Source organism: Hydra vulgaris, chromosome 14 (genome assembly GCF_038396675.1).
Source record: "Hydra vulgaris chromosome 14, alternate assembly HydraT2T_AEP".
Lineage (NCBI taxonomy): Eukaryota > Metazoa > Cnidaria > Hydrozoa > Anthoathecata > Hydridae > Hydra > Hydra vulgaris.
This window is the reverse complement of record NC_088933.1, coordinates 23,733,095-23,877,273: the sequence shown is the minus strand read 5'-3', so window position 1 is coordinate 23,877,273 and position 144,179 is coordinate 23,733,095. Positions and strand designations below refer to the sequence as shown.

The 144,179-nt window shown below is 27.1% G+C and overlaps 2 protein-coding genes and 1 long non-coding RNA gene across 3 annotated transcripts; all 3 read right to left on the bottom strand.

Moving 5' to 3' along the window:
• Window positions 1-976: 976 nt before the first annotated feature.
• LOC136090768 (uncharacterized) lies at window positions 977-5,608 on the bottom strand. Its single transcript, XR_010643704.1, has 4 exons — window positions 5,269-5,608; window positions 4,142-4,223; window positions 2,197-3,843; window positions 977-1,216 (listed from the first exon to the last, which is right to left on the bottom strand). It is a non-coding gene; the product is annotated as an uncharacterized LOC136090768 (long non-coding RNA).
• A 24,713-nt stretch (window positions 5,609-30,321) lies between these two features.
• On the bottom strand, window positions 30,322-67,448 carry LOC100207402 (leucine-rich repeats and immunoglobulin-like domains protein 3). The gene is made up of 15 exons (XM_065818218.1): window positions 66,623-67,448; window positions 64,412-64,483; window positions 59,230-59,313; window positions 59,011-59,079; window positions 58,645-58,716; window positions 58,321-58,392; window positions 56,683-56,754; window positions 56,457-56,528; window positions 55,705-55,857; window positions 52,047-52,118; window positions 51,724-51,795; window positions 46,391-46,554; window positions 44,428-44,751; window positions 44,062-44,340; window positions 30,322-31,831 (listed from the first exon to the last, which is right to left on the bottom strand). The coding sequence occupies exons 1-15, from the start codon at window positions 66,829-66,831 to the stop codon at window positions 30,813-30,815; spliced, it is 2,805 nt and encodes a 934-aa protein (XP_065674290.1). The 5' UTR covers window positions 66,832-67,448; the 3' UTR covers window positions 30,322-30,812.
• Window positions 67,449-79,665: 12,217 nt separating this feature from the next.
• On the bottom strand, window positions 79,666-142,460 carry LOC100210930 (protein kinase C delta type). Its single transcript, XM_065818282.1, has 15 exons — window positions 142,124-142,460; window positions 137,816-137,940; window positions 131,419-131,479; window positions 131,109-131,280; window positions 123,415-123,446; window positions 119,731-119,816; window positions 110,234-110,363; window positions 102,270-102,367; window positions 101,754-101,969; window positions 97,775-97,951; window positions 93,632-93,786; window positions 90,216-90,354; window positions 89,664-89,852; window positions 88,346-88,486; window positions 79,666-80,725 (listed from the first exon to the last, which is right to left on the bottom strand). Exons 1-15 carry the CDS (start codon window positions 142,332-142,334, stop codon window positions 80,570-80,572), a joined length of 2,088 nt encoding a protein of 695 aa, XP_065674354.1. The 5' UTR covers window positions 142,335-142,460; the 3' UTR covers window positions 79,666-80,569.
• Window positions 142,461-144,179: the final 1,719 nt, after the last annotated feature.

The following is a 144,179-nucleotide window of genomic DNA, read 5'->3' as shown; positions in this document are numbered from 1 at the left end:
CATGATTGGTTTCCTGATGCATACAAATGCACCTTTATGCATGATTCTGCCCAATGCCATAAAGCTAAATCAGTGACAAGATATCTAGAGTCAAAAAATGTTGCTGTTTTACCATGGCCTGGCTATTCTCCCTACTTAAACCTAATAGAGAACGCCTGGGAATATAATGATCAGAAATTAAAAGCAAATGTAAAGAATTGCATCTAAAGTATGCCAAGAAGGATACAAGCAGTAAATGATGCAAAAGGCGCCCCAACGATATACTAAAAAATATTTTGTATTATGAGTTTTTATAAATAAATGCTTAAAAATAGTTAGTGTTTAAATAAGTGTTTTACTTTTTAAAAAAATATATTGATTTAAGCTAGTAGCACTAATATTTATATAAAAATTTAACATAAGAATACGTAAAAAAGCTTATAATGATTAATATGATATTTTTGCAAGTGTAACTAATAATTTGGCCGTCCACTGTATGTAAGCTTTAGACTGTGAATTTATGGCGAATTCGATACATGATATTAATGGTTTTACTAATTTTTGATTGTATATATTTCATATGTGGGAGCCATGATAAATGATCATCCACTATAACTCCTGAAAACACTACCCAGGCGGGATTTTTACGTTCCAAAAACGTTTTAAAGACGTTCAATCAGAACGTTTAGATGTGGTTCTTTTTAGGTATACAGATGAAATTACCGAAAACGTTCCCAAGAGGCGTTCAAAAGACGTCCGTTTTGGACATTCAAAAGACGTCCGATTCAGATTTTAAAAGACGTCCGATTCGGACGTTCAAAAGACGTCTGATTTAAACATTTTTAAATGGTTCATATTTAGTACCCAGATGAAATTACCGAAGACATTTTTAAAGACGTACAAAAAACGTTCGGAAAGGACGTTTAAAAGACGTACGCACGGGACGTTCAAAAGTACATTTAGTACCACTGTAATATTATAGTATAATTAACAAAGATTTCCAGTCATAAAATAATTTATTTAAAATAAAAGAATAGCAAGGTGTCTAAACAAAACTAAAACTTGCTATTCTTTCTTTTCTTGTTTTTCCAATGCACCCTTGAATTTCAATGTTGCTTTTAGAGTTCAGTGAGTTCAAGAATAGCAAGAGGTGTCTAAACACCTATTGCTATTCTTTCTTTTCATGTTTTTCCAATGCACCCTTGAATTTCAATGTTGCTGGATTCAGTTATCGATTCTAAAATTAATACAAGTTATTAGTAAAAACTTTTACAAATTTTATAAACAATTTATTTAAAAGTAGGAGACACCTAAATTGGAACACTAAGGGAATAAACAGCATTTTACAGCAGATGACAAATCTATGGTAATTTATTTAATCACTATAGACATTCAACCTTACGAATTAGTAGGATTAGTTAGTCTACTGATTGTTATAATCATCCATAAATACTCTGCTAATCAGTAAATACCATGTGGAATCAATAGTCATTACACAAACTTAGATTACCTAAAAAAAACCTGACAAAGTTCAAAGAGATTTTTTCATTTTTTCTCAACTTAGAAAACATAAAAAGCAAAATGATTTACTAATTGAATGCAAAGTATAAGTAGATGACATTTTATTTTGGAAATAAAATCAAACTATGCAATTAAGGATCTGCTCCAACTAATACAAATCTACCCTATTTATAAAATTAAAGTGGTATTTGATAGATATGAACTTATTCTAATAAATTGATATATAGATTTATATATATAGTTAAATATATTTCATATTTATTATTCTTGCTTATTATAGTCTTGTTTATTAATCGAGTCTTGAACTTTTTTTAACAAAGTTATACAATAAAATGAAAGTGATTAACATATTTTATGAAACTTAAGTTTACCATGTGCATTCATACAAGCATAAACAATAATTGATAAAATTACTAAACTGTCAAAAGTACATAGAAGCATACTTTGCTTGTATACCTAACATATATATATTACAAAATTAAAAAAAATAAAAATCTTCATATACAACAAATATCATCAATCAAATTGTTAGTCATAAACTTAAAAAAAAGAAGAGATAGATAAAATTACTTTTATGTGTTAACCTATTTTCAAATTTTTATTGATTTGGGAACAATGTAGTTACTTTAGCATATCAAAAGCAAGTTATCTAGGGTAATGAAAAATGTATCAAGGACAAAAAATGTAAACACTTACCAAATTGTGACTTATGTATGAAGGACTTATGTATAAATCTTTAATGGTATCTCCATACTCAAGCAGAAAGCATTGTTTACTTACGATGTATTTATTATTGGTCATGTAGCATGAATCAAAGCACAAAAACATAGCAAGATGTGGTAGTTTTGTCATGGAAGATAGTTCGCTTCATAATTGAAAACCACCAGTAACGTTCTTGCATCTTTAGGCAAATTCAACCTGTATGGCTGTAAAATACACAATAGTTCATTGATGGAAGAACGCAACCACTTGTTATGGGCCGCACAAGCAGCTAATTGTGTTGACAATGATGAGAGATCTTTTGTAAAATACGCATCAACAGGATGAATTAAAGAACTATAAACAAACAATTCCTCATCCTCACTTAAACCACATAAATCTAAACAAAAAAATTCTTTAAATTTTTCTTGACTCTGAAGCTGGATTGTTTCAAGCCTAATACGATTGCTATCAACCAGCAATGGTCTACAGATTAGTGGTTTTTATCCTACTAACTATTATTTTCTCAATACTCATGACCTTTGATAGCCAACAGCTACTGGATCAGACTCTAAACTATCTAGAGACTAATTAAGTACCAGGTTAAGTTAACTCAAAGAATGTAAAAGACATTAAAATAAAAATTCTCAGAGTATGAAAAAATATATTTAAAAATACATTTTAATAAATTTATTATTAATTTATTATTTTTTTTACATTTAAAAACACTTTTTTAACACTAAAAAGTATGTTGTACACTTATTCTTAATTTTTTATTATTTCTTAGTAAAGACTTAGTTATGTTACTGTGTTAATTTTTTTGATACATGTTTTGTTGAAAATAAATAATGGATGGTTTAAATAAACAGGGTATATTTTACCAGCCAGATTTTGCTAAGAACAGATTAATCGGTATCGGTGCCAAAATGGCATGCCGATCTCATTGGTATCTTGGATGGATGGTCAATCCCATTGGACGACGTGATTTCCTAGTTAGAGATAATGGACCAATAAACAAAGACAAGACAACATCTACAATTAACATTTTATTAAAAAATTCATATGTAATTATGTACCCTAACTATCCAGATCATATCTGGAATCAGCAAATACCAAATCAAAAAATTTAAAATCCATAATCGACAGAAAAATGCCAATCGGTTATGCCCTAACTTAAACCATCCAACCATTAAAAAAATACAAGCAGGGTTCTAGCTCAGAACTTCAAATTTTGCAGGAGGTACAAAAAAATTGTTTTTATAAGTTTAATTTTATATTATTTTAATCTTTTTTATTATTTTACATTATTATTTCAAAATTCCTATAAATGCCTAAGTACTATACTTTAATGATATGAGTAAAGTTAATTAAAACAATCTAAAATCTCTAAAATATAGTAACGTTCCTTTTTCAGAATAACCTCTTCAAATTTTATATTTCAAATATGAAAACCTCTCTATATAATAAAAAATTAGAATAAATGTTATACAGCAGCCAATAGTTATTAATTTAAATCATTACTTTTTCTTATTATCACAGCATTTATTTAAAAACAATAAGTAAAAATAATACTTAATTCAATATCACAGATTGATAAAAGATCACTCAACTGAATTTGGTTTATTTCTCCATGATAACTTGAGCCTAAAGAAAACTAAATTTATTAAAGAAATTCCACAAAAACAAATTAAAAATTACCCATATTATTATCAAATAAGCCAATAATATACTTAGGATATATTTAACGTTAAGTATAATGAGTTAAGTATAAGTTGAGTAGTTTTGTAGAAAAATCTGATTATTAAAGATGACACAACTGTAAATAAAGTAAATTGTACTTGATATCACATTCCCATAAACAATAAAAAAAGTCTTTAAATAATTTTAGGTTCAAATGTGTGAAAAATGGCCAGAAAAAAGAATAATAGAAAGAAAAACTAACTTCTCAAATGTGATTCAAAACCTATTTTCTTCTGCTACATCACGAACTCTTTGGTTAACTAACCGCCATCTTTTTAAATCATCTATTTAAAAGGTATATACAAAAGTTTTTTTACTAATTTTTAATTGGCATTGCATAAATATAATAAGAATAAAATTAAAGACTAACAAATATAAAGTAACGTTAATATTTAAGAGATTTGAATATATATATATATATATATATATATATATATATATATATATATATATATATATATATATATATATACATACTTATATATATAAACTACGTGAGTGTAGTCTACAAATAGAGTGCTAAATGCTTTTAAAGCACAGCGCAATAATAAATTAGTAAGAACACTCATCTAATTTTTTGGACAGCTTGTTTCTCCATCAGTAGGTTCATCAGAAAGCTTCCTGATGAACCTACTGATGGAGAAACAACTTGTCAATGAAAATTAAATAAGAGTTTTTACTAACTTATATATATATATGTGTGTGTGTGGGTATATATATATATATATATATATATATATATATATATATATATATATATATAAATATATATATAAATATATAGTGGAATAAGGTATGCGAAGCAATAAATTATTTTCGAAAAAGATTTATTTCCTTTAAAAAAATATAACTTTATAATTAAAAATATGATAAATAGCATTAGAGGCTTTTTATTATTTTCATCACTAGTGTTGTGGTAAAATAGGAAAAGGCCTCTAATGCTAAAATTGATAAATATATCATTTATTTAATTAAATTTCATATTTTTAAAGAAACAAAACTTTTTCAACATTGTTTTTTTCGCTTAGCATGCCTTTTTCCTTTATATTGTTCAATATTAAATTACTTGTTTGCCGACCTTGTAATTAAAGAAAGTTAAACTTCGTAGAACAATTAAATCCATCTTGAACAGAATTGTTATTTTTATACATTATTAACCATGTTGTAGTATAGAATATATGTTATATGCTGTGTATCCAATATATCTTATATCACAATATGTATTATACATTGTATGTTACATGGTTACAATGTATTAAAAACAATTCTGTTAAAGATGGATGTAATTGTTCTACTAAGTTTATCTTTTTAAAAAATAATACAACTTACCTGGTGTTATTCTTCAGAAACTAGAGTATTTCAGTTTTTTTAAACCTTTAGACTACACATTTTCAAATTAACTATTTATAGACTAAGTCTATAAATTAGTTAAAAAATAAGTTTATTTAAAAATGGTCTAAGTCTAAGACTTTCTGATTTTCCTTCTATGCCCACGATATCCACAAATGCTTGATAATTAAAATAATAATAATCTTTTTAATGATGCTTTTTTCATTTTCATAAAAATAAAAGGACCATTTGAGATGCCATATGGTAATAATTAATTCCTTGTAGTATTTGTTCTTTGGCTAAAATTAAATACAAACTGCATCATGAACCATTTTTATTACATGTGGCTAAGTCTTATAAGACCTGTGACATGTGACTTGTGACATGTGACTTGTGAGTTGTGACATGTGACCTGTGACTTGTGACATGTGACTAAGTCTTATAAGACTTAGCAACACGCAGTGCAACTTGCTAAACTTTAGCCACATCATTATTTGGCTGTTGAAAATGATTCCTAACATAATTTCATAATCTAATAATTTCTTATATGTTAGCATATGACTAAGTTATAATACAACTTGATAAACAATTTCATGGTGGCAAAAACATTGATATTAAAAACGAAAGTTTTTACACTTTAAAAACGAAAGTTTTTACACTTTTTTTACAATTACACTGAAGTAAAAAAACAAATGAGATTTACTATCGTATTTTATTTTAGTCTAAACGGGTGGATAAACAAAATCTGTACATTCAAAATACGTCTTTATGGGACATTTAAAAAACGATTTCTTTGAGTTCTGTTTGTCCAAATTTATTTCAAAAAATTTGATGCTTGGTGCTAACAAGACAAAAAAAGACATCTTTTGGACGTATTTTTGGGACGAAGTACAAACGCTTCCACCTCGAGGTAAGATCGTTCATGAAGGACGCAAAAACGACGTCTTTTGAACGTTTTACCGGGACAGACTGAGTCTCGTACATAAAAGACCTAAAAAAGACGTCTTCGGAGCGTCTAAAGTCCGACAATGCCGGCTGGGTATAGTATCTTGTTTTTTAATTTGTTTATCATTTATAATAAGTTTTGGCAGTTTTAGAGGAAGATTTTAGAAATCATTAACATAAATTAAAGATAAGAGCGGTCCTAGGATCGATCCTTGAGGCACTTCACACAGAATTTTCAGTATTCCGGATTTCTTGTTTTGAACATATTGTTTTCTATTAGATTGATAACTTTTTATCCAATGTTATAATTTATTGCATACCCGTACTATTTTAGTTTTTCTAACAGAATAAAGTGATTAGCGGTCTTGAATGCCTTGGATAAATTGATCAGCGGTCTTGAATGGCTTGGATAAATTTATGAATACTCCGAGAGTAAACTTATCACTTTCAAAACCATCAGTTATTTGGTTGACTAATTCAATAATGGCATGTTTAGTTGACTGTTTTTTTTTGAAACCCGAATTGCTTTGGATTAAAAAATTTGTTTTTTTGTTAAATAATCAAAGATTCTATTAAATACTACACATTCGAAGATTTTTGAGGAAACAGAAAGTACCCATATGGGTCTATAGTTCGATACGTCGGCGCGATCATTATTTTTATAAATTGGGTATACTCTTGCAAGTTTAAGAATATCAGGAAATATTCCTTGATTTAAAAATAGGTTTACTATGTGGAATAAAGGTTTTTTAATGCTTTTTTGTTAGATTTTAGAGTTAGAGTTAAGGATATTACTGGGAATTTCATCAAACCCTGGAGATTTTTTTTTTTATAGAGAAAAATAAGCTGCGTCAAATTCAAGAAAAGTCACAATTATATATTGTTGCATCTGCTGATTTTTTAGATGTTTTAAATGACGTAGAAGTTGATATAATTTTGTTTGCAAGACTAATCCCAACATTTGTAAAGTATTTATTAAACTCGTTAGATCATATGGAAGCTTCGTCGAATATCGCTAAAATTTTAGTTAAAAAAATACAAAAAACTTTGTTTGTATTAATGACAACTATAGACATCGTTCCAATTTTCTATGTTTGATTTATTCGATAGTTTATTTGTATTAGTGATGGTTTAGTTACGTTTTTTTAAATTTGTAAACTTTGGCTGAGTATCCTTAAATTTTTTTTTAATAGTAATCTAGATCGGGAAATGATCGCTTATATCTTTTTTTTAAAATGCCTAACTGAAATGACGTTCCTAAGTAATTGTTTATGAGTATATTATCAATTGTTGTTTTTGAGGTTTTATTAACTCGAGTTGATTTTCTGATGATTGGCAAGACATTGTATCTAAACAAAATATCAAAAAACGATTTAGTTTTTGGAAAGTTGTGATAATTTAGCGCGTTTAAATTTATATCACCGGTTATACATAACTGTTTAATTCAAAATTTCATTGATAAGTGTGTTTTAAAACACACTTATTAATGAAATTTTGAAACAACCTGATTTCTCCACATGGTGGATGGTAAACACATCCAATTATAGTATTTTTATTTTTGTTACTATTTATTTCAATAAAAAGACATTCATAGTTTCCATTTACTAAGCATAATTGTTTTCTTATCTTAATTATATATTTTTCAAGTATGTAAAATCTTAGTCCTCCACCTTATTTATGATTTCCTCATGATTGGCTAACTACTTTGTAATTTGGCAAGCTATAATTAAAGTTTGATTCAATCGGACTTTTTGTTTCATGCCAAGTCTCTGACACAGCTATGACATCAAATGTGTAGCTTATAAAATCTAAAAATTCTTTAAATTTTTCAAAGTTTTGACACATGCTTCTGATGTTTAAATGTTATATAGAGAAAGAGTTTTAATCTTTTTTAATTTTTAAATTATAAGGATCAAAATATGATGTTGTCATTAAGTTTATTTGAGTTTCTTTAATAATATTTAAATTATCTTCAGAAAAGTTAAGAAAATCCTCAAAATGATCAAAATTTAAATTTTTAAAATCTTTGTTAGCAAAAAAATGTTCAGCCATTTTAAAAATAAAAAATTAAAGATAAAACAAGATCTTATTCAAGAACTCATATAATAATATTACTTATTTTTAAATAGTCGGCAAAATTTCAACTACATCTATATTTTTTTTGCCCAAATACGTGTACTATCAATTTATTATATAGAACTTTTGCATAATAGCCATTTTGCCTATGAGTTTTTGCTTGTGCAAATAGTTCTTTACGAATTCTCCTAGTTGTTTTACTAAATCAATATTCTTTATTAATACAGTATCGTCCACAATTATTTTCGTCGCGTCCATAATTGTTTTCGTTGCAGTCCATAATTATTTTCGTCGCGTCCATAATTATTTTCGTCGCTTCCACAATTATTTTCGTAATAAAAATACTTATTTTCAAATGTTTTACAGTAAATTAAGAAAAAATTTCAAGCATAATTTAATCACATAAACTTATTATGCTGAATTCCTTTTAACACCCACTCACGCTTGTGAGAATAATAATTTTCAAAAGAGTATTCAATAAAACCTGTTAAAACCTCAGTAATAATGTTAATCATTTCTTGTGGATTATTTGGTCGAGGTTGTATCCTTCTGAATAAATTTTTCATCGCACCAAAAAACTCCTCGATAGGATTAAGTTGAGGGCTGTAAAGTGGTAAAAACTGGATAGTACAATTGGTTTCTCAAAATGCCGATTCTACAGTTGATGAATGGTGGAATCGCGCAGTGTCCATTATTACAACATATCTTCGATCACTTAAAGCTGGTCTTGAATCTTGTTCGATCCACTCGTTCATGCTAGCAGTATTGAAGGCCCCAACCTTTATTTTAAAACCAATACATCCCGTAACTGAAATGGCGCATATTAAGCTAACATTCTTTCCTCTCTGTGTGAACCGTGCAAATTAAAACCGGTTTCATCAATATAAATCAGATCGGAATTTTGCAGAAAAGAAACATGATTGCAAAACGTGAACCTTGTTGCTATTACATGAGCTGAATTTCTCGCAACAATGACCGATTTAAGCCTTTTACGGGTATATCCCATTTGTTTTAATTCTCTTTTAATTGTAGTTGTCGAGCATTTACGTTCTTTGGGCATTAATTCTGCAATGTCGATCGTAGTTAATGCATTATTTGCATTAATTAATAATTCAATTTTTCTCTTTCTTTCAATATTATCTCGTGCCGCTCTGCCACGCTTTTTAGGCACCGTATTTTGATCTTATTCAAGTTTTCGTATCCAGTTTTGAATCGTCCTAATTGAAAGACCTGTTGCATTTGCAATAGATCAACTTGATTCGTTGCTATTCATCATTCTTTTTATTGTAGAATTATTTTCTTCGGTTGCAGTTTTGTTTTTTGTTCGTTCTTCTGTTTCGACATTCGAATGATTGATTTTTGTATTGTCTTCGTTTGCCATTATATATTTCGTGATGAAAATACTAAAGTATTTTTATTACGAAAAAAATTGTGGACGCGGCGAAAATAATTATAGACTGCAACGAAAATAATAATGGACGCGACGAAAATAATTATGGACTGCAACGAAAATAATAATATACGCGACGAAAATAATTGTGGACGATACTGTATATACAGAGCAAGAGCCCGTGGCCGCCAGACCTGGGTTATTTTATAAAAGCTAAAAATTTACCAGCGTGTGTTTCCAACACAAGTTGCAACGATGGCCATCGATGTATTTTAGATCATGGTGGCTTTGGCTGGTAACAGGTACCAAAGGTTTTTAAAATACCGGCTAAACTACGTCAAATTATAAAGAAAATTATAAAATTTTCTTACAATTTGTGTCGTAGTAGTATTAGAAATCATGCCATCCATTCCCAGGCACTTATCATAATTAATAATAGCAATATTATATCTAATAAGTTTTATATCTAGTAACGATTTTTCTACCGAAAACTTAACATAATATAATATACATAACTTAACTGAAAATTATTACAGTTTAATTGCGTCAAAAAAAAGTACTGGTTTCTATTAGCATTTAATAACAGTTGAAATCTGAGATGAAAATTGTAGTAAAATTTTGTTACTTAAAGTTAAAAAATGGTGTTAATACCAATTTTGTTCAAAATAAAAATAAAAAACAAAATAGCTACTAAAACCATTTTTTAACTTCATTTTTATTACAATTTTTATCTTAGATTCTGTTATTGAATGCTAATAGAAACCAGTACTTTTTTTTAGTTTTGGTACCTGTTACGACGAGTCAAAGCCACCATGAATCAAAGTACATAGTTGACCATCGTTTCTAGTTGTGTAGGAGTATGCGCTAAGAAATTTTCAGTCTTTATAAAATAACGTAGGTCTGGCGGCCACAGGCTAATATATTTGTACCTTTTAGTTTGTTCGCATTATCCATAATTAACGTTTTATTTTTAAAATTAAGCAACTTTAGCGTAATCGTTCGCTCTCGTTCAGAACCACCATTACCAACTGGATGAACAGGTTCAATCCTAATATCATTTGCAATATTAAGTTTTTCAGCAAAGAGTTTTTTGACTTTATTTTTTGTGTTTTCCCAATCTTTTTTATCTGTACCTTCAATGAGTCCATCAATCCGTATGTTATTTCGCCTGTTTCTATCCTCAATGTCTACACTTTTCGATTTGAGTTGAGTGTTATGAGAAATGATATTTCCTTGTATTTTTTTTACATTAGTTATTTCCTCGACTACCTTTGTGATTTTATTATCGACCCCCTTTACTTTATCTACCCATTCATCACCAATCAAATTCATTTTTTCTTTTTATTTCACAAATTCCTTTTTTACATCATAAACATCTTTTTGAAGCGTTTCAATCTTTATATTTAAACTGCTTGCAATTTCACAAAAAAAAGCCATAATTATTTCTTTTTGTACGTGGATTATTTCTCTCATCATTGTTATAGATACATATTCTTCGTGTTTAGCCATTTTTATTTCGATGGATTATTTAGAAATAGATAAAAAGTAAGTAATTGTTTTAAAAATTTATAAAATGTTTAAACCAAAGCGAAGCACCTGGAATAGATTGTCTCGTTGTCCTTTTTTGGTCGTTGTTCTTCTTTGGCCCTTCTCTCCTCCATTATTATTTAAATGATATGATAAAAAAATAGAAAGCGAATATTAGAGAGTATAAGCAATTTTTAAAGCAAATGTAAATGTTTTTTATTTTAAATGCATTGGATTTCTTAATATATTTCATTTCCAAAAAGGTTTCAACCTCTTCTGTAGCTTATTTAGTTCCAAAGGCATACGTGTTTTAATGTTTTCAAATTAAATCGTAAATCAAATCGTAATTAATCGTAAATAAAATTATTTGCACAATTTATAAATATAATTTTTTTTTAACAGTAGAATGTTTTAAACTTTTTTAACGTAACTTAAAAAGTTAGTCAACGATTTGTTAATAATTTCAGTATTATCATAGATTCAAAAAGAAATTTAACCGCTTAGCGTCTGTTGTTTAGATTTATTATTTTCCCTAACTATGATGGTATAAAAGTTTTTCTTTTTTTAAATGGGGTTAGGGTTTATTTTATATTTTTAATTTATAATTTTAGGATTTGAATTTTTTTTTAAACAATGAATGAAAAACTTGTTGAATTGTTTTATTTGATTGTGTACTCAAATTAACAGATATAGTCAACAGAATACTTATATAGATTATCTTCTATTTCAAGTCGCAAAAGATGTTTTAAAAAATGTCTTAAATTGTTTTGTCTTCGAAAAAAAATACCTTACTATAAACGCACCCAAATTTGTCTATATGATGCAAATTATTTGAACTCAGAAAGTTAAATTTTTAAAATTCATTCAAAACTTCGCGGACATCATATCAGTAAATTTATTGAGAAAAAAGTTTTTATTATCGAACTGCAATTCAAACTCTAGAGTAGGCTACCCTAAAATAAGAGTAACCTACTGTTAAAAAAAATGTGAGGATGGTGGGCAGCTTTGAATGTTTCTCTAAGTTTTTATTATAGTTTAAAAAAATTTGGCCGCCCCTTTCTAACAGTACACACACAGATATATATATATATATATATATATATATATATATATATATATATATATATATATATATATGTATATATATATATATATATATATATATATATATATATATATATATATATATATGTATATATATATAGTCAACAAAAAATTTTATGAAATTTTTGCCTTGGCTGTTCCGTTCATAAATTAGATAAAATTGTCTAACTTACTTAACGAAGTGCACCACCGAGAAGGTAAGCCATAGGACTTTGCACTCCATCAGTAATCTGTCATGTTGCCTAAGGTTAGCCCTCCATTTCTGGACTCTTTCCTTTTCTTGATAGGCAGTTTATGTAAAAGTAAATGTAATAGTGCCTAAGGTTAGCCCTCCATTTCTGAATTCTTTCCTTTACTTGATAGGCAGTTTATGTATAAGTAAATGTAAGTTTTTTTTTTGTTATTTTAATTTTTTATTTTACTATTTATAATTAACGGTTAAACATAACACATAAAAATATTGATATATAATTTAAAAAAATATCTTTAAACAAAACAAAATTAGAAATATAAACACATAAAATATAATTCATATCAGTTAAAAAGATAAATACCACTGTATTTAAATACATAAAACAGATTAATGAAACATACTCTTATTGATTTTACCAATAAACAAAAAAAAATCTAAATATATCTCAAAATTAGTAATAATTTATATTAAATAAAATTACCTCATAATCCTAGCTACAAAGAATAAGATCGCCTTTTTCAAAATCAATTAATAATGGAAATGACCATACTTCATCAGGCTTGTTATCCTATTAACGTGGTATGTGGTTTGTTTCCCATTTACTTGATCAATTTGCACTACTTGAGCACATTCACCCTAACATAATGTTGAATACTAACACCTACAAAATCGTATGGATTGTTAATAAATTTGGATAATGTAGTTTTTTGTTGCTCTATTAATTTTTTTAATCTTGCATCCTGAATTTTTCCACTAATTCTTCTTTTTTGTTTTCAACAACTGCATCATGCAAAATACGATTTAAACTATTACTCAAGTTACATAAAGATTGTTTGTTTGGTATTAAATTTGCTTGAATGACAATTATAAGATTTTCATATAATTCCTCGCAAGACAAATTTCTTCTTTTGGTTCCTTCTACCTTTGTTTTACAAAAAAAATTGTCACATTTCACGCCTAAGATGACACGATAAAAATTAAGTTGAGCAAGGAGTACTTTTGATTTTAATGATTCTTCCATATTATTAATTGATTCTTCTTGCAATGAAATCCATGCTTTTACATTTAAATTTATGAAGTTATTACAAGCTGCAACTTTTTTTTGTGTAGCTTAATTTCTTCTATATTTTTTTCTTCTCGCTTTGCTAGAAGATGGATAGCTTTACTTTTTTTTAAGAGCTTCTTTTCTTTCATCATACTTGTGTTTCATCATAGATACTTTGGTTCTTGAATAATCAAGTAACTCTCTTCTGTCTTAAACCATATCTTGATGAAGAAGATTAGTATTTTCCAAAATTTTTCCATTTGCAAACAATAAAGAAGCATCCTTACAAAGAGTTGAAAGTCTTATTTTCAAACAAAGTAGGTAGGGGTTCAATAGCAAAATGCTATCAAGTGATTCCATAATTCGCCACAAAGGACCTGTAAGTAGTTAGTCAATGATTCCTAATGCATGAACTTCAGCAATAAATACAAGATTTGTGATGTCTTCCTTTATAACCTTTAATAAATTATTTGGATTTGGCCACGCATTAAGAAATTCTATTATTACATCCTTGTGATAGTATAGGGCAGCAGCATTACAATACAAAATATTAAAATGATTTCCAATAAATGGAACAAAAAATAACTTTTCATTACAAGAGGAAAGAAAGGAATTAAAATATGAAGCAACGCCAGCTTCCTCACTACCTCTTGAATGAAATGCCCTACATGCTGTACAAACTAACCTAGCAACGCCACTTTCTTTACTAATAAAAGCAAAAACATTCTCATAATTATCTTGTAACAAAATTTTCTCAAAAGAATTCAAAACTTTATCAGTTTCAAATGCAGAATTAACAAGCAAATGGAGTTTGCAGAAAAAATTACTCATATCCTTCATATTATCTTTGACATCTGAAGAAAGAAAATCCCAATTACTGATAGCAATTGATAAAAGTTTTTCTCTTAATGCTTTTAATTGTGAGTTAAATAGAGGATTAACTGGACCAAGGTCAGACATTGTTGATTTAATTGATGTTATTAACTTAGCAAAATTGAGTTCTTTTTCCATAGCAGAGTTGCTTACAACATCACAAATATCGTCTATTATGTTAGTAAAGCTCTGCAAGATAGCAGCTGCATCACCACCAATCACTTCTGACAAATCAAAAGATAATGCTTTCCCACTTTTTGTTGTAATTTGAAAATTTTGATAATGTTTATGGTATTTCTGAGTACCGTCACCATGCAAACAATAACCAACATTAAAATTTTTATCTGTCAGATTATTTTCAAGCACTGCTTCAGCAACTTGAAACTGACCTAAAATTGCAGCTTGCGGAATTAACCTGCATTTTACAGCAGCTGATGCAATCTAGATACACTCTTTTTTGCTAGCTTGTTTAGTACTACTTTAATGACATCGTTGACACTATCCATACTTACATTCATTGAAAGCAATTTCATGATGGTTTCCCGAATGTCATCACAGTATCTACCATCTTCAAAAATTATTATTTCCTCATCATCTAACAAAGAAACCAACTTATGAAGTTCTTCGTTCTCTACTTTCAAAACATTTGCCTTTAGATATAATGCTGCAACTTCTTCTTCTAAACTTAGAAGACTTTTCATATTATTTTCATTAATGCAGTTGTTTTTATTTTGTAATGCAAGTTTTAAATTACTTTTTTTTGCAACTTTAGTTTTTCTTTTTTAAGTTCAGCAATGTTTATATCAGAACTTTAAAGAATTGAATTAATAACTACAATTTATTTTTTTAGTTGCAATATTTTACAACTCGTTTCTTTTTTTAAGGAAACAATTTCAGTCTTTTTTATTTCCAATTGAGCATCACAGTATTTTACTTTTTTATTCAAATTTCTAACATTCAATGATTTTTTTTCTTGGATTTAACTTTATTCTCAATAATGTTAAGCCTTTGTTCTTTTTCACAATAAAGTTTTTTAATATGGTTTAGCTCACTTTCGATTTGAGAGTTTTTGGAAATAAGTATTTGCAGATTGTTTGACTATCTTCAAAATCCTTTAGATGCTTAAAATAATTTAACTTTAAACTCATCATTGATTCAAGTTTCTTTTTTAATTTTTTTTTTTCTTTTTTGAGCATTTTGTTTTCACTGATAAGGATTGTTTCTTTAGGAACTTCAGAACTATTTGATGTATTATTAGGAATATTTGCCACAGGTGGAATAAAGGCTTCACCTAATAACAAATCCAACTTAAAATTTTTGCGCTATTTCTTTAAATTTCTGACACTATCAATTAATCTAGTTATCTTTGTGGCTAACTGTTTTTCAAAACAGAGAAGCTGGACATTAAAATCAACGCAAAATCTACAATAATATTGGCAAAGCCAGATTGAAGTAGAGGCCCAGGGAAGGAAAACTATTTATCACCGGATTTTGTTGTTACACATTAATCACCTCAAAGCAACTTAAAAAAAAAAATTAAAATTACAATTAAATCTTTTAAATAAAAGTATATCGTTAAAAAACTAATAAAAAATAAATGAAAAAATAAATACTGGAGAACTGAAGCCTCAATGACACAATTTATAATGGTTCTTCAGTTGCTATCATCAGTTGCAGTCACAAGTGCTGACAGAAAGTCTGCAGGGAATCTTAAACAATGTTATTTGGATGAATTAGCACCAAACCAGCCTATATAACGAATATGTTGAAATAAGATAACTTGACACAAAGTTTAAAAGTCTTTAACAAAAGCCATTAAACCGAAAAAATTAAAAGTAATTGCAGTTCAGTGCACTTAAAAATTTTAATTATAGTATTTTGGTGTTTGCAAAGAAACACTACACAAATCATTTTTTAATATAAACTAATTTTTTTCAACTTTGTAGTATAGGCTGGATTGGCGCTTAACCATCCATTTAATGGCTAATGTTTGATATTAAACTTGATATGAATAGCCTGTAAACAACCATGATATAGCAAGACAACAATGTTATAATTTCGCAATTAAAGTCGCAATAAAAATCCACCTGCAATTATAACCAAGGGTTATAGAATAAGAGAATACTTACAATTATAATCACGATTATTCAAACATAGAAAAAAAAAATTTCCAATTATCTTGGATCAAACTTCTTTTTTAATTTCATGTTGCATTTGAGGTACAATTTATGATTGAGATACAATTTATGATTGTTCATTAAATTTATTTCACAACAAATTCTGAAAAAAAAACCAATGCCCTATGATAAATTATCTGAAAAACTAATTATGCATAGATGAATTTTAAACGCTACTACAGTGTGGTTGATGACTCTACATAAACATGCATTTTATTAAAATGATTATTGAAATGATATTGCATCATAATATACATGGTTTACCATGTGTGGTCTTTTATTATAAAAAAAAAAATTAATCTATTAATCAACTGATAAATGAATATATATATATATATATATATATATATATATATATATATATATATATATATATATATATATATATATATATATATATATATATATATATATATATATATATATATAAATATAAATATTATAAAAAAATACCATGGAGGTAACAAATGAAGTTTATTTGAAAATTCCTGTAAGTGTATACTTACTACAAATAACTATTACTATATTTGTACTTTAAACAATTTAAAACAAACTGTTTTTGGTATAAAAAAATCTGCTAACATTATACCATTCACATCTCCTTGTATTTAATATATAATTTCTTAACTAGCTCAAATATCAGCTGTAATCGATTCACAATAGTCCAGGCCAAACACAACGAAAACCTGTATATTAAAAAAATTATATTTTTGATATACAGAAATTTTTTTTTAATTTTATCAAATTCTGTAAACTAATAGTTTGTGCTATTCAAATTCAAGAAAGGAAAACTTTTCTTTCACTTTATGAAACATGAAAACATAAATATTAAAAATAAACTAGACAGATTAAGTGTAAACTTACCAGATTTAGATGAACCATTTTATGGGAAACTTTACATAAATTTTATTTATCAAATTTATATTTATTGCCATAGTTTTCAACTAATATTTGTTAAAGTAATGTATTTTTTGTTTTTAATCATTATTCAAAACAAACCAACTCTAAAACAAAACATAGATACTGTTGAACCTCTTAAATAAAAAAATTTCTTTAAGTCTTGGACAAAAATAACATAAATAAACAATGTATTACGAAAAAAAAAATCATTGTTGGAGGGCTATTTTTTACTAACACTCATACTTTAAAATAATTTATGATTACAAATGCAATTTTACTGTTAATGTTTGATGTTAACAATCAGACTTAACTGAAATTGCAAATAAATAGTAATTACAGCAAAGTAATAGTAATTTATGAACAACTTTGATTTGACATGACTAATATTTTACCAATACATTTGAACTCATTGTCATGATTAAAGTTGGTGTCATTAACATAACATCAAAATCTTAGTAACCATATTTAATGTTTAATATCTTTTTTAATAACTTTGTAAATACACATTTAATATTATATTATTATATGACTACATCATATAGTATTATACTACATGATAGAGTATCAGTTATATATATATATATATATATATATATATATATATATATATATATATATATATATATATATATATATATATATATATATATATATTATTAGTAGTAGAAAATCACTTAACAAAAATTTTTTCCATTTAACACTGTGTTTCATCAACAAAGATTCATCAGAAATGGATGATCAAATTAATAAAACTTCAATTTATACCAAAATTAAATTACAGGAAGTTGCTTAATGTCTTAACTACTGTAAATTTTCACACATTGGTGGAATTTGCTGACACTAATATAAAAAGAATTCTTCAGAAATGATTACTTATGCTATTTTTTTAAAATGTTTTTTTAAAAAGGGTAGTTAATGTAAATATTATTTGAACTCATTTATTTTTATAGTTTTTTAGGAGAAACTTATTTTCGTGCCTACATTTAGAAATTAATTCCGATCTTTTGTTTAATAAGCATTCTTGATTTGCATGTGTAATTATTTCAAATTTTTCTTGTAGGCATAGTATGCATTTTTTGGAAATATTGTTATATGCAGGCGCTGTTTTAAGGATAGACCAATTCAGTATAAAATCATCAATATTTTTTTCTTTTAATTCCCATATATATTTTGGCAGCATGGTGTCTTTTGAATACTTTTTATTCTTGAAAGATTGCTTATGATTGGCAAAACGTTTTTTCCATTCACCCTCTGTTATGCCAATATATTGTTTATCAGGTACATTCTTAGAGGAAACAACACATTTATATACCACATTTTTTGATAAACAACTTCCACTCATTGGACAATTGATTTTTTGTTTACAATTACAATTTTCTGTAGTTTTTTCATTTAGGATTTCTTTTTTGTTTAACAAAGCCTTATTGTGACCTTTTATAATTCTTTCCATATTTTTTGTGCAACTGTAGCTAACTTTAATTGTATTTCGATTAAAAATTTTCATGTAGTTTATTAGATCGCGGGAAATGCTTATCAACCAATTTTAAAAACACTTTTCCTATGTTAGTAGAAACATTTTTGCTATATGGGGGGTTGAACCAAATTACATTTCTAGTTCTATTTCGTTTTTTTGTATTCTTTTTTTCAGGGTCAAATTTTAGTTCAAAATTTTCAAAACCACTTTTTTTTAGGGCATCTTCAAATATTCGTTTAGAGGAATTGAATACATTTTCATTTGAGGAGTTTTGGTTTAGTCTGTTATTAATTGAAATCGGGATTACAATATATATATATACATATATATATATATATATATATATATATATATATATATATATATATATATATATATATATATATATATATATATATATATATATATCTTCAATAGCTGATTTATATAAGCATTTGCTCGCTAGTTTTGCATATCTTTATAGCATACTGCATTTTTAGAAATAGAAGAAGAAAACAAAGAATAATGAAAGAAAAGATTGCTGCCCCATCCCAAACCCTCAGTTGATGTAGCAGCACTCCACTGCAAGTCAGACTATTTGTCAGTTGATGTATGTACTGAAGCCCCCAGCAGCAGGTTATTTCAGTGTGATGTTAGAATGCTCATCTTAACAAGCAATTTAAGTTATATATATATATATATATATATATATATATATATATATATATATATATATATATTAAATATATAATTATAAAGTGCTATACTTAATAGCACTTTATAACTATATATTTAGTTTATTTCAAAGCACGTTTGAATCACGAATGTTATGTAAGTATTTGTAACTTCCTATAAAGTCAGTTTTCATTGTCTTATTGATTATATGATTATATCATAATATAATAACATTTGATATCTTTTTTACAACTGTATGACTATATGATATATGATATAGCCACATAATAAGAGATATAAGAAGATATCAAATGTTATGATATAATCATTTACAATCAATAACACAATGAAAATTGACTTACGATAGTAAGTTACTCATACTTACAAAACTTTCATGATTATTCAAACATGTGAAAATAAATTGAATATGTATTTATAAAAAGCTTCCCAAGTCCAATTTAAATTAAAAATGTAGTTTTGTTGCTATATATTGCAAAAAACTTGCGACTTAGGTTCTTTGCAATATTTAGGATCAAAACTACATTTTCAATTTTATATTAAAGTTGAGAAGCATCTTATATTTGTATATTTAATTTATTTCACAACATACTCTAAAAAAATAATATAACAGTCTGTGATAATTAAAATTTTAATAAAATAACTTTTTAACTTCATAAAAATATTCCGAGTGTTATATTTTACCACTGAACTGCTAATTGTATAAATAAAATATTACTCTATTGCAAAAATAAACAAAAGGTTAGATTACATTTGTCAACCTCTTTTAGACTAGCAAAAATGTTTGGTAAGCGATCTAAATATTGCTATCAAAATATTTAAACATCTTTATTATAGACATAAAAAAGACAAATATGTAAAAAGGACGAGGCAGCAAGTCATTTTAAAACTTTCTTTATAATAATTCTAAAAATACGTAATAATGTATTTTAATAATATTTTGCGTAATGTTGTTACTTATGTTCTGTTATATATGAATGTTATGTTACTTAAGTTATGTTACATACATATTATATTAACTATTGTGCTATTGTTGTGTGTTGTTGTTGTGAATTTATTATTTTGTAAAAACTAACATGAAATAATATTTTACAACTACTACTCTGGTAAATCACAACAGCTTTTTTCTATAAGGTACAATGATTTTCATTTTTTGTATGTAATGTTTTTCTTATTTATTTACTTATTTGTTACATTTTTTATTTTAGATTTATCAGATAATATATTTATGTGGTATAGAAGAACAAAATATTGTAAAGTTTTCTAAATTTTTTAAAAACGTTTACTAATAATTTTTATTGAAGAAATAATATTTAAGTTAGCAAAAAAGTTTTTACAACATTTTTTTTTTAATTTTGTTAGCAGTATGTTTATTATTAGAGTTGCATGTTTTCAATAATTTTTTATTATTATTTGCAAAGTTAATTTTTTCAAACATCTTCTAGCTGATATATATATTTTTAAAGTCATAAGATTATTATATAATTTATTTTTAATGACAGTTCGTTATATATAAAAATTATTTGTGTGTGCTATTTATAGTAGAAAAAAAAATTATATAGGAAAGATCACAATCTTCAGGATTCGTTTAAGATTTTTTGTTACTACTTTTAATTAAAAGTGAAGTTTAAATGGATGATATTAAGCTAGAAGCAGATATTAGTTTAGAAAATGGAAATGGTAATAGGTAAGTTAATCGCAGAAATGAAAGAGATAGGCTTATGCGAAATGAAATTAATAATCGACAAAATGCTAGAAATGCTGCTCGGCAAGCAGCATATAATTCGAACCCAAATGATTAGAGCTTGGTTAGGCAAATTATGTTACATTATCTCATTATTACAATTATAAACTTTCTGTTTTTCTTCACTCTTTTATGGCAAAAAACTGTTTCAGCAACACGTTGTTGATGTGTATGTTAAAATTGAAGGCCAGCACCTTGCTTTCATCAGAAATAACCGAAGCAAATTGAGAAGCGAGCAATATGATGCTTTACACGAACATGTAAACAACCTTGGAAATGATCATCATTTTAGACCAGGGCGTGTTGTAGTTTTGCCATCAACTTATGTAGGAAGTCCTAGAGCTTTAAAAGAAAACTTTGAAGATGGTTATAATTGCCTATAATTAAAAAGTATGGTAAACCAGATCTTTTTATTACTTTCACTTGCAACCCAAAATGGTGCGAGATAACTGAAAATTTATATCCAGGTCGACAGCAAATGATAGAACTGACTTGGCTACTGGAGTACTTAAACTCAAATTAAATAACCTCAATAACATTTTTAAGCACGGTGTATTAGGGAAAGTTGTAACACATGTTCAGGTTATTAGATTTTAAAAGCGTGGTTTGCCACATGTTCATATTTTACTTCATTTTGCATATGATGATAAGTTTGAAACAGCACATGATATCAGTAATTTAATATCTGCAGAAATTCCAGATCCGATTGTTAATCGTGATCTTTGTGATGTTGTTAAAACTTGCATGATTCACGGTCCATTTGGCATACTTAATCCAAATTCTCCCTGCATGAAAGGTAGGTGTGCAGCAAAAACTATCCTAAAGAATTTAATGCTAACACAGTAGCCTTTCATAATGGTTACCCACGCTATAGACATGATAATGATTTGGTTATCAATATTAAAGGTAACAATGTAAATAACCGCTAGGTGGTACCTTATAATCCATGTTTATCAAAGAAATATCAAGCTCACATTAATGTTAAAGCTTGCATGTCTGTTAAGACTGTTAAATATTTGTACAAATACATATACAAGGGTCACGGCTGTGCCAATATTTTAATAAATAAACAAATTAATTATGATGAAGTAAACACTGTTGGAACAAAAACTAAATATAAATTATATGATTAGTATAGTTAAATAAATGAAGCATTTATATCTGTACCTCAGAAGTCAAAGGTCGGTTGTCACATTTTAGAAATTGTTCAGGAGAGAGGAAATATTAAAATAATTAGTCTTTATTGGTTTATTCTTGATGGTTATACTTATGTAATATTTTTTTGTAGAACATTGTTGTAGAACAACAGTCTTAATACCTCTGTGTAGATACTGAAAAAACTAAAAAGGTCTCATACATAACTCATTTTCACAAAAACTGGACAACTGACCTTTGTCTTCTGAGGTACAGATATTAAGATTTAAAGCTTATAGTTTTAGTTTAGTTTATAGTTATTTTTAGTTAGTTTTAGCTTCAGTTATCTTTTTTCTTCCTTAGACAACTTTATGGAGGAAATGAGGGGAACACGTAAAAAAAATTATAATTATATATTTATATGTAAATATTATTTTATCGATTATTTTGAGGTACATTTTTTGTCTTAAGTGTCTGGTAGAAGCATAACTGGTAGGGCTGTGTTTTAAACTTTATATATTTTTTATGGAGAAATTTGTGCAATATGTGAAAGAATTATTTAATAAATATGACATTTTTTAACTGTTCGCGTTTTACTTATATTTTTATTAAAATAAAGTTTTTCACATATTTAACCCTTTTTAATTTACTCCTTTTTTTAAAAAAAAATATTTTTAGCATCGTCTTCTCTTACCAGTGAAAATGGTGAGGTTATGCTTTATATTTTAATAAAATTGCAAATATTTTTAATAAATATGACATTTTTTAACTGGTCGCGTTACACTCATATTTTTATTAAAATAAATTTTTCTACATGTTTAACCCTATTAAATTTACTCATTTTTTTAAAAATATCTTTAGCATCGCCTTCTGTTACCTGTAAAAGTGGTGAGGTTGTGCTTTATATTTTGATTAAATAAAATTGCAAATATTTATAATTTTTATTATATTCTTCAATTTGTAATTTTAGAGTCATTAACATTTAAGAGCTTTTGTAATTTTAGATTCGTTAACATTTGAGAAATTATCGCTCTCAGCACCCAGGGCCTCTCTCGGAAAGGTCCTTCAAAAAGTGGGTGTGCCATGCCAGACAAGAATAAAATGAGGATAGAAAATTAGGAAAGAATAATTTCAGAATAGAATGTTTTATGATAGAAATAAAGAAACCTTACTAGAAAAGAATTTTTACAAAAGAATATTTTTTGGCAGAAATTTTGAAAAGAAACTTGAAATACTTTCTAAGAAAGAATATTTTTTAATAAACGTAAACAACTTGCTTGGAAAGAATTTTATTTAATAAATCTAAAAAACTTGCTACGACAGAATTTTATTTCATTAATCCAAAAAAATTCATAACTGTAATTACCAAATTGCGCGCAAATTCTTTCTTAAAATTTCTTTGCTAGCACATTTTTAAAATTTCTTTTCTAAAATTTCTTTGCTAGTACGTTATTCCAATTTTCTTTGCTAGAAAGAAAATGACTTTTACTTGTGCGATTTCTATCCTAAAAAAGTCTTTGCTAGCAAGTTTTTCATTTTTCTTTGCCAGAAAGGATATATGTATTTCTATCTTCTTTTCTATCCTTCAATTATTCTATCCTAAAAAGCAATCATGTTTTTTTCTATCATAGCAAGAATTTTCATGTTTCTTTCCTAGAAAGGCTTTCTTGAATTCTTGTCTAGAACCGGCCACCAAAAAGTGGTGTAGTAATGGTGGTATGGATGACCCCTCCTTCAAATGGAGGGCTTATCCATACTGGAGTGTTGGAAGACATCGAAGAAAAAAAAGCAACCAAAAGGTTGTAAATGTCTTCTATCAGTAAAGATATTTATAACTTTTTTGTTGCCGTTTTTTCTTCGGTGATTATATTTTTTTTTAATTTTGTAATTTTTTTTTTTAATAATATATTATGTTGTATATTTGATTTGGTTTGACTTAAGACACTTAAGTAAAATCAATTTAATTTAAGAACAAAACTAAGTATGAATTTACTATTTATAATAACAATTAATAAGTCTTAAATTTAAATGATTTTAATCTTTTTTATAAATTCAAACATATAATTATGTCCTTTTTTGAGTTGCATTTGTCATCACTTGATTAGCTTGCTTACTGTTGAAACATGGTTTTAATTTAGTAAATTTATATGATGTAAAGTTTACTCTATTAATCATTAGTCAACAGTTAAGGAGTAGCTGGTATTTTACATCATAAGGTAAAAATAATTTTGTTTACATAATAAAACCAGTTTTTATGGTTATTTGTGTTTTAGCTATTTAGTGCTACGATGTTGTTTTGTCCTTAACAGTAACAGTAACTTTTCTTATGCTCATAAATATTTATTGCGTGTCTTTTTTACTTTTTTTAACATGCTGCCTTGGAAACACTGTTTTAGGTATTGACAGACTTTTCTTGATTTTCCTCATCTGGTACCTGCTTGTTGTAACAGATTTTAAAAGAAACTTAACTGATGTTAAGTTTTTTTTTTGTCTTTGTCGTTAACTATAAGCAATCACATTGCTAATAAGGAGCCCAATTTAAAATATTGTTTATAGATAAATTTGCACTTAATTATATTTTTTAAGATGAAATATCAAGTCATATTGTTATTATTGATTTAATTACTAATAACCCGTATTGCGGGTTACTTTCTGCTAGTTTTTTATCAATTCTTCCAAAAATTGTCAGGTAATGTTGCAGAATAGCGGCGTAAAATAATTTTATTTTTTCGTTCGTTACGCTCTCGTCAGTAGAGGCTATTTAAACAGTAGGAATATTAATCGAAATAATAAATGAAAAAAGATTGTTGCCCCATGCCAAATCTTCAGTCGATGTAGCGGCACTTTCTTGTAGCAGCAGGCTATAAGATAGTCAATGTATGCACTTAAGCCAATAAATATTTCATTTGTTTCATTTCATTCAAAAAATCCACTTTGAGCAACTCTACAACACGAAAGCGCAGCAAGCGAAAAAATAAAATTATATTACGCCGCTATTCTGCAACATTACTAATTACCAATAAAACCTTTTTATGATGTATAAAAATTAAACACTAGATTGCGATGTATTATTTTTGAACTTGGTTTCTCATTATTCTCCATGTGACTTACCAGAAAATTTTTGAAAATATTTGGTCGGCTGGGAAAAGAGAAGGAAAAGAAGGCCGGCAATGAATGGTACAATGGCAAAAATTCAATTCAATTTATAACGCCAGAATTGCATTGAGACATGTGTACTTTTAAATTTACCGGTAAATCGGTAAAAAAAAAAAAAGCATATTTTACCGGTAAATATCGGTAAAATCGGTAAAAAATAAAAAAATCATAGAAAGTTGTATAAAATTTTTTTGTTTCAAAATAAAGTCTTTATAAGATTCAGATCTAATATCTTTGTTGACGATTGTTATATTGATAAAAAATGAGCTTTGAGGAAACAAAGTGAATCAAATCATTCATTCTGGATCAAATTTTTGTCACAAATAATCCAGCAGCAGAAAAGGTTCGCTCAGACTAAATACTTGTTAAGGGATAGTCTCCAGTGCATTGAACAAAAGTTCAAAATTGGCAGTTCTCTTTCTAGTAGCTTCATAGACCAACATTTATTTTGAAATGGCTTTGAATTCGTCGTTTAAATTGTGGCGCTGTTTTTTGGCTGAATGTTGAATTACTTCCTCGAGTTCATCTTTAAGTGAAAGTAGGCTTTCATCGAGATTTTCTGAGTCACACACTTCTTGAATGAATTCTAGGTTATCTGGATTCGTTGGGAATAGTCTCCGTACCAAATCTTTGGCAGTCTTTTGAAGTACAGACTTCGAAGGCATTTAGAATGCTCCATGTTCTTCAATGTGGGATTAACATTCTAGAAGGTATCTGTAAAAGCTTACAAGATTGCTCTGCCTTCTCTCTTCAAAACGTCTCAAAATTGCACTCTTCATTGCAATGCAAAGAGTTGAATCTCGTTGTTGCAGTTAGTTCACAAGAAACTTGAAAATTCCTTCAGCAGTAAGAAGAGTTGCATCCAGTCGGCAAATGGCTTCTGCTGCCAATTCAACTGGTTCAAGAGCAGCAACAATGTCGTATAAAATGTTTACTTCATCATCACTGCAAATCACATGTGGAGAAACGTCTTTCAATATTTTTTTGAGTGAATCTTTAACTTTGAGAAACTGTTGAATCATCGACAGTAGACTGTTCTGCAGTCAAGGATAAGTGAAATCTCTTTTCCGTGCTGTTTCTTGATTTCATCTTGGAGGACGTCATTTTTGACTGGAAATTTTTAAAACAACTTGACGGTTTTATGGACTTTAGTGATGACAGATTGCAAGTGCATTTTCACTTTTGGAATGAGAATGTTTTCATTCATGAAAACTGACTTCGGTGTCAGATTTGGATTTGTCACTACTGACTTCATCTTCGTTGCTTGTTACTTGCAATGTGTTGTTGTCAATTTTTTGGAAAGGCTTCTTGTACAGCACTTCTTGAACTGCCAAATGAATTCCATGGGTGTAACGCGTTTGATGCTCAGTTGAAACCAGTTTTCCAAGCTCAACCATCATGGAAGCTCCATCCTTAACTGAGCAGACAATGCTGTCGCTAATGTTCAATTATATAGCCTTATTTTTAAAAAATTTTTATTCAGATAAATAATTTTTAAAATGTAAAATGATTTAATGTAATTGAAATAGAGTAAAATGGAGTCAAATGGAATAGTTAAGGATTTTGATTTAGAGAAAAAAGATTTTTAATTTTTTTTTTTTTAAAGTTGTAGAGAATATTGAACTGTATTTAAGTATATAAAAATCAAATATTTTTTCTTTAATTTTTTATGAAACTTTATTTGGTTAAAAAAAAAATTATTCCATTCTACAATGACATTCGGGGAGAATGAAATACGCAAATATATGTGTAGTTAAAACAATACTTTAATAAAAAGTTACAAAAAGCAATCAATAATAACAATTAAAAAAACAATCGATAATAACTATTAAAAAATCAATCAAGCAAAATAAACTTTTTTGTCCTTATGATGATGTTGAGTCTTTTAAAGATACTAGAGGTAGAGTTGAGTTTTCAATTGTGCGGCACTTTTTGGTGCAATAAAACTCAGCGCCTTTTACGTATCGCTTTGGTATGCATGTTTTACATAGCCAAACCTTGCAATTTGAATTTTTACACTGGTAATATTCCATATTTTGACTTGCTGAAGCTTCTGTGTAAAAATTACTGAAAACTTTTCAGTACTTTTTACACATAAATTGGTTTGCAGCTAATATTTTTGTTGGACTTGTTGCTTGGTTTATTTGATGTTCGCCATTTGAGCTAAGCTTACGTTATTTTTTAGCTTGCTTTTTTTATTTTCAACCCGTCAACAGGGTGACTTTTGAGGCGATTTTGGATGCTATGTGACATATGCTGATGCTAGATGTTGGTGTAGATTCAGAGGGAAGTGGCTGAGGTAGTGTAGTTCCTGGTGCTAGTATTGGTGATGGTACTATCATAGATATTGGTTGTTGAGATGATGAAGGCTCAGATTCAGATGACGGTGTTTCAAACAGATTAGCAATTTGAAAATTTGACTGATCGATTTTATTGATGTTGAGTGGAAACAAGTAAGTATTCTGAAACTCAGTGACTATTTGGGTACGTGTAAAAACTTCACATTAGCTGAAAAGTTTTTTTTGCTGGTGACTAAATATTCTTTTGATAAGTTGCTGAACTTTGTCTCTACATAAAACTCTTAAAGCAATTTGCGCCAAATTCTTTTGACATGGCAATAAACACCGACATCTAGTGGCTGCAGAATATGTGACGAGTGAGCTGTTAATTAATAAAAACCACATTTAACAAGAGAGTAACTAGCATATTTCATTCATTCATTAGAATCATTTAATAAAACCAGTCAGTAAAAGTCATTCATTTAAATTCAGAAAAATTTATAGTTGGAGATTTATTGGTCATTCAAAAAAAGGCGCATTTAAGAAGTGAGCTGGTGCTTTATACATTATCGGCGTATTTCATTCAACCCCACAGTTCTCCTTTTCCGTTTTTTATTCATAACTTTTTTTCCTAAATAGCAAATTTAATTTAAAAAAAAGATGCTTGATTAGCGTAAAATGTTATAACAGAAAACTTTTAAAGTTTAATGATATCACGTTTAACTTAATGGTAGTGTTGTAGTGGTAAAGCACTCGTTTCACAATTGAGAGGTTCCGAGTTCGATCCCCACCACGTCCCTGATAGTACCGCGCTCGACTTGTTTCTCCGCGCAGCGGCCATGTTCGTCAAGGTTGAGAGGTTCGTATGCCTCTTCATATGTAGTGGCCTTCTCGGCCTTAAGGAGGTGAATAAAAAAAAAAAAAAAAAAAAAAAAAAAAACTTCCGAGAACAATGAACTTTTCAAAACAAGAAAAAAATTTTTTATTTCACATATGAAAACTTGAAAATTTATAACAAATTTTTTTTACATCAGAAATAAAATTTGATATCATCTTACTCAGAAAAATAATCTCTACAACGTGATTTAAAAATATTTGCAAAAAGATTTTCCAATAGTTATAATTAAGAGCAAAAGAATAAACATTGTCATTTCATTTTACCCTGTTTTACTCAATACTTTTTTTTGTTAAGTTTTCTTTGAGTTTGTGTGATTTGAAAATTTTGTTCGTTTACTGAAATCGCTTTTATATTAAAATATGTTGCTGTTTTTTTTTGAACCTATTCTTCTCGATTTTTATATGTAGTTTCTAAGTACCTGTGATTGAAAATTTTGTTCGTTTTCTGACATTGGTTTTATATTAATAATATGATTCTTTTTTAAAACCTATTCTTTTCGATTTTTATATGTATTTTCTAAATATCTTCCAAATTTCATTTTAAAAATATTATATCGCAGATATTCCATTTTTCAACGCAAAATTGGCGTATAACACACTTACTTTTTTCCCCATTATTTTTATTATGTTAAAATGTCAAGCCGCGTGTCCCTAACTTTTAAACGCGATTGGTATTATGTGAATACAATCAATTACTATCACCACCAAAATGCCATTAACCAAGCAGAGTATTTCACAGTTAGTCAGTTTTCTTAAGGACTCCTTGTTGTCAACTTTGTTACTTAAATGCGCAAAACATTTTGTAGAATGATCAATTTTCTATAAAATTTTCACTTTTGCAATATTAAGTTTATGCAGTTTTAATGGTGTGTAATAATGTAATGTTTAAACAAAACGTAAATTCTTTTATCACTGTTTTCATGAAACCTTTATTTTTTATACCTGATTTTTCATTTTAAGAAAACAACAAAAAACTAAACTACTTTTGCGCATCAACAGAAATTGATATTTTCTTTGTTCATTTTTAGGACCAAAAATTTTTTAATTGGTCCAATATTTAAATAGATGATAGATTTAAGTATATAAAACGTGGAAATAGAATTAACTCAAAATTTTTATTTTTGTGACTGCGCGTTTTGCAGATGGGCTCCTCAACTGATACTAAACTATTTTAAACAAAGATTAGATGTAGATACCAAAGTTTATTTTGTGAGCCAAGAAAAAATAAGGAATCTACTATAATTTTGATACAAAAATGAATTTTTGAAAAAACGAGTTTTTTAATTTTAATTACAGTACTACCACTTTAACTCTTGCACAAACATGATTGTATAAAAATAACATTACTATATATGGCTCTAGCATGCAAATTTAAATAATTTTAGCTAACTTTCCAAGTAGTTTTAGGGTGTTGATTTTTGAGCATCATTTAGCTGTGGAACTGCAAGCGAAAGAAAAAAGACAATATTCTGGTAAATTTTTATTTAAAATGACGCCTAGAAATATATTTTTTTAATGTATGATATATAAAAATTTTATTTAAAATAAATTAGAAATATAAACAAAGTATAATATACAACCTCCACAAGGAGGTACATTACTAGTGAAAAGTATCGTGTAACAACAGTACACCGCAACACACCGCAAAGGTGCACATATAAGCTACCTATTACGAACGCCACGCACTTTCACATTACACCTTTACAAAGACTTAAAAATAGCCCAAAACAAATATACAAATAAATAAATAAAAAATACTTATAAAATAAAATTTGTGCTCAAAATAAATTATACAAATTAATAATTTTAAATGTGTCAACTTTTCAAGCAAACTAGATTTTTATTGCTTATCTATAAAACAATTAGGAATAAGTTATTTATTATAATTTTGCTTCAATAGAGACTATTCTACAAAATAATTTAATGAATTGTAAATTTGAACCTAAAAAACGCGCGAATTATAAAACAATTTTATTAGATAAGAATTCAGACTCTGATCGCGATGAAGATACATAGTTTTCTTTAGGATTCGGACCTTTCGGAGCCATATCATTTATTTTCTTATTGTAGCTCAGCAAGGACAAATCCAGATTGCAAAAGTTTTTTTGAGTAACGTTTTTTTTATGTACAAGTGAAGTGTTATTATTTTTTAAAGATTTCTGAAATATGTATGAAGTTCTTTCGTTATGTGAAGAATCTAACGAATTAAATAAAAGATAACAATTTGATTGTTTTCTATGAGAACTTCTTAATGTATTATTACATGAAATGTTTTTATCGTGCTGCTCTTCATTCATCTTTTCTACAGAAAATGTCTGAACTCGAGGAACGATCGCGTTACCTGAATAATTGTCTTTCGGATATACTAAAGATATTCCACTATCATCTTCTGCTGGGTCCGTTGCACTGTCTAGGGTCCAATCATCACTATCATCTTTAGAACCACTTAGATACGGCACGGTTTCATTTAAAAAATCATTAGACACAGGAACTTGAGGTTTTTTTGTGTAACGAAGAGTGTATGTTTTCGGTAAACTATCAAGCAATTTTCTGTCCGTAAGCTCTTCCTTATTTTTGCGACATAACTTTTTAAAGAAATATAATAACACCAAAAAAATCACTAAAACAACAGCAGAAACAACTGTAATGATGATGACCGTTAAGTAAGAAGATCTTTTAGGAGATGATGCAAGTAAAGTTTTTTTTTGAACTGTTAAGCGAGCAGTCTTGCTAGCCGTTCCTAATTTATTTGAAGCTTTACACTCATAAAACCCTTCATCTTCATAATCAAAAGAGAAAATAATGAGCAATTGATTAGATACTTTGATCTTCGATGATAAACCCTGACTTAATAGACTATCATTCTTATACCACTTAAGTCTAGGTAGAGGATTGCCACTAACAATGCAATCAAGAACAACTGTTTCACCTGACCTCACTTCTTTGCTCTCCATAGGATGTGTAAATTTAGGCATCTCTAAAGAAATAAAACTGCTAAATTAACATAAAACTATACTGAAATACAATAAATAATAATAATGCTGCATAAACATTTCATCTTAAAGACGTTTTGTCATAATATGGAGATCTTAAAAATTGAATGTCATGTACAAACCATTTTGCATAAGTTTTATTAATTAGTACCATTAATTTTATTAGTTTATTAAAAGAAAAAAAAACGTGAAATGCGACGGATATTATTGACATTATATTGATCCTATCTATTGATGAGATTGCCACGGACACAAAAGGATTGAAATGTGAGGAAAAAACTAGAGGAATTAAAGTTTGTAGAGCATTCAGGGATGGATACAGTAAAAGAATGCAATTTTGCTAAATGACAAGACAAGCAAGAATGAGTTTTGGCTGATGGAACTAGTGATTATGGCCAAAAGAATTATCATCATGAGTAAGATAATGGCGAGCATGATAAAGTTTTTTTTTTTTCAATTCACCTCCCCAAGGCCCAGAAGGCCACTACAAACGAGGAGGCTACTTAATTGTGGTTATAACCCTCCCTCAACTCTATAACTCTGAAACTTGAAGGCCGCTGCACGGAGAAACAAGTTGAGCCTGGTACTTCCAGGGATAGCGCAAATGCTAATTTTGCGATTGATTGTATATATGGTTTCTACGAGAGGTCAGTAGTGAATGATAATCCAGGAAGACATAAAGAAGAGGACTCAGTAAGAGGGTTGCCATTCATTAATATAAGAACGTTGACAGTATTTGGGATACTTGTTTGCAAATTACAATAAAATCAACTGCTGACAAGGATTTTTTAACAACTCAAATATAATGTTTTTTTAACAATTCCTTACAACATTTTACATTTGTTTCTAGATGATAATGTTATAAATGTTTCCATCAAGTCAAATGAAAAAAAAGATATATATAAAAAAAAGCCTTTGGGTCTTTTTGTTCAGATGGTGCTTATTAAAAAACCATGCTAATTCTTTGCAAACAAACGTTTAAAAAGACAATCATCATGCTTTTTTAAATGGCAAAATAATCAAAAATAAAAATTGTTGTAAAAACCTTCTTACTTACACCAAAGTTGATACAGGTGATATAGAGATTACTCTTATACAATGCCAAGAGAGACATGTTAAGAGAGACAAGTTAAGAGAGACAAGTTATACATTTATTTAGAATATTTTACATTTTTAAGTGTGATTTAAACAAAGGTAACAAAGATTAATTATATATATATATATATATATATATATATATATATATATATATATATATATATATATATATATATATATATATATATGTATATATATATATATATATATATATATATATATATATATATATATATATATATATATATATATATATATATATATATATATATATATATGTATGTATATATGATGCATAGCAAGTAATAACAAATGTAAAAAACTTTTAAAAAAAGTTAAGTTGTCAAGGCTGTGTATTCTTTTGTAGGTCATTAAAGGATCAAGCTTAAAGCATTCAAGAGATCCAAATTTGAAGCTAACTTACACCAATATTATGGACAGATTTAATAGGGGTATAAACATTCAATGAAAAAGAATATACAGGTAAGCAATATTTTTCATAGCGTAGATAATAGTTGACAATAGTTATTTGGTTATTCTAAAAATTTTTCAAAAGTATTGATAAGGTGAATACTACAGCCGTCATTTTTTGCGTGATACATCTTGCTTCCTCTACAAACAATTTGATGCCATAATAAATGTTCAAGGGACTTGGGGCAACTATAAAATATTATTTTTCAAAATTTTTTGTTAATCCAGCGATATTTTATTATATCGCATATATTTAGAGTTATTACAAGACAATTTTAAAAAAATTCTGTTTTTCGATGCACCCTAATAATCAACCTCAATGCAGGAAATTACATCATTTAAATTAACCAAATATAATATAGAGAACAATTTATGAAGAAGTTTGTAATTCAGTTTACAACTCATACGTAATACAATAACAGCAAATATTAACTTAGAGCTAATGTTCACAGTATCAAAACCTTTCTCAAAATCTATATAAATGATATAGAAACAACTCTTTTATCAAAATAATTGATTTATTTAACTCAAAAATTAGTTAAACTTTTCAAAACGTCAGCTGTTCTTTCACTTTTTTTCTTCCAAAATTTAACAGTTATTCCAAAATTATCAAGTTTTCAAGTCTTATCTTAATATTATCTTAATATTAATACTACAGAAACGTTTAATGTCGTTTTATTAGTTATGCTTTGAAAGAACGCGTTTTTAAAATGCACGCGGTCATCAGAGAAAGATCTCTTAAGCGAGTTGAAACTTTTTTCCTTATGAAATTTAATTATTAGTTTAGATATATTACATAAAAAATCATACTAACATAAATAATCATCGTTAAGATCATATTATAATTGAAGTAAGTATATAAAATAGTTGTAAATACATTTTTATTTGATAAAGTAGAAAGGATTTAAATTTTTATTAGATGAAGTAGCAAGGATTTTAAGTAGAAAGGATTTTAATTTTTTAAATCGTTTACATTTTGTTTGTTTTAGCTTTTCTTTTAGCAGTTTTAATATTTTATTTTTTAGAAGGAAAATAGGGGTATGGATGTTATTTAAAGTTTTACTAATGCTATTTCCATAAAATGGTTAATTGTTAATGGTTAATAAAATGGTTAATGGTAAATGGTTAATGGTTAGTGAATTTAAAACTGTTTTTAAGTCTACTTGAACTGTTTTTGCATTAGCCTAAAATAATTTTTTTGAAAAAAGAATTACAAATTCAGAAAAGCAAAAACGTTTTTAATAAATGTTTAACATTTAATACTTTTATCCTTACATTAAAAAACTATTTGAGATTTTTTTGTTGGCTAACACGCCAAACAACTTTGTTAAATGTTCGACTATAAAGATAGTATTTTTTTTTTTTTAACTGGGTCACTGGTGAGTGCAACCGTTGCTCCTCATCTTTTTAAACGTCAACTTTTACAATAATAAATATAATCGAAATGTGCTGACGATTGAAAATATATATTAAAATCAGCATGGTGTCACTGAGTATACCACATAAGTTGCTTTACTTTTAAAAAAACGGGTTATCAAAAGGTTTAATTTATTATTTTGTTTTATTTTTAAGGTTTTATTTTAAAGGTTTAATTTATTATTTTAATTTATTATTTTATATTTAACCCTGTTTTAAAGATTTTTAGTTTTTTTCAGCATTTTAGAGAGAATTTTCAGCAATTTCGAATAAATAATTTAAAAGAATTAAATTTGGCCTAATTTTAAGTTATTCCTGATCTCTGTGGACTGCCTTAATTACTTACATCAAAAAGTTTATATAATCATGTTTACATTGTGAGTGCATAGATGACATTTAGATTTTGGAGCTTTACAATGCCAATGGCCCCGAGCCAGCTTGGAACGGCCCTGTATAAGTATTTATGTAAATTACAAGCATCGAGTAAACAAAAGAAAAAAAAAAGTAATGAAATACGCAAGGGAAAGTTTAATTAGGTTTAATACTATTTAATGCTAATTTAGTTTATTTAACATGCTATGAATTAGATAAATTAGATAATATTATCCAAACAAAATATTACATAATAATATCCAAACAAAAGTTAAATCGAATGAAAAAATAATAAGATTTTAAGATTTTTACTCGACTAAATTGACATTTAATCGATTAGTAGAAATCGCATAGTCGAATAAATCGACTATCTAATTTTTCAAAGTTGACTAATTTCGACTTACGACTAGTCGACTTTTAACCGATATACTCGAAGTGGTTAACAACACTAATCTATAATATAATTGCTACAAAAACGTTTAACGTTTAACATTGTATTATCAGTTACTAGGCTTTGAAAGGGCGCGCTACCAAAATGCACGCGGTCGTTTGAGAAAAATCTTTTAAGCGAGTTAAAACTTTTTTCCTGTTGAAATTTAATTATTATTTATTTGTTCAGAAATATTAAATACAGAATCATATTAAGATAAATAATAATCGTTAAGATCATATTATAATTGAAGTAAGTATAGAAAATAGTTATATATACATTTTTATTAGATATAAAGTAGAAAGGATCACTCCTCATAATTTTTCAAATCGTTTATATTGTTTATTTTAGTTTTTATTTTAGCTTTATTTTTTTTAAACAGTTTTATTTTTATTATTTTATTTTTTATGCAACAAAAAACTTATACTAATGCTATTTCCATAAAATTGGTTATTACTACTTTGAAATTTCTGTGATGCTATTAACTATTTTTGTTCTTTTTTAGAAAATTTAGAAAAATTAAATTAAAATTTTGTGCCAACACTGACATGGCATGTCACATGTTATTGTATGTAAAAGTTAAATTTTGTTATGAGGATTACAGTTTTATAAAAAAAAGAAGGTAAGGAGTAGTGTTTGTAAATATACATTTTGTTTATTTTGAATCTTATAAATTTTCTTGCGTCATTTTAAAAATTTTTGTTTGTACACATTTATTGTTTGCATTTATGCTTATTTGATATGTATGTGTATGTGGTAATAAGTGCTTTATAGTTGTTTCATCAATGTGTTTTTATAATAATGTAATTGTTTTTTTATTGTTTGTGTATGTGTCAATACGTGTTATAATTGTTTTTCAAAATGTGTTTAAATATGTATATAAGGTATATATTTAATCTTATATACATATTTAAACACATTTATTGTGTTTAAAGTTGGTACATATGTTTATATTATGTTGTTTCAAAGTGCTGTGACTTTGTAAACGTGTAGAGTAAGATTTGTCAACTTTGCCAGCCAATTGATGTACTTATAACAGAGGGGTACACGATAGTGTTTAGTGTCAAAAAATACATAATAATGTATTTTAATAACATTTTGCTTAATGTTGTTACTTATGTTCTGTTAAATATGAATGTTATCTTACTTAAGTTATGTTATAAACATATTATATTAACTTATGGTGTGTGCTATTGTTGTGTGTTGTTGCTCTGATGTTTTTTTGTTATCTTTTGAGTTGATAGACATTTGGCTTATCTTCATGTTGGTGTCTATTGTTAAAAATGGTAAATAGGTAATTTTATTAAAAACCACTGCTTTTAATCATTCACTAAAAGCCAATACAAATTATTTTGCCATATATACAATTTGTTTTATCTCAATTTGATTTTTTGTCTTTAGCGCTGTTTACTACATGATTTTGCTACAAATATTTTGGAATCATGATGTTCCAGCATAAATTATTTTGTAAAAGCTAACATGAAATAATAATATCCTACAACTACTACTCTGGTAAATCACAACAGCTTTACTCTATAAGGTGCATTAACTTTTTTTTGTGTGTAATGTTTTTCTTATTTATTTACTTATTCATTACATTTTTTATTTTAGATTTACCAGATAATGTATTAATGTGGTATAGAAGAACGAAATATTGTAAAGTTTTGTGAATTTTTGAAAAAAATGTTTACTAATAATTTTTATTGAAGAAATAATTTTTAAGTTTGCAACTAAGGGTTTACAACGTTTTTTTTTTAAATTTTTCTTTGTTAGCAGTATGTTTATTATTAGAATTGCATGTTTTTAATAATTTTTTTTATTATTATTTGCTAAGCTAATTTTTTTTCAAACATCTCCTAGCGGATATATATATATATATATATATATATATATATATATATATATATATATATATATATATATTTAAAGTCGTAAGATTATTGTATAATTTATTTTAAATGACAGTCTGTTATATATAAAAATTATTTGTGTGTGCTATTTAGAGTAGAAAAAAAATTATATAGGAAAGATCGCAATGTTCACGATTCGTTTAAGATTTTTTGTTACTACTTTCAATTAGCTAGAAGCAGATATTAGTTTAGAAAATGGAAATGTTAATAGGCAAGTTGTTTGTGGCACAAATGAAAGAGATAGACTTAGGCGAAATGAAATTAATAATGGACAAAATGCTGCTCGGCAAGCAGCAAATAATTTGAACCCAAATGAAGAGAGCTTGGTTAGGTGAGTTGAAAATAATCGTCGCAGAAATGAAAGAGATAGGCTTAGGCGAGATGAAATTAATAATCAACAAAATGTGAGAATTGCTGCTAGATATGAAAGAATGCATTGTATAGCAAGAAGTAATACTATTCAGATTATAATTATTTAGGAGAAATGAATTATATTTGTCAGCATTGTGGTGCTAAGAAATTTCCTGATGAAATACATTTTTTATGTTGCCATAATGGAAAGGTAGTTTTGTCGCAACCTTCATCATTTCCACAAGATTTAGAAGATTTATTTAAAGGAAGCTATGCAGATAAAAATGACAATCTGAATTTTTTTAAATATATTAGAAATTATAATGCCTGTCTTTCTTTTGCTTCATTTCAGCATCCACTTGCAGCAGTAAATTTTAGAATGCAACAACGTGGTAATGATCTTCGCTTAAGTGATTTAATGTTTCGATTGCAAACTATTATTAGTGAAGAAAACCCATTTGCTCTTGCATTTAAAAACATGGCTGAAGTGGAAGATGAAGAAATTCCTCAAGCAGCTCTAGAAGGTCGCTCAGTGTCAGTTGTAAAAATGTCTTTACTTGAAGGACATGATAGACGTCGCTATAATCTCCCTTCACATAATGAAGTTGCAGTTGTATTTGTTGGTGAAGATGGTGCACCACCTGCTTCAAGGGAAGTTGTTATTTACCTAAGAAGTCATCCTCTTAAAACTATATCAAGTATGTCTGCCAACTTAGATCCTATGGTTTATCCTCTATTTTTTCTGAGGGGTGATGCTGGTTGGCATAATCAATTGGTTCACAACCTTAAATATGTTACATTGGATAGAAATCATATTACATTATCTCAGTATTACAATTATAAACTTTCAGTAAGACAATTTTTTTCTTCACTCTTTTGTGACAAAAAACTGTTTCAGCAATATGCTGTCGATGCGTATGTTAAAATTGAAGGCCAGCGTTTCATCAGAAATAACCAAAACAAACTGAGAAGCGAGCAGTATGATGTTTTACACGAACATGTAAACAACCTTGGAAATGATCATAATGTTAGACCAGGGCGTGTTGTAGTTTTGCCATCAACTTATGTAGGAAGTCCTAGAGCTTTAAAGGAAAACTTTGAAGATGCTATAGCTATAATTAAAAAGTATGGTAAACCAGATCTTTTTATTACTTTCACTTGCAACCCAAAATGGCGCAAGATAACTGAAAATTTATATCCAGCAAATGATAGACCTGACTTGGTTATTCAAGTATTCAAACTCAAATTAAATAACCTTCTCAATGACATTTTTAAGCACGGTGTATTAGAGAAAGTAGTAACATGTTCAGGTTATTGAGTTTCAAAAGCGTGGTTTGCCACATGTTCATATTTTACTTCACTTTGCAAATGATGATAAGCTTGAAACAGCTCATGATATCAATAATTTAATATCTGCAGAAATTCCAGATCCGATTGTTAATCGAGACCTTTAAGATGTTGTTAAAACTTGCATGATTCACGGTCCATGTGGCATACTGAATCCAAATTCTCGCTGCATGAAAGATAGGGTGTGCAGCAAAAACTATATTAAAGAATTTAATGCTAACACAGTAGCAGTTCATAATGGTTATCCACCCTATAGACATCATGATAATGATTTGGTTATCAATATTAACGGTAACAATGTAGATAACCGCTGGGTGGTACCTTACAATCCATGTTTATCAAAGAAATATCAAGCTCACATAATGTTGAAGCTTGCATGTCTGTTAAGGCTGTTAAATATTTGTACAAATATATATACAAGGGTCACAACTGTGCCAATATTTTAATAAATGAAAAAATTAATCATGAGGAAGTTGACACTTTTTTAGATTGCCATTATGTAAGTGCACCTGAAGCATTGTGGCGAATTTTCGAGTATCCAATAAGTCATGTCACACACTATTATACGCCTTAAAGTTCATCTACCTGAAAATCAATTAGTGTATTTTAGAGAAGGAGCAGAACAAATGGCTTTAGATTGTGCAGCTCAACGTGATACGCACCTAACGGCATGGTTTAAGTTAAATACTGAAAATGAAAGAGCATATTGCTATTCGTATGTAGACATTCCTTATCATTTTATATTTGATGATAAACATTGTAAATGGAAGGTTAGACAAAGGGGTGGTAATAAGGTGATAGTAAGAATGTATAAAGTTAATCCAACTGGAGAATTGTTTTTTCTTAGACTGTTACTTTTGCAAGCAAATCGTGGGTAGGACAATACCATTAAAAGTACGCACATCTTGGGAGGATGTGCGTACTGTTAATGGTATTATCCTTGAAACATTTCGTGAAGCATGTGTTTTGAAAGGTTTGTTGCAAGATGGCACTGAATGGCAGAATACTCTTTCTGAGCCGGTTTTAACACGTATGCCAAAGCAAATTAGACAGTTGTTTTCAATTATTTTGACCTTTTGTGAACCTTTCCAATCCTTTGCTTCTCTGGAATACATACAAAGTTTTTATGATGGAAGATTTCATTCACCGCTCAGTCCCACTTCTAATAGCTGAACAAGCTACTCTTCATCACATTGAAAAGATTATAAATCAAAGTGGTAAAACACTGGCTGATTACAATCTGCCTGTTATTGATGAGTTTATGCGCCTAAATCTAGAAAATTTTGATGAAAATGTTCAACAATCTATTGACAAAGCCAACCGAATGAGAATGTAGCTTAATGTCAATCAATTAAATGAATGTAATGCTATCCTTGCTGCACTGAATGAGCAACCAAGTGTAGAAAATCAACATTTTAGATTGTTTTAGGTATAAAAATAGGTAAAAAAAAATTATAATTATATATTTATTTATATGTAAATATTATTCTATCAATTATTCTGAGGTACATTTTTTGTCTTTAGTGTCTGGTAGACGCATAACTGGTAGGGCTGTGTTTTAAATTTTATATATTTTTTATGGAGAAATATGTGCAATAGGTGAAAGAATTATTTAATATAAATATGACATTTTTAAACTGTTTGCATTTTACTCATATTTTTATTTAAAATTAAATTTTTCACAAGTTTAACCCTTTTTAATTTACTTTTTTTTTATTATTATTTTTAGCATCCTCTTCATCCTGTGAAAATAGTGAGGTTATGCTTTATATTTTGATTTAAAAAAATTGTAAATATTTTTAATTCTTATTATATCCTATTTGTAATTTTAGAGTCGTTAACATTTGAGCAATTCCAAAGATATCGCTCCCAACACCCAGGGTCTCTCTCGGAGAGGTCCTTTAATAAGTTCAAATTTAGTAATTTTTTTTTTAATTTGTAATTTTTTTTTATAATATATTGTTGTATATTTGGTTTGCTTTTGTCTTTTTTAATTAAAATTTTATTTGTTTTTCACGAATTAAACTTAAATATAGTTAAATTGATTCATTACCCAATCATCATAACAAGATGCTACATTCTATTGTTAAAAATAACTAATTGGTAGTTTAATTTATTGAAAACACTGCTTTTAAAATTTACTATAAGCCAAGACTATTTAGCTATATAAATGCAATTTATTTATATCTCTATTTGATTTTTTTATCTTTAATGTTTTTAGTTTGGCTCCTTGAAGCATTTGTTTTTTGCTTTTAATTAAAATATTTTAAATCTATTGTAACGTCTTTTAAATTTAACTAAAGTTTACTAAAAGCCAACGTGAAATAACGTCATAAAACAACACCGACAAGCTGCATCATGACAGCAGTTTAAGTATGACAACAAGCTACCAAAAAGCAGGTAAATTGTTTTCCAGTTTTTTTTTTTTTTTTTTCTTTTATGTCTACTTGTCTGTTACAATTTTTATTTTAGGTTTGTCATACGACACATTAATGCATTATAAAAAATCAAAGTTTACATATTTTTTATAACTTGTTATACACATGTTTGATTGTAAATTAACTTTTTTTTGTTTGAAACGTATTTGTACTCAATTGCTTAGTTATTTATAATAAATTTATTTAGTTGTGCGCATTTAACGTTTTAAAGACAAAATCCTTTTTTAAAGAAACATGTATCAAGGGGATACCAAAAAATTAATAACTCATGAATAATTTACGTTCACTTAATATTAATCTTATTAATTAAAGTTCATGTTATAAAAAATATAACAAGAATTTAGCTTTAATTTTTCGTCAATTTAAAGCATGATGAAGTGTTATTATTTTATGTCAGTAACTAAAAATGTATTGTGTTGAACTTAGTAATGTCTAGGAAAATGGTTCTCCCATACACTGATATGATCTATGTCAGTTGTAAATTACTCAAATAACGTTAAATAATTGGTAAATTAATTTATTTTAATTTTACAGATGGTTTAATTTTTCTTACAGGGTATTAGTTAAGGTTTCGCAACTTTAAATTGTGGAAAACAGCCACTATAAATTAAGTAACAGACCAACCGTAGCCCGTATTACAGTTTGCTTTCTGCTAGTTTTTATTAATTCCATTAAAAGTGTTTATATTTTTGCTGCTATTTTACTATTGTTTAAAAAAAGTTTAAAGAAAGTTCTTTCAAACAAATAACTTTGAACTTTCTTATCTTTGAAATTTTTCCATTTTATAACATTTCTTTATAAATGATGTAAGAATGATTTTTAAACTTTATTTTAAAAGCCATTCTTTTATCATTTATAAAAAATGCAAAAATATTCATTTGTAAAATAAAAGCAAATTAAAAAGTTTAAAGCATCATACTCAACTGTTTTTTTTTGTCATTTTCTTTCAAGAGTAAACAATTTGATTTTTGTTTGAAGTGTGATCTTGTCACAAATTTGTTTTACTTTTGAAGTGTGATCTTGTCATAAATTTGTTTTACTTTTGAAGTGTGATCTTGTCACAAATTTGTTTTACTTAGCGATAAAAAGGTTATGCTATAGTCCTTTTTTTTATTTTTCTATCTCATGATTATAAAATATAAAAATGTATTCATATTTTTTTTATTTTTTTATCTCATGATTATAAAATATAAAAATGTATTCATATTTTATTTTATACTTTATTGGTAAAAGAACAAGCCTTCTCAGGAGATGTGTGCGTTTGCACGCCTTATATGACCACGCATGCAACTTTTTTTTGACTTGGCCACAGTTTATTGCATATATTGATAATTTGGGTGTTATAAAAATTGCCCTGAGAAAACCAAACTAATTTAAAGAGAAAATTAAAAATAAACATACCATAAACTGAAAAGAGAAAAGAACTCAACAAATGATAAAATAGATAAAAGATAAACCAGAGATAATAAAGCATAAAGCTAATATATTTTTAATTTAGAAGCTCAATAATAGTTCAAACTTAATTAATTTAAAAGCATTTCAATAAATACTTTAAACCTAATAATTTTTCTATGTCACCATGTTGATGTAGCGCATAGCGTGACTATTGGTATCATTTATGAGGTGTGACTGTTGTATCGGCATATCCTACTAATGGATAATCATTTTCTTTTTGTTTTCTTTATGTTTTAATTGTAGATATTAAAAAATATCAAAGTTTCATACTTTTAAATAATTAAGTTTCGAAGTAATTAAACTTGGATTAAATAACTTTGAAACTTTGATTTTTTCTAAATTCTTTGTAATAAAAAACTTTTAAATTAAAATAAAATTTTAAATCAATTGTATGCTTTTATTTTCTCTGGTTTATTTTCTATTCATTTTATCATTTGTTAATATTTTTATTTTTTTCATTTAGTTTCGTATTTTTTTTTTTTTAGTTTTTATTACTCTTTCCAGTTTATAGTTTGTTTATTTTCAATTTTAGTTTAAGTTTACTTGTACTTTTTATTTTTTTTACGAAACGAGATTTTTTTAATGGATTTTTTAAACAGGATGTGGGCTGTGGCCAAGTTACCAAAACAAAATATTATATACATCGTCATATAATATTTTGTTTTGGTACGCGTCTCCTTAGTAGGGTTGTTATATAAGAATTTTAATTATTTTTAATTACTTCAAATTAGAGTTTATGGGAAATTATTTGGCCCCCAAAACAGTATAGCATTGTCAAAATCAGTCTGGATATACTACTGTATTATGATAAAATATATTAAAAATTATTTAAAATTACACAAATATTATACTAAATATTCTGTGCAAATACTAAATTATATATGATGAGCTCTTTATTTAACTTGTAATAATAATAACATAGCTACCTAGAACAGTTAGTTCAATTGTTTTATTGGCAACTCCAACTAGATTTTTAGCAGAACATGAATATGTGCCGCTATCTTCAATTTTTAAATTTGTAATTCCAAACTTCTGGTCTTCATATAACACGCGCTTATCTAATACAGCATGCATAACTTGATAATTTAATTTAGTAAGCGAGACAACAGGCATTGGTTGGCCTTCAGCTATGCATGGAATATAAACTGTTTCACCACTAAGTGCTGTAATTTGAGGTTTTAAATCCTTTGATAGACGAGGAGGTTCTAAAATTTAATGATTTAATTAAAATCCCATCAATATTAAAACAAACTACAAACATTACATAAATAATATGTATAAATTTCACTTACCAAAAACAGAAATATTAAATTTAATAGACATATCACTTCCATAAATATTTTTTGGCTGACATGAATAGGTACCTGAATCTGTATCAGCAAGGTTTTTAAGAAGAAGTACAGAAGTAGTTACAAACTGAACTCTATCTACTATCTGTATTGCATTTGAATTTACTGTGTTATCAATAACTTGATTATTTTTTAACCAAACTATGTTTATGTTATCGAATAAAGACACAGCAGCACACTTTAAACTAATATTACCAGACCTAACTGCATAAGTAGAAGTTGGCTGAATTGTTAGTTTAGGTCTAATACTGGATAACTCATTAGAATCTAAAATAATACACACAAATCAAAAGCAGAAAGTTTGAAAAAAAAAAAAAATTGAATATAATATAATAAACAAAAATAAATATATCAAAAGAATATGACAAAAACTGACTTAAAAAGTATATGGACAAGATTTAAAAAAAATAATAACTAAAGAACTTTTATTTAAAAATGAAACTAATGACAGGGACACTATGTCATAGTCGAAAGTCTCTATTTAAAGGATTTCCATTTTGAAACTTTTATTTATTATAATCAGGTATTTATAGCAGGTATTTTGATTTTAATCATTTGTTTATTAGTTAACAAACTAATCATTAAAATCAAAATACCTGCTAATGATCTTTAAGCCACAGTTTAATTCATTTTTAATTATAGAAATATAGGCTTGTCAGCACAGTAGACGACTGTATAATCTGCAAACATAATGGTTTGGTGTTTCTCTAAATGACCCATTAGACACAGAAGGTTGTTATAACATTAACGTTAAAGGGATCCCTAAGTAACCTAGTTTCTTGAAATGACCTGGTTTTCATGATAAAAAAATGCTGTGTTCATATTTTAAAAAATTTAAAAAAAAAACGCTTGGGATAAATTTTTTTGATTAAAACTAAATAATAAATGCATAATAATAAAACTGCCGTTTTAGTCAAAGCCCATTTTTCCTTGGTTTTTGTAGTCTTTATAATATACGCTGCAATCTGCAGACTTGATAATTTATTTCATGAGTGTTTAATTCCTAACAGTTTCAGTATATGATGTCATCATCATCATTATCATCATCATCATCGTCATCATCATCGTCATCATCATCGTCATCATCATCATCATCATCATCATCATCATCATCATCATCATCATCATTATCATATATATGTATATATATGTATGTATATATATATATCTATATATATATATATATATATATATATATATATATATATACTCAGCTAACGCAAAACATTTAAGTACATTCGACAAACGCTCGAGCACATTCTATGAACGTTCATAGAACATTCTTGAACATTCCTATCATTCGTTTAACGTTTTGTGTTAGCTGGGTGTATATATATATATATATATATATACAGGGCTTGTGATGAAGCGAGCGCCATCGCGCTCCGCTCGTAAAACGCGTCTGTAAACGGTATTTTCAAACATTCTAGACGCGATAAACAACGCTCCTTCAGCTTATAACGAGGGTATAAAATAATGCTCGTCCAATAGTTGGGGATTACTTTTTTATTTTCATAAAATATTTAACAAAGATTTTTTATTAAAGATATTCTATTATCAAAGCATTGATATAAAATATAAAAAACACTACGTCATTCTCTTTTGCACTAACGTAATGAATGTGCAGTTTGAAGTCGTTAATAGTCACTTATTTCAATAATGGAATGTGCACGTGGAAACACAATGTGAATACAAAAATGCGCAAATAAAATAAGAATAGAAAATTAGAAAACCGTTATAAGAAATGTGTCAGGTATAGAACATTTAAAGAAATGTGTCAGGTATAGAACAAATTATTATTATATTAGTACTGAAAGCTTAATATGCTTATACATTTACAAACCTTTGAAAGATTAGATTTAAATATCTACACATAAATAAATACACATAGATTTAAATATCTTACCACAGCTGATTTCAGAATCAAGTACATCTATGATATTCTTATTTCTTAACCAAAGTGGCGAAGAGCATACAACATTAATCTTATTGTTTAATGGATGTAAATGTATCCAATCACGTAACCATTTAACTGAACAGCCACACGATAATGATTGTGTAGAAAGTTCACTAATCATACAAATATACCACGTTACAAATAATACAAAATACAAAGCTATTGTAAAATAATAAAATTAAATTTGAATTTTATTTTTTAATTTGATAGTCTGTAAATTATTGAGCAAGTAGTTTTAAACTGCTATAAAGCAGTGATTTATTAACTGCTATAAAGCATTAAAGTGATTGAAATTAAATTGATACTTAAACATTAATATAAATGAGTCATTCCATGCCAAAATGGACCAAAATTTTAGGATTTCAGCATGGATCCCCTCAGATTTTGTTGAAACTTAGTGGGTTTGTTAATATTAATGAGAAAAGCAATTCCGCAAAATTTCAGCATAAAATCTTTTGTGGTTCATGAGATATGGTCATTTAAAATTTCTAATTTTTCCAAAAATAAAAACTTCAGTAGCAAAAACATGATTTGTTCATACTTTGAAGCTCTATATTTTAAAAACAAAATTTCAGAAAACCTTCTAGTTTTTTATATTGTATACAACTCTAGACTTACTTTAATAAAACTTTGACATCGAATCATTGGATGTCACATTTTTTCCATAATGGCTACCTAAAAAAGCAAAAAAATTGTTTGCAAATATAAAAAGTTGGTTTTTGATGAGTCAAGATACAAAACCTGCAGTTTAAGAAGTGAAAAGAAATATTTTTTTAGTTTCTATATATGGTAGGCTTCTAAATTTTTAGAAATTTACTGATAAGATACAATTCAGTAAAAAATTACAGACCTCTAAAAATGGTTGCGGCTAAAACTTATGAAATGTGCCTCCATTTTAAACCACTGGTACCTAGGATAAAACCTAGGATAAACACTGGTTTTAATAAGATTTGTTTTCCTTCTAATTTAATAGACTTTATTACAGTGATTTCAGAAAAAAAATAGTGGGTACTCATAGGGAAGTTACAAAATCAGAACAATGAAAATTGTCCAAAATGCATTAAAAACAATAAAAATAAAGTTATTGTTGTACTTTAGTTTGTATTATATATTGTAATACAAAGTATGTATGAATTTAAAAGTATTTCATAATCAGTACTAGAAATAAATCTTTAGTTAAGCCTGAATTAAACTCAATTTTTAAATAGCCCTAGCTCTTTCCTGCCCCCTCCCCTTCCCTCATCCATTTACTTTTTAACATTCATATTTTTCCCCAGAACTTAGAAAAAAATTGTAATTGAACACTACTCCTTACATGGTGCGTTTGGTTTTATGTCTGATGTATGAAGTGCCTTTATGCCCAAACACACCACTAAACATACACATATAAAAACTGAAATTTATCTTTTAATGTTTTTATATAAAACTTATTAGTAGCCTATTAAGTAAAACTGAAATGAAAAACTTTTAGTCTAATTTACCTGATATTTATTATCATGACTATAAATGTTATAATATTTTTTCAATACCACCCTTCCCCATTAATTCCAATTCCACCCTTCCCCATTAATTCCAATTCCACCCTTCCCCATTAATTTGACTTATTTGATTATCATTTTCAAATTTAGATTACAACTTATACCAAGTTATAAGAGTTATTTGACTTGTTACTTAAATTATGTTACTTATGCTATTGTACAATGAAATAATACAATTGCGTCATTTGAAATATACTGAAACATATTTTGCCTACGCCAATCATACATTTTCTCAGGTGAATTGATAGGATCTGTAAGTGATTGTAAACTGGACTTAGCTACAAGTCTTTTGATAGAGCCCCCAACACCATGGCAAGCACTCTTTCCATGTGATGTAGCAAAAAAATGCCAATCTTGCAGATACTTTATGATCTAGTTCATGGTGACATAAGTTAGATATGTTTTTATAATTTTTTGTATTGTGAACATGCACCATCACTAAAATAAATGCAATGGTTAAAGCCAACAACTCTTTTGTTTTATTACTTCATAAATGAAACAATGAACTGAGTTTGTATTGTGTTGCATGATATGAAATGTTACAAACACTTTTAAATTTTATGTAAAATACGATTACTTGGTAATGATTAAATATGATTACTTGGTAATTGATTTTTGGCTATATAAAGGTGGTCTCTTAATTGGTTTATTTGTTGACAAGCTTTTTCAATAAAATCATACATAGGAAGAGTGACTGGAACTATATCATGTTTTTTGTTAGCTTTTTGTCACTGATTAAAGGTGATATCTTCCATGCCAAATCTATCAAACAAAGCAGTAAGATACTCTTTTAGTGTGTTGGTGTCTGGGCAAATGTGCAGCATACAGTCTTGATTTGTTTAGTCACATACAACTAATGTCAAGATGTCTTTATAGTCTGAAATATCTGGTATTTGTAATGCTAAAAGTTTTGCATTTTGGTGGTACTCACAAACACATATTTAATGGAGACCTAATTTTTTTAGCGAAAATCATTAAAAAGATTCATTGTTTATATTGATTGTTTATTACATAATAATATTATTTATTTCATAATTAACTTGTGCACTATGTTGGCAAGTCAAATAACTCTTATAACTTGGTATAAGTTGTAATCTAAATTTGAAAATGATAATCAAATAAGTCAAATTAATGGGGAAGGGTGGAATTGGAATTAATGGGGAAGGGTGGAATTGGAATTAATGGGGAAGGGTGGTATTGAAAAAATATTATAACATTTATAGTCATGATAATAAATATCAGGTAAATTAGACTAAAAGTTTTTCATTTCAGTTTTACTTAATAGGCTACTAATAAGTTTTATATAAAAACATTAAAAGATAAATTTCAGTTTTTATATAGCTTTACAATCAGACATTGATCAAGCCATAAAATGGTCTCACAAATGGTTGATGTTCTTTAATGTGGAAAAATGCAAAACAATGCATGTCGGTCGAGGTAACAGAAAATCTAATCAAGTCTATTCAATGACGAACACAGAAGGCACTCGTCGAAACCTGGAGGAAACTGAAACTGAACGAGATCTAGGTATTCTAATATCAAATGACCTCAAAGTCCGTGCCCAGGTAGAGTCTGCAGTCTCAGTAGCCTATTACAAATTGGGCCTACTAAAAGAAGTGTTCCGAAGCAGAAGCATTTATCTCTGGCGAACGCTTTACATCACATATGTGCGCCCACACCTGGAATTCGCTATTCAAGCATGGTCTCCTCACCTAAAAAAGGATATCAATATGCTTGAAAGAGTTCAGCGCAGAGCGACAAAAGTTTCCTCAATCAAACATCTCCCATATGAGCAACGCTTAAATATATTTAGAGTGACAACACTAGAAGAGAGAAGAGCTAGAGGAGATCTTATTGAACAGTTTAAAATTATAAATAAAATTGATGATGTTAACTTTTTTGTTCCTCAAAGGATCTCTAACAACGTATATTGCAGGAGGAGTCACAATAAACAGCTACACAGACAAATTGTCAGCGATTGCGAAGAGCGACATCACTTTTTTACTAATCGTGTCACACCGTCCTGGAATATGCTACCACAGGAAGCAATTGACACTCACTCCGTCAACTTATTCAAAAGTTTCCTATCATGATGGGCATCTTGTCTCGTTGACAATTAGCCCTACACATTAGTTAGTATAGAGATGCCTGGTGTTGCATCTCTTCGTCAATATACTTTATAATCAATGATTGACTAATTTATAGTATTATTGAATTTGTAAAACATAAAAAAAAAAAAAAATTATTATTGATTGTAAATTTATTGATTCTAAATAAAATCAAATTCAAAATTCATGTGTATGTTTAGTGGTGTGTTTGGGCATAAAGGCACTTCATACATCAGACATAAAACCAAACGCACCATGTAAGGAGTAGTGTTCAATTACAATTTTTTTCTAAGTTCTGGGGAAAAATATGAATGTTAAAAAGTAAATGGATGAGGGAAGGGGAGGGGGCAGGAAAGAGCTAGGGCTATTTAAAAATTGAGTTTAATTCAGGCTTAACTAAAGATTTATTTCTAGTACTGATTATGAAATACTTTTAAATTCATACATACTTTGTATTACAATATATAATACAAACTAAAGTACAACAATAACTTTATTTTTATTGTTTTTAATGCATTTTGGACAATTTTCATTGTTCTGATTTTGTAACTTCCCTATGAGTACCCACTATTTTTTTTCTGAAATCACTGTAATAAAGTCTATTAAATTAGAAGGAAAACAAATCTTATTAAAACCAGTGTTTATCCTAGGTTTTATCCTAGGTACCAGTGGTTTAAAATGGAGGCACATTTCATAAGTTTTAGCCGCAACCATTTTTAGAGGTCTGTAATTTTTTACTGAATTGTATCTTATCAGTAAATTTCTAAAAATTTAGAAGCCTACCATATATAGAAACTAAAAAAATATTTCTTTTCACTTCTTAAACTGCAGGTTTTGTATCTTGACTCATCAAAAACCAACTTTTTATATTTGCAAACAATTTTTTTGCTTTTTTAGGTAGCCATTATGGAAAAAATGTGACATCCAATGATTCGATGTCAAAGTTTTATTAAAGTAAGTCTAGAGTTGTATACAATATAAAAAACTAGAAGGTTTTCTGAAATTTTGTTTTTAAAATATAGAGCTTCAAAGTATGAACAAATCATGTTTTTGCTACTGAAGTTTTTATTTTTGGAAAAATTAGAAATTTTAAATGACCATATCTCATGAACCACAAAAGATTTTATGCTGAAATTTTGCGGAATTGCTTTTCTCATTAATATTAACAAACCCACTAAGTTTCAACAAAATATGAGGGGGTCCATGTTGGACCTTGGTTCAGTTGGCATGGAATGACCCAAATACATAAACTACACATACAAAGGTTCAGAGTTCAAATATTGCTCTAGTTGCAAAAGATAAATGATAACTATTATTCTAATGATCATGCTTTGTGATAAGTCCATAATTTGTGATTAGTCTGTTATTAAAAAAAATATAGATGTTACTAAAATATTCTTTTTTGTTTACTGCTACTTTTCTTGAAAGAAAAAAAAAGTTTTCAATTTGAGAAATGATCTTTGCAATGTGTTTAAAAAATGACTTCATCCCAATGATTCATGTATACCAGTTACTTATGTCTTTGATTTAAATATGATCTGGACTTCACACCAATAGTTCATGTATACCAAATATTTATTTCTTTTATTTTAAATATGTTACAATAAAAAAAAGATATAAAAAAAAAACATCTTACAGCAGTTCAATACTTTTTAGGTTTGCAAAAGCTTCTTCTTCTATGAACATAATGTTGTTGTACTTCAGATACCTATTTGATTCAAAAATATACTTAAGCAATAAGAATTTATCAGAAAAAAAAATACTCAATAAATATTTATCAAAAAATTTCAATTTTTCAGAATATATAATTCTAAGTCAATGTTTTTACACTCCATTGCGCCTATCCCTGGATAGGTGATGTATGTACACTCCAATAGGACTAATAATCTGGTATTTCAAAGAGCTGTTTATGCAACTAAAACTTATGAATAAAAAAAAAATAATAAAAAAAAAACTTACAGTGTTTTTAAATTGTATAATCCTTGAAATGCTGTACTTGGTATTAACAAACCACTGTTTTTGCTTAAATCCCTAGAAACATAAATAAATAAAGTTTAAAACATCTTTTATATTTACAATAATTGTTTTCAAAATATTCTTTTTTTTGAAGATTATTTTTATTATTCTTGTTTTTTTCCTTCTTTGTTTTAGTAAGAAAAAAAAAATCCAAACTTTTAAAAGTATAAACTACTGATTTTATTATACTTTATTTAAATATATTAACAATAACAACAATATTAAATCACTGCAGAAAATAGATAAGAACACTTCTGACAACAAAAAGAAAGCCTTTATAAGCCAGATTAAAAAAAAAAAGGCAAGAAGAACATTTATTTGGCAATTACTGCTTAAATTAGTTAAAAAAATATATAAACTAAATTGAACTAAAAAACTTTTAAAAAGCTCTAAAAAAACAAAACAAATGAGTTGGTTGCTACTGTACAAATAAAAATAAATAAATTTTTTATTATTATCGATCTTTTATATTATTATTACATCAAATATTGTTAAAGTGCAAGAATATTGTTAAAGTTTTTTTTTTTAAACATCTTTGCTTCCAACAAGGCTGCAAGCAACCACTACTTAGAGTTGGAAGTAACTGGAAGAGAAAAGATAAAGATTGTAGATCAAGATAACGATTTACAGATGACTTGAAGAATTGCAAATTCTATGAATCAGGAAAGCAAGATGAAGGAAGCGAATTCTAAAGATGTTCGAGGAAAAAAACAAGACGAATAAGAGTTTTTGGAGCACTTAGGAACAATCACAGAAAAAGGATGAGACTTAATTGAATGACGAGTAACAAGAGAATGAATTTTAGTAGATGGCACAAGAGACGCTAGCTCTTTAGAGCAGTGCCCATCATAGTATTTGTAAAAAAGAGGAAGAGAAGCAACATTACGACGATGTGACAATAGTAGGAGGATGGCTGCAAGAGCAGGTCCAACTATATTTACAATGCATTTTTACACCTTGTCTAAAAGAGAAAGGGCATCATTAGAAGATGCACCCCAGATATGGCAACAGTATTCCATACAAGGCCAGATTTGAGATTTATAGAGATAGAGAATAGAATCTGAAGTAAGAGAGTGCTGAGCTCGATAAAGAGATACAACCTTAACAGATGCTAATTTTGCAACAGATTTGATATATGGTTTCCAAGAAAGATCACAAGTAAGAATTAATCCTAGAAGATGAAGAGTGGATGATTCATCAAGTACATTACCATTCATAAATATAGGAAGATCTAAATTATCGCGATAACGATTGGCTGAAAAAAATTGAGTTTTATCTGAATTGAAGTTCACCAGCCACTGTGAGCCCCATGCTGTAGCAGAAGTGAGATCCTTTTCAAGCTCAAATGCCCCCTCCAAGCAATCAGAGAGTGTTGGCTTCTTATCACAACAAGAATAAATGGTAGTATCATCAGCGAACAATATCACCTTAGATGTGAGAATATCTGGAAGATTGTTAATGTAAATTTAAAAGAGTATAGGGCCAAGGATAGAACCTTGAGGAACCCCTGAAGTTAAAGAATAAGAAAAAGAGTGCTGTCCATTGAGGACAATAATCTTAAAGATGTTACCTGATACACCGTAAGAAGAAAGCTTATAGAGAAGACCAGCATGTCAAACTTTATTAAAAGCTTTAGAAATGTCAAGAGCAATGGCCTTAACCTCTCCACCTTTATCTAATGCATGATAAAACCTATCGGTTATTACTTTTAGCACATCAGCTGTAGAACAAGAAAATCGAAATCCATATTGATGATCAGAAAGTAAGTTATTAGAATCAAGATGAGAAAAACCTTGCTTATGATAGGAAGAAGACTAATGGGACAGTAGTTAGACGAATCAGATCGCTCTCCAGAATTTTTGAAAATAGGGATAACAGATGCTGCTTTCCAGCAGGCTGGAAAACAAGACTCTGATAAGTACTTGTTCAATAGTTTAGAAAAAATAGACGACAACTCCGGAAAACACTTCTGCAAGACTATAACAGGTATGTTGTCCAGGCCACAAGCTGTAATAGAGTCTAAGCAGGAAATCACTTTAGATACAGAAGCTGGAGTGATATGAATATCAAGCAATGGATCAACTTGTTTGACGGCTATATCAGGTAGAACACAACTAGTGTAATCAAGAGATGATATTGATGAAAAGTTCTTAGCAAACAATTCAGCTGCAATCAATTTGCACAATTTAGGTGCAAGTGCAAGAATTTCAAAGCATTGATGTGTGAGAAAAAAAATAGATAAATAAAAGTTTTCAGAGCTGGAAAAGACAAATACAGTAAAAAGACTTCAAATGAGATTTTGATTGATGGAACAAGAGTTGATAGCTTGCTTGAATAGCGATCATGATATAGTACTTTCAGAATAGAAAAAGAGATGCAACCTTACAGCAAAGAGGCTCAATTGGCGAAGATTGCGACAAAAGATAACAACAGGATTTCATGCAGGGACGAATAAAAGATTTATAGAGGTATATAATGGGATCCGGAGTAATAAAATAGCGAGCACGATAAAAAAAAGGCAACTTTAGTAGGTGCTAACTTTGCAACCAATTGCATATATTATATACCATATATTCCATGAGAAGTCATTTGTGAATGATAATTCAAGAAAACATAAAGTAGAGGACTCAGTAAGAGTGTTGCCATTCATCAATATAGGAATACCAACAATATTGCAATAATTGTTGTCAATATATAACTGAGTTTTGTTTGGGTTAAAATTAACAAGCCACTGCAAGCCCCGGGCTTTCACAGAAGAAAGATCACACTCAAGATAAGCTGCCTGTTGTAAGTGATCTAAATCTGTTGATAGACTGAAGTATATAGCTGTCATCAACAAATAGAGCCACTTTAGATGTAAGATTGTCAGGGAGATCATTAATGTAGAAAAGAAACAACATAGGACCAAGGATGGTGCCCTGTGTTACCCCAAAAGTTACTGGAAATGAAGTGTTGGCCATTAAGGACAACTTTAAAACTGCAATTAGAAAAGATTGATTTAATATTTTTTAAAAACTTTTTCAACACTTTATAAGGCCAGCTTATGGAGAAAATTATCTATTGTTGATCATTTTTAAATAAGGCTCCCTTTAAAATTAAAACAATTACAATTTGTAGCATGAACTTATGGACAGTATAAAAACACACAAGTTAAACTTGATACATGTTAGAAAACACACAAAACTTGAATGCACACAAGACTTGAATGCAAATTTATAACAATGGCTTTCATGATTTGATGATTAAATGGAAATTAAAAGTTAAAAAACAATTAAGCTTTTTTTGTTAAAAAATATATATATTTAGTTTATTCTTTTTTTAGACAATAGTGTAAAATAATCTTATAAATATTTTTCTTCAATTTCTTGATATTTCTAAACTCATTTATAATTTAAGTTCAAGATGAAAAAAACATTTAACTATATATAACTTTTTAATATTTATATTTTTATATTTGATTTTTTTTTTTTTTACTCTAAAATAATTATTGCATTTGTGCAAAGTAGAACTTTTGTATAATGATTTAATTTGATCAATTAAATGTATAAGTAATTTTTAACAGTGTGTGCGTTACAACAGAGGAAATGTAGCCAATACTTACAATATTTCTAAATGTTTAAGATGTAGGAATGCAGTATCCATTTCTTTATCTCCAATAGAAATACAGTTAGTGCTTAAGTTAAGAACTTTCAGTTGATCAAGTCTACTGAATGCAAATTCTGATATGTAGCTAATAGTATTGTGATCTAAATAACTAAAAATAAAAAGATAATGGGAGTGATAAAACATAAAATATTTATAAAATGATTATAATAACAAACCTATGCATAAAATAGTTGACTGTCAACTGACTTATATTATAACTAAATGTTATATTTGGTGAAAGCATTGCATTTTAAATAGGACCCATTGCGGAGGCTTTAAATTTTATTTTATTTGATAAAATTTCTTTATCAAGTGTTTACCAAAATATGACAAAATAGATAGATACATTTCCATGCTAAACAATAATATTTTGAAACTGTATTTATCTAATCTTAATGACATTTTAGTCTAGCAAAATGCACCAGAAAAATGCTAAATTTCTCATTTCATTTCATGATAAAACATTTGTTGGTTATTTTCCTTGAAATCCATGTTGAATAGCATGAAGAAAGAAACTTATTATGAATAATAAATATGAGTAATATGAGAAATTAGTAATTTAATAAATTTAACTTCTCAAATATCAAATAAAAATTTAACGATAAATTTATAAGATTTTACTATGCACACAATTTTTACAGTAAACAAAAAAACTGCAGTTACTACATGCAATATTTAATATTGCACCAAACAAAAAAAGATACTCACAGGTAACATAATTTCTGTAATTCTTGAAACAATCCAGAGTCAAGAAACTTTAATGAATTTTCTGATAAATCACTACAAATTTTAAAAAGAAAAATTTTTAAATTTAAGAATTTATTTTAAATTATTAACTTTTTATTATCAAAAAATCAACTTTGTAAGGAACACAAAGGTTTAAAAATATTTATTTTTTTTCAAAAAAACTTTTATTAAAAATTGTTTTACTCACATTAACATGACTTCAGGCGTAAATAAAAATGAGCCAGTCTCTATGTAGTTTATAGTATTGTTCTTTAAATATCTAAAAAAAATATTTTTTTTGTTAAAATAAAAATAAGAATTGATATTAAATCATATCCAGACTTTATATTAGCAATAAAAAAACTATTAGGTAAGATTTTTAAAAATTTTTAAAAATTTTTTTTGCAACTCACAACTCTGAAAGACAAACCTTGTTAAACAAGGCTGTTGTAAAAAGAAACAGGTTTAGGGTGGATTTGAACTTCAAAACTTTTGATTGTAAGTGATCTACCATTAATCTACTACAGCATTGTTCTGTAAACAACTCAATTAACAACATAAAACCTTAATTTACTATGAAAAAGACGCAAGATAATCAAATTGCAATTTTTGGATGTTCTTTTCAAAAAGTGTACTTAGTTTTTTACATTATGCACAAATCTTTTAAATAAATTTTTTAGTTTTTTTCTCTCTTTTTATAAAACTGATCAAAATAGATTGTTTAATTAAATAAACATAAAAATTATCAATACATGGCTTGGACTTGATAAGAACATAAATTTTTTTCTATATATTTTCATTAAACTTTTTTTCTATTTTAAAAAAAAATTATATACGCTAAAATCAAACTATATTGACTAAAAAAAAATCAATTCATCTTTTATAAATATTAATGATAGTCCGAATGCAAATATTTTAAATTTCCATTTATTGGATTTTATTTGAATTTCACTGAAACTTAAAGTGATAAAAATATTGCAAAAATATAATAATTAAATTTATATTCACAACTAATATATAAGAGTATAGGTTTTTAGTGCTGGTTGTCATTTATATTAAAAATCTGACCATGATTGATTTTTGATGCTGATCCTACCAAAATAAATGAAAACAAAAAAAGAAAAATCCCTCTTTAAATAAACAATTATTTTATAATTGAATTAATCATAATATAAATTTATCAAACTATTTTACTTTATTCTTATCATTTTGCTTTTTATAATGTGTCATAATTCGTAATATAATTTTTATTCATTTGTAACACATTTATTTTATCAATGTGATGATGTTTTGGTTTTAACTAGTATATACCAGAGTTTTAATAGTAAATTAAATTTTAAGCAAATGCATAATGTAATTGTTAAACAAGAGTTAAAAATATTGAACTTTTTTAAAAATATATTCACACATTATAACACTCAATAACACTCTTATCATATATAAACGAAATAACACTCCTATCCTATAGAAACAAAATAACACTCAATAACACTCCTATCCTATAGAAACAAAATAACACCCTTATCCTATAAAATCAGAATGCAAAACAAAACGCTCATAATTTTTAAACTTAAAACAGATCAGAGAGTTTTTTTGATTTAGAATATATTGCAGATAAAGCAGAACTTCTGATTTCAGTAAAGTTTATTCTTTTTTAAGTAGGTTTATTTAGTTGAAAAACTACTGCTCTAGAAATATGTTACAATAATAATAAATAAAGAATATAGAAATTTATTGTAAATACTTATAAATATTAATATTTAATTAATCAATAACTTCTTTAAGATTTTATAAACATTCTAAAAAATGTCAAAAAATGTCAAAAAAAAAAAAAAAAAGAACTTACAGATTTCTTAGATTAGATTCATCTATAAACCATGATCTAGTTAAAGATTTTAATTGATTGTGATCTAAAAACCTAAACAAACATCAAAACAATTGAAAAATTGTTTCAGTTTTTATTTGATAATAATAGATTTTGAGTTTTTTTAAATTTCAAATATCAATTGTTTTTTTCAAAATGATAAAAATTATACAAAAATTATAATAATATATATAACAACATATAATAAAATATAGTAATAACACTAAATAATAATTTACTAAATATTATAATTTATTTATAAAAAATTTATATTCAAATAAAATAATACAATAATAAAAATCTTACAGCTGTTCTAAATCTTTAAGATTTAAAAAAGTAACTGCTGTGATCTCCTTAAAAAGGTTATATGATAGAATTCTAAAATTAAATAAATCAGCTATATTAATACAGATATATCAATTTAAGCACCATCAATTTAATAAATGAATAAAACCACAATTTAGTTAATAAATAAATAAAACCACAATCAATTTAAGCACCATCAATTTAAGTCATTTGAATGAGCTCTTACTTAATGATACCTCGTAACATTTGTACTTAATGATAATGATATTAAGTAATATCAATGTAAAATATAAAAAATACTTTATAAAAAAGTTAAATGTTGTTAATCAAAATATATTTGAAAAATTGTTTCTATCAACTACTCACAGTGTTTTTAGTGCCCTGAACCTCTGCCAATACATTCTTATGTGATGAATCTTATTATGGCTCAAATCTCTAAAAAAGATAAAAAATAATTTTATAACTTATAAATAAGTACAAACATACAGTTATTTAATTTAAAAATAAGATTTTATTAAAATGTAAAAGCACAAAAAAACATAAAAATTTCAAAAATAATCAAAACAATAGGAGATAAAAAAGCACATTGTATGAAGCTTTAATTGTTTCATCTGTTCATTTTTATTTGTAGCTGCACTCAGCTCCTCAAGTTCATTATAACTAACGTTTCTAAAAAAATAAACTTTATAATCAACAAAACATAAAAAAAAAAAAAAAAAAAAAAAAACAGCAACAACTATAAAATATTTTTATTTTTTTCACTTTATTGAAATGTGTGTCAACAAGTGGCCTCATTAATATACACAATTTAAACCCTATAATTAGGAATTTTAGACAATGTGTCCTCATGTTTTCTTTAAACTTTTTTTGGGTATTGCATATTACATAAAAACAAGTTTTAAACAGAAAACATTAGTCCAAAATGTTGAATGGACTCCAAAGATATTGCAATTATATTGACATAGTTTCCTAAAACAAACCAATTTTATAGCATTTACAAAAAGCGTTTTCCTGAATAAAATGAGAAATAACATGGGTAGAAATATGAAATATAGATATATATATATATATATATATATATATATATATATATATATATATATATATATATATATATATATATATATATATATATATTGATCCAGAGTTAAAAAAAATGCACTTAAAATGTTGAAATATAAAGAGATTTAAAAATTAACTAAAAAAATTAATTTATATAACTCAACTTTGGGGTTTTCTCAAAACAAACCCCTTCGAAGTTTTTAAAATTTTTAGCTACTTATAATTTTATAATTATCACAAAAATTCTAACTGGAGAAACATAAAGAACCATTATTCAAAGATATACCATACTTTTCATTAAACTATAAAAAAAAATCCTGCAAATAGAATTCCAATCAACTACTTCATTTGGTTAAGATTCTTTAAATAAAATAAAAAAAACTATATTATATTTAAAGAAGTCTTGTATATTTAAATTTGACAATATCTTAACAACTGAAAAACAAATCTTGCTTTGTTATTATATAAAAATGATGTGTATTTGTTATACAGTTTTGTTAAAGAAAAACATTTATTTGTAAAACTGTATTAGAATAAGATTAACAATATTTACAATTGCAAAACATTGTACTAAAAAAAGAACCCAAAAAGCTTTAAGCTATTTCAACCTTAAAAACTTATATTTTTTTACTGAAATTAAGTAGGAAAATAGAATTCTTATTTATTTGTTTAAAGAAATCTTTTCTTTTTACTGTTCATTTCAAGTGATTTACCTTAGAATGTGTTCTATTAGCTAAATAACATCAGAGGCATGATAAAGTCATATCAAGTGATTTACCTTAGAATGTGTTCTATTAGCTAAATAACATCAGAGGCACGATAAAGTCAACAAGATGTTATTGAAACCAAAAACTTATTGAAGAAAAAAATATTATATCTTTACACCTTAACATTGAATTATCAAAATTTACAATTTTATGAGTAAGACATTCTACAAATTATTTGAAAATGTATCCATTATAGCAGAAAACTTGTTGGGATCCATTCAATGTATACACAAAAAAATCATTAGCAAGTACCTATAAAATTTAAATATTTTATTATTATAATTTTTTAACTAACAGTTTGAAAAACATAACAAAATAAAGTTTTATACAAATGTAAAGACAAGCTCTTTATACTTCAACTACTACCAATAATTTTCAGTCATTTTATTTCAATATTTTTAGAAAACCTTGATGTAGTTACAGTAAAAGAGTAACAAGTCACAATTAGAGAAGTTTGAATATTGCTCATGGGAAGAAACTCTGGAAACAAATGATTATCAAATCTTACAGAAAAGGAACAAAGTCAAGATTAACAAAATGATAATTTTGCAATATCACCATTCAAAGTAACAAGTCAGGGAATCAAAAAAGAAAACTTTGAAAATATTATGGGCTTGATAAAAGTGTTCTGAAAATATTATTAAAACTATTTTTAATTTCTTACACTCACACCCCAAGTTGACCAATATTAGAACAGACCTCAAGATGGCTCATATTAAAACACACCCCAAGTTAGCCAATACTAGAACTAAAAAAAAACTTTGCAGTTACAGAATACAGGCAAAGATGGCTAGAGAGATTAAAAAAAAAACAAAAAAAAAACTACAAATTATACAAAGAAAACAATCCAAAAAAGCTGCAGGCTAATCATTTAATTTCCCACTCTCAATCACAGTCTCAACCAAAACAACAACAAAAAAAAAATCAATCAACCATTTATAAATATTGTGGACTTTGCAGAAATTTATCCTTTTGTAATTCAAGATGAAATACAGAGCTATCGCTGAAACACAAAAATATTTTTTTACATTAGTGAAATATTATAAAGATGATAAAAGTATACTAAAACATATTTCTTACTGCCTTATATCAGATGACATTATCCACAATGTAACCTATGTGAACAAAATATTTCAGCTACTCATTTCAGCTAATGTAACAGTAGTCTATGATGCAGGGGTGTAATGCCATAGCAGTCTGGCAGTGTGGACTAGCTTTGGACTAGCAACTAGCTTTTGCAAAGTGCAACTAAAATTTAGATACTAATCTGACACCAAACAGGGCAACCAGACTGATATTTTTATTTCATTACTCTTTTGGAAGTTATTACTTACAAAAATTTAATAATAAAACTATTTTAGTGATTGTGATTAAAAAAAACACTATAAAAAGCATTAAAAGTAGTTAAACTTTGCAATATATAATCTTTGAACGTCATAAAAAAAACCATTTTAATACTATATATATTAAACTATATATTTCAAATGTGCAACTATGTTTTTTAAAAAAGCTGTAGTCACATTTTAAATCATGTTTTTTTTTTCAATTTAAAATGCATATGCATCATTTTTAAAAACGCCATGGTCATATTTTGAATCAGGTGAATGTGCACAGGAAGAAATAATGTTTAACCTTTTTTTGTCATAGTAAAATAAATTTTTATTTAAACTTTATCAAACAAAGTTTAACATTAATTATGCATGCGGAAACTTTTTTTGATTAAAAAAGTTTTTTTTTTTAAAACAAAAAAGAATTTTAAATTAAAAACATGTTTACACTAATTATAGATCAAGCGATAGTAATCTATATATATATTTTTTTATAAAAAATTCCCTGATGACTTTTAAGTTTAAATGCTCGAATTAAAAGGCAATGAAACTTCTGTTATGATTGACAAAAAGGAATAAAACAAAACATATATAGATTACAACAAAAATAAACAAACTCATTTTTTTAATAGTTTATTTTTATTTAAACAGTTGCTTATTAATCGTAATTTAGTAGTGTGGTATTTTAACTAATTTGTTTCAGACAAAATTGAGACCAGACAAACCACTAATGATAAGTGGTGGGTTGGCATCAAAACGAAGACCAATCTGAAAGAAGATGATACTGAAGTTAAGTTCCTTCACCCAAAAAGTTAACCAGCATATTTTAACTGATTTTAAAGTCATGACTACAGTTTTATTTCAACATAAATCTTTCGTAAAATATATCTGTTTCACAAGCTTGCTCTAATTCCAGTAGAAACTATATATTTGAAAAAACAAAAAAGGGAGAAGTACAAGCAAAATGACAACAATATTGTAAATTACATATTACAACTGCCAAAAAACCTTGAATCTTCAATACTTTAAAAATATTGTAATTTTTAAGTAACTTTTTATTATTTATTATTGTATTTGGAATTATTTATTATTGTATTTGGAAATATTTTTTATTTATTTCTTGAAAATATGATATATCTTTGAAATTGTATTTCTATATGTTAATGATGTTTTTCCAGTTAGATTTTAAAAAAATATTAAAAACCAAAAAAATACAAATTTATATAGGAGTGTTTTTTATATTAACTTAAAATTGGGATATATAAACCAGTTGTTTTCCTATTTTTAAAGTATGTTCCCTTTATATTTGAGCATTTTAAGTGCATTTTGAATGCATAAAAAAACATTATAAAGGCATATTTACATATTGTTTTTCTTCTTATTTCTCATTTTGTTAAAGGGATCGTCAAGTGCAGAGACAAGTTGTGTTTATATTACAGAAAATGTTTGAAATTTTTTTTGATTAAAACTCAAAATAAATGCATATCAATAAAACTAAAATTGTAATTTTAGTAAAAGCTTGTCTTCTCCATTTTTTCTTGGTTCTCTGAGTCTTCCTAATAATGTGGCAATATGCAGACTGCATAATTCATTTCATGCACCTTTAATTATATTATGTTATATTAGTATAGTGCAGTGGATGTTATATTGCTCTAACTTTGAGGCGCAGCTGTCTAGGTTGTGGGTTCAAATCTTCCATTATTTGGAAACTACTTTATTTAATTTTAAATGTTTTATTTAAAATAGTTTTATGTTTTTTTAAACTAATATTGTTGTTTATTTATAAATGTAACATTACATTATATTGTTGTAAATAATAATTAAAAAGTAAGTATGACAAAATTTTGTCACTTTGAAAATTTAAAGTAGATAAAATAAATAATACCAGTTTACAAATTAAATTTGATATAATATATTATTACACAGGCAAATAATATATATTTTCTTAAGATGTAAAAGTATGCTAACTTTTAATATAAAAATCTAGATAAAGATTTATACTTACAACTGTTAAAAACAAGTTGCGCTACTGAAATCTTAAAACCAAATATATTATTTTATTTTTAATTGCATCACAAATTTTTTTTTTGGAATTTAGTAAAAAATTATACAAATAAATTTGATTTGCTGATTGAGGAAAAAAAAAATTAGATATCTTTAAAAAAAAGTAATTCACAATGACATCATATACTGACGCTGCTATAAATTATTTTAGTCTGCATATTGTAGCATATATTATAAAGACTCTGAAAACCATGAAAAAATGGAGAAGGTGAGCTTCAACTAAACAAAAATTTTTGTTTTATTGATATGCATTTATTTTCTAGTTTTAATCAAAAAAAAATTCAGCCCGAATATTTTTTGTTAAAATTTTCTTTAGTATGAACATAACTTGTCTCTGCACTAGGGGATCCCTTTAAAGAAAACAATATTTTTTTATTATGAAAACTGGGTCATTTCAAGAAAATAAAATTGCAATATCTTTTGAACCATTGAACATTTTGGGCTAAAACATTGCATGCAATATTTTTATAAGTAAAAATCATAAGTGTAATATCTATATACAAAATTTTTGAAATAAAATACTTGAAACAAAGTTAAAGTACTTACAAAACTTCTAAATTCAATAGATCATCAAAAAAGCTCAAGGGAAGACTTTTTATATGATTGCGACTTATATCACTAAAAAAAATTAAAAATAAAAGTATTGAATTTTAATTAACAACCACAAAACTCATCAAAATCTGTGAGCTATGTGCTTTAAAGATCACTATTAATACTAGATCATGGAAACATGAGACTATATGTGATATTGTAGGCCATTTTAGTTTTACTAGTAATTATTTTTTAAACTGTCAGGAAACATTGACATTATATCTATATTACTTATAAATTTTTTTCTACAAAAGTGCCGGTTTTGATATTTTTGTTTTGCTGGTTTTGTTTGTTTTGTTATAATTGATTTTATCAACAAAAAAAAAGAAAAGAAAAAATATTGTTACAAACTTTAAACGACATCTTATAAAGAGTTTATATTTTATAACTAAAAACAAAACTTCTTTTATGTATATAAATGTATTATTAATTTTTTGCTTGAATTTAAGCTTATTTATTGCTTAAAACAATATAACTCTTGCAATGCCTTTGTTTATATTTATAAGTTTTATTTTGCAAAAAATAATGTTTTTGCAAAATAAAACTAATAAATACAAAATAGTTACATCAGCTATATATAATTAATAGATTGTGTGATATCAAAAAAGTGTAAACAGAAATTTTCTTTATAATTTAGAAAGAATTTTGATTAAAAAATTTATTTAAATTAAAAAAATTAGATTTTTTCTTTCTCGGTTTTTCTTCCTTCTTTACTATTTTTTACAAGAAATAAAATTCCTTGTAAATATGTTATAACTTATAACACTGCATCAAAAATATTTATAAAGCGTGTGCTTAACTTTTATTGCCTTGAGGCAAGTGAAAGCACAACGGTATATATTTTTTAATAAATCAAGCCTTCTCAGGAAATAAGTGCAGTTTTTTGTCTTGTGTGTGCACGCACAAGTATTTTATTTTAGACAACTTGGTCATGGCTGTTTGCAAGTTTCATTATATTAGGTGTAGCGGAAAAAACTAAATGATTAGTGGTGGGATTTAAACCACGGACATTCCGTGTAGGAAGTAAAACCCTTATCTAAATAAGCTAAATGTGCATATACTTATGAACAAATAATTATAATTATATAATAAAAAAAGTTATACATAAAAATATACAAATGCATTACTTAGACAAAGATAATATATACTTGTTACATTAACAATATATTTATATATTATATAACATTATATTTATACAAATATATAAAAAAAACTGTTTTTTTTTTGCTTTGCCTTATCCAGTTTCGTTGCTGAAAATAACAACCACACAAAAAAAAAAAAAAAAAAAAAACAGTACACAAATTATTTAAACTATTATTTTTTTCTATTTAAATAAAATTTCCTATTTTGCTAGTTTTGCTTTCTTTAAAACTTAGTTTTTTCTGCAATGCCTAATATAATAAAACCTGCAAACGACCATAATCAAGTTGTCTAAAATTTGTCTAAAACTTAAATCTTTGTTTATCACAAAAAAAAAGTGCTGGTAAGGTAATTAAATTGAGTTTCTTTTTTGCAACAAGTAATATTTTTGTTCGTTAATAACTTTTTAAAAGTAAAAAATCATTATTTGCAAAATTGCAATTTTAAGAAATAAAGAAAAAAAATATTAGGATATTGTAATTCATTTATACAAATGTCTAGAAAAGAAAGAAATTAATTTATGTTAAATGATGTAATATTAATAAAAAATTAATAAAAAAAGTAATATTAAATTTAATTATTTAATATTTAAAAAAAAAAAAATAATTGAAATGAAATAGATATTCCATAATGTGTACATTTAGAAATTAACACTTCTAGATTTGTATGTATATGTATATACAATTGGTATTGTGCATTTAGCAATATTATTATATTAATATTTTAAAAATAAAAACATAGTGTTTATCTATATATCTATATATAATATAATATATATATATACACTTTTTATAATATATATTTATATATATTTATATTTATATATATTTATACTTTATTATATATATGTATGTATGTATATATATATATATATATATATATATATATATATATATATATATATATATATATATATATATATATATATAATCTTATATTAGTAATATATCTAATATAACTGTTGAAAATACCTTATTGTAAGAGATGCATTGTTACTTTAATAAAAGTATAGTATAGTTTACTTACATTATTGTAGTATTTGAACTGATAAATTTTGGCAATATTGATATATTTCTATTTGAACAGTCAATGGTAGTATTATAACATGAACATAATTCATAACACATTACGAAAGAATTTGTACTTTCAAAATCAGGTGTAGCAGTAACCAGTGCATAATTAACAAAAAACACCATAATTTTTGTAATAATAAAACTACATATAACACTGTTCATATTGCAATGATAATACCAAGCTAACAGCAATTAGATCGACCATGAAATTAAAATAAAAAACAGCAAGGTTTTAATTAATAACTCATGACACTTTTGTACCACAATTTTAACGCTCAATATAAAACTATGTCCTTTTTATTATGTAACGTTTTGTAAACTCGAGTACACAATTTATTCAAATATTGTTGACGAATGATCTAAACAATTCCTAATAGCAATATCTACTCATATAGAATCATTAAAGTTAGCAATATCTACTCATATAGAATCATTAAAGTTAGCTTAGTACATGGTGCTTTCGGCGAACTGCATTTAGATATATAAAAATCTTCGTTAATTTTTTTAAAAATATTTTTCTAGCAATAATAAAAACAGTCGCGCTATAAATGCTTTGGTTTCACAAAACTACCCTAAGAATGTTTTTATAGAAACATTTCGACAATACGCTGCGAGAGTTCCTGTTTCCTTCACAACCATTTTCACATCGACAAAAGTTGTTTAAAAATAGCTCCCCTCGAGCTTTAAAACCGTAATTTAAGAGTTATTTTTATTCGGGAAAAAAACATCTTTCGTCATAAATTGCCAACTCTGTTCTTTTCCGTATCTAAAAGATTCATGCCGCGGTTTATAACTTATTGATGATAAGAGTAAAACCGCTAATTAATTGCATTTCTATCTATTAGTAATCATTATTCAACTGCCATTGTTATTCATCATTGATAAAAAAAATTAAGTTTTGTTGAAAATAGTGGATATGTTCACTTTATTTCTTTGCTAAAATTATAGTAATTTATGATGTTTTTTATGAGGTGACATATCGGGATTATATGCGGGGCATTTTTAGCATTCTAGAGTGTTAATGCATTATTTAAAATCATTTTTATTATTTGAGGTCCCAAAAGGCATCTAAATAATTTTAAGCAACATAATTCTAAAGGTTCAGTTATTAATTTAGGTTTTTCGAGATTTTTTGGGGTATGTCTAGTCCTGATGCCCTTTTTTATGTGGTTATTAAGGTGTTCTAAGAAGTCCTTACAGTTTTATCACAGACCACCACGAAAGAGTACTTAGCTAGAAAGTTTACGCCTTCTTCCTTAGCGATGTCACTTTCTGGTCGAAGCCGGCATCGAACCTTGGACCTCTTGATTCTGAGCCAGAACCTTAATCACCGCTGCACATAATCACCTTGCACGCGTACATGCATATATACATACATAAATACATAAATACACACATACATACCTACATACATACATACATACATACATACATACATACATACATACATACATACATACATACATACATACATACATACATACATACATACATACATACATACATACATACATACATACATACATACATACATACATACATACATACATACATACATACATACATACATACATACATACATACATACATACATACATACATACATACATACATACATACATACATACATACATACATATACGTTTGCAAGGAGATGCTATTTGACAACTGCTGTCATTTTTTAATCTAATTGGAGTTTTTTTTTATCTCTTATGTTACTTTAAAAAAAATACTAATGGACGTGTAACAGTTACATTTATATTTAGTTACATTTAATTACAAATTAGTCTTACTTTAATGCAATGCATTATTGGGTAATTTAAAAGAATTGATAGGATTTTATTTTTTTAGCTATTAATAGTTTTTTAAACTTTTTATCAAACCTCATCTCAAAAGCTTCTTGATAATGGAACATGCATTTTTGGCTATTAGGTATTGGAAAAAAAATTATTTGCTTAAATTAAATTATAACCAAACCTATACTTAAAATCTGTTGTCATAAATTCAATAAGATTATTGAATTTCAAACGATTGCATTATAAAGGAAATAATCCTATATCATGTAATAAAAGTATAACCGAGACTTAACGGAAGCAATTAAAATAGTTCGTCCCTTTTAAGAAACTTTTCATCCTGTAATAGTTGTTTGATTTATTGATGGTTACATATTTTTAAACAATATTTTTGAAATAAAGTGGGTAGCAAGAAAAGTGTTTAAAAAGTGTTGTTATTGTTTTGTTTTTTTAATTTAAATTAAAAGTTTCATAAGTCTGTTTATTTTACATTTTTGCAACGTTAATGGTTTTAAAAACATTTTAAAAAATTTATATTAAAGGTTTTTGTTTAAAAAATGTATTGTTTTTTAAAGTTTTATCATTAATATCATTATCATCATCATTATTGTTATTATTACTATTTATTATTACTACTTTTGTTTATGTTTTTTGCATTTAAGTAATGAATTTATCGAATTAATTATTTAATACGACGTATTAAATAATTCAGTAGATAAACGTATAAATAATTATAAATACCATGAATGTTTTGAATGAGTTCTTTGCACGATAAAAATAAAAAAAAATAAGGAAATAAAGAAAAAAAAATTTCTCTACTATAAGATATAAGTAAAAATAAAAACTATTTAAAATATAAAAGATCATTTGGTATTAAACACTAATTTTTTTTTTTAAAAAAAAAAAGCGATGTACTTTAATTGCTGATCTTCAGCGTTTTCACTAATTTATATTACGTTATCTGAAAAAAGGTTTTACGGTGTATTATTTAACTATTTGTTACTGTTATTGTCATTGTATATATATATATATATATATATATATATATATATATATATATATATATATATATATATGCATATGTATGTATGTATGTATGTATGTATGTATGTATGTATGTATGTATGTATGTATGTATGTATGTATGTATGTATGTATGTATGTATGTATGTATGTATGTATGTATGTATGTATGTATGTATGTATGTATGTTTACAGGCACGTAAGAAAAAATTTTAAAATTTACCAGCAAACGCAAGCCTCAGCCAATCACAGAAAAGAGGTCATATTCTAAATCGATTGCTTATTATAAACAATCAAAACTTTTTATTAAAACTGGAGTATTAGCTGCATTAGCAAATAAAAAATTGCGATTGTCAGAAAATTTTAAATGTAAATAACGATGTGGATTGAATTTTTGTGTTACATTTTATTTACTTCCTACTTACTTTTTAGACAATATTAGTTATTTTAACTTCTTACTTTGTGTCTTGTTTCTTACCCAAGATTGTGCTCAATTTTAGCCCCTCAACCTTTAGGTAGCTCAGAATATGCTTCAATCTTAATAAAACTTCTTCTCCCAGAGATGGATTCAGGATTTTTTTTTTTTTTTGAAGGGGGGAAGGAAGGATGTTGATATATTTTATTTTTTTGAACCGCATTTGCGTCTTCTAAAAAATGTCCTCAATTTTTATGATATTTTAGGACTTTCAGATTATGGTAATGGGGGAAGGGGAGCATACCCCGTGCCCCCTGGATCCATCACTGTCCTACATTTTCCTCATTCCCTCATACTGCTGTACTCCATACAACTATCTAAAAGCTAACTTTTATCTATAATTTTTTTCGTGATGGTACTTAGATAAATGTCTTCCATTTCTCTGCTTACAAATGTGTTACGCTGCTTACAAATGTACCTCTTTGATTTAAACAACTCTAAAAGGTTTGTTGTATGATTTGTTATAACTTAAGTGTAAACCCTCTCTTCATTATTTTTGTTTTTATATGCGGCTGTAATTTTCAACTTTAACAATTTTCCATCTTTTTCATCAGGTGAATTCTCCTGAGAAAAGTACTGTTATGTATGTTTGTTCTCAGGAGAATTCGCATGCGAGTCAAATGTGTCTTCTTCCTGTTATTAGCTCCTGTTATTATATTAGCTTAATAAAAGGTGAATGGAAAAAAAAAATTTCTTTTTGTTTATCTAAGTTAGTGAATCCTTAAAACAGTACCTGCATATAACAGTATTTCCAAAAAATGTATATTATGTTAACAAGAATGTTTATTAAATAAAAAAATTAGAATTAATTTCTAAATGCAGACTTGAAAGTAAGTATTTTTTTATAAAATTATACAAACCATCTGAATTTCCGCGTTGTCAATATCGTGTTTTGAGAGTGAATAATTTCCTCTTTGATTAGTTGGTGTTGGTGCATCAATCTTACAAAAATCATCAAGAGACGAATATTGGAGAGTATTTTCTGAATTTCCGCGTTGTCAATATCGTGTTTTGAGAGTGAATAATTTCCTCTTTGATTAGTTGGTGTTGGTGCATCAATCTTACAAAAAACATCAAGAGACGAATATTGGAGAATATTTTCTTTGGTTGGCCTCTTGAAGCATTTCTCTCCGGGTGCAGCAGACTATTCCATACAAGAAACATAAATATCATCATCATTGACCTAATAGTTGAGGTAAAGATAAAGTAACGTCTAATCATTGCTGCTTCCTTTCCTTGAAATTAGTTAATATGGTTAATAAACCAACAATATTTTAATAGATCTCAATACACAAAAATATATTTAATTCTTTAATTAACAAACTTCTTATACTTTACCTTGAGTTCAACATTTTTCTTGTTCTCGCCTCGTCTGTTCTGATCTAGCGTCCCGTTACTGATTTGTGCTCAACTAACGAGCGATTAACTTAATTTTCCTGCCTGGTGAAAAATGACATCTTTCTCTAATATTTTTAAAACTTAACTAAACTCTTTAAACAAAGCCATTTAAATAAGTTTTCTAGCTTTTTATTTGTTTTGTCTTAAGTGCCCCAAGAAGATCTAATGGTCTTGTCACTGAACTCTCCGGAAGAGCATTTAACTCGGAAGTTCACGATTTCTTCCTTACTGATGACGCAAAATGTGCCTAGAGCTGGCATTGAACCATTTATCTCTTGATTCTTAAGCAAGCACTATAACCACTGTGTCACGGCTAACAATTTTATACAAAAGTAATTTCTAGATATGAGAATTAATGGGTAAGTATATGACCTGGCCGAGCCAAGTAACTATAGGATTCACATAGAGCATAAAGATCTGTTAAATGTTTTAGGTAAAACTTTATATAAACAGAGACGTATTTATATTTTCGGCGCCCTGGGGCACTAATCCTTCTACATTAGTTTTGTTTTGCAAATGTATTTATAATGTCATTAAAGTTCATATCAATGGTAATTCAATCGATAGAATTGCTAACCTATTAAGACAATCACTAGTTATTTCCAACCTCAAATAAGACTTAACCCTCTTTAATGCTAAAAATGATCTCTTAGCTAAACATTTGGACGTGGGCAGCATGATATACTCTTCATGCTATATTTACTTATAGTAGATATATAATTAAGGATAGTTATATAGTTCTTGAAGTTTATTAGTTCTGATCATTTTACAAACATCTATTATAGTTTTAGGTTTTATGTTTTCAGTTAAACTCATTAAATAATCGTCAAAAGATTATTATTTTTTATATTTTTTGAAGTATTTCTGCTTTTTTGTAAACCTCTGGTGGTGATAGTTTTATTATTTAAAATAAAAAGTTAAATTTTTTTTTGCTTTATCGTATCACAATTTTTTTCTTTCTAGTTTAGAACGTAGTTTATCAATAATAGCATAATATGTATTAATCCTTAAAGAGTTTCGAATTTCAAAATTTATTTCTCCTTCTCTTTTTTTATCTGCAGATAATTTTCTTTTTTTCTTTTGCGTATTTTTCAATAAATTTTGTGTCCCGATTTATTGATTGCTCCCTCTTATTATAGATATCAAACATACTACTCAGATCTAATATATATCGAATTGACGATTTGTATAAACTTACAACTGTTTCTAAATCAACCTTAACTGACTGCAATTGTTAACTAGTTTTGCTGAATCTTTCTAGTATATCACCCCATAATGAGGCCATTATAACCGTTTCAAGATAGTCCATTAGCTTTTGATCTTATGATTGACTTTTGTGATTTTTCATCTTTAACAAAAGACAGTGCATTAATTATTTCATTCCAATTTTTGTTAAAGCTAATACTTGCGTCAGATCTTGCTGACAACATGGTACCTGATTGTTTTTTAAGCTATACGTTTTCATACATTCAAAAACAAGATTTAAAGAGTGTGCCTAGCATGGTACAAATGTAGCCAAAAGATTAACTTCTTTAATGCGAGCTTGAGACCTGTATACTTACCAGACATGTTAGACGGATTGTTTACGACTATTGTTTATATCTAATCCATGCCATTCTAAAACTAAAAAGGTAGCATCTGCAAACTCTTCAGATTTATGACCAGAGTTGGGTAAAAACCCTAAAAATCTTTCTACCTGACAGCCATTTTTTTGAACATACCAAATCTACATGGCTAATATCAGAAGTAGAATTAATACTGATGGAAAAATATTCGTTTTTTTGTATTGTAATGACAGAAAATTTTATAAAACCAGTTGTTATACAAAATTATCTGCCGTTATACCTATGAACTGCTCATATATATTAAAAAATTGGTACGATCTTTTAAAAAAGATAGTATCCTCTAAAAAAGGATCAAACTGAGCAACGTGACTTTTTTTACCAAATCAACGTTTTCGCATAAATAATTCGAGCATAACTATGTATAATTTGCAAGTGGACTTTGATCGCCTTTTAAATGATACTTCTTCTGCCAACCATACACATTTATTAGTTTTATAAAGATGAATTTCCAATCGAGATATTCTAGTTTTAAAAAAAAATGCGCCCGTATACTTGTAGGCAGAAAGCAAATAATTGCTAATTATTTGCAAAATTTCCAATTTGATTGGAAATTTTGCTGCAAAAAACTTGGAAATATTTAGTAGGTCTATGATATATGATTTGGGCATAATAATAATATAAAAATTTTCGTGATAATGATATAAAATAGCTATTAAATAACTTTCTAAAATTCTACAATTCTGACGGCTGGCACCCTATCAAAACTTGGCGCCTGGGGTCGAAGCCCCTGCCCCCCCCCCTTACCCCGTAAATACGTCTCTGTTGTAGCTACATTCTTATTGGAAGATTACAAAAGCTTTGCATAACCACTCGCAAAGTAACACAAGTTAAACCCATAAACTGAGTCAAGAAATTTTACGTAGGTGTATTAAATAAAGAACTGAAGACAGAATAAAACCATTTCTAACTGAAAATAACTTAAATAAATTTCATTTGTAATTTGTTGCGGAAATTATTCTAGTCAAGTTATTAACGCACTATGCATCTCGTTATTAAATAACATTTTCTTGACTTTGCGAAAGCATTTGATACTGTACCACATTGTGAATTATGGTATCTTATAATAGAATATAGTTTGCAACAATTAGTATTTGGACAAAATATATCTGACCGAATAGATTTTTTTAAGTGTAAGGCTCAATGATTAGTTCTAATTCCATTATTATTACATATGCACATAAATAATTCAATATAAAATACTGTTAATTAATGCAAGTTATATGCAATTAATAAAAAAGTAATATCCGAACGTGACAAAAACCAAGAAAATCAAAAGAAGATCAAAAATGAGTGGTGCTAAAACAAATTATTATTAAAATTTAAAAAAAAAAATGTTATGACTAAAGTAATAATAAATCTAAAAGTAATTACTTGATTCTACCTAGGATAAAACATCACTATATTAACCAAAAATAAAACATCAGACATCTCTAAATTAATTAAAGATCAAACTTCATTAAATTACTAAAAAAACGATTTTTAATTTTGGTGGATACTTATTTTGCGTTAATTGTTTTGTTAAAAAATAGTAATAGAAAGCAAAGATAAAATCAAAAATGCGTGAAAAAAAGAAAAAATTAAAACAATGTTATAGTTACAATTTCTATATAGAAAGCAAATAAATAAAAAAAATGAAAATTTGTAATAGAAAAAAAAAAAAAAAATTGTTGTAGAAAGTAAACGAAAAATTCAAAAGTTGCGATAAAAAGCAAAGCAAAAGTTCTTTTTTAGAGGTTTTGGTTAAGGTTAACTTTACTTCAAGTATTTTAAACGACTTTTTCCAGTACATTGACACGAGATAGAAGCAATTTGTTAAACCAGTTAAAAACCGCGTCTTTTTTTATTTGAATCTTTTTTTAAAACTGAAATACTTCAAAAAATAAAGCCGTTTTAATATTAATATGATCACATTTTCGTCAATTTATTTTGATAAAGTTAGATGTTAAACTTGGCGGGTGATATTTAAGCTCCAACTTAAGCTTTATAGCTTAAATTGATCAGCTACAGGCACGAGTTTAAAACTGATTGAGTTCAATTTAATGAACTCAATTTAAAAGTCGGATCAATAACATATAGAAAATATGTATTAATTTTTATTTTTTTTATTTTAGGTGCCCCAAGAAGTCCTAACGGTCTTATAGCAGAGCACCGCGGAAGAGCATTTGAAAGGAAGTTTAGGCCTCCTTCCTTACCGATGTTTTAAAACATGCCTAGAAATGGCGTTGAACCACGGATCTTTAGCCTCTGAGGAAAACGCACTAACTACTGCGCTTCGGCTGACGGATCTTTAGCCTCTGATATATAAAAAATCGAAAGAATAGGCAGTACAAGAGGTACTAAAAATAATCAAATACTAAAAGTCAATAGTCATTAAGTATCAGAAGAGCATCCTGGCGTTATTATTAGATGAGATCTAGCAAAGTATAGAAAGAATGATAGATGCAAATGATGACGATAATAACGCTGATATTATTCGTCCTATAATTGTTTAGATTATAATGCTTAGCAGCTTATTGATGCAGACATATCACATTATTTAGCAAAAAGGATTTAAAATAAAATTATTGGAGGTAAAGTAGAACCTAATTGGTAACAAATTTCGTCTCATCCATTACAATGGCGAATCTAAAAAGCTACTTTCTTTCCCATACTAGCTCATATGGCAAAAAATATATTATGTATTGCGAGCTCGAGTTGAACGCTTACTCTCCGCATAGGTATTACGATTACAAATGATCAAACAGAGTTGTTACCTAAAAATGTTGAAGATTTAATTTTCTTACATGATGCATGGCCTAGATGTGAAAAATATTTAATGAATTATTAAAATTATTATGTAATTATTGTATTTTATTCATTATATATTTATATTCATTAATAATACATATAGAATATGGCGCTGCATGCATGATTGCGTATGACGAATAATACTTAATTTGAATTAATTGAACATATATATTGAACAAAAAATAACTTTTTAATTACACTGTCACAAGTCTCTGTAATTAGACTAATTAAACTGATTAGCTTCGGCTTCAAGCTGAAACTGGTCGTTAAAAATCAATCAGCCGCAATCCTTTAATCCTTTAAAATAATTTTCAAACTTAAATTTCTTTAACTAGGGTTTACTGGTGGAATTTTTTGAGGTTGTTTTTCTTCCGGTGTTCTAATTGCAGATTTTTCAAAGTACAATCATTTTATAAGTTTTGAGCAAAAAAGTTGTAGTTTTCCGATGCCTAAATCTATTTAGAATACGAACAAAATGCCCCCATCTTAAATGAACACATACAAAACACACGTAAATCTCAAATTAAAATACAAAATGAATACAAAAATCAAATCTCACAAAATGTACTTTAAATATCATAATATTTTACAAAAATAATATTTTATTTTTTAATTAAAAGTATATCCTTGAAAGTTTTCGAAGAATCTTATTAAACCTTATTCAACAACCTTTTAATTTTTATTAAAACAGACATTTTTTAAAGATACAACAAAATTTTTTAGTGTCTTGTTTACGCACTGCTTATGATGTTTTGATAAAAATCCAAGATCTTCTGCTTATTGAAATACTCCTTAAGATGGAACCTGATTAAGTAATCTGATGGCTATGTGAAATTTATATTTAAGTGAAATTTACTTTACAAGTTCATCATTGGCATATAGTTTCAAGTGAATCATGAACTTTGCAACCTTATCTAGCTTTATTTTTTCGGATATATTATGTTATGACTAAAAACACATGATTAACCCTTTAAGTTGACTTTTTAAAAAAACTTTCAACATACTTGTTGAAATATATAGCTTAACTTTGACCTACTTGAGCCCCACTATCATAAAAAACTCCCTAGCAACCTCATAACAACAAGTTTTTAACTTGTTTTAGAAGTGTTTTTTTTAATAGCAATTTTGAGATGAAAGCATAAAATCATCAAAAAAGAGTTGTTCTTGTTTTCTCCAGTCTAAACTGCATTGATAGAAGTCACAAACCTAATTAAACAGAGCACAAACATTCTTGTTGCTTGTTTGATTTTTTTTTTAAGATGTCAAGTAAAAAAAATTTACCTAGAAAAGTTAAAAGAAAATGGAATAAATGTCATTCTAATAAAATTTTTTCTACTGTTCAGCTTCATGAAAATGAAGTTCATGAAAAAAGCAGTTTATGCTATACTCTTTCATTTTACTAGCTTTCCTGATAATGATAATTGACACCTATTTTGCCCTAGAAATACAACTAAACATGGTGTAAGTACTGAAATAGTAGCAAGAAATATATAAATTCATCTATGTCAATTCGATCATGGATAAAGACTTTAATTCTTCCTATTATTCAAGACCTACAAGCTGATGAGTTACTCAAAAAAGGCTTGCATGATGAAACTCAGAATGATAATGAAGCATTAAACTCTTTGATATGGTCTCGTGTACCCAAAAACAACGTTGTAGGGAAAAAAATTCTTGAAATGTGTGTCCATTCATTAGTGATCCATTACAATGATGGTGCAAATGGTGTATTAAATGTACTAAAGTATTATGGCTTAATCGGTTCAGTAACTTGTAAAAAATCAGTTTTAGCAAATATTGTTTGTGTTAAACGAATGAATTTAAAATCAAATAATGAAGTAAAAAGTAGGAGAAAATCTTTAAGATCAAATAAAATGGTTTCCCGTGACGCTGAACAGGAAAAAAAAATAGAATTTTATGTAGCTGGTGGTTTTTAGCAGTTTTAACACTTCAAAGTGATCTATTCTTTTTTATTTCTTGTTTTTTTTTGCATAAATATTTTTTTAGGGTTTTTTAAAATTCAAAACACGATAACTTAAGTAAAGTTTATGTTAATGAGCTGAAATTTTCAGGAAATGTTTATTTAGTATTGATACTCGAGTTAACCCATGGGTTTTTCTTGGATTTTGTTAGATAAAAAGTTATTTCTAAAAATCTATAGAGGAAGTAAAAAATTTTCAACTTTTTCAGTAAATTCGTGATAATAAGAGTAATTTTCAAAACATTTAAAAATGCATGGGTTAAACGGTGTTTAATAAGTTGTTTTATAACTGTACCGATTTTCAAACCATAACCTTTTCACTAGATCAAGATATTATGTTTTGAAATTCAGCCTTTGTTTTTTTTTTCCGCCATTATGGATTTTTAATAAGTTTTAAAATTTATCTTTTTAAATAAAAATAATTATAACACTTTGTTAAAACAAGTTTTCATCAAAAAGATACATTTTATATAATATTTCACAATTTCATATTTTCCCTGGTATCTTAATGAAAGAAACTTAACCATAGTTTATTACAGGTTATAATAAAATAATTTCTAACCAACAAAACAAATTACAACTAACTTGTTTTGGTACAGGTATGGAACCATTAACCACAAGCAATAGCGAATGTAATTTAAAACTCGTGAAAAAGTAACGGATTTAGTTAAAAAACTGTAAAAAACTTTAAATCTATTGTTGATACTCACAAACAGAGTTTCAAAGCTATGTTGATTATTATTATTGAAACAAAAAAGTTAAAAAATAAACATTAAATACGGAGGCATATAACGACCTGTCAATAACTTTAAGTTTTTTAAAAAAGATCAGTTAAAAAAGGGAAAGAGATATACTAAGAACTTTGGTCCATCAATAGGGTCACATGGTCAATATCACATTGTAGATAACTTTTATTACTGAGATGTTTAAATTTAAAGCATCACCATCGGACACTAAAGATTTTTTTTGTTAAAAAACAAAAAACTTTTTTAAATTTTAAGTGTAATAATATATAATTAGAAGTGTATTATCACATTTTAGAATTTGGATATGATAAATCTAGAAATAAATTCAATTATATAATTAAAAATTAATCTTTGAGATTTAAAATTAAGGTACAAACAAATATATAAATAAAGTATGTTTGTGTGTGTGTATATATATATATATATATATATATATATATATATATATATATAGGGGTGGGGGGTACGTGCTACTTTTCACTTTTTTTTAAAGAAAATTCTAGATATAGAGGACTTTTTTAAAAATTGACGATCGCACCCCCCCCCCCCTACTTTGAAACCCGTGTATAATATAATAAAATATATAAAGTTTTTCATGCAACGCAGTAAAATACTGTACATATGTAAATTTTCGTATATACACTTATCCAAATCAAAGTATCTTTCTAATTTTTCAAGCTATATCAAGAAATATGAAAACACCGTGCTGCAGACAACTTTTTTGACAACGATTTGTTATGCTTATTTTCTTTCCATCCAGATATTTTTTCCAAATTATAAAATCGGATAAATATCATTTGATACTGATTAAAGATGTGGTAAACTCACACAAAATTACTTTTATACTGATTGTGAATTCACATAAGATAACTTAGTTAAAGAAATGATAATTTAATCAATAAAAAACAAACAAAACTAAATAGACCTTTATTTTGAATAAATATTTAATTATTTACGTTTTTGAATGCTTTTAGTACTGCTGAACAATTCAATAAATTTTAGAAAAAAAAAAGAAAAAATTTATATTTACCACTATGATGAAATCAGATTTACTTAGTAATGATGGTAACAACTTAAAACATGTTATTATGGTTAACAACTTTGACATATTCGGGTAAACAGGTGGTAGCGCTGCGAGAGAGAAAACTATAAAACAATTATTTGAAAAAAAAAAAAAAAGACAGTTCACTTGCTTAAAATTTTACAAATAAATACATTTCAAACAAAATTATCCTGTAATTTTATTCTCTAAATTCCATTATAACACACTTAATAAGTTAAAATAAACCTTTTCCAAATACCTGAAAACAACGGGTTTAGATAAAAAATATTTGATATTACGCAACTAGAATTGCTTATGAAAAATTAGCAACTGATATAAAAATACACTTTCAAAATTATAAATAACATTGACACAAAAACATAAAAACAATAACAATGTTAGTATAATAATAGCAGAGGAATTAAGTTGTGTAAGAAAAACAAAAACAAAAAAGAAGCGGTTAAAACAAACAAAAAAGTTAAAAAAAAAGTTTATCGCGTTCTTGGTTTTTTTGTTTTGTTTTTAGCACCTTTATAGTTGAGATTGATTGACGATAAAAGTTATAATAACAACAACATTAAATAATTGTTAATTTAGAAAAAAAAATTGTTATTCAAAAAATTAGAAAATCTAAAAAAGTTCATTTATAAGCGCATTATAATCGAAAATTTCAACAACATTTAAGCTACAATGAGAACAACATTTACGTTAATAAAAGAAGAAAGATACTCTAAGAACAACATTTATAAAACAACCAAAAATGTTATGGGTGTAAAAATTTTAATCTTGCAATTAAAAAATATTCTATTTCTATATTAAAAAATGTCTTTTTCGAGATTAGAAAAAATATCATAAAAAATGAAAACAAAAATAAACTAGAAATTTAAAATCGACAATAAATAAATTTGAAAAGTTAACTAAATATAACAGACAAACATCACAATTTTTGATATCATAAACGTAAATCAGAATAAACGAAATAAACCTCGATTGAGCATAATAATTGTAGCTATTATTAAGCGTATTACTTTTAGCTTTGTTTAATATGAAAAGCTGGATTTATGAAAGAAAAACCTTTGAATTGAAATTGATCGATTGATTCCATTAGTTTTGCATCCATTGGGGTTAGTTTGGGTTCCTCCATTGTAAAATCTGGATCAAAATTGTTAACAGCGTTGTTGCTTTTCTAAAATTGTTATTATAACAATATTAATAACTTCTACGCATTTCATCTATATACCACATACAAACTTTTGGATCATTTTGCATTTTGTTCTTTTATATTATGTCTTTGTTTGAACTTATCCTTATTTAAATTTTTTTTTCTGTTTATAAACTATATAATTTATAGATCAGAATATATGCATAAATGTACATACGTACGTACGTATGTATGCATGTATATATGTAGGTATGTATGTATGTTTGCATGCAGGTATATATGAATATACATACTTTTTTTTCTCTTATGCCCACTAAAAAGTTATTTATTTTAAGGGATAATTTTTATTATATAAGTAATACATTTCAGAGACTTTTCAAAAAATATCAAGACTTTGCAACTTTGATTGCAGAAGAATTTTAATAAACATAGCATCAGATGCAATTGTTGTCTGGTTTATTTTTAAGCATATGTGTAAAACCAGTTACAATAACAATAAATTGAAATGTGTACACGAAATAAATGTGAAAGAATAAGCACGTCTTTTTTTTCAGTGGTTGTATTAAAATCTTTTTAACTGTTTTGTATTTTAAGAATAACCTAAGCCTTTCACTAAGGGAACGCGCAAAAATATATGGATTTTCTCATAGTTTTGTTGCAAAAGTTAGAAAAAAATATGGTTTTCATTCTTTCAAAGCACAAAAAGTGCCCAACCATTCTGAAACTCAACAAAAAAGTGCAAGAACCCACGGCAGAAAGTTGTATGACAATTTTATTTCTAAAAATTTCTGTATTATTGAAGACGATGAAACTTATATCAAGTACGATCATCAACAAATTCCTGGTGCTGTTTATTATATTGCCAAATATAGAGAAAAAGTAGATAAGAAATTTAAATACACAAAACATGACAAGTTCGCTAAAAAAGCTTTGATTTGGCAAGCTATTTGCAGTTGTGGCAAAAAATCAGCACCTTATATTTCTCAGTCCACATTTTCTGGTCAAATATATGTTAAAGAATGTTTACAAAAACGCCTTTTACCTCTCATTAAACTACACAATAACAGACCTGTGTTCTGGCCTGATTTAGCTTAATTCATTATTGTAAACTAACTAGGAATGATATAAAAAGAATAATGTGAAATTTGTGCCTAAAACAGAAAATACTAGAAACTGCTCAGAATTGAGAGATATTGAAAAGTACTAAACTATTATTAAAAGAAAAATGAAAAAAACAAAAAGCTTTGCAGAAACATTAAAGATATTAAAATATCATTTAAAAAAGCTTATGGGTACCACTAAAGCAAAAGCTCGAAATTTTATTAGATTCCCACAGGAATAATTTTTTTTTTTAAATGTTTGATCTTCTAATATTATTGTATTAAAATTATTACTTGGTCAGAAATAAAAATTGAGGAGTACTTTTTTTTAGTTGCTTTTCTACTTTCACATTTATTTCGTATACACGCTTTATATTTCTGCATTAACTATTGTTATTTGAATAAACACTGCTATGTTAAACATAATAATATAAAATCTAATTATCGCCATCATGCATAAAATTACATATAATTTTTTTAAAATTAAAATTTTAAAAAATCCAAAATTAGACCAAATTACTCATTTGTAGATAAAGTAATAAGCAGTGTAAACCTCATTGTTAACATTAGCACATATTAGTTAACATTAGCACATATTAGTTAACATTAGCACATATTAGTTAACATTAGCACATATTAGTTAACATTAGCACATATTAGTTAACATTAGCACATATTAGTTAACATTAGCACATATTAGTTAACATTAGCACATATTAGTTAACATTAGCACATATTAGTTAACATTAGCACATATTAGTTAACATTAGCACATATTAGTTAACATTAGCACATATTAGTTAACATTAGCACATATTAGTTAACATTAGCACATATTAGTTAACATTAGCACATATTAGTTAACATTAGCACATATTAGTTAACATTAGCACATATTAGTTAACATTAGCACATATTAGTTAACATTAGCACATATTAGTTAACATTAGCACATATTAGTTAACATTAGCACATATTAGTTAACATTAGCACATATTAGTTAACATTAGCACATATTAGTTAACATTAGCACATATTAGTTAACATTAGCACATATTAGTTAACATTAGCACATATTAGTTAACATTAGCACATATTAGTTAACATTAGCACATATTAGTTAACATTAGCACATATTAGTTAACATTAGCACATATTAGTTAACATTAGCACATATTAGTTAACATTAGCACATATTAGTTAACATTAGCACATATTAGTTAACATTAGCACATATTAGTTAACATTAGCACATATTAGTTAACATTAGCACATATTAGTTAACATTAGCACATATTAGTTAACATTAGCACATATTAGTTAACATTAGCACATATTAGTTAACATTAGCACATATTAGTTAACATTAGCACATATTAGTTAACATTAGCACATATTAGTTAACATTAGCACATATTAGTTAACATTAGCACATATTAGTTAACATTAGCACATATTAGTTAACATTAGCACATATTAGTTAACATTAGCACATATTAGTTAACATTAGCACATATTAGTTAACATTAGCACATATTAGTTAACATTAGCACATATTAGTTAACATTAGCACATATTAGTTAACATTAGCACATATTAGTTAACATTAGCACATATTAGTTAACATTAGCACATATTAGTTAACATTAGCACATATTAGTTAACATTAGCACATATTAGTTAACATTAGCACATATTAGTTAACATTAGCACATATTAGTTAACATTAGCACATATTAGTTAACATTAGCACATATTAGTTAACATTAGCACATATTAGTTAACATTAGCACATATTAGTTAACATTAGCACATATTAGTTAACATTAGCACATATTAGTTAACATTAGCACATATTAGTTAACATTAGCACATATTAGTTAACATTAGCACATATTAGTTAACATTAGCACATATTAGTTAACATTAGCACATATTAGTTAACATTAGCACATATTAGTTAACATTAGCACATATTAGTTAACATTAGCACATATTAGTTAACATTAGCACATATTAGTTAACATTAGCACATATTAGTTAACATTAGCACATATTAGTTAACATTAGCACATATTAGTTAACATTAGCACATATTAGTTAACATTAGCACATATTAGTTAACATTAGCACATATTAGTTAACATTAGCACATATTAGTTAACATTAGCACATATTAGTTAACATTAGCACATATTAGTTAACATTAGCACATATTAGTTAACATTAGCACATATTAGTTAACATTAGCACATATTAGTTAACATTAGCACATATTAGTTAACATTAGCACATATTAGTTAACATTAGCACATATTAGTTAACATTAGCACATATTAGTTAACATTAGCACATATTAGTTAACATTAGCACATATTAGTTAACATTAGCACATATTAGTTAACATTAGCACATATTAGTTAACATTAGCACATATTAGTTAACATTAGCACATATTAGTTAACATTAGCACATATTAGTTAACATTAGCACATATTAGTTAACATTAGCACATATTAGTTAACATTAGCACATATTAGTTAACATTAGCACATATTAGTTAACATTAGCACATATTAGTTAACATTAGCACATATTAGTTAACATTAGCACATATTAGTTAACATTAGCACATATTAGTTAACATTAGCACATATTAGTTAACATTAGCACATATTAGTTAACATTAGCACATATTAGTTAACATTAGCACATATTAGTTAACATTAGCACATATTAGTTAACATTAGCACATATTAGTTAACATTAGCACATATTAGTTAACATTAGCACATATTAGTTAACATTAGCACATATTAGTTAACATTAGCACATATTAGTTAACATTAGCACATATTAGTTAACATTAGCACATATTAGTTAACATTAGCACATATTAGTTAACATTAGCACATATTAGTTAACATTAGCACATATTAGTTAACATTAGCACATATTAGTTAACATTAGCACATATTAGTTAACATTAGCACATATTAGTTAACATTAGCACATATTAGTTAACATTAGCACATATTAGTTAACATTAGCACATATTAGTTAACATTAGCACATATTAGTTAACATTAGCACATATTAGTTAACATTAGCACATATTAGTTAACATTAGCACATATTAGTTAACATTAGCACATATTAGTTAACATTAGCACATATTAGTTAACATTAGCACATATTAGTTAACATTAGCACATATTAGTTAACATTAGCACATATTAGTTAACATTAGCACATATTAGTTAACATTAGCACATATTAGTTAACATTAGCACATATTAGTTAACATTAGCACATATTAGTTAACATTAGCACATATTAGTTAACATTAGCACATATTAGTTAACATTAGCACATATTAGTTAACATTAGCACATATTAGTTAACATTAGCACATATTAGTTAACATTAGCACATATTAGTTAACATTAGCACATATTAGTTAACATTAGCACATATTAGTTAACATTAGCACATATTAGTTAACATTAGCACATATTAGTTAACATTAGCACATATTAGTTAACATTAGCACATATTAGTTAACATTAGCACATATTAGTTAACATTAGCACATATTAGTTAACATTAGCACATATTAGTTAACATTAGCACATATTAGTTAACATTAGCACATATTAGTTAACATTAGCACATATTAGTTAACATTAGCACATATTAGTTAACATTAGCACATATTAGTTAACATTAGCACATATTAGTTAACATTAGCACATATTAGTTAACATTAGCACATATTAGTTAACATTAGCACATATTAGTTAACATTAGCACATATTAGTTAACATTAGCACATATTAGTTAACATTAGCACATATTAGTTAACATTAGCACATATTAGTTAACATTAGCACATATTAGTTAACATTAGCACATATTAGTTAACATTAGCACATATTAGTTAACATTAGCACATATTAGTTAACATTAGCACATATTAGTTAACATTAGCACATATTAGTTAACATTAGCACATATTAGTTAACATTAGCACATATTAGTTAACATTAGCACATATTAGTTAACATTAGCACATATTAGTTAACATTAGCACATATTAGTTAACATTAGCACATATTAGTTAACATTAGCACATATTAGTTAACATTAGCACATATTAGTTAACATTAGCACATATTAGTTAACATTAGCACATATTAGTTAACATTAGCACATATTAGTTAACATTAGCACATATTAGTTAACATTAGCACATATTAGTTAACATTAGCACATATTAGTTAACATTAGCACATATTAGTTAACATTAGCACATATTAGTTAACATTAGCACATATTAGTTAACATTAGCACATATTAGTTAACATTAGCACATATTAGTTAACATTAGCACATATTAGTTAACATTAGCACATATTAGTTAACATTAGCACATATTAGTTAACATTAGCACATATTAGTTAACATTAGCACATATTAGTTAACATTAGCACATATTAGTTAACATTAGCACATATTAGTTAACATTAGCACATATTAGTTAACATTAGCACATATTAGTTAACATTAGCACATATTAGTTAACATTAGCACATATTAGTTAACATTAGCACATATTAGTTAACATTAGCACATATTAGTTAACATTAGCACATATTAGTTAACATTAGCACATATTAGTTAACATTAGCACATATTAGTTAACATTAGCACATATTAGTTAACATTAGCACATATTAGTTAACATTAGCACATATTAGTTAACATTAGCACATATTAGTTAACATTAGCACATATTAGTTAACATTAGCACATATTAGTTAACATTAGCACATATTAGTTAACATTAGCACATATTAGTTAACATTAGCACATATTAGTTAACATTAGCACATATTAGTTAACATTAGCACATATTAGTTAACATTAGCACATATTAGTTAACATTAGCACATATTAGTTAACATTAGCACATATTAGTTAACATTAGCACATATTAGTTAACATTAGCACATATTAGTTAACATTAGCACATATTAGTTAACATTAGCACATATTAGTTAACATTAGCACATATTAGTTAACATTAGCACATATTAGTTAACATTAGCACATATTAGTTAACATTAGCACATATTAGTTAACATTAGCACATATTAGTTAACATTAGCACATATTAGTTAACATTAGCACATATTAGTTAACATTAGCACATATTAGTTAACATTAGCACATATTAGTTAACATTAGCACATATTAGTTAACATTAGCACATATTAGTTAACATTAGCACATATTAGTTAACATTAGCACATATTAGTTAACATTAGCACATATTAGTTAACATTAGCACATATTAGTTAACATTAGCACATATTAGTTAACATTAGCACATATTAGTTAACATTAGCACATATTAGTTAACATTAGCACATATTAGTTAACATTAGCACATATTAGTTAACATTAGCACATATTAGTTAACATTAGCACATATTAGTTAACATTAGCACATATTAGTTAACATTAGCACATATTAGTTAACATTAGCACATATTAGTTAACATTAGCACATATTAGTTAACATTAGCACATATTAGTTAACATTAGCACATATTAGTTAACATTAGCACATATTAGTTAACATTAGCACATATTAGTTAACATTAGCACATATTAGTTAACATTAGCACATATTAGTTAACATTAGCACATATTAGTTAACATTAGCACATATTAGTTAACATTAGCACATATTAGTTAACATTAGCACATATTAGTTAACATTAGCACATATTAGTTAACATTAGCACATATTAGTTAACATTAGCACATATTAGTTAACATTAGCACATATTAGTTAACATTAGCACATATTAGTTAACATTAGCACATATTAGTTAACATTAGCACATATTAGTTAACATTAGCACATATTAGTTAACATTAGCACATATTAGTTAACATTAGCACATATTAGTTAACATTAGCACATATTAGTTAACATTAGCACATATTAGTTAACATTAGCACATATTAGTTAACATTAGCACATATTAGTTAACATTAGCACATATTAGTTAACATTAGCACATATTAGTTAACATTAGCACATATTAGTTAACATTAGCACATATTAGTTAACATTAGCACATATTAGTTAACATTAGCACATATTAGTTAACATTAGCACATATTAGTTAACATTAGCACATATTAGTTAACATTAGCACATATTAGTTAACATTAGCACATATTAGTTAACATTAGCACATATTAGTTAACATTAGCACATATTAGTTAACATTAGCACATATTAGTTAACATTAGCACATATTAGTTAACATTAGCACATATTAGTTAACATTAGCACATATTAGTAAATATAGATATTATAACAATATTAGGCCATTCTCCTTTATTTTAGAATTAATTGCAGATATTTTATTTTAAATAAAAAAAGAAAAAATAGATGTCTGATTAAAAGATAAATTAGATAGCAAACAAAATTGTTTTAAATAACAATAATAAAATAAAGACTTACAACATTTGGTACAAATGGCGGTTTAATTTCTTTTTTTTCAAGCTTGTTCCAATCTATTGGACTGAAAAATGGATGTTTCCGAATGTGTGGTTTAGTACCCCCAGTGTAGCCCAGTCGCAAAGATATGTTTCTTTCCATTAACTATAAAATAAATAAACAACTCCTGAAAAAATTTCCTTTAAAACAAATTTACTAGTAGAAAGATTAAGTTAGAGGTTTTTAATAAAAACAGCAGAGTAAAATTAAAGTAAATACAACATTCAAAGATATATGGCAAGGTAAATTAAAATTAAAGTAAATGCACAAATATTTAAAGATATATTGCAAGAAATATTGCAAGCAATATTGCAGGAATTATAATTAAAGCTGCTCACATTATTATTTCTTTGTTGTTGTCAGAAAATATGTTTACAAAAATAATATAAGTGGTAAAAATCATTTGGCAGATGAAATAAGAAAGTCTTATACTCTAATGAAGCATAAAGTATGGCAGTGATTAGAAAAAGATAGCTAAAGGGTTAGATTTTCTTGCAACATATGATAATACAAAACTCTATTGGCTTGTATTAGCTATCAGAGGTGATGCACAGTTCTAGACTCTGCATGTTACATGTATTTTCTAAACATTTTTGTACAAAGTCAAGGACCAAGAAATAATTTTTTTATTAAATTAAGTCAAATTAATTAAGTTAAATTAATTAAGTCAAACTTTTTGTCACATGTTGCAACAAATGCTTATACATTGGTACAATCTTTTAAAATCTATTATTGATATTGTTTGAAAATCTACAAAACTGCCTTTCCTATTTTTTAGATTAAATGTCGCTAGACCTGCAGTTGGACCATCTACTATTTTTAAATACATCTCTAAATACGATTTCATAGCATGCATAACAAAATTGTTATGTATGCAATGAAAATACTTTATCAAAAGAATTTAATTGTAACTAAAAGTTGCGATTCCTAAAACTATTGGAGCCTTAATGCTAAAATAGGTTGATAAAAAACATAAATGATGAGGTTATACTGAAATAAAAACAGAAAAGAGTAAGAGTATACAACTGATGGATTAGGGTTTAGACTGGTAGTATCTAAGTATAAAAGAATTAAAAAAAGTAAAAATTAAAAAAAGTTAAACAAGTTTTTTCATTACATTTCTAAAGAAAAAATTTACAAAATCTTCATAAACTTTATTTTGTCTTTCATAAAAGATTTACTAAAAACATGTAATATATTGATTATAACTTTATTCCTATGATATTTTTTTTATTTTTCAAGTTCAATAAAATGATATGTAGAATAAAGTAAAATAGCTTACCTGACTTAGAATAGATACAGAAGGTTCAGAGACCCACTTAGGAAAGTACAATTTATCACGACAAATGTTTGCAAAAAGAACATCTTCATCGTCACCAGAAAAGGGTGATTGACCTATCAGCATCTCATATAGAAGAACACCAAAACTCCACCAGTCAACTGAAGAATCATATCGCTGAGATTTAAGTATCTATTAATAAACTAATGATATAATAAACGTAATAGAATATTTTTATGTTATTATAAAATGACTTATAATTAAATGACTTATATTAATTACAATAACTAACTATAGTTACAAGAATAATGATTAAAAAAAAACATTCATTATATAAATTTTTTTAAACTTTTAAACTTCCTAATCAACTCGCTTAGCAAACTTTTAAATTTGCTTATCAACTTGCTTATCAAACTTTTAAACTTGCTTATCAACTCGCTTATCAAACCTTTAAAATTGCTTATCAACTCACTTAACAAACTTTTAAACTTGGTTATCAACTCGCTTAACAAACTTTTAAAAATACAGAAAAAAAGTTAAAAAAAAAAAAAAAACCTCTGGAGCAATATAATCAGGTGTTCCACAAAATGTAGCTGTTTTGACTCCATCGTTCATGTCTTCTTTACACATACCAAAATCTGCAATTTTTATGTGGCCTTCACGATCAAGCAAAATGTTGTCTAATTTTAAATCCCTTAATAAAATTAAAGCCTAACTAAATTATTTGTTTATAATTTATTTTAACTTATTTATAACTTGTAGTCTTGTAGAATTTGACCAAAAAAAGGGTCAACCTAGAAAAAATTATTATAAAGACATGTTATATATCGTTGAAAAGCTTATTCTTTCCTTATTAAAATGAGTAAAAGGTTGTTTCTTTTATTATGGAGAAAAAAAATTTTGGAATGAAAACTGCTTTTGAAACTGTTTATGCTTCTGTAACAGTCAACTATATGTTTTCCGAAAGGCAATTGTTCGAAGTCTTAGAGGCCATATGTTTGCTGCATCAGCTATCTTATCTATATTGCTGGAGGAAATTTGGATTAAACCATGGAAGTATAAAACAGATGGAAGTTTAACCACATTAAAATGTTTTGGGACTATGCTTGTAACCTTTTGTTTCGTGAACAAAAAGAAAACGACATCAAGACTGTACTTAAATGCCTAATTTTTATACGTTGACGCAAATATATAAGTTTATAAAAATTTAAAAATAGTAATTTGACGGTTCGTCAATAATATTCAAGTATAAACATTAAAAATGGCGATAATGAAATATCATATAACAACTTTTTCTTAAACTTTACATTAAATGAATGGAGTATTACAAGTATGAATGGAATTATGACAACTAATGAAACTTTAGGCTTTAGTAATTTAGAAAACATTTATTTTTATTTTTTAAAAATTGTTTTAGCTGTGTTTTTAATCAAATGTTGTGTTTTGATTTGAAGCAGGAAAAGAAGCTTCAACTCACATATACTTTTAAAATAAAGTGATTTTATTTAATTACCGAGTCTTAATAAACATTTTGTTGAATAATTACAATAACTAATGGTTAAAACTTAGTAGCGTACCTTTAAATAATTAATTTTAATGTTTTAATAAAAATCATTTCAGTGAATTTTTGTTGTGTTTTGTACAGTGAGACTTGATTTTTATTAGTGTCGGTTACAAGCATACTCCCGAGATGACTTGACATTGCTTTGATGTGCGGCTTGATGAACTTCCATCTGTTTTATACTTCCATGATTAAACTAAGTGATGAAGAAAAAGCTGAAATTAAATTAATGTACAACTCAAATATGCATAATAAAAATGATGATACTGAACTTGAAAAGAAATTAATTCTATTATTTGAAGAAAAGCAGAATACATGGCAAAATCAAAGAACAGATATTAATGAAATTGTTGAAGGGCAAAGAGGTTTTGTTGGCAAAGGAATTACTGAAAATGTGTGACAAGTACAATGCATAGGTATAAATAAGATTAAATATTCTTGTTTTATTGACTTGGAATTTGCCAATAGAACAACTGATGCCATGGTAACAAAGGGATAAAAGGGTAAAAAAAATGCTACTAACAAAACAGACATTTATAGCAAAAACTAAATACTGCAAATATACACATTTCTTCCATTAAAATTATATTTTTTATTAAGGTGCGCTGAAATGACGAAAGCTGTAAATTCATTAACCTCACCAAGAAACACAAGTAAGGAACACAAAGAACTTCAAACGTGAAATTTTCAGAAAATTAAATCATGGTTTCTCATAGCCCTTTTGATGTAAGAGAACAACTTGAGGCTCTGGACTCAGAGAGAACAACTTGAGGCTCTGGACTCAGAGAGAACAACTTGAGGCTCTGGACTCAGAACTTGTAGATGAATTTAATCAGGCGACTTGTGATTGTTCGGAAAGCATTGGTGCACCAATTGGTGCACAAATGAATGATATGGCATGCACAGAAGTATCCTTTAAGAGAAGTAATCAAATCAAAAATCTTCAAGGACTCTATTCAAATATTAAAGTCAACAATGAAAATATATCAGTTGATCCCTTGACATTATTTTTGCGTTTGTCAGTTATCATTGAGAAAAAACCAGAAAAGAAAATTGAAGACTACTTTTACTATGAACTGACTTCATACCCTATGTCACTTTTTAAAGATAGTCTTATGCACAGTGCTCAAAAACACAAGCTGAAAAATTACCTAACAAAGCCAGTTATATCTATGCCCTATGCTCCTAATTCTTTAAGAGTTGCAGATGGTGGCGCTCTTTTATACTGCTGCGATTGGAACAAGGGTGAAATATTTGATAACATTTTTGAAAAGTACATTCAATTTCTAAATTACCATAAAGTTAGTGTTGTAGCATTTGATGGATATGAAAATTCTACAAAAGACACTACACGTATAAAGCGTGGATCAAAACACAATTTGCAGTTGAAATACATAAAAGCAATCCTTCTATCAAAAATTTATTTTCTATTCTAAAAAAATTTACTTCTATCAGTCCGTCTGGTAGAAGTAAATTTTTCTCCGACAATGCCAACAAAAAATCATTTATCTGAATTCTAGAAGTTAAATTAAGAGAAAGAAGTTTAACAGTGTATGTTTGTCATTCTGACGCAGATACTACAATCATTAAAATCGCACTTAACTTTTCTAAAACAGAACCCGTCACAATCTATGCAGATGACAGCGATATTCTTTGTCTCTTATTAAACCACTGTAAATCAGTTAAATCTATACATAAAATATATTTAACAAGTATGACAAAGTGGCATGATTGCCAGCATGAATGTTATGAAATTGATTAGATTATTGGCAGTACAGCAAAACTCGTCATTAACAATATTCTTTTTGCACACATGTTTAAAGGTTGTGATATAATATCAGCAATTCACAATTTTGAAAAGAACTCTATTTTCAGAAAGCCTGAAGCCAAAGATCTGTGCAATGCAGCAAATTTTTTTTTTTAATAAAAATAAGAACCCTACGAATCCAATGTGCTGAGATAAGCAAACTTCAATTAATGATAAAATAATAAGAATAATGTAAAAACAATAATAAAAAATTTTATAATTTCTTTTGAAAGAAATTTGAATTCTAAATTAAATTGAAAATTTAAAGTTATGTATTAAGGTATAATGTTCGTGTAGAATTACTTTATTAAAGTAAGTTTTTAATCTAATGAATAAAAAAACTTAATATAATTTTTCTTAAACTGACATAAAAAAAAAAAAAAAAAAAAGGAATCAAAAGTCAAACTTTTTTTTGCTAAGATTTATAGAGATATTACTCTTCATTAATGTTGCTAAACAACATATAAAATAGTGAAAGCTACTTATGTGTAACCTTACATTTCTATTTAAAAAAAAAGCAAATCGGGAAAACTCATTTGAATATGTTACTATGTATGTTACTAACCTAAAAACACATTCACACAGATCTAACAAAAAAAATACCTATATATAATTAAGTTTTTATGAAGAAACTGAAGCCCACAAACAACTTCTGCTCCATAAAAACGAGCTCTGTTTTCATCAAACTTGCCAAAGGACTGTATGTGGAACATTAAATCTCCACCGTTCAAGTATTCCATAACAAAAAATAAATGGCTCTGAAATAATAAAAGTACATAACTTCTATAGTTTTCTTGAACTTTTTTAGTTTAAAAAAAAAAAAAAAAAAAAAAAAGGAGATTTAGAGATGTTAATAAAATTCTCCATTTTAAATTTTTTTATTTTAAGTTATAAATCTTTTTTTAAGATTTTATGCATTTATTCCTAAATGTTAAAAAGTAGTACAAATATTATTTTAAAACTGAAAATTTCTCAGTAAATGGTTTGTTTATACGAGAAATGACATTATACTTTGCAAATGACATTATACTTTGAAAAAGGGTTGATTTCTAGAGTTTTCAATCTCAAATAGATAGCTGTTTTGTGTGTTTGGTTTAAGAAAAAGAAATGATCTTTTTAAACTTTCCAAAATGTTCAAGGTCAAAGTTACACATTAAAGAAATAACCATTTTTTTTGCTTTCTGTAAGTAAGTAAGTATGTTTTGTCAAAACTGTTTTTCCAATCAAAAATTTGAATGTTAACAAAAATATTTGAGAACTGAAAAAAAAAAAAAAAATTGCCTTTGTTATAGATATTTGCTCTGTCCACCTAAATATGCAAAAGCATGATTAGTTGAATCTTATCTTTCTTCAACCAAATTCAACCTTGCACAATTGGCTGTATTTTGGTAGATCAAACTAGTGGATCAACAAATTATTAATCTCTGAAAGCTAAAACTTTTCATTTGCAAAAAAAAAAAAAAAAGCAGAAAAGAGAATAAGATAAGTTTTCAAACTTAACAGTTTATGTTAAGAAAAAAATATGAAACTTCACTACAGATTAAGCCTTTATAAGATGTTTCCAGAAATCAGGAATACAAGGAGAGGCAGTGGAAAAAGCAGTAAATGATTATAATAATCCTTTCCATGGCTTAAATGTTGAAAAAGATAAAAGAAAAATTAAAAGAATCTTGAACTGTTAATGACGAATTTCAACGTACATTTTGACACATGGTTAAAAAATTTAGTAGACTTTGATATCTGTATTACCAACAAATTATCTGACGAGGATGTCCTCACAGAAGCTTTTGGATATAAATTTGTTAACACTAAAGATATCATCACAGAAGTTTTTGGATATAATCCTGTTAACACTAAGGAGAAATCCTATAAATAACTAATGTTAAGATGTTTCTGATAATGTCACAAAACTGAAATTGAAAGAAGCAATCAATGCTATCACTGTGTTCAAGAACTACACTCTATTACACCCCTTTTTTTAAAATTGAGAACTAATTTGATGAAGGCTCTTAAAGACATAAGTCATGTTGTTGACATGGATTCACTAGCTCATTAAGAACTATTACTTTTAGTTATTGTGTGTAAACAATTTTAACCAGAGTGATTAATAACTGAATTTTGTCAAAAAAAAATGTAAGCTTTTCTCAATTTTAGTATCATTGGCGTCTTCATCATTTATAATTAAAATATTGTTTAATTTAAATTCAAGTTTTCAAAATATGAGATTGATATTTTCGCATTGTCTTTAATATATACAAGGTCTTCTCATATACTATTCTATATTCCTTTTTTTTTTGCTTAAATTTACACTCATTTAAAACAATATTCAATTAACAGATTTTCATGTGTTGACTTCAACTTTATACTTATTACAAATAAAAACTTCAGCAAAAATGTCAAATAAACTTCATGTTCACCAGTTATCAAAAAAATTAAAATATTTGACAAAGAATATAATTATAAAGCTTATAAATATATATTCTTTAATTATATAAAAAAGCTATATTGCCATGTCATTATTAGAAATTATTTATTCAATATTATAATAAAAATCATTATTAGCTTTTTTATAAAAGAACTTAGAATAAAAAATGTGCTTGCTTACTAATTTTAGGTTTGAACTATAACCAATCAATTTTAACTCAATAACATTTTTTTAAACACCACTTCTGTGATAAATTGACATAATATTAACTGTTCCCCACCAGCTGTTTCCCAACAACTCTAGCATTTAGATTAGCCTTTTATAATTCAATTTTACCAATTTAGAAAAAGTTAGTTGAGCTAAGAACATTCTGTGCTTATGACAAAGCAATACCAGACTTCATTTGATCATCCACAAAGGAAACATATTTAAGCGTTTCTGTTGTGGATGAGCTAGTTTTCTAATTAATCCACCAAAAAACTTCTTTAAATCAACAAATTTTATTGGATTGAAAATACATCTAAACACATTTCCTATTCTTTAGCTTTTCTCTTCTTTTTTTTACTGTTTATTGTTTAATGTTTTATAATAAATATAATGTTAATAAAAATTTTTTTTTTTTTTACATAATCTTACTGAAATTTATTACCATCTCTGAATGCCTTGCCTTTTTATACTTGTGTTTCTCTGCAGTGTTATGTTTAAGTACAGCTTACAGCAAGCAAATGCATTTACAACTAATCCTTTATTTAAAAGCCGTCTCTTACCAATAAACTGTTAAAAACAAGATAGAATTGGTCATAACATGTAAAGGCCAATGATCTGTCAGAGAACTGTTTAGATGAAATTTTTATTTTACTACCTTGCAGACAGTGACTGATGGGTGGAGGTAAACAAATTGCTTCAATATCATTGAGGATATAAAGTTCTACGGCTTTCAAAAACTTTTCTGCCCATCTAAATAAAGTATTTTTTCCTACCAGACTTTTATTGGTAGTTATTAAAATCTTTAAACAAATACCAATAAACCTATCTTGGTCAAAAAACTTGATATACAAAACAGATTGTCCTCAGAGACTTTAATAGTAGCCATTAAAGGTTAGCTACAGTTAAATTTTGACCTTGTTTTGTCTTTTTCACCCTTGTTTTCAACATTTTTTGATAAAAAGTTTGTCGAAGTAGATGGTACCATCAACAAACCAGATTTATCACTACCAGTTTTCATCTAAATATGTACAAGTTGATATTTCACATCAATATTCAGAGCAACTTTTTTGTTATTCATAAAAAATTTCTTACAAAACAAAAAGAAAACTTACTACTATCTCCTTTAGCCCATAATTTTATAATAAAAGATTGTTTAAAAAGCAAAAATATTCATCATAATACTTTTTGCCGATTGCGGATTTATCTCATCAAAATCACTCTAGAATAATCTAATTGGGCACTGTTTAAATGCCACATATGTCAGTAAAAAGATATTAACAGATTATTTAAAATCTCACCCTAACACCCCTGAAATGTAGTTTCAATTAAATTCTACAAAATAAATAAAAATAGAGACAAGAGTGACATGATAATTTTATCATGTCACTCTTGCCTCTATAATAAACAACATATCAATATCATATTTGAAACAGGGGGTAGGTATTCTATGGTATTCTTAGTCTCTTATTTTATACAGGGGGTATGTATTCTAGGTATTCTTAGTCTCTTATGCTGATAATGATTAAAAAAACAAATGTGAGAACGAGTCATAAAAACTTCCTTATAGGATTTTAAAGATGTATTTCATGTATGTTCTGCCAGGTAAAGATAACTTGATAGAAAATTTTTCTGATTTGGTCGAAGCTTACAAATACATTAAACCTTTTATTTTTTAATTTATTACAATTTATTTTTAATTTATTACAAATAAATTCAAAAATATAAGGTGAAAAATAGAAGGAAAAAACTTGAAAATCTCGATTTCTTAGAAAGTTAGTTTTTTGCAACTATGTATTTGATATTTTTTCCCTACTTATTTAACTAACTTGATCAAAGTACTTGATATATCAAAATACCTGATAGATTAGTTTATTTGATATATAACAACACCTGACCAAAACTGCCATAAATACTTAATTTATTGAAACAGCTAGTTGTGAATCTGGTTAATTTTTTTCCAAAATGCAAATAATTAAAAATAAAACTTTGAGTATTTGAAAAAAACATAATGATAATAGTTATGTTAGATATTAAATCATTTTAAATTGAAGATTTTTTGTAAATGTTTAAAACATTTTAACCTTATAACATTTTTAAAACACTAACATTCTTACTTCATTTTGAAAAGTGGCCATTAGATGAGTAAGGTAAGGATGCCGAGTCGACAATGCCAATACTCTTCGTTCAACTAAAGTGCATTCAACATCATCATCTTCAAGAACAACATCTTTCTTTAAAGCTTTTACAGCATACACAGCATTGTTTTCTGCAGGTACCTCTGCCAACAATACCTTAACATATAAAACAATACATGCAAAAACTAGGGCAAATTCTAAAGCAAGCTATTTCCTAACAATTAAACAATATTGAAGGAAAAATATATTAGTTTAGTAAAATTAAATTTTTTTTTTTGTCATATTAATTAACAGAAAATTGACCTTGTTCTGAATAAATCTTTTTTAAAAATAAAAATTGAAATAGTAATTGCAAATATTTCGCTTTACACATTATCGTTTTAGTATGGCTGGTTTATTTTTTTCAAAACTTTAGTCAAATTAAATCAGTATTATAAACCCTTATTAAACTTTTTTAGAGTTTTCAATTATTATTATTTCAATTCCTGGTCTTCTATAATAACAGGCTTTGACACAATAATGTTGTTTGACTGAAGGTTGATTTATAATACTGTGTTTCATCTTTTAATTTTAGACGAAAGTTTGCATTTGTGCTTTTTTAGTAAATCTTTTAAATTCGATTGGTTTATAAAATAGATAGTGCAACTTCAAGATGTAAAAGTTAACAGCTAGAATGTTGTTGAATTAACAATTTTAATAGTTAAAGATGTCTTTAAAATGATGTGTACCTCTTTGCAAGTTAAAATATCACTCAACTGCAACAAAAATATCAATTTATAAATGACCGAAGAATCCAGAGGAGAAAAAAAAAGGAGTGATGCTATCCCTAGAACAGATTTTATTGCTTTAGACTATACAGCAGTATGTTGACTGCATTGGCCAGATAATGCACCTTTTAAAGCCAAATACAGGAAGCAATGGCCATTAAACCTACAATCTGTTTTTAAAAATACTTTGCCTAGTTGTTTACCTACACCAGCAAGTAAAGTTAGAAAAACTAACTTCAAGCGGTTTTTGAAAATCTTGAAATATTTTACCAGTACTAAAGTTAATTTATATTTGTAACAACAAAGATGTTAATGTTTTCCAGCAAAAAAAATTTACACATGCAATCAAAAATGTACAAACTTGGTGTTCCATTATATCTTTTTTAACTGCTAACAAATTAAAATTAATAAAACAAAATTAGCTTTATTTGAAGCAGTTAGACTTTTAAAGAAAAAAGAAAGTTTACATCAGTAAAATATTCTATTTGAGCACCTTAATGCTATGAGAAAAGTTAATGTAGACCAAGTTTTATTTTCAAACCAGTTATTATAAGAGTATTTTGCTATGCGATGAAGTTTATATGATTGTTTGTGTATCAACTACAAGTTGCCAAGTATACGAACTTTAACACAATTGACCTCAAAAAAAAAAATTTAATGGAGGACCTAAAATTCATACATTTTATTGATGTGGTTTATGTCAAAGCTTCAGAGGTGCTTTGTTTGGTCATGCATTGAAATTACCCTGAAAGGTTAGCTATAACAATGTTATCATTTATGATTAAATGTCTTTTTGGAGATCCAGAATTTATATGTAAGCCTGTTGCAAATCTTTCCTCTGAGTTTCAGTTTGGTCAATGTTAAACATATGTTGATAAAATAAATAATAATGGTACTAGCAAGACACTGGCAACTACTATTAATAAAAACTGAGTAAATCAAAGATTTTTTGAAATGTTTAAAACAGTTGATAATAAACCATGGTTAACAACATCAGGTATACATTTATTATATGATTATGTGCATCTTATCTTTTGTATATCTTAAAATCTATATGAAACAATTGATTGACAGAAAAAATTGGCGACCTTCAATTTTTGCACAATGGAGAACTGGCTTTGGCCACTTTGGAACTACTTTTAAAACCATAAAAATTGTGTGCTAAGGGGACTTAAAATCACAAAAATTACAACTTGCACAACTTTATTTTGTGGTAAATTAAAATAAAAGCATAGCAATATATAGTACATATCAATAGAAAGTCTCAGAGCGACATAACAATAGGAGCTCTAAAATGTGTCCAAGTGCTCATGCATCTCAGATGACTGGAACAGAAAACAATAAGAAATTTTGTCATTATTAAATCAACTAATTAAATAAAAGCTTGTTTGTCAACTAATCTACATGCATGGTCTCAGAACATCAAATGCATCATTAAAAAAAATTTAGTTTTAAATCTTATCTATAAACTTTAACCTCATCTTATTAAAGTTCAATAATTTTTCACCTCAAAAATATGAAGAAGCTTTTCTTTTTCGGTGATGTGATATCTTTTAACTTACAGCTAAATTAGTTTATCAAAAACCAATACAGCGACAAAGTTTTATCTATGTGTTTTGTCTATGCGAAGAAACAGTAGTTGCCATTAGAATGCATCCAGATATTAAAAATAAAGCACTTGAGGTTACTGCTGGAGGTACTTTATAAATGCTAAATTAGTAATTGAAAAAAAAATATATTCAACATACTAAATTGTTATTACAACTTGACATTTCTGTTGATGGTATTGATGGTCATACTTATGACATATGCTGTAGAGATATTTCTACTGATAAGAAAGAACTGCTGGTTAATATACATGATCTTGAAAGCTCAGTTTATAAATCTACATTATTGGCTATAGTTTACTTAACTTGCTATGTGCAAAACAAAAAATTAAAAATTTACGATGACACAACTAATTATTATAATGAATATAAAAATCTGAATAGCTTAGACAGAGGCACTTGACTTGACTTGACTTGAGGCAGACCCTTCTGATACTCTTGTCTAATGGTCAATATTTTGCTTTTAATTTTTTCAAGTTGCTACTGGCCCCTTTTTTTCAGAACATATTGTTACTCAGTTTCAGTTCATAGCAGCTAAGTATAAATTTAAAATTCATACTTAGCTGCTTTAACCACTTCTAGCAGTAGCAAAGAATTTAAATCGCAAGTACTAAAGCATATCATAATTTATGTGAAAATTAGTATTGTAATTTATTATGTTATTTTCTTGTTATGTTTTTTATTTAATCTGTAACCTTTATTTTACTCAATCTATTTGGAGTTGTAAATATTTACCCTCTTGAGATAATTTGGTAAAACTTTTGTTGGCATTTTTTATTGTTAATTTTTTTTTAGTTATGTTCTGCAAGCAAAAATAAAAAGTTGTACTTAAAAAAATACAGTTATATTTCTAATATATAGTTATATACATTGTTATAGTTCTGCTTGTTATTGATATTATTTAATATTACATTGATGAAATTTGATATATAAAAAATATAATTATTTCCTAATAATTTTTGGTTTTCCTTTTATATTACTGTCTTTATTAGAGACTTGTATGAGAAAACATTGACTGCCATTAGACTCTACCTTATGTAAAAGGTAGAGTCTAATGGCAGAAAGTATATCAAAAAAAGTAATAAAAGTTATACCAGCAACTTTTTTATTTTAATATATATTTTTTTAAAATATCATAATTCTTAAAAAGAAAGAAATCATCTTGAAATATTTAATTTTTTGTACATAATTTATTTTTCTGTATTTTTAGTAGCTAGATAGGTTTTTATAATTTGGTATATCATAATAGCAAAAGATCAATATAAATCATTTTTACAAAATCAATAATTTGATCATTATAGTGATAAATGAAAATATATCATTTAAGATATATAACATATTTTTGATGAAAACCTTTGTTTCCCATAAATGCAAGTTTTTTAAGTCTCTTAAGTCTAAGTGTTAAATTCTCTCTCTCTCTCTCTCTCTCTCTCTCTCTCGCTCTCTCTCTCTCTCTCTCGCTCTCTCTCTCTCTCTATATATATATATATATATATATATATATATATATATATATATATATATATATATATATAGTTTATAAACTTAAAATAAATATATTTATATATAGTTTAAAAAACTTACTTTTCCAAAACTTCCTTTTCCTAAAACTTTCAAAAATTTAAAATCACTAATATCATAGCGTCTCTTTTTGCTTTCAGGACGAATACTAGCAGTTCTTTTTGGAGGAGTAGGTTGTATGGTTGAATGCTCCCATACTGACTCATATAATGTAGTTTCATCTTCCATATTTATTAAATCACTGTCTTCTAATACACTATCGCGCTTCTTTTTTTCCATCTGTATTATTCATGTAAAATATTTTATAAGATAGAAAAATAACTAGAATTACAAACAAGAAACATTTATTACTACTGTTTTCAGTTGAAAAAAAAATTTTCAGCTGATTTTTTAACTGTGCTATAAGGTATATTATGCACAAAATTACTATTAACAGCTTTACTTTAACACCTACTTCATACAAAATCAGTGGCATACAGTACATTTAATATAAAGCAAAAATAAATTGCAAAACAGCTGTAAATAACAACAATATAAAGAATTTGAAAATTCATACTTATAAAATATTTTAAAACTTACTTCGACATGTTTGATGGCTTCCGCAAAAAGAACCTGATTGATTCCACACAAATTTGGAACCTTGGCTTTGCACTTAAAGTGAACATTTGTGTTACATGCTAAAATTTAAAATTCTTTGGTTAAAATTAATATTTAATAAAAATAATATTTAACTAATATAATATAAATGATTGATAATTGGATATATAATATCAATAAATCATAACTTTATAAACAATTCTTACCAAACTAATACAACATAAACATATTATAAAGAAATCTACAAAATATCAATAAATAATAATCAAATTAACATAATAATAAAAAATCATAACTATTAAACAAATCTCAACAAACCATAATTATTTAAAACAAACAATTTTATTGTGAAAAATAAAATTTGTTAACTTAGAACAAATATAAGTTTTTCATAATAAAAAAAGTTTTAACTACACTGACAGCAAATTTGATCAAAGTTTTTAGAACATGAACAAAATATTACATGAATAAATATCTTCTCAAAAAATCCAACAAGTTTTTAAAATTCTAGCAAAATTGTTTTAGGTAAGTTAATATTTCAATATGTAAAAAATCAGCTGTGGTCAGCCAAGGTCAAGCTGAAGAGCTGTGTAAAAAACAGCATCTAGAATCGGTCAACAAGTTGTTAAGATAGGGCAAAAATAAATAATAATTAAAAAGTAAGATTTTTTTTCGATTTACCTTTAATGCAGTACTGTATTGATTTCTTTTGGTTGTAGAGATATTGATTTCTTTTGGTTGGCTAGAGATGGTGTTTCGATAAAAATACTCATCTTGTGCGGATGTTAAATGCATCCGGCTACTGTCTTACAGAAGGCCTCCTAGGCAAAGACTTAAGGGATAACCAGATTCTATCTGATAACCAGCTTTGCACCCTTTTTTCATCTATTAGGCTGGCATAGATGTATTTATAAAGAATTGTTTCCAGTTTAGGATGTTGAATGCTAGATCATCTTGACTCAATGCATGGGTTTTGTTTGTGTTTCTGCTTTAATGACTAGGCAACTCATTCTATTATCTCCTAATGAGGGTACAGCTCTAAAATTCAGTTTTATGGTTCTGAGGCTGGCTGGTTACAAACTCTGTAGTAGCTCTCAGAGAGGCTGATTCCATCAAAAGCTGTCAAGTATCAGAGTACTAACAGTGCAGAGTTGTGCATGGATGGTGTCCCTGTTTGTACTTTTGGTGTGCATTATCAACCCCACATTTTGAGCATTTTTTTACGGCTTAAAGTTTATTATAGTAATGAGGCAATTGCTTGGACTATTAGTTAGTGTACTGAGTACTATCTGTGCTTTAAGTGCAGTTTTTTAACTAATTTAAAAAAATGACTAAAATATCAAATACTCTAAAACACAAAAAACCATCATCATCAAGTTCTCTAAATCTATCATTCACTAATATTCTTGGTCTTTAAAGTAACTTTTCTTCTGTTGAGTCTTATCTCAAAGTTTACCAGACCTACTTGATCTTTGTGAGACTAATTTGAGTTCAGCTGTCTTATCTTGTGATCTTAGTGTTGATGGTTATCTTCCTTTAATTCATTTGCATAGTAACATGCCTGGCCTGGACCTTTACATTTGTAAGAATCTACCGCTTTGTTAAGTTAATTCTAAAAACAGTTTTATTTAATTTTTTATCATGATTAACTCCTTTAGTTTTCTTTTTTTTTCTTCTTACTATTTCTATAGAAACTGTTTCTATAGAAACTTAACTGTTTTAGTCATTAATATTTATTACTTTCATTACTGCTGTTTCTATTATTACTATTAATATTACAATTATTATAAATACTATTATTTTTGCTGTTACTTTTGCTCTATTAATGAATAAAGTTATTATTGTTATTATTATTATTTTTTAAATTGTTATTATTAATAAAATTATTTGGTGTCACTCCTTTGATCAGGATTCTGCATGAGTGACACATTCCTCAATCAATTATTTATACTTATTCCTAATAATTATATTTTGATTTTATTATTTATAATATTATAGATATTCTTATTATTTTTATTATTATTTTTATTGTTGTTATTGTTATTATTGTTATTATTATCATTATTATTATTATTAATAATATATTATTGTAATTATATTGTAAATTTTGAGGAAAATAAATATCTAGTAGTTGTTATTGGGAAATAAGGTTTGAATCCAAAGATTATTCTTTATGTTCTTTCGTTTAGTACCACCTCACTATATCACCTTTCCCTTTGTTCTATATTGCTCTCTCTTCGTCTCAAGACTGCACTCTTTTTCATGTTACTTCTGATCAAATTGACCTCATCCTTTCTCTTTACCCTTCAGCCAATATTTTCTTTTTTATATGACTTTAATGCTTGTTACACTGAATTGCTTGGTTCTAGTGTCAGTGACTATGCATGTGTTAAGCCCCACAACTTTTGCCTTTCTCAATCTCTAACACAATTAGTCAATTTTCAAACTCCCTGAATCTGAATCAACCTCTACTTGACTTACATCTTGTGTCTGATCCTAGCCTATTCTTAGTTTCTCCACATTCACCCTTAGGTGCGTTTGATCACAGATTGATTTCTCTAAAACTAATATCTTATTCTTCCTCATCATCTTACCTCTTACAGTTACCTTAAAGCTGACTAGGACTCTTTCCATGATTTTCTTTGTGATGGCCCTTGCATAGAAATCTTTTGTCTTCTGCTGACAAATGTGCTTCTTATGTAACTTCTTGGATTTAGGCTGGCATGGAATCTTTTATTTCTTTTCAACAACTCAAGCCTCACTCTTCTCCATGGTTTTTCTCTCATTGTGCTGATGCAATTTCTAATCGTAACAATTACTTTCAAATCTATCATCAAAACAGTTCTCCAGAAAACAGATGTCTGTTTACTATTGCTTGAAACCATTGTAAAAAAGTTTTATTAACGCAAAAGCCTCAGGTCATTATTCTCAGGTCAAAAAATCTCCTATTTCATCTTAAGAACTAGACTCCAGAGATTTCTGGAGAATCTTTAACAGTGTCTATAATAATGGTAAACCTGTTATTCCACCTAACTTGCATGGTTCAGATTATGTTAGTCTCATCTATTGATTCCACTAATCACATCCTACCTAATATAGCCAACAAACAGACTAATTGCTTGACATTCATATCACTCCAGCTTCTGTATCTAAAGTGATTTCCAATTTAGACTCTTCTACAGCTTGAGGTCCGGACAACATACCTGTTATAGTCTTGCAGAGGTGTCCTCTGAAGCTGTTGTTTATTTTCAAAACTATTTAACAAGTGCTTATCAGAGTCTTGTTTTCCAGCCTGCTGGAAAGCAGCATCTGTTATTCTTATTTTCAAAAATTCTGGAGAGCGATCTGACTTGTCTAACTACTGTCCCATTAGTCTTTTCCTATCATAAGCAAGTTTTATGAGTTTTTTATTAAAAAACACTTAATCTCTTATCTTAAATCTAATAACTTACTTTCTGATCATTAATATGGATTTCAATCTTCTTGTTCTACTACTGATTTGTTAACGGCAATAACTGATAGGTTTTATTGCGCATTAGATAGATGTCGAAAGGCTAAGGCTATCTTGACATTTCCAAAGCCTTTGATAAAGTTTGGCATGCTGGTCTTCTCCATATGGTATATCAGGTAACATCTTTAAGATTATTGAATCGTTCCTTACCAGTTGTAGTATAAAAGTTGTCCTCGATGGACAGTACTCTTCTTCATTTTCTGTAACTTCAGGGGTTCCTCAAGGTTCTATACTTTATTTACATTAAATTACTATAATTTAATTTACATTAACAATCTCCCAGAAATTCTCCTATCTAAGGAGGAATAGTTTGCTGATGGTACTACTATTTATTCTTATCTTGATAAGAAGCTAACACTCTCTGATTGCTTGGAAGTGGCTCTCACTTCTGCTAAAGCATGGGGCTCTTAATTGCTTGTAAACTTTATCAGATAAAACTCAATTTTTTCAGCTAATGGTTATTGCAATAATCTAGATCTTCCTATATTTATGAAAGGTAATGTACTCGATGAGTCATCTACCCTTCGTCTTCTAGAATTAACTTTTACTTCTGATCTTTCTAGGATATATCTCAAATCCATTGCAAAATTTGCACCTGCTAAGGTGCAATCTTTTCATAATGCTCGCCAGTTTCTTACTCCGGATTCTATTCTTTATCTCTATAAATCTCAAAATCCATCCTTGTATGGAATACTGTTGGCATATCTGGAGCAAATCTTTGAATGATGTCCTTTCTCTTTTAGACAAGGTGAAATAATGAATTGTAAACATAGTTAGACCTGCATTTGCAGCCAAACTTCAACCATTGTGACATCAACGTAATGTTGCTTCTCTTTCTCTTTTCTATAAACACTATAATGGGCGCTGCTCTAAAGAGCTAGTGTCTCTTGTGCCATATACTAAAATTCATTCTTGCATTACTCGCCATTCAATGAAGTCTCATCCTTTTACTGTGAATGTTCTTAATTGCTCCAAAAATTCGTATTTGTCTAGTCTTTTTTCTTGCACATCAGTTCTTTAGAACTTGCTCCCTTCATCTTGCTTTCCTGATTCATATAATATGCAATCTTTAAAGTCGTCTGTTAACTGTTATCTTGCTTCGTAAGCTGCATCTTTTCTTTTCCAGTAACTTTTAACTCTAGTGTTTGCTTGCAGCATTGTTGGAAGTAAAGATGTTAAAAAAAATATATCTGAAGTTTATGTCAATATTCTCAAACATAATAAGTGCAAATATTTTGTAAAAAAAGATGCATTAAAAATAATATTTGTTATAATTCTAAATAATCCTTGTTTTTAGCAAATGTCTGGTGTTAATTGTTCCTTTTTTGGCTGTGGTACTTCTTGAAGAAATAAAGGTGTTTCCCTCTTTAAAATACATTTAAGAATGGAGAATAAAAGTTTTGAATATTATAACTAAAGATAGAGTAGTTGATGAAAGCCTTAGGCCCCCAAAAATAAAAAAGTTATTGTTTATTTTTGAAAAGCATTACGAGGCTAACAAGTTAATTGCTAACCCAAATTAAACTACTTTGAAACCAGGTTCCTACATTAAATCTTCCTGTTAAAACAATTCCATATTCTTTTTCATGTATATTTATTCCTAGAGCACGAGCATCAGCTTCTTTGATATCCCTAAAAATCAACTTTTTCTTTTACTACCAGTTGAAGCAGTTCATATTAAATCATATATATCTTTTAAGGATAAATCATTGATCAAAAGTATTAGTCTACATAAACTTGGATGTAAATATTAGTGACACTTTTTTAAAATTCAGTGAGATGAACAATGTTTTTAAGTACAAAATTTATATTGATAATAGCCTATGGTTTACTATTCATATATTTTTATGGGCTCTTCCAGATAATCATAAAATATACTTCCATCTAAAAAGATCAGTGTTTAATACAACTGTTTGTAACCTTATTTTAATTTTGCTATCATATATAGAAAGGCTATCTTCTTCAGGTTATACCTAAAAATCTTGAATTATTTAATAGTTATTCTTTTCCTTTAAACCAAACATACCCGAGCTCTTTCATGTGAAGTTGTTATTTAAAAAGATGATATTTATAAAGGATGCCAATGTCTTCAGTCTCAAAATAAAATAACTGATGAAAAAGTAGTGACAAATTACTGATTCCAACTAAACTTAGAATGATGGCTTACATGATATTGGCTATAATGACAATACAATAAGAAACCAATGTCCTTCAAGCCAATAATAGGAATTTATAGTCTCGATAGTAATCCTGAAACGAAGCTTTTACCAAAGAAAGATTACCATGCCGAAATCGGAACAAACAATAAGCTCATCAAAAAAAGGAAATTTAAAAGTGCTATTTTCCTAGCCACAAAACTTATAAAAGTATAAAACAATTTATTCTAATTTTTTTTTTTTGTAGGGTTTTGGTAGGGAGTGATCTTTCATAAAAATGTGTGTGAATATATATATATATATATATATATATATATATATATATATATATATATATATATATATATATATATATATATATATATATATATATATATATATATATATATATATATATATATATATATACATATTTTAAAATTATTTAAATAAAATAACTATTTAAACTATTAGGTTTAATCACCCTAATTTAATAGTAATTAAACCAAGTAGTAGTGACTCACTACATTTGATATTATTAATTAAAATAAAAACTTACATAACTTCATTTGGTTTTCATTTTACACATTACATTTTCATATTACTTATTGCATCTCTTCATTGTGCTGCAATATAGTTTGTATGCTAGAATGTGTTTTTTTTATAAAATTTGTGGCTATGAAAATAACATTTTTTTAAGTAACTGGAATGTCTTTATTCATCGAAGTTCAAAAATACTTTTTTGATTTCTTCTCTTAACGAATTTGTTCTTTTTTTTCTTAGTAGAATTACAAATTTTTAAAAAGTAAGATAAAACCTCAACACTTTAAAGAAATTCTGCTGTCATCTTGCTGCAGTCAATATTTTTACTCAAAATTTTTGTTGAGTTTCTGAATGCTATTTTTACTATTCTAAAAAACTTGGTTTTTATTACTTATTCAAATTTATTGCATCTATTCATTGTGCCAGTGAAAAAGAATCAGATGATATAGACTAAAGATCACCTCTATTTTTTAAATTAATAAATTTTCTATTAGTTTCATATTACACTTTTCAAATTCATTTTCTACAATTTTATAGACAACAAAATAAGGAGTGTTTCCTGGCCAAATCTTCTTTGCCAACTTTTTGAATAACGTATCCTTCGATAAAAAGTACTAAACACATACCCTCCCAAGTATTCAATTAATATTTTTTCTGTTTATGTAAACTGAATTGCAGTGTCAAAAACTAAAACTGAGGTTGCATTTTTAGACTTCCTTAAATGAGGCAAAATATGATTAACAAGGTCATATTCTACAGGAGTTAAGATTTTACTTGTAGGATTTTTCAAAAATTTCTGAAACTTTGGATAAAAAACTTTCATGCCATCATCAAAATTTTCAATAACATCTATTATTAAGTCAAATGAATGCAATGCACTCATTTGATTTAATAACAGATGTTATTATCTTTTTCTGAGAATATGTATTTTGAAATTTCATCAATACATGGAGAGTAGCAAAGGTCGTTTTTAACAACTATAATCCTTTTATGACAAAGGACTATCTATAGAACACATTTGCATAACATTAGTTGTTGGATTTATTGGCTGTGTTAGAATCACTATTTGGGTGTTGGGTAGTTATGTAGCGCTTGAGCCCTTTCTCTGACTTACATTTTTTAATACAATGTTGGTGTTTAAAACAGATTAAAGCATTTCCATTCTCAATTTCAGTAAGAAGAGCATCAACATCACTAAGAAACATTTGTTTTAGAAAAAAATATCTGACTCTAGATCTAATATGAGATGATCAATGGACTGATCATCTGTTAATTTTGCAAATTTTTTAGATTTTTGTGCACTTATTAGTAGTCCAGATAAATAAACAATTTTCAACATAAATTCAAAACTTCAACTTTGATTGTTTAAAAACAATAGTTTTGTGAAAACGACCCAACTAGCTAGACTGTTATTATGACTATGATTACTTTATGTTTAACAATCAGAATCATGGGTAATATATAACCATAGCAACTCTTGTAAAAACTAAACTTTTTGGAAAAATTGAGTAAAACGTTTAAATAATGTATCACTTGAACTTGAACAATTTTGAACATAACAATAAATTTGAAAAAAAGTATGGTAAGTAACTGTTGAAACCATGACTACTAAAAACTAAGACTACAGAAATCTGTAACCATAACTTCATGAATATGTAACTGCATATTACAATAAAATGTTATTTATAAAAAATTTAACTTTGTAAATAATAAAATCAGTTGAATTAAAAATTGTCTGATACAACTATAGTGCATACCTTCACAATTTAAACCTTGTCGAAATAATCCGTAGAGTAATGATCCACAGTGATCGCAAAAAGCTGGTCCAAGATAATTTTTAGGATTAAAACGATGAGGCATGTTAATATTAAAGCGTTCCTTCATTTTCTATATAAAAAAATCAAATTAAATTTTTCTATATTTAATTTTATAAGGTTATATTTTGAGTGTATAAAACTATGAATCACAAACTATTTAAGAATATATAACTGAAAAAAAAGTAGTGACCAGAACAATAGTGGTCATTCCCCCGTCTCTCATCACAGCCTTGTGAAAATTAGTTCAAAAGTGTAAGTTATTCTACTAAAAAGTATATAGATGATAATATGATTAAACTTTTATTTTAATTTATTTTTTATATTCTTTATTTTACATTTCTTGTTTATCTTTACATATATAAAAAAGAAAAAAAACACAAATGAGTATATCAATAAAAATAAAAACTAAAGAATGCAGAGAACCGCAAAAAATATCAAGAAATAACAAAATATATAGAAAATAACAAAATACCAGAAAAATACTACCTTCATAAAAACATAAGATGAGAACTTGATAAACTATTATATGTTGTGTATATATATATATATATATATATATACACACATATATAGACACACATATACAACATTCGGAATTAGCGTCGGCATTCGACAATGCCGACCTAACTGCCAACCTTAAAGTGTTTGAGGTCGGCAAAAAATAGCCGACCTCGTTTCTATAATTTATGGTAAGACCTTTGTATCAAATTTTTTTTGCTGATGTTTAAAAGATTGAGGTCGGCAAATTTTTGCTAACCTCATTTTTCCTAATTCCGAGGGTTGCATACACATATACACCCACACATATATATGTATATGTATATATATATATATATATATATATATATATATATATATATATATATATATATATATATATATATATATATATATATATATATATATATATATATAAACATACATACATACACACATATACACATAGACATATATACATATATATATATATATATATATATATATATATATATATATATATATATATATATATATATATATATATATATATATATATATATATACAACATTAAGTATTCATTTGACATAAAAGTGTTAAAAATATAAAAATGTGTCTTAGAAAAAAAGATTTCTTTTAGTTTCTCTTTGAATAAAGGGTAATTCCATTTGAAGGAAGAATCAAAGTTTTTCATAACTATTCTGTTCCAAAGAAAAGCTCCTCAAAATGAAATACTTGACTTTCCAAAATTAGTTTGAAAAAAAGGTTGTTGAATTAAATTATCAGTTGTATTTACTTTTATATTTTAAGGTATATAGATTATGAAAAGAAATAGGAGATATGATAGTTTTACACTTGTACATAAAACAAAGTACGTTAAAAACATTCAGCTGATGAATATTAAGAAATTTTATTTCAAATAAGAGAGGCTTGGCATGAGCATATCTATCTTTAAAATTGATTAGACGAGCAACATGCTTCTGCTGATGTTAAAATGGTAACAATTTAGATTTATTGGTATTTCCACCCCTGGGAGTGTTTGCATAATTTATATGGCAATGAATATAAGAGAAATATAGTTGTGTTAAAATGTGTTTATTTAAAGAATTTCTTACTTTATACATTATTCCTATACTTTTAGCAACTATGTTGCACAAAATTTCTGTGATGTTTCCAGCTAAGATTTTCATCAACAAAGACAGCTAAAAAGTTAGTATATATTTCTCTTTTTATTTGCATTTTGTCTATAAAAAAAAACAGGCATTCCATTAGGCAGTAAGTTTTTTTAAAAGTTGGATGAAAAAGTGTCCATTTTGTTTTATCAACATTAAGTGACAACTTATTCATTTTAAACCAGTCACAAACTTTTGTTAACTCAATGTTCATATTTTGAAACAACGTTGTTATACATTTATGAGATAAAAAGAGATTAGTATCATCAGCAAACATAACAATAATTAAATTAGTGGCTTTAGGGAGATCATTAATGTAAATAAGAAAAAGAAGGGGTCCTAGTATAGAGCCCTGAGGGACTCTGCAAGGTAAATTTAATAAATCGGAAAATACTGTTGAATTACTATCAACAAACTGTTTACGGTTGCTTAAATAGCTCTTATATATATATATATATATATATATATATATATATATATATATATATATATATATATATATATATATATATAGTTTGTTGTCTTTGGGAAGAGCGGAAGGAAAAAAGTGATTCTTACGCCAATACATACGTCACTTTTAATTACTTTTGACTTTCGTCCAACATTTGCGTGTTGTCAGAAAGTAAATACCATTAATTTAAAACAAATTAATCATTTTTTAAAAAAGCCGCAAAAACCCAAATTTAATTGACTGAATGTTTTTAACAATATAAGCAATGTTTTTATTTTTATTTTTTTTATTAAAATGTTTTTATTTTTGTTTTTTTTAATAAAATGTTTTTATTTTTATTTTTTTTACTGTAAATCATGCACGGAGTGCTGCTACATCGACTATCTTATAGCCTGACTCGCTAGGGAGTGCTGCTACATCGACTGACAAATAGCCTGACTCGCAAGGGAGTGCTGCTATAACGACTGACAAATAGCCTGACTCGCTAGGGAGTGCTGCTACATCGACTGAGGATTTGGTTGGGGCAGGCAGTCTATCAATTAACAAAAAAAAAAATCCAGTCTTGCATTTTAACTTTTACTTTTTGTCAACAAAATATGGAAGAAAACTTTCAGACAACATATAAGTGTGTATATATATATATATATATATATATATATATATATATATATATATATATATATATATATATATATATACGTATATATATATACATATATATATATATATATATATATATATATATATATAAATATATATATATATATATATATAAATATATATATATATATATATATATATATATATATATATATATATATATATATATCATAACAAGCTATTTATAGCTTTTAAGGCAGAGAGATATACTATTAAGATATAACTATTAGATATAACTATTAGGCTTGTTACATAACCATGTTGCATGGCTGACTATTGAGAAACAAACCCTTTTTTCTTCAATTTCGAATTTTTTTATAAATTCTTGCTCATTATTTTTGTTACCTAATTTACGTTAGCTAATTTGTAATTTCATAGTTTTGTTATAATAAAAAGATCAAACAGTTCAATAAAATTCATCTAATTATAACAACAAAAACAGCTTGTAGCTGATTACCAAAACCAACTAACTAAATGTTGCAATTTTCTCTTTTATTTTCATTTATTTTCTTAAAACCATTTTTATCTTACACTTAAAAAAAAAACTATTTAAAACTTCAAAACATTTTTTAATTGATGGAATCATAGCCTTCTGAGACCTATCACAGAGTTCAAGAAATGAATCCATTTTTTTAATCTACTTTTCTATTTTAGACTTAAAAAAAAAAGTTAAAAAGGGTGCAGCTCCATTTAAAAAATTAAAATGAAAAAAGTTAATTCAGAGTAACCATTTAGATATCTATTTAAAAATTAGATTATTTCTTTAAAAGAAATGTTAAAAATAATAATGATTATATTAATATTAACAATAATAATAATAAAAAAACTAATAATAATAACAATGATAATAAGAAAAGTATTAATAATAATAACAATAATAATAATAATAACATAACAAAAATTATTACTATTTATTATAAGTGTTCTCCGAAACACGAACCTTGACAAACAAGGCTGCTGCACGGAGAAACAAGTTGAGTGCGGTACTACCAGGAATGTGGTGGGAATCGAACTCGGAACCTCTCGCTTATGAAGCGAGTGCTCTACCACTACACCACTACTGCAATTAATGAACTCTAAAATCAAAACTCAACTACACATGATAACCATATATACACAATATACAAATCTATATCTACATTCCAACCACGTATATACAACATACAAATCTATATCTACATTCCAACCAGTGAACGTCTGAGGGAAGAAATGAAGTACATTAGAATAAAGAAGAATTATTTTTTGAACAAAGCATATTTTGACAGTTAACAAAACAAAAATAAAGATTAATAGAGGAATATTTAAAAATAAATAAGACAGACAATGCACCCAAACAGTACTTACAATAATTTAAAAAAATTATTTTATAATCACAAATATGAACGAAGATATACAATAAATATATCACCAAACAAAAGCTTATAAAACAAAAATTGATTACAAAATAAAAAGTATACATACAACAATGTAAGGCCTCAGAATGGAAAAAAAAATTAATGCTGATGTGTAAACATAACTTGTGTAGTGATTAAGTAATAAACATCTCCTCAGAGTTGGGTCTATTATTACTGGCGTTTCGATGAGGATCAGCACTAATAACTAGTTTACCCCGTCAGACAAACGCCATCGCAACTTATGCTTTACCCCGCAACTTACGCCTAATCCATACTGCAGTAAAAAAGGACTCACTACAAATAGCCACAACCCAACCATACCCAAATTTGTAAAATACTAATATTTTTTGATGATATGATATAAAAAGTGTAGATCTGCTGTACAATATAAATAAAAATAACTAAATAAATCACATACCATATTACTGGTAGAAAACACTAAGCACAATAAATTAAAATTCTAATAAAAACACCCAAAAAAAAAAAAGCAACTAAAGTATACAAACAGAAAATACTAATAAATTTCCCCCTAAGACCATTTAAACCAAATAGGTACCAGCATAAATAAACCAAATACAATCAATTGGCAATATATCCTATTAAAAACCCTTTTAAAATTGAATAAAACACAAAAGAGTCTTCAAAAAACTTTAATGCTGTCATAAATACTTCATTAGAATTTTGTTAATTAATCTAAAATGTAAGAAAATGAACAACCTGCGCAACTTAAAATCATCGCTAAAAACTAAGTAATATATGATAGTAGAAAAAAAAATTGCCTGCAAAAATGTAAAGATTTAAACATGTAGTGAAGGATATAAGAAATTCTCTGAATAATAATAAAAGACAAAAATTGTGCATGTGAAAATTAAAACAAAGCTGAGAAATGAATGTGAGATAATATAGCATAAAAGTTTCTTGATAATAATAATAATACGAAAATCAGTAATAATATATTAAGATATAATTATATATATATATATATATATATATATATATATATATATATATATATATATATATATATATACACATACATATATACATATATAAAATAAATAATAATATATATATATATATATATAAAACATATTTTTCTACTAATATATATATATATATATGTATGTATATATATATATATATATATATATATATATATATATATATATTGTATGTAAAATATTTATATATATACATATATCACATATGTAATACATTAGGGTGTCCCAAAAAACAACATTTTTGAAAAATATATGACTCCCTTAATGTGTTCTATCTAATACAAAAACACTAGATTTAAAATTTTTTTGAATAAAAAATATTTTAAGGGGTCCCTCAAGACCCTTGAATATTTAATGGGCCCCTAATATTTTCAAAAAAAAAATTTTCAAAAATATGTCAACCTGGTACTTAAATGAAGCGAAATTATATAAAAATTTTAAAAATAATATAGATTTCAAATATACAATTGTTATTTTTGGTTTTATCACATTAAAAATTACGTTTTTTAACAAAAAACAAAAAAATGCATTTTTTATGTATTTTTATGACAATTTTGATAAATAAGTTGAAATTTTTCCAAATTAAATATTATTTTTGAAATTTTTATATAATTTTGCTTCATTTGAGTACCAGGTTGACATACTTTTAAAAAACCTTTTTTTTTGAAAATATTAGGGACCCATTAAATATTCGAGGGTCTTGAGGGACCCCTTAAAATATTTTTTATTCAAAAAAAATTTTAAATCTAGTGTTTTTGTATTAGATAGAACACATTAAGGGGGTCTCTGCATATATTTTTCGAAAAATGTTGTTTTTTGGGACACCTTAATATACATATATATGTATATATATATATATATATATATATATATATATATATATATATATATATATATATATATATATATATATATATCAGGCCTTGTTAAGAAGTGTTACGCAGCTCGCATTTTGCCTGCAAAAAGGCAATTTGCCTACGCGTTCAGCAGTTTTGCGCTACGCAAAAACTTTTATCTTTTAGAATATTTAAATTATCTTTTGATGTCGTTAACATGACGTTTATTCAGAAGAAATAAAGTAGTAAGTAACAGCATTTAATCGCAATTGTAAACTAATAAATTTTTTGTTAAAGAAACAGTTTGTTTAATAACTTTTTTGTTGTTGTTAAAAATTAGTTAAAAAAATAAAGTGTTTTAAGTTTTATCTTAAAGAATGAAATATATAAATTCCTTTTTAAATATAAAAATTATTTTTTGTCATAATAGTTTAAAAAATGCACGATTTATTTTGATGTAAATATTTTATTTATAAGATATTTTGTTTATTGTTAATTCAATAACGTAAAGTTTTAATGACGTTCGTTTAATTTATGAAAATAAATTATGATCACGAATACGTTATTGGTAACTAATAAATAATAAAAAAAAACTCTTTGTTTAAAAACATTATTAAAAAGAGTTCACAAAATAAATAAGAAAAAATTTATTAACAGTTAATAAAATAACCAAAAACTAACTGTAAAATTATAAGAAAATAAACAAATATCATTTTATGTTTTACGAAAAAAATATTTTTTTCAAAATAAAATTTAGTTCATATTTGAAAAAAATAATAAAAATGATTTTTCAAATAGGAACTTAGATTTTATTTGTAACTTTTGTTATAGTGAGAAAAAAAAACTGTTTGTATGATTTTTAACGCGTTAATAAAATAACTTTAATTACAATGGGGTACTTGAAGATGCTAGTGACGCAATATAACTTCTAACATTACAAAATATATTTGCTGAGTTGAGTTACTTAGAAATGCCTTACGCATTTTCGTTATGCAGCGAAATCTCGTAACAATATATATATATATATATATATATATATATATATATATATATATATATATATATATATATATATATATATATATATATATATATATATATATAAATATATATATATATATACTGTATATATATATATATATATATATATATATATATATATATATATATATATATATATATATATACAGTGCTTTTTTTCTAGAAAAAAAGGTGCTGGAACTCTACCTTTTATATGTGTAAAAAATGAAGCAATAGACATTTCCATTGCTCATTTCCTAAGTCTTTAAATGAGCAATGCATTTTAGTAGTTGTATTTAGTTAAATCTAAACAATAAATAATTAATCAAATAAAGCTTTTTTTTGAAGTAGATGTTGCTACAGTGATGAGTTCTTTTTTTTGAAGTAGATGTTGCTACAGTGATGAGTTCTTTTAATGCTAGTTAAGAAAATAAAACAGATGCTAGCTCTTTTCCGAGCTGTTTTCCGACACCTAAAGCTGTTTATCGTGAATTTAAACATGATGAATTTATTGCTTTCAATGAAGAGGAATATATAAACAACAGTATTTCAACTTGAACAAAAGACATTTTGTTTTAGCCAAATACAGCTCACAATTTTATCAAGGATTATTTTGTTAAAGGAACTATATCTGTCGATAATTGTAAAAGAAATCTGAAAAGCATCAAACTCTCGGCTATCGCTTATTTAAAGAAAACTTTGTAAAAATGTAAAAGCATCCATAAATTTGTTTATTACAAAGTGTAATATTGCAGCATCTGTGAAACATAAACAATACAAAGTTTTACACACTTGTAGCAGTCTACTGGTGTCTACTGGTGAAGTACTTTATGCTAAATGCAATTGTAAAGCTGATGTAGGGGGCTGTTGTAAGCATGTTGATGCATCATTATACCAACTAGTTGGCTATACAGAGTCAGACATTAAACTGGTCCAAGAAACTAAAACACGTATTGACGTTCCACAGATATGTTATATTACATATTCCAGGTGAATCAATCCACTTTGAAGCAATTTTATTTATTAAACATATTTATTAAGACAAAAATAATACTCTAAATAGACCTTCAGTTTAAGGAACCCGTAAATGTTGTTTTGCAATTTTTTATGCAGTTCTAAAAATGTTTGCCACTACAATTTTCTCACGCGTTAAAGACTTTAAAATATTTTTTGCTCTCTTCTTTTGCCATAATAAAGCGCTTTACAATTGGACCATTCTTTTGATATTTTCATTCCGATCTTAGTTTCTATGCCAAGTGATTTCAATTTTTGGCCAGTTGTGCAGCCAAGCTTTGTCGAAAACAGAGCCACTTAATTTTGAAGGAAAACTCTGTTTTTTGCTCAAATGTCCTGCAACTTGGCTAGCTGTAGTTGGAGTAATTGTATGTTGAAGGTAAATCTGATGTTGTAATGTTGATTTCTTGTGTTTTGTTGGCACTTAATTTTATTTTTTTTTGAACCTGAGAGTCAACCGAGAAGAAACTAGTGATTTTTTTCATATTTAGTTTTGTGTTATTTTGTTTAATTGAAATTTTTATATTACTGTTGCAAATAGCGTAAAAGTTTGTGTTCTAAAAACTTATTATAAGGCATAATGAGATATTCGGACAAACATTGTCCAGAAACAATAGAATTTCTTAGAACGCAAATGCTTGTGGAATTGTGGATATTCGGACAAAAAATAATTTGGCATCATAAAAACAAACAAAAATAAATAAGCAAATAAATTAAAGAAAATTCTTCTCAAGCAAATTTAGTTTTTACTGAAACAATAGATTCTGAAACTCAGCGCTGAAATATTTTGATATCTGCAAAATATGTTTTACTTGATCTTTACAACCCGCATTTACATTTTCAATTTAAAGAACTTTTTATCCAACTTTTTATGGATTAAAAATGTTTAATATTTAAAAAATAAACTAAGTTCATTTATGTAATAATACGAAGAAAAAAAAATGTTGATATATAAAAAAAAAGGTGCCAGAACACCATTCTGGTGCGTTCTAAGAGAAAAAAAGCACTGTGTATATATACATATATATATATATATATATATATATATATATATATATATATATATATATATATATATATATATATAATAATGTTAGTGTATTCTACAAATAGAGTGCTCAATGTTCTTAAAGAACAGAGCAATAAATTAAATTAGTTGTTTTGCCATCAGTAGGCTCATCAGGAAGCCTACTTCTACTGCTGATGACAAAACAACTTGTTGAAGAAAATTAGATAAGTATTTTTACTAATTTATATATATATATATATATATTATATATATATATATATATATATATATATATATATATATATATATATATATATATATATATATATATATATATATATATATATTATAATATAATTAAAGGTAACAAGAAAAAATCAACAATTTAAAAAGAATTCATACAATGGTATCTTGAGATGAAGTAGCGGAATCAGGACAATTGTAAAGTATTAAATCATGACACTTCTTGTGTGCAGTACAAGAGCAAGCTAGTGTTAAGAAAAACAATTAAAGAAATTAATCAAGCTTTCAAAATTGAACTATTTAAAAATGCATATATTTAACATATATATACATGTTGTTTTTAAAAAAATTATCTTGTGATAATATAAATATAAAAAAACAATTATATTAAGGACTAGACTAAAATTAAGTTTTGGAGACTAGAAACTAGTCACCTTTTATTTGGCAATTACGTGTTTTGACATTTTCTAAGTTTTAGTGGCAGTTAAAGTATTATATAACAAATAATATTATTATATATAATGGGGCTACTCTTTTTTTTAAATTGTTGTTACACCCTTCTCTCAAGCCTATAACTCCAAACATGAACCTTGACAAACAACTTGCACATTGAAACAAATTGAGCACAGTACTTCCAGCAATGTGGTGAACTTTACCTATCAAATACAACCTGCTTCATATCCTGCTGCCTTGTAGGATACAATTTTTTAGGCAAAGGCTAAGAGAAGTCAACTACAACTTAAAACACCCCCTGTCTAGCGGCTCTTGGTTGAGTAAAGGCTAAAGATTATGTCTCATTAATAATATTCATCTTAGGCAGATGTTAAACGCATCGGGCCACTGTCTTGTAGTAGGCCTCCTAGGCAAAGACTTGAGGGATAACCAGATTTTATCTGTTGACCAGCCTCGCACCCCTTTTTCATCTATAAGCCTGGCGCAGATGTATTTAAAAAGAGATGTTTCCAGTTTAAGATGTTGAATGCTGGATCTTCTTGACTCAATACATGGTTTTTGCTTGTGTCTCTGTTTTTATGACAAGGCAACTCATTTTTTCTCCTAATGAGGGTACAGCTCTAAAACTCAATTTTATGGTTCTGAGGCCGGCTGGTAGCCAGGTTTCCTGAACTCTGTGGTAGCTCTCAGAGAGGCTGATACCATCAACATCTTAAAAATATCAAAGTACTAACAGTGCCATATAGGGCATGGATGGTGTCCCTGTTCATAATTTAGGTGTGCATTGCCAAGGCCACATTTGGAGCCCTTTGTTATGACTTAACGTTTATTAAAAGTAATGAGGCAATTCCTTGGGCTACTAAATAGTGTACTAAGTACACTATTTAGTAGGTATGCTTTGAGTCAAGTTCTTTATCAAATCTAAAAATGACTAAAGTACCAAAAACTATAAAACACAAAAAACTATCATCATCACCAAGTTCTCTAAACCTATCATTGGCTAACATTCGTGGTCTTCGAAGTAACTTTTCTTCTGTTGACTCTTATCTTTTGCAAAGTTCACCTGACCTACTTGCTCTTTGTGAGACTAATTTGAGTTCAGCTGTCTCATCTTATGAGATTAGTGTTGATGGTTATCTTCCTTTAATTTGTAAACACTCCAATAGTCACATGCTTGGCCTGGGCATTTACATTCGTAAGAATTCACCTACTTGTTGGGAAACTAGGTTTAGACTATTTTATTCACATGCTTTCGTTTAGCACCACTTCACTCTATCGCCTTACTCTTTGTTCTATATCGCTCTCCTTCATCTCAAGACTGCACTCTTTTCGATGTTATTTCTGATCATATTGACTAAGCCCTCTCTCGTTATCCATCAGCTAATATAGTTGTTGTCGGTGACTTTAATACTCACCACTCTGAATGGCTTGGCTCTAGTGTCAGTGATTCTGCAGGCATTAAAGCCAACAACTTTTGCCTTTCTCAATCCCTAACTCAAATAGTCAACTTTCTAACTCGCTTTCCAGACAACCCAAATCATTAACCTTCTCTACTCGACTTATGTCTTGTTTCTGATCCTAGTCAGTGCTCAGTTTCTTCACATTCACCCTTAGGTGCTTCTGATCACAGTTTGATCTCTCTAAAACTAATATCTCATTCTTCTTCATCACCTGAATCCCCCTATTATCGTACCTCTTACAACTACTTTAAAGCTGACTGAGACTCCTTCCGTGACTTCCTTTGTGATGGCCCTTGGGTAAAAATCTTTAGTCTTCCTGCTGATAAATGTGCTTCTTACATAACTTCTTGGATTCAGGCTGGGATGGAATCTTTTATTCCTTCTCAACAACAAGTCAAGCCTCACTCTTCTCCATGGTTTTCCTCATATTGTGCTGCTGCAATTTCCAATCCAAACCATTACTTCCATATCTATCAGCAAAACAATTCTTCAGAAAACCGACGTCTGTTTACTATTGCTAGAAACCATTGTAAAAAGGTTTTGTCTAACGACAATACCCGCTATTCTTAGGCCGTGAAATCTCAGATTTCATCTCAAAAATTAGGCTCTTATGACTTTTGGAGAATCTGTAACAGTATCAATAACAAGGGCAAATCTGTTATTCCACCTCTCTTGTACAGTTCAGAATTTGTCACCTCATTTAAAGACAAAGCTGAACTGTTTGCTAAGAACATTTCATCAATATCATCTCATGATTCCGCTAGTTGCATTCTACCTGATATTGCCAACAAACAGGTTGATCCATTGCTTGAAATTCGTATTACTCCAGCTTCTGTATCTAAAGTGATTTCCTGCTTAGACTCTTTTACAGCTTGTGGTCCAACAACATACCTGTTAATGTCTTGCAGAAGTGTTCCCTGGAGCTGTCGTCTATACTTTCAAAACTATTTAACGAGTGCTTATCAGAGTCTTGTTTTCCGGCATGCTGGAAAGCAGCATCTATTATCCCTATTTACAAAATTTTGGAGAGCCATCTGACTCGTCTAACAACTGTTCCATTAGTCTTCTTCCTATCATAAGCAAGGTTTTTGAATCTTTAATTAACAAGCACTTAATCACTCAGATTGAATCTAATAAATTATTTTCAGATCATCAATATGGATTTTGATCTTCTTGTTCTACAGTCGATTTACTATCAGTAATAACCTATAGATTTTATCGTACATTAGATAGAGGTGGAGAAGTTAAGGCTATTGCTCTTAACATTTCTACAGCTTTTGATATAGTTTGGCATGCTGGTCTTCTCTATAAGCTTTCTTCTTACAGTGTTTCAGGTAACAACTTTAAGATTATTGAATCCTTCCTTACCAATTGTAGTATAAAATTTGTCCTTGATAGAGGACAAATTTTATACTCTTCTTCATACCCTGTAACTTCAGGGGTTCCTCAAGGTTCTATCCTTGGCCCTATACTCTTTTTAATTTACATTAACGGTCTTCCAGATACGTTCACATCTAAGGTGGCATTGTGCACTAATAATACTACCATTTATTCTTGCCTTGATAAGAAGCCAACACTCTCTGTTCACTTAAAGGGGGCATTTGAGCTTAAAAAGGATCTCACTTCTGCAACAGCATGGGATTAGCAGTATCTGGTGAACTTTAATTCAGATAAAACCCAATTTTTTTCAGCCAATCATTACTGCAATAATTTAGATCTTCCTATATTTATGAACAATGATTTACTCAATGAATCATCTACCCTTCATCTTCATTTAGTTGAAACAAACATGAAAAATGATTTTGTATCCACAACGGTTTGCTTAACTACTGTGCAGCTTGTATACATCAAGTTAAACATATGCATTTAAAATACATGCACAAAAGACAATAGATTTAATGCATTTTTACTAAAAAAAGTTGTGACTTACCTACACATTGATAGCCTTGTTTTCCAAAACCCCTAAAATGAGTGAAACTTCCTATATATTTATATAACATATATATATATATATATATATATATATATATATATATATATATATATATATATATATATATATATATTATATTTATATATATATATATATATATTATATGTATATATATATATATATATATATATATATATATATATATATATATGCATATATATAAACTGTGTGTTTGAATATTTATATGTATGTGTATATTATTATTTATTATAATTATATTTTATTTATTTTCATTATTCTTTATTTTTTCTTCTTTATCTTAAAACACTGTTTTGGTTTAAGTGTAAAATTAAAAGTGTACTTAAACATATTACAGCAATTTTGGTCTAAGACAATATAAGATGATAGCTCTTTAGAGTAACGCCTATTAAATGATGCTAATCATATAATGGGCGCAGATGCTAATTTTGCAATAGATTTGATGTATGGTTTTCAAGAAAGATTGGAAGTGAAAGTTAACAAACATTTACAACAGATTTAGTGAAGAGATCATTTGATGGGGATGAAGAATACCAAAACACACATTATGAACAGGGGCATTCAACTGAAAATAACAAAAATACTACAGGAAACACACTAGCATTAACATTAGAAGAAGAACTATATAAAATATTAGAAAGTGCAAAATGTCCAATTTTGCCAAGTTGCAAAGACAAAATTGCTGATCCTAGAAAAATTTTTTATTGCTTTCAAAAACTAAAAAAAGAACTGCATATTTAGAAAAGTTGTGTTGGAACGAACAATTTTTTAGCACTTAATTCCTGAACTAGATTATCAGAAGTGCATTCATTGAGTGCATTACTTTTTTTAAAGTTTTATTTTTAAGTGAAAAATAATTACTCTGGTATGTATTAAATACTTGTAAGTATTTAATTTAGTTGAGTTTATTTTTGCTAGTGCATTTACATGCATTTTATTATAAATTGTAAAAAATATTTGTTAATACTAACGCAATATTTTTTTAAAATAATGTCAAGTTTACTTGGTAGTTTAACATCATAAAAAAAGTATTGAATAATATATTTCATTAGACGTTGAAACCGGCTAAAAATTGTTTTATTACCCATAACATTTACTGAATCCCTTGTTTTTAATTGACGTAAACACAGAAAATCATTTCATGCTTTTGTTAAAATTGCGAGAGAAAAAAAAAAATTAAACCCAAACCCGAAAAAAATTGTAGTTTCGACTCAGACTTGTCCAATATAAAAAGACCAGGTATTCCTAAACCCTATTTATAAGTGATTGAGATAATGGGATCTAAGTTCCTCATCTCCAGTGAAAAAGTTGACCTTGAGATCAGTTCAAAATGGAAAGTAGTAAAGCAACACAGTTTTATGTAGTCAATAAGTCTGCTGTCAGACAAATTATAAAAAAATAAAAACTTGGATCTACAAAGAATACAATCAGGAAGACTATGCATAAGAACACTTTGTTAGGATAAAAAGTAATTTTAAGCTTGTAATGTTAAGCGAAGAAAATCCCAATTTGACAGCTGTCGATATAAACGTACAAATGAAACATTTCTAGCAAATGGTTTGTAGTATTAAAAAAAAGTCAACCATAATTAAAAATCTATTTTAATGATAAAAGCAAACTTATGAAATTCAGATGGAATCAGGTACATTTCAGATGGAATCAGGTACATATAACATCTAGTACAAGATATGATCCTAAATACAGAATGCCTACTGTAAAACAAGGAAGAGGTAATGTAGTGGTTTGAAGATGTTTTAGTTGAGATGGAGTTAATCTACTCCATAGAATTATTGGGAATATAAATCAAGAAATTAGTAAGACATCATGCAAAGGATAAAGTGTTTCAAGGATGAATATACGAATAGGATAACGGTCTTAAACATACACTCAACTTGGTTTAAAAGATTTTCAAAAAGTTCATGTTTTATGGCTATCCCAATCACCTGATGTGAATCTCATTCAACATCTATAGGAAAATAATGACTGTCAAATAGAAGGCATCAAGACTACAAGTCATGTTGATTTATTTAGTAAAATCAAGGAAATATAGAACACAATTTACATCGATGTTTGCAGTAACTTAGTTGACTCTATGCCTCGTAGATGCATAGTGTCATGTCATAGATGAAGCAAATAAAATAGCGCCAATTAAAATATAAATGCTTTTAATTAGATTGGACTAACTGATTGGTTTTAAATAAAAAAACAGTTTCTCATACAAATGCCAATATGAAGAAAATAAATTGATAATAATTTGTCATAAATCTTTTTCTTAGTCAGTGCTATATCTTCTTATTAATGCTATTATGTGAATTTTTAAAAATACAATTAAAAAAGTAAAACGTCCTTTTTGAATGTTATAAGTGTTTTTAATTTTATTTTACTTAAACTCATAAAATGATATATAATGACATAAAATAAATTATATTAATTTTTCTCAATTTAAGAAAAGTAAAGAAATATAATGCACAGTTAAATGCTAAATGAAAATACTTGCAATTATATACACACTTTTGTTGCAGAATCTTTAATTGTTATAATAATTCTTCCTGCATTCTATTACAGTAAGAAAATATTAAATATTTTTTAATAAGCAGTAAAAACTTTTATAGTTCTTTGTCAAATTTTTTATCAAATAAGTGAAGTTGGTAATGAATAAGAGGGTAGCTAATGTAAAAATCCAAAGTAAAAATCATCTAAAGAATTCTTTCAAAAATAGAATACTTCATAAGCTTTCATGGCGCAATAAACAACAATCGTCATGCAAATATACTTGTAACATTAATGTTACAAGTATATTTGCATGACGAGTAATAATACTTGTAACATTAAACAAATACAAACAAAATACAAGATAACAGATTTTTCTATCAGCAAAAACCAAAGTTATTGAAAGAAAAGAAAAAAACAATCTTTTAACTTTTAATCAATTAATACATTGTTTATATGCAGTGCATTTTTGTGTATTGTTTATATGCAGTTATTTTTGTGTATTGTTTATACGCAGTGTATTTGGTAAAATGTATTAATAATTACAAAAATAGGTACTAAACTTCATAGCAACTCAATGAATAGCATAATGAAATGTAGATAGGTAAAATGCTGATTTGCATTTCTATTTGTAAACATCTCCTTTTTTATAAGCACCTATTTATCTAACATTTAAGGGGGTGGGGAAGTTAAAAATGTACCTCTTATAACAGAAGAATGTAGGTGTTTATAAATATATAAATTGAATTCGACTACTGAACAATTATGAAATAATTGGCACTTGTTTTGGACATCATGCGACACTTGTTTTGGACATCATTGGACATCATGCGACACTTGTTTTGGACATCATATGACATTTGTTAGGCTGGCGCATATGTATTTTTAATACGGTGTTTCCAGTTTAGGATGTTGAATGCTGGATCTACTTGATTCAATGCATGGGTTTTGCTTGTGTCTCTGTTTTTATGACTAGACAACTCATTCTATTATTTCCTAATGAGGGTACAGATCTAAACCTCAGTTTTATGGTTCTGAGGCTGACTGGTAGTCAGGTTTCCTGAACTCTGTGGTAGCTCTTAGAGAGGCTGATTCCATCAACAACTGAAAAATATCAAAGTATTAACAGTGCCATGTTGCGCATGGATGGTATCCCTGTTTGTACTTTTGGTGTGCATTGCAGAAGCCACATTTGGAGCCCTTTGTTACGGCTTAGGGTTTATTAATAGTAATAAGCCAATTCCTTAGGCTATTAAACAGTGTTCTGAGTACTATCTACGCTTTGAGTCAAGTTCTTCAATCAAATTTAAAAATGAATAAAATACCAAAACTATAAAACAAAATAAACCATCATCATCACCAAGTTCTCTAAACCTATCATTCACTAATATTTGTGGTTTTCGAAGTAACTTTTTTTCTGTTGAGTCTTATCTCTTGCAAAGTTCACCAGACCTACTTGCGCTTTGTGAGGCTAATTTGAGTTCAGCTGTCTCATCTTGCAATCTTAGTGTTGGTGGTTATCTTTCTTTAATTCGTAAAGACCCCAATAGTTACATGCTTGTCGTGAAACTAGGTTTGAATCCACAGACTATTCTTTTATGTGCTTTCGTTTAGCACCACTTCACTCTATTGCTTTACTCTTTGTTCTATATCACTTTCCTTCATCTCAAGACTGCACTCTTTTCGATGTTATTTCTGATCATATTGACCAAGCCCTCTCTCTTTATCCATCAGCTAATATAGTTGTTGTCGGTGACTTTAATACTCACCACTCTGAATGGCTTGGCTCTAGTGTCAGTGTTTCTGCAGGCATTAAAGTCAACAACTTTTGCCTTTCTCAATCCCTAACTCAAATAGTCAACTTTCTAACTCCCTTTCAAGACAACCCAAATCATTTACCTTCTCTACTCGACTTATGTCTTGTTTCTGATCCTAGTCAGTGCTCAGTTTCTTCACATTCACCCTTAGGTGCTTCTAATCATAGTTTGATCTCTCTAAAACTAAAATCTCATTCTTCTTCATCACCTGAATCCCCCTATTATCGTACCTCTTACAACTACAGTAAAGCTAACTGGGATTCTTTCCGTGATTTTCTTCGTGATGGCCCTTGGGTAGAAATCTTTTGTCTTCCTGTCGAAAAATGTGCTTCTTACATAACATTGTGGATTCAGGCTAGCATGGAATCTTTTATTCTCTCTCGACAATTCTAGGTCAAGCCTCACTCTTCTCCATGGTTTTCCTCACACTGTGATGCTGCGATTGCCAATCGAACCCATTACTTCCATAAATATCAGCAAAACAATTCTCCAGAAAACAGACGTCTGTTTATTATTGCTAGAAACCATTGTAAAAAGGTTTTGTCTAACGCCAAAGCCCGCTATTTTCAGGTCATAAAATCTTGTATCTCATCTCAAAAATTAGGCTCTTGTGACTTCTGGAGAATCTTTAATAGTATTAATAATAAGGGCAAACCTTTAATTCCACCTTTCTTGTATGGTTCAGACTTTGTCACCTCACCTAAAGACAAAGCTGAATTGTTTGCTAAAAACTTTCATCAATATCATCTCTTGATTCCACTAGTTGCGTTCTGCCATTTGATCCATTGCTTGACATTCGTATCACTCCAGCGTCTGTATCTAAAGTGATTTCCTGCCTAGACTCTCCTACAGCTTATGGCCCGGACAACATACCTGTTACTGTCTTGCAGAAGTTTTCTCCGGAGCTATTGTCTATACTCTCAAAACTATTCAACAAGTGCTTATCAGAGTCTTTTTTCCAATAATTTAGATCTTCCTATATTTATGAACCGTGATGTACTCGAAGAGTCATCTACTCTTCATCTTCTAGGATTAACTCTTACTTCCAATCTTTCTTGGAAACCATATATCAAATCAGTTGCAAAATTAGCATCTGCTAAGGTTGCATCTCTTTATCAAGCTTGACACTTTCTTACTTCAGATTCTACTCTCTATCTCTATAAATCTCAAATCCAGCCTTGTATGGAATACTATTGCCATATCTAGGGCGGATCTTCTAATGATGACCTTTCTCTTTTAGACAAGGTACAAAAACGCATTGTAAACATAGTTGGCCATACTCTTGCAGCCAACCTTCAATCATTATCACATCGTCGTAATGTTGCTTCTCTTTCTCTTTTCTACAAATACTATAATGGGCACTGCTCTAAAGAACTAGCATCTCTTGTGCCATCTACTAAAATTTATTCTTGTGTTACTCGTCATTCAATTCTCATCCTTTTTCTGTGACTTTTCTAAAATCTCATCCTTTTTCTGTGACTGTTCCTAAATGCTCCAAAAATGCTTATTTGTCTAGTTTTTTTCCTCGAACATCAGCTCTTTGAAATTTGCTTCCTTCATCTTGCTTTCCTGATTCATATAATTTACAATCCTTTAAGTCGCCCTTCAATAGTTATCTTGCTCTACAATCTTCATCTTTTCTCTTCCAGTAACTTCCAACTTTAATTAGTGGTTGCTTGCAGCCTTGTTGGAAGCAAAGATGTTTAAAAAAAAAAAAAATGTAAGTATTTATAACCTTGATAGACACCAGAGCCTAAAAAATGTAAAAAAAAAGACCTAGTCGTTTCACTTTAAATAATCCGAATATAACAAGTCAGCAAAATACATTGCCTTTAAAAATTTTTCCCAAAAAACTTCTGTAAAGCTGTCTAAGCAGCACATAACAAAAAAAATGTAACCAAGTTACATTTTTTTGTTATGTGCTGTGTATCATACTTTTTTATAACCACTTGTTATAAAAAAGTATGAGATTATTTTCCTTAACTCATTAACAAAGAGATAAAAAAAGATGGCAAATAAAATGACGATAAAATCTTACAAAAAAACACTGACAAATAAAATCTTAGCTTAACTATAATAAAAAATATTTCATTACTAAGTTTTGATAACGATAAAAACAAAAACTTTTTTTTTAATGGTACTTTGCACACAATGTTGGTTGGCAGGTATCTAAGAATGAAAATATGATGACAATATTACAACAAAAAACTAATACTATTATTTTAAAAAATCTATTTTTTTCCTACTTTTACTTATATTACATTAATTTAAACTTTCAATACATAGTGAAACCTATCTAAAATTTCAAGCCAATTATTTTTAAGTTTTAATTAAATATGTCTAAAATTTGAAAACATTTATACACAAACACTATTGATTAAATCATAGTTTTTTAAATTGATCAAAACAAAATAATGAGTATATAAAAAAAACATAATATGAAATATAAAAATCTGACAACTATATAAACAAAACTTATTGAGAAGAACTTAAAAGAAGTTTTATTGAAATAATAGGTATTTCGTGGATTATCAAATTAAATTACATACTTCTCTAATAAGAAAATGAAAAATATTTGATTTTCACCTGTTTAGTTATGTTGTTCAGATTATTTATTAACAAAAAGGTTACCAGGGTAACAAAAAGATTACCAAAGTATCTTGTTTAATTATCATTTAATCAAGTTTCTAGTAAAATGTTTGAAATTTTTGATCATATGTTAATATTTTACCAAATCAATAATCTTAATTTTACAATTTTTATTCTCTATACATTTAACCTATTTTTTTATAAAAATTTATTTCTTAGGTATTATCGCCTCTGCTTACAACCTTGTTTGCCAAGGTTTGTGTTTCAGAGTTATAGAGTTGAGAGAGGGTTATAATCCACAATTAAAGTAACCTCTTCGACTGTAGTGGCCTTCATGACCTTAGGGAGGTTAATTAACATTTAAAAAAATAATAATTAAAAAATAAAAATAAAATTATTTGTAGACATAAGTAACAATTGTCAATCGGTTTCAGTCTATTAAACCCTTTACTAAAGTTGTTAAAAATAATAAACTTTCAGACATTTAATCATAAATAAACTTGATATTGAAGAACAAAAAAATTGACACCATTATATAAAAGCTTATTAAAAAAAATCCAAGTAATTATTCCAGGAGCAAAACTTGCTTTTTTTTAAACCTATTTTTAAAACCATTCCAAAAAATTTTAACACCCACCTAAAACCTCAACATGCACCAGCCCAATATTAAACACCTAACAATAATCTTAGAATTACACAATTTTTATTAATAAATTCAAATTAATTTTTTGTTAGAGTTATAATTTTTAAACTCACCACAAAAACTGGTTACACACAGAACAAAAAGTAGGATGACGAAAAAATTTAGCAATAAACTGGTGCGCTTTGACTAAATGAATTTTTGCTTTACGCACAGCACCACGACGCATCTGCAAACCACTCAAGTTCTTCAATTGATTTGCATCAAGAGCACCACCATTTGGGTCGCCTGTATCAAATTTTACATTTTTTGATAGTCATTCAACATAATGAACTGACTTTTTAAAAGCTTATAACATTTGACATTAATTTATAAAAGATTTAATGATAATTTATACAAAGTAAATTGTAAAAAAAATGAAATTACCCGCATTCTCAGAAAAATATTTCACATGTACAAGTATTCTTCCATTTGGCTTTAAATCAAGCTATACATTAATTTAAAAATAAAATTAAAAACTTGTACCTTTCCATAACTTGTAACTTCTAAACTAATAAATTTTTATTGTTACAAATGCATTTATAAATCACCATAACAGTTTACACTATATTTAAAGATGTATTTTTAAAACAAATTCACTTCTAACAAGGCTGCCAGCATTCACTATTTAAGTTATGAGTTGAAAAAATGATTGACAGAAGACTTAAAAACTGAAGACTTGGAAAGCTGAAAAACTGTATTGAAAACATGAAGAGTAGAGAGAATTCCAAGACACTGATGTTTTAAGAAAAAAATAAAAAATTTTTTTGAGCACGTTGTAGTTAAAAGTAAAAGCTGCAACTTACCTAATATGCACCTAAATGCAACTTACAAAATTGTACTTTGGTAGGAAGTATTTAAGAGATGACAGCTCACATGAGCAGCAAAGAGAAAACGTGACATTACAACAAGAGGCTCATTCTTAGCAGCTAGAGCAGATCTAACAAAAATGGTTCTTCTAATGATGTTCTTTCTCTTTTAGACAAAGTCCAAAAATGCAGTTGGACTTCGATTTCATCTGCAAAGCTTGAGCCTCTTTCCCATTATCGTAAAGTTACATCTCTTTCCCTTTTTTACAAATACTATCATGGTCGCTGCTCAAAGGAGCTATCATTTCTAATTCCATTAAGAAAGGCTGATTCTTGCTTGTCTCGTCTTTCAGCAAAGTCACACCCTTTTAATGAATCTGTCCCTGCATGCTCTAAAAACTTTTATTCATCTAGTTTTTTTCCCCGCACCTCAACCCTTTGGAACACTCTCCCATTTTCATATTTTCCTGACATATACAACCTACAACTTTTTCGAATTAACTGTTTCCTTGCTCTTTAACTCTATTTTTTGCTTTCTTGTAACACCCAACTTAATAATGGTTGCTAGCCTTGTTGGGAGAGAATTGATTTATAGAAAACAAACAAACTATTTTACTAACATAAATTAGATTTCGCATTCATAAAACAGGGTTATATGGATGTATGTATATATATATATTATATATATATATATATATATATATATATATATATATATATATATATATATATATATATATACAACCCTTGGGATTAGGAAAAGTAAGGTCAGCAATAATTTGCAGACCTCAATTTTCTAGAGGTTGGCATCAGGTTGGCAAAAAAAATTTAATACAAAGGTCATAGATACCATAAAACATAGAAACCTACTATAGCATATTTATGTAAGCATTTGCTCACCTTTTTGGCTTATCTAAATCGATACAGCTTTTTTAGAAAAAGAAGAAAAAAATGAAGAATAATGAATGAAAAGATTGCTGCCCCATGCTAAACCCCCAGTTGATGTAGCAGCACTCCGCTGCGAATCAGGTTATTTGTCAGTCGAAGTATGTACTGAAGCCCCCGACAGCAGGCTATTTCAGTATGACTTACCTAAATAAGTATAAGATATATATAATATTATATATATATATATATATATATATATATATATATATATATATATATATATATATATATATATATATATATATATGTATATATATATATATATATATATATATATATATATATATATATATATATATATGTATATATATATATATATATATATATATATATATATATATATATATATATATATATATATATATATACATATATATATATATATGTATATATGTATATATATAAATATTATTTTTTTATTTATTTACTTATTATTTTATACTGCTTTATATGTTTGAGAGAAATGAGAAATTACTTCAGCAATAAACTGCAAATACAGAGTCATTAGGATGTATAACAATCAATTAACTTAGTAGTACTTAACATACTATTTGCAGATCACATTTAGTTTGCCAAAATCTTTTGATATTTATCAACAGGAAAGTACTTTTTAGCAAATCTGGAATCATAAATTTTAAAACTTTTGGCATGCCCTAAATAGAGTTCTACAAAGATGTTCTCTGAACACAGATGAGTCTGAGTTTTTTTTGAAACTGGTAACTCTTGAATCACGACCTTTAGCACATCCCAGTAAAATTTATTAGGTTCATAATAGGGCTATTTCCAGACCATAATTGCAAATGATAATTTTTTTCTTCAAACCCAAAGGGTACACACATTTCACAGTGTAGCATGATGCTGAGGCCAAACCAGTCTCTAATTAGATATGTTCCCAGCAAATATAATATATTGTTGACTGTTCATAGTTCCTTTTACTTGTACTAAGCCTGCTAATACTACACACAGAAATGGCTCTCTAAAATTTTATCTTTATGGAAATTTCACCATGTGTAGTAAACATTCTGGATTTAACTTTAAACTCTGATTTCTTTTTACTGTTTTTACTCTGTTTTCAAAAATAGCTATGGTAGATTCACCAGAGAAAATAGCGGTCTTTTATTGCTCAGCTGTCCAGTTTTTATGAGTCAGTTCTCATGAGATCATTTTCTGTCCGAGTCTTGATTTCTTTTGAGATCAATATGCTTCAAGACCTTTAGGCAAATGATTGTTTACAGTCCTTCTAATCAATTTACTTTGATTAGAAGGACTGTAAACAATCATTTACCTTCTAAAAAATTTCTTTTTTACTAGATTTCACTTGCTAGTAAAAAAGAAATTTTCCTACATGAAACCCTACGTCACCTAAGACACTGTTAATAATAGTCTATCCAATCAAAATATTGTTGTTCATTTTCTACCACATTTTCCAATTCAACTAGTTATTTCTTTCTGGTTTAATTTAATTTAAAAAAATTTATTTTAGTCCAGAATTTTTTAATAAAACACTGATTTGTCCCTTTTTTTACATTTCTACTCAGCAGTGAGATCATTTGTTTTAACTATTTTACGATGGTTAAGCTACAATCCGGGAAGTGATATTCATTAACTATAGCAGTAATTTGTCATGACTGACAAGATCAAATACTTTTGCAAAATCAAAGAATATTGCAAAAATTGATTTGTTATTAACTTTAGCAAGACTACAGTCCTCTATAATTTGAATAATAGCATCAATTGTAAAACGTCCTGGAAGGAAACCAAACTATTTGTTTCAGACCCATATGTGCTTGGTGTGATGGACAATGAAATCAGTAATGTGTTCAAAAACTTTGCATAATGTGGATGTAATGGCAATTGGATGGTAGTATCAGATAAAACAGGTTAGATATTTTAGAAATTGGTGTTTTGCTGATTTTTATTGGTCAAGTAAAAAAATGTAAAACAATTGTTTAACCATAAAACATAGTAACGAGGTCGCTGATTTTTTGCAGACCTTAAAGTCGAATGCTGACCCTAATACCAAGGGTTGCATATATATATGTATATATATATATATATATATATATATATATATATATACAGTGGTGGCTAAAAGTCTTGGAACAAAACATTTAACGACCAAAAAAACTTATTTTTGATCTAAAGTATAAAATTTGAAAGTTTGATGCTTTTGTTTTTACATAGCAATATGTTTATAGTTACATATTTGTATATTGCGCAATTTATTATCGTTTTTTATTATTCATAAGCAATTTATCAGCTATATTATGCCAGAACTTTCACCTAAAAAAAGAGGAATGATTGCTGCATTATATGAACAAGGTTTAGTTCAAAGAGAAATATCTGAAAAGCTTGGTTGTTCATTATCAACTGTAAGTAGAACTTTAAAAAGGCATAAAGAAGAGCCCCAATTAAATTTTACTTCAAAGATGAAACCAGGCAGGCCCAGAGCAACCACCTTAAGAACTGACAAACTTATTGGCCGGATCAGCCATGCAAATCCACGGCTATCTGCACACGAGATTTCAAAAGAAATTTTTATTGAGAAAAAAGTAAGTGTCCGAACAGTTAGAAGAAGGCTTTTGGTTGATTTCAAAATGAAGACATGCAAGCCAGCAAAAAAACCTTTTTTATCATTAAAAAACCTAAAAGATCGAAAAACATTTTGTCAGCGCTACAAAAATTGGACTGGAGAAAATTGGTCTAAAGTTCTTTTTTCTGATGAAACATGTATTAAACAATTTAATGTTACAAACAACTTTGTAAGAAGACCAAAAAACTGCAGATATATGCCAAAATATACAGTTAGCAGTGTCAAGGCTCCTGTGTCTTGTATGGTTTGGGGTGCTATTTCTGCCAAAGGATGTGGGCCATTATGGATAATGCCCAAGAATACCACAATAAACAGCAAAGTCTATTTGGATGTTATGAAGGAGATGTTGCCACCTTTCATGCAGATCTTGAACTGCACTTATTTTCAACAATTGTAAAGAAGTGGTTTGCTGATGAAGGAATTCAAACCCTTGAAAATTGGCCTGGGTCATCACCAGATCTTAATGTTATTGAAAATTGTTGGCATATTATGAAAGTAAAAGTTGCTGCCAAAAAGCCTAGATCCTATAATGATTTAGTTGAAGCAATCAAATCAGTGTGGATCCATGAAATTACACCAGACTATTGTACAAAACTTGTTAACAGCATGCCAAAATGTATCCAAATGGTAATTGACAATAACTATGCTTCCATTAAATATTGAACTTTTATCATGTATGTGCATGTACCTATCATCTTTAAAATTGTTATAAACACTTATTTTATTGAAAAAAATAAAAAAATTTACTAATAAATTGTTTTTCACACAAATATATTGATTTCATAACATAAAATATGATGTTCCAGGACTTTTGGCCACCACAGTATATATATATATATATATATATATATATATATATATATATATATATATATATATATATAAGTATGATATCATACTTATATATATCATACTTATATATATATCATACTTATATATATATCATACATCATTGATAACATCTTGAAAGAATTTTCCAAAGCTAAAAGAGAGCTGCAATAGTTTCAGTATATACATTGACTGAGGGTTTAAGTAGATATTGTCTAAACACAAAGAACTTTTATTCTGTCAAAAAAAAAAAAAATTTCATTATTTTTTCTTTTCTTTTTTTTCTGAAAAATTGTTAGGATATAAGTCAGCATTTCTAAACTTTAAGCATGCAAAATATATTAGTCAGCTCTTTCATAGCTGTTCAACCTTGTCTGTTCATATCTAACCAGTCTGTTCAAATGCAACTTTGTTACACTTGAACAGACTGGTGATACAGTGTCTTCTATGTTGATATTTGTGTTTTCTTGGAGAAAGTTGAAAGCTTATATACAGCTTGTAATGAAAAAAACTTCTATGCAGCAAATAATGGTGCATCAGAATTATTTTTTGGAGAAAAAACAAATGTTTAAAGCAAAGAGCAAGTTTATTATTCCCACATTTAATTCATACTAGACATTCTAATCCACTATTCTTCTTGGAATTAGCATTGGTGTTATCCATATAGGAGAAAAAAAATTGGAACTTAAAAAAATGCACTGAGCTCAGCACTTTCATGATGTTTGCTGAGCTCAGTGTTATTCCAACCAATTAACTAATTGTTACAATACAGATAAAATACTCACCAATTTTCCCATAGTGTTTAAACAATCTATAAATCGCTAATTGTTTAGTGGAGCTGATATCTTGAGTTTTGTCACAGAAAAAGATGAAAGCTTCAAATACTTGTTTATGACAAATAAAAAAAGGGTGATAAATAATTTTCATTTTTCAGGAGCAAACAGGTTTTAATTTCTTTACCACCACATTCGCTGGTCACCCATATCCCCTGTTTTATGAAAACAATATAAATGTAGCACTTTGTTTAAAGATGTGCAAGTTCTACGATACCATCCATAAGCTGAGCTGGAAAGATCTGGAAATTGTGCATGTGTCCAATACTTTGTAATGAGAACCATGGTGACACAAAAATTTTTTTTGACTATCAAATGGTTAGTGGTGACTTTGGCAACTTTTGACGACCAGCTTGCGTTTAACATCATTCCCCATAAAATATTGTTTCTAAAACCCTTATGTAAACTTGTTTGTTTCTAAAACCCCTAAGTAAATTTGTTTGTTTCTAAAATCCTTACGTAAATTTGTTTGTTTCTAAAACCCCTAAGTAAATTTGTTTGTTTCTAAAATCCCTATGTAAATTTGTTTGTTTCTAAAACCCCTAAGTAAATTTGTTTGTTTCTAAAATCCTTACGTAAATTTGTTTGTTTCTAAAACCCCTAAGTAAATTTGTTTGTTTCTAAAACCCCTATGTAAATTTAAAATTTTTTTTAAAAATTGTTGCAAAGTATTTTGAATAACTCAAGGTAAAATTAGGATAAATCTAGGTAACTTATTCCTAAATTATTTATTTCAAATAAAAAAATAGCATTAAAAAAAACTTTTTACTAACCCAGACACTTGAAATATTACTGGTAGATTTCAAGCACTGATCAGCAAGAAACTGCACACCAACTGTAACATCACCAGCAATTTTAGCATCAACTTTGTTCATCAAAACAAAAGTAACCATTCTGCCTAAAAAAATAAATTCTTGATTAAAATCTTTTTTAAATTGTAAAAGTTTCAAGAAATTATTGTTACATTTTTATTTTAAAATTTTTTTAAAATCAATTCTTTTAACTGAAAAAAATTTATTATGTGCTAAATGACTCCCATAAAGCCTGCTTCTAAAACATACTCAGCCGTTGCTTCTCCTTCAGTGATATCCAAACCAAGAAAATCACTAACTAAAAGAACATTTCAAGAAGATAAATATAAAAAAAACTTTTATCAAATGATATTATTTAAGATCTGAATTTTCCTTCAGCAGCTGAGTATACTGTAGGAATAGACTTTTGGTGTAAATCACTTATATAAATATAAAAATCACTTGCATCAAAATTAGACAGTTTTGAATTCATATGTGGTGCTGTAGTTTGGCAACTACAGTTGCCAAACTACAGCACCACATATGAATTAACAACTACAGTATACTCAGCTACTTAGTTAATACAACAGTATTAACTGAAATTAATTGCACTAGCAAACTACTACAATTTCAAACTGTAGATGTGAAAACTGCTGCAAACGCATTAAAGAAAACAATGGACTTTTTAGTTAATAAACACACTGATGATTCTTACAAAATATTTTAAAAGCCAAAACTCTAGCTAATGATGCAAATTTGACTGACAAATTCAATTCTCTTTCATGCAAAAGAGCAAGAAAAAAGAGATATTTTGATGATAAACCTTTAAAAAAATATAGTGATATACAACCAAATCAACTGTATTAATATCTGCATCAACTGTAGTGATCCATGGTTGGGAAGAATAGAACACAACGGATCTATTAACCTTTTATCATGATCAAGATTGGAAACATCAGCAATTTTCCATGCAATAATAAACTTTTTTAGAATTAAAACAGTTCCTTTAACAACCTTTTTTAAAGTAGGTTGATTAAGTTTTTTTATGCTGTTTAGGAGTTTGTGTATAGAGTTTTGTCACAAAAACTCCCAAACAAAAAAAGATTTTTGTGCTTAAGAGTTTTTGAGACATTTTGTCTCTTAACAGGTTTTGGAAAGATTGAAGGTGTATTTAAATTTGAAAGGCTCACAAGAATTTTACTTTCTAAACAATAAAATTTCTTTAGGTAATCTCATATGGCAATTAAACTGTTGCAACTATCCTTAAACTGTATTTCTTGAGTTTTTTCAGTAGTCTAATTACGCATTATGTTTTTCATACATAAATAAAAAATTTAATTCTAGTCAACCATGGTTATTCTTCAACAATTTGAAAGAGAGAAAAAACCTAATATTGACTTTATTATTGTCACATAGAATAGCAACAAAGCATTTAAAATTGATCTAAGTGTTGGACACACTACTTTGTATTGAAAATCTGAATCAAAGAATACTGGAATCATCTAAACTATTAAATTGGATCCATTAAAAAAATAAATTAATCATAACAGTTAATATTGATTTCGCTAACTTGTTTGGTTGATTAATAGATTTCGCCACCGTGGTATGTTAATGAAGCTTTAACTACACTTCATCTACAAAACACACAACAGTGTGTTTTGTTGATTATTATGTTTGCTAAATACACATAAAATAAACTTGTCATAGTTGAATTTAGAAACTTTTGTGTAAATTTTTGTAGAGTTGTAACACTAGGAAGTTGGTAATCATTTTTAATTTGTTTACAAAGTGCACTACAAAACAGCAAAATTTTTAAAAAACAAACAATCGCATCATAAGAACACAGTGTATCAACAACACTTTAGAATTTTATAGAAAATAAATTTCTATAAGAAATTGTTTTTTTCCTTACCAATTCAATATTAGTAAAGTATCTTATAGCTTCAACCAAATTTGAGCAAAAGCATTGTGAATGTCTATGCTCTGTAATAAGTTTTTGACAAACTTATTACATAGCATAAACATCCACAATGATACATATCACATTTTAAATAAGATTTATTAAAAATCTTTAACAAAAAGGAAATCATTATTTGTATATGCGTATAAAAAAGGTTTGCATAATAGAGATCTTATTTTTACGCAAAAAATATTTATATATTTTAATTTTCTTGCTTCAACATATTAGTGTAGTGCTATGGATACAAAAAACTTCTTCTTTTGAGATGTGGCTGACAGGATGCAGGTTCAAATCCTTATTAGGAAAATTTTTAAATTTTTATGCTTTATTTTCTAAGTAGTTTAATGTTTTTGAACTATTATTGTTGTTTAAATATAGTTATGTTTATTGTTTACTTTTATCTTTCAAACTTTCATAGAATAAACAAATCAATGCGTGCATAAATCAACTAATTTAAATGTAGTCACAGTGGAGTATACTGACTTAAATAGGGATAGACACTGTGGAGTGTACATACATCTACAGAAATGAATAGGCATAGGTGCAGTAGTGTGAACATGGATTGACTGATTTAGATAGGAATAGGTGCAGTAGAATGTACATACACCTACTGAGGGTTTAGGTTTGGGTAGGCAAATAAAATAAAAGTATTTTAATATTTATTGAAATTCATTATAAATTAACTTAATTTGTACTTTTAAGTGAAATATGCGCATACAACTAAGAAAAAATTAGTTGTACACGGGTACAAATAATGTCTTCCATAATTATTTTTAAATCCACTAAGATAATAATTAAAAAAAAAAAAAATCTTACTTTATTAGATAAAAGAAAAATTGATAAAAACAAGTTTTTTTTTATTGTATTTATAAATAACTATCATCTTTGTTAAACCTTAAGATATTTTTTTGGGGTAAATACTATAAATATTTTTGCATTTGTATTAAATTAAAAATTTTGGTCTTTTTCTAAGTCTATGACTATAAAAATTTTAAGTTAATCAGCTATGCACATTTGTATCACTGGAATTCGCTTAAGCTCTAATTTTTGATTTTGGTGGTGCAGTTGGTACAAGCCTTGACATAATGAAACACAGAGGGTGGAGATAAGAATTACTCATTACCATAAATATTATTTTTTAGAAATTTTAAGGCCAATGCTCAGAACATACAACAGTATATTTTCTATCAGGAATGTTTTGGACTAGAAAATACCAACGTCTTACATTCTCGATCTTTTTGTAATCAGTAAACATTTTTTATCTGTTAAGTAAATAATAGAACAATTAGTAACACAATTTCAAAAGGTATAACCAGTATTCTTTATGATAAAAAAATATTTTGTATTCTTTATGATAAAAAAAAAAACATTGGTTTTGAACAAAAATGATAACTATATTATATAAAAATAAATATATTAGTTTAACAGCATAAAAAATTAAGTTTAATAACTAAATAAGTAAAAAGTGCATTTTCATCAATTTTTTTGACAAAAATTTTTTTTAATAAGTTTTTTATAATATAATCATCATTTTAAAAATTTTCGTATGATTTCACTTCATTTGAGAAACTTTTTTTATAATATTAGGAACTCATTATATGTTCAAGGGTCTTGAGGTACCCCTAAAAATATTTTTTATTAAAAAAAATTTTTTATCATATAAAAGACGTTAAGAAGATGGCAGCATATTTTTTTCAAAAATGTTGTTTTTTGGGATACCCTAACTTATATAAACTGTATGAACAACCTTCCATAAATTTTTCTGAACTTAGTTTTTGCTATGGTTTCCATGAGCTATAGGCCTGGGTTTTAGATATCCATACTAATGGCTCAGGTTACTTAGAAATAATTGCTTGTTTAAAACCTTAACCTGGATCACTATCTCTCTCAATCAACAACATCTATCTGATTGTGGCTTTGGTACGTGCCATGTTAACCTCTTTTATTAATGATCAAGAATAAAGAAGCTGTATGATCAAGAAACCTTGTATTTACTAATATTGTATTGCTTTACACAGAAAGAGCTAGAAAAAACATGTTGAAGTAAATATAAGCTAAAAATTATTGGAATACTGAGACGAAGTAATAAATAAACTAATATTGTGCCATTTGTTGCAAAAAAAAAAGAGGTGATCATAATGAAAAAAAAAAACTTGAGAAATTTTAGAAAGAACAAAAAAAAAAAAAATTTTAGATAATCTGGTTTAAAAAAAATGTTGATCAGGTTTGTCTCAATAAAGTTAAGAAATAAATTCATTCAAGATTAAAAAAAATGTATATTTATATAATTATAATTAAAAATTTTTTTATAAAAGATAAATAAAAACTACCTGGTTTTAAATGGGTATCAAAACATCTGTTCCATTCAGGATAAATAGTCTTTTTTTCTTGCACTAATTGCAGACCTTGACCAGGGATTTCAACTGCTTCTTTAATATGCACACCAGTATAAGGATCCCATGTTTTACTTTCAGCCTCAAGCTCTTTCCAAACATTTGAACCAGCAGTTGCTTCAACTAATTTAATACGAACAAAGCCCATTTTTCCCTCGTTTTAATTTCGTATCATGCTGTCCTCCTTTCTTTTTGTATATTTTTTATTATGTATGTATAGTACTCTTATTTTATTTTTAATTTTATAATTACTTTAATTTTACTCTCTAATAATTAAAAAAACATTTAAATATAATATTAAATACTACATAAAAAATATATAAAACATATATAGCATATATAACATATAAGCAAAAGGTTAACATGCTATACACAAGATAAACATATAGATGGCATTTTTTATTCAATAAACATGTTTATAGACATATATTTTATTAATGTTTTTATTACATTAAAAATTAAATTGATTGTAACTTTAAAAACTATATGCCAATTTTAGTATACACATAAATAGGACGAATTAAAATTTTAAAATTTTAATTCAAGTATTTTATATTTAATAATCTTTTAATATTAAATATATTTAAAAAAAAAATTATTATAAAAGAAATTGTAGAAATTCACTTCTTTATATTTGGTTAATACAGGTCATTTTTATTTAACAAATGATTATAATTTTTGAAATTTTTATACAATTTTGCTTCATTTGAGACCAAGGTTGAATTATTTTTGAAGAGTTTTTTTTTACATACATAAATACATACATACATACACACATACATACATACATACATACATACATACATACATACATACATACATACATACATACATACATACATACATACATACATACATACATACATACATACATACATACATACATACATACATACATACATACATACATACATACATACATACATACATACATACATACATACATACATACATACATACATACATACATACATACATACATACATACATACATACATACATACATACATACATACATACATACATACATACATACATACATACATACATACATACATACATACATACATACATACATACATACATACATACATACATACATACATACATACATACATACATACATACATACATACATACATACATACATACATACATACATACATACATACATACATACATACATACATACATACATACATACATACATACATACATACATACATACATACATACATACATACATACATACATACATACATACATACATACATACATACATACATACATACATACATACATACATACATACATACATACATACATACATACATACATACATACATACATACATACATACATACATACATACATACATACATACATACATACATACATACATACATACATACATACATACATACATACATACATACATACATACATACATACATACATACATACATACATACATACATACATACATACATACATACATACATACATACATACATACATACATACATACATACATACATACATACATACATACATACATACATACATACATACATACATACATACATACATACATACATACATACATACATACATACATACATACATACATACATACATACATACATACATACATACATACATACATACATACATACATACATACATACATACATACATACATACATACATACATACATACATACATACATACATACATACATACATACATACATACATACATACATACATACATACATACATACATACATACATACATACATACATACATACATACATACATACATACATACATACATACATACATACATACATACATACATACATACATACATACATACATACATACATACATACATACATACATACATACATACATACATACATACATACATACATACATACATACATACATACATACATACATACATACATACATACATACATACATACA

Coding starts and splice junctions, on each gene's coding strand:
- LOC100210930 (XM_065818282.1), bottom strand. CDS start 142,334: ATGGGCTTTGTTCGTATTAAATTAGTTGAAGCAACTGCTGGTTCAAAT. Junction 97,952..101,753: donor GAAAAGGAAGTTTTGGAAAA/GTAAGTTTTTTA, acceptor TTATATGTTAAG/GTATTGTTGGCAGAGGTACC. Junction 93,787..97,774: donor TGGCCACTTTTCAAAATGAA/GTAAGAATGTTA, acceptor TTATTATTTCAG/AGCCATTTATTTTTTGTTAT.
- LOC100207402 (XM_065818218.1), bottom strand. CDS start 66,831: ATGAACAGTGTTATATGTAGTTTTATTATTACAAAAATTATGGTGTTT. Junction 64,484..66,622: donor AGTTCAAATACTACAATAAT/GTAAGTAAACTA, acceptor AATTTTTTTTAG/TGATATAAGTCGCAATCATA. Junction 44,341..44,427: donor ATTTAATATTTCTGTTTTTG/GTAAGTGAAATT, acceptor ATTAAATTTTAG/AACCTCCTCGTCTATCAAAG.